General features: G+C 37.7%; 1 protein-coding gene and 1 pseudogene across 1 annotated transcript; one reads left to right on the forward strand and one right to left on the reverse strand.

Annotated features, from left to right (window-relative positions):
• The first annotated feature begins 10,533 nt into the window (after nt 1–10,533).
• Nucleotides 10,534–107,618, forward strand: PINX1 (PIN2 (TERF1) interacting telomerase inhibitor 1). Its single transcript, XM_027853777.1, has 7 exons — nt 10,534–10,719; nt 18,964–19,073; nt 22,042–22,134; nt 24,017–24,095; nt 33,065–33,157; nt 42,524–42,600; nt 106,071–107,618. Exons 1-7 carry the CDS (start codon nt 10,701–10,703, stop codon nt 106,599–106,601), a joined length of 1,002 nt encoding a protein of 333 aa, XP_027709578.1. The 5' UTR covers nt 10,534–10,700; the 3' UTR covers nt 106,602–107,618.
• Nucleotides 38,268–38,753, reverse strand: LOC114036992 (annotated as a pseudogene).
• Nucleotides 107,619–116,778: the final 9,160 nt, after the last annotated feature.

The raw sequence follows: 116,778 nt of genomic DNA on the forward strand, positions 1-116,778 counted from the left end.
TTTCTAGTCCCAAGAATCATCAGGTTTTTTTTCCCTTCTTCTCTGAATTTTTTCCTTTGGACATATGTAACTTAAAGTAAGTATTTAGTTTGTCCTTGTTCTTATACTTAGCTTAGACATATGAAAGTGTGAGACATAGAGGATGGTGAAAGGATTTCAAATGAAACCATACAGAACCTCATGAAACTTGTATTCATTGCTGGGCAGAGTAGGGATCAGCTATCAAATCTTGTCAATTCAACCTGCTTGTCATCTCTTTCATCAGTCTCCTCTCCATTCACAGCACAATCACACTAGGTTAGGGTCCCCATCACACTTCACCTGGACTATTGCAACCGCCTCCTAATTAGTCTTCTTGTATCCAGTCTCTTCCTTTTCTAATTCATCCTCCACACAACTGAATAGGTCTGACCAAATCACTTCCTTTCTTAAGAAGCTTCACTGACTCCCTATTGCTATAGTTTTATGGAACAAATCTTTTTATTAAGGGGATTTGTTCTGTGAAGTTTGGATTCAATCCAAGGGCTGCACTTGAGGACCTAGAGGGCCATTCCTGGCCTTGAGGCCACAAGTTCCCCCACCCCTGTACCAGACTGTCTGCTTCATTCAGGGCAGGGATCTTACTCTGTGTACTTACTCTGTGATGGATATCTGTTGAATTGAATTGTATCATTACCTTTTTGCTCTACACTAAAGCACTACAGTTTTGATACTTAATAACATCAGTTTGTTTCTGGGCATAGGGGAATAAAATAGAGGTAAATCATATACATAAAAGAGGTAAGCACTATAACCAAACCCTTCTTTCAGTCCTGAAATAGATGTCATCTTAGAAATAACTGAAAACTTGGCATTGAAAGGATGATATAGGTAAGTTTCCATAGGGAGAAAAATAGCAAAGTCTAGGAACAAGCAGTAATACACCCTTGTGGGGAAGGTAAAGAGTGTTGATGAAGATAAGAAGGCGTAAGAGTGCATATGTGTGGTGGGGTGTTATATAGAATGAGGACATTCTGGTGACCAAACGAAAATAGTGGACCAGATAAGGACCAGGTTTTGGAGACAAAGACAGTTGTGGAATGATATTGATGATGGTGGTGGGGTAGTGGTGGTGGTGATGATGATGATGATGACAGCTTTTAAGGAACATGGCAGACCTAAGTGGCCATAAGAAAGGGCAAGGTATTTCTCCCTCCTCTTGCCCCTTCTATCCTTTCTTCTCTCTGGTCTTTATATCCCTTCCTGACCTTTTCCCCTTGCACCTTAAATAGCATTACTTCTAACCTGGGTCATAAAATAATAGCAACAACATTAATAACAATAGCTAGCATTTATATAGCACTTTAAGGTTTACAAAGCTCTTCATGTAGGTTTTCCCAGCTGATTCTCAGAATTTCCCTGAGGTGGGTGCTAATATTAGCCTCATTTTATAATTGAGGACGCTGAGACTGAGAGAGATTAAATGACTTACCCAGGGTCAAACAGCTAGTTAATGTCTGGGTCAGGATGTGCCTCAAATCTAGCTCTAAGTCAAGCTCTCTAGCTGCCTAAATATATAGGAATTTTGTAATAATGTGAACTTAATAATAGTTATATGGTACATAAAAATAATGTAACTGAGGTTAGATAATGAGGAATTACTTTAGGGGAATGGATATTCCCAAATAGGACAATCTCTCTCTCTCTCTCTCTCTCTCTCTCTCTCTCAGAGGAGGGGTAAAGAGAAGAAAATGCACATTTTAAAAACTTTTTGCAAAGAAAATGATAATATAAAATTTGGCATTTGTAGGTATTAGAAATGTTGTAAATGTGCAATACTGCACATAATAATATCTATTGTAAGTAAATGATCTCTGTCCAGGATGGTTTAATTTTCACTGACCTGAAAGTATAAGGACCAGCTAGACCAGATGATTTTTCCAAGTCCCTTCTAGATCAATGATTCTTCAGGTTCAATTTAGAGTCTTGAAGAGAATTCTTTGAGGCTGCCATCTAAAGGTTTCCTTAATATTGTATGAATCCCTTCAATGAAAAAATACTGATTGGTTCTCAGAATGTGATCTAAAATACTGATAGTCTGGGAGCAGTAGACAGAAAATTTAAGGACTAGTTCAAAATGAAAATAATGCTCAAATTGTGACTTTTCTTTTCAAAAATGTATTTTTAAATCTAAACTGAACAGCCACTTAACAAATTATTAAGATACCAATTCAATGACTAAGATACAAATTCAATGCTTTTTTTTTTTTTGCAGTTAACTAGTCATTAGAAATCCTGGTACATGTGTAATAAGGAGTATGTTCGGAATGCCTCTAAAGGTTTTCCCCATGCAGAGATGCTGGGAAACCTGCTTCCTGCTTCTAGGAGAGTCATGATGACATAGAAATGAAGTTTCTGAGAGAGACTATGGAGCATGTCAGGACATTGAATAACTGGTTCCAATTGGCTTTGTTTGTCTTTCATTCTAGAAGAAGACCATGACATCAGGGAGGTGATGTCTTGACTTAAAAGTGAATTGGATTTAAGGGAGGGAGGGCTGTGCAAAGTCACCAGTCTCACTTTCTCCTCCAGAGCCATCTGGGTCCAGTGGAAAGATATAGATCAGGACAACTGGAGATGGCTTTCAATCAGCTTATCATCCGAGGAAGAGGAACCTCTTTGGTTGACTTTGGAGACATTCAAAAGGGTCTAGCAGCTTCAGCCATGTGTTCTTACCTTCAGTGCTCTAGGGGGTCTGGAAGGTGACACCATCCTGGCATTACATTCCAGAGTATCCTTCAAGACCCCTGCCTCATGGCAGCTGAGACAAGTATTCATCTGGCAGTGCTGCCACCTTTGCATACACAGTGGGAACAAAGCTATGTAGGAAATGAGCTAAGTCTGAGCCTACCCTCCCTGCTAACGATAGTGGGGAGAGGTAAGGAGGCATACAGTAGAGTGAATTTTGCTTCTGGAAGTAGAGAAAATATGCCCACAAATCTACTGGCTGGCTTTGGGAGAATGAGCCAGAACATACAAGTTACATATATGTATAGCACTATGCAAACTTTGAAGTGCTATATAAACATTAGCTATTATTATTTTTATTATTGGTGTGATCTGGAGACTGAAAAAGTTTGAGGACTATTTTTACTGAAAAGCATTATACTTAGCAGATTTGATCAAATAAAGATATTCAAGTTAAGCGTAGGTAGCAGAACACTTTTTTTTAGCTTGATTAAGAGTAGCAATTCCAAAGGTAGAATACGTGGAAAATAATTAGGTAATATGGGAGAGGACAACTCTGTTCTGTTTTAGGCTAATTTTCTATTTTATTCCATTCTATTTTACACATGGGGCTCGATCTTTTCTCCTTACTCATTAACTCTGTTTTTCTTCCACCACTGTGCTTTTCAATTTAACAATTCAATTTAATAAACATTGATTAGGCTCCTACTGAGAGGCAGCTTAAGAGAGTAGCCTCAGAGTCAAGAAGGCCTGGGTTCAAGTTCTTCCTCTGATACATTCCACTTAATTTTTCAATGCCCCAAGCAACTGCCCAAGACTGTAATTTGCAGAAGGTGTTGATCTGCAATATAACTTAAACTTCTCCCGAGGGCTCCCTTCACCAATAAAAACATGTTACACACACACACACACACACACACACACACACACACATGCACACGCACATTTTAAGGCTCTTACTATGAATGTGCAAGACATGCTTCTGTCCCCCAGTGGCAAAACTCTGGAGTAAATCCTCAAATTTTTTTTTCCTTTGTCCCCTATAACCATTCCAGTACCAAGTCCCATAAATTCCCCCTCCACAACATAGTTTGGCACCATTACTTTCTATCCTTTTAACACTTATCTTCCTAGTCTAGTGGCAACCTGAAAAAACTTAGAACAAATAGGTGATCAGTAAATAAAGTGAGGAATTTATTCAGAGTCAAGGAATTTCAATCAGGTACAACATGCTTCCTTATTCAGACAGGGATGCCTGGGGGGAATGGGAGAAGAGGATTCTTCTTATAGTGCAAAGAACAGCTGAACTACAGGGAGTGTTGAAGGTGTTGAGGAATTACAAAAACAAGGTCGTAGAAATGTCCTTGGAACTATCTCTGCCCAGGAGCAATGGTGGTTAGAAACAGCTGGGGAATGTGTGTGTGTGTGTGTGGGGGGTCTTCTTAGGGGTTTCTAACTAGAAGCAGGATAGGGAGACAGAGTTTCCCACGGGTTGACATTAGGTGTGAGCACCTAACATGTTTCTTTAGACGGGAGGTCTCCTGTGCCTGGAATGTTCTTCCGATTTACATCCAAAATACAGAGTAAGGCTTCTTCTCCTTTAAGACGCATCTCTGGAATCATTTTCTGCATGAAGCCTTTCCTGAACCCTGCAACTGCTAGTGCTCTCCTTCCCAAACTACCCTGTATTTAACAACTTATATGTAAGTAAATATAATTGTATTTTGCATAGTCAGATATTTTTGTGTTTATTAATTTTCTATTTATCTTTAGCACAATGTCGGGTGCACAGTAGGCACTTAATGTTGGATTAGATTAAAATGGATATATACTTGTTGTCTCCCTCATTAGAATGTTAGTTCCTTGTATGTGATTGTTTGTACTTTGTGCTTGTATCCCTAAGCATCTAATTAAGTAGACCTTAATACTTGTTGATTGATTGAGTTGGACAGCTGAAACCGTCTCCTAATTTCCTGCCTCTACCATTTATCTTACATATAGTGGGGAGCAGTGAGAGGGCAGAGTATCTTTCTTTTTAAAAAATTATTTTTTTCCAATTACGTGTAAAAAATTTTAACCTTCATTTTTTAAAATTTTGAATTCCAAATTCTTTCCTTCCTTCCTTCCTTCCCCTCCCCTCTCACTGAGAAGGCAAGGAATTTGAAATAGGTTATACATGTGCAGTCATGCAAAACATATTTCCATATTACTCATGTAGTGAAAGAAAACAGACAAAAAAAGAAAGATTAAAAAAGTTTAGCTTAGATGTGCACTCAGATTGCATCAGTTCTTTTTCTGGAAGTGGATAGCATTTTTCATCATGATTCCTTTGGAACTGTCTTAGCTTAGATGATTGTATTGCTGGGAATAGCTAGATTATTTACAGCTGATCATCATACAATACTGCTATTACTGTGTACAATATCCTCCTGGTTCTGCTCACTTTACTTTGTATCAGTTTATGTAAGTCTTTCCATGAAAGCACCCTGCTCATCACTTTTTATAGCATTAAGTATTCAATTAAAATTATATGCTACAACTTGTTCAGCCATTTCCCTATTGGTGGGCATCCCCTCAATTTCCAATTCTTTGCCACCACAGAAAGAGCTGCTGTAGATATTTTTGTACATATTGGTCCTTCACCCACCAACTTCCTGCCCCTTTTTCTTTTTATCTTTTTGGGATACAGACCTAGTAGTGGTATTGCTGGGTCAGAGGGTATGCACATTTTTATAGCCCTTTGGGCATAGTTCCAAATTGCTCTCCAGAATGGTTGGATCACTTCACAACTCCACCAACAATGCATTAGTGTTCCTGTTTTTCCACATCACCTCCAACATTTGTCATTTTCCTTTTCTGTCATATTACACAATCTGATAGGTGTGAGGTGGTGCCTCCAGAGTTGTTTTAATTTGCATTTCTTTAATCAATAGTGATTTAGAACATTTTTTCATCTGACTATAGGTGGTTTTGATTTCTTTGAAAACTGCCTATTCATATCCTTTGATCATTTATCAATTGGGGAATGACTTATATTCTTATAAATTTTATTCAGTTCCCTCTATATTTGAGAAATGAGGCTTTTAGCAGAGAAACTTGCTATAAGCTTTTTCCCCCTAGTTTTCTGAAAAGTCATTTTTCTTGAACAAAAAGTGTTCTGCACAAATGAGTGCTTAATCATCAGTAACAATATCTGACATTTATGTCCCTCTTTAAAGTTTGCAAAGAGTTTTTTCTATATCATGATATTCACTTGTTCAGAAATCCACAGGGATTCCACAATACCTATGACTTCAAACCTAACTTCATAGGATCATCAAGTCACAGAATCTCAGAGTCAGAAAGGACCTCAGAGGCCACCTTGTTGAGTTCGTACTCGAAGAAGAACGCAAGGGGCAGCTAGGTGGCTCAGTGGATAGAGCACCGGCCCTGGATTCAGGAGGACCTGAATTCAAATCCAGCCTCACACACATAACACTTACTAGCTGTGTGACCCTGGGCAAGTCACTTAACCCCTATTGCCCAATCAAAAAAGAAGAAGAAGAAGAAGAAGAAGAAAGAAGAAGAAGAAGAAGAACGCAAGTTACAACATTTGTGGCCTTTGCTCTGAAGACCTCTAGCAGCAGGAACTCACAATCTATTTAGTCAGTCTGTTCTATTTTTGGATAGCTTTAATTATTAGGAAGTTTTCCCCATTACATTGGACCTAAAATTTCTTCTCTACAACTTCCTTTGACCTAATGTTTCTAGTTCTTTTCTCTGTGGCCATACAAAAGACACTTTTCTTCCAAACAACAACCAAGACCTCCCCACGAGGCCAAGGTCACCCATTGCATCCTGAACTCCAATGACTCTGGAGGAGTGAGGCTGATGACTTTGTGCAGCTCTGCCACATTTAAATCCAGTTCATCCACCCGTGCGATGTCACTGGTCCTCTTGGAGAAAGGATGAAGAAGAACAACACCAAAGGGTTCTGCATGAGGCCTCTACAAAGAGAGAAGGACTTCCAGAACAGGAGGTGTGAGATAAAGCTTTGTCACACATATTTCTTACACATATGCCTCACTACTATTATGGACTAAATTTAAGCTTGCTCCTCCCACATATACTGTGTATATCTGAGGGAAGGAATGAACCAGGTTCTTAGGGAAAAATTTTGTATTAGCTGTCTTTAGCATGTTATCTGTGTAGTAGCGGCCCTCGGAGGAGTAAGCTTAAACTTAGACCATAATAGTAGTGAGGAACATGTGTAAGAAATATATGTGACAAAGGTTTAACTCACAGCATCTCTCTGGAGGTCCTTCTCTCTTTGTAGAGGCCTTGACGAATGCGCATTGCCTCAGACAAACTGAGATCTGGGAAAGGCCTTAATTTAGAAAGGCCAAGGTCACCCACTGCATCCAGTCTTTCTTACTTTTGTCTTGCTATAGGACTCAGATGACTCAACAAGAGAGTGAGGCTGATGATTTTGCACAGCTCTGCTTCACTTAAATCCAATTCACCCACGAGTCAAGGCATCACCTTTGTGACACCATTGATCCTCTTTGAGAATGAAGGATGAACAACAACACCTCCCCATTTAATACTACTTTGGGGGAGAACTGGTCATTGGGCTAGTTTAGAATTTACTTAACCATCCTGTCCTCAAGGAAGGCATGAAGGACTTTTTCAAATACCCCTGATCCTGATGCCTTATCAAGCTATTTATTGTCTTTTCTCCTCTAGTCAAACTAGAAATGGTAGAGTATGCTGGCTTCTCCCATTTCATCATCACCTCTTCATTTCTCAAGCCTTTGTAAGATGGCTTCTAGATCAATTGCTCTATTGAAACTTCCCTCTCCAATTTTCCAATGGGCAACTAATTGCCAAGTTTGATTACTTTTTCTCAGTCCTCATTCAGTTTCCTTATCCTTTCTGTGGCGTCTGATAGTTTCCTACCCTTTCCTGCTTTGGTTTCTATGACATTGCTTTATCCTTAATCTCTCATTTCTTCAAAAACCGTTTAGTCTCCACTGAACCTTCTTCCTCCTCCTTTCCCTAGCTTTCTTCTCTAGACATTCTCTACCTTAACAATCTCATACAGTTTCATAATGACAATTGTCACTTTTATGTAGATGACTCACAAATCTCTACTTTGACCCTCAATCTCTCTCTAAACTTGTTTCAAATTTTTAAACAGATGGACATTTGTACCTGAATATTCCATCTATGCCCAAAACTCAACATACCTGAAACTAAGGTCATCTCCCCTTCTATACCCTACCAAAAAACCCTGCTCTTCCTCCTAGCTTCCCCTTTTCTGTTGATTGTACCTCCAATCTCCTAGTCACATAAGCTTATAACCTCAGCATCATCCTTGATTCTTTTACTTTGATTCTCCTCCATGCAATAAATTGCCATGTCTTGTTTATTCAGTCTCTGTATAATCTCTTGCATCTGTACCTCCCTTTCCAGCTTCACTGCTATCACCACAGTCCTGTACTATTGACCTTGGGTATGGCCTTGCCTTGAGAGGCATCAAAGCAGAATAATTCTAGGGCAGGCCTTAGAGTCAAGAAGACATGGATTCAATTTCTGTCCCTGGCACAGACTAGTTATGTGCCCTTGGGCAAGTCATAACTTCTCAGTGTCCCTAAGTAGCTAAGACTCTAAGTTAATGTAGAGAGAACTTCCTTACTAGGCTAGAGAATTTCCTATATAGATGAAAACACAGGTCTGAACTAAAAAAAAATTCCACTTTTCTCATTTTTACTTCTCTTATATTTATGTACATTATACCCTCCTTCAGGAATTTTTGATGGCCCATTATACTTTACCTGGTATTAATCAATCAATCAACATTTATCAAGTACCTTCCACTCACCAGGCACTGTGCTAAGTGCTGGAGATACAAAAAGAGGCAAAATATAGTACCAGATCTCAAGGAGCTCACAATCTGATGGATTGTGAGACAGTAGCAGATGCTTTATAAAATATTTCTTGGATTGAATTGAATATGCACTTTTTAGAAATATTTGTCTTATCTCTCTATTTGTCCCGATACATTTTCCTATAATAACTAGCTATTGCTAGTTCCATCCATAATTGGCAAAGTACAGTGGCTCATATGATAAGACTTGATGGGTATGGAAAGGCTGCCTGTTCAAAAGCCTCTGGTCAGCTTGACATTCTCATTGTCATTAAAGGTCACTTAGAGCTCTTCTGTAGATGCCTAAACTTCAGCTAGTGTGAAACCTGTGGACTGTATTGAACACGTTAGTACATAAACCACGAGTCACTTGCAGGTACTGCATTAGTGACAGTGAACCACATATCCTCAGGAGCTGCTGTACTTCAGCCTAGAGAAAAGCAATTTTGTACTCTATTGATTATCTAGGGCAGCTCGATGGTGCAGTGGATAGACCACTGGGCTTGGAATCAGGAAGACCTGAGTTCAAATACAGCCTCAGACACTAGCTGTGTGACCCTGAGCAAACACTTAACCCGTATTTGCCTCAGTTCCTCAACTGTAAAATGGGGACACATTGGCAAAGAAAATGGCAAGACACTCCAGTGTCTTTGCCAAGAAAATCCCAGGGACAAGTGCACAGGGTCACGAAGAGCCAGACAAGATTGGCGGACTTAACAACAAAACTGTTTATCTAGCAAATGAGTGAAATATCAGTTGTTGTCCACTAGGTGGCTTTCTTCTTGAGCCACCGGCCCTGTATCCCTGTCAGTTTCTTTCTGCTAAATCTAAGGTACAGCTTCCCTAAAGGGTTACAGTATAGAGTCCAGCCACCACTTAACCTGAGAACAGCTAGGTTCATCCCACATCACCAGGGTCCCAGCTTCTGATGACAGTGCTGAGAAGTTCAAAACTCATGCTAGCCAGATTTGGAATTTTAATTAGGGGACAATGTTAACTATTGTTTTGTTACTATCATGTTGTTCAAAGTATTAAAAACATCAACCTATAACTCTGACCCCACCCTCCTCCATCAATCGTCACTCTCCTCTCCAAAAGACAACTCCCCACATTCTTAAGACACAGGTTTTCAACAGATAGCTGGAGCCAGATAGAGCACCACCCTCAGAGTCAGGAAGATCTGGGTTCCAATCCTACCTCAGACATTTCCTAGCTGTGTGTGGCAAGTCACTTAAGCTCCATAAGCCTCAGTTTCTTCATCTGTAAAATGAACACAATAAAAATAGCACCTACTTTAGGGTTATTGTGAAGTACATTATTAAATGGGAATCTTTAACGGACATAAAGAACTTTGAAAATCTTAAATCAGTAAATAAAAGAGAGCTATTATTAGTACTACTGACCTAGTACATAGTCGATATGGCACTGGATTTGGGGTCAGATGGAACAGGGTTCAAACTTTGCCTCAGCAGCATGACCCTGGTCAAGTCACTTAACTGCAATCTGCCTCAGTTTCCTCATGTGATAAACAGGGGCGATAATAGCACCTCCCTCACTGGGCTATTGTGGGCGCATAGAATGAGATATTACAAAGCTCTTTGAAAAACTTAATTAGCACTATAAATACTAGCTATTATTATTAGTTGTTGTATGATTTTGGGCAAATCGCTTAACCTTAGTATCCCCAAGTGCAAAGTGAGGGGGTTGGGAGGGAAGTGTACTCAATGATCTCTAAAGTCTCACAGCTCAAGGTCTCAGGTAAAACAGCATCCTGGTCCTCACCCCACCGCCTCCCGCGCCCTCCTCCTTCTCTCAGGCCCCGCCTTCCTCCTTCCTCAGGCCCCGCCCCCTTTCCCATCTCCATTGTCGGCAGCGTGAGGCCGTCGCGTTCTGTGTCGTCATCAGACCTCGCCGCCGCTGCCGGCTATTCCTCGGAACCCGCGTGTGGTTGGTTCCTGGTCATTTGAGTCCGTCGGGCTCCGGGAGACGGGCTTAGGTCTTCACTGGTCTGCCTTCCGGCGTGGTGGTCCAGGGCCGGCCCCCGTGGCGTTTGGGCTGCTCCAGAATGGCGATGCTGGCTGAACGTGAGTTCCCCCTGTTCGGGGGCGCCCCTGGGGTTGAGCGGACGCAGGCTCGTGGTCGCGCGGAGGTCCCGGTGTCCACGCGTGGGCGCCCTTGGAAGGCCCCCTGTGTATCCCAGCCCCTCAGTGGTCACGTCACCCTCCCGCCTCGTGGTGGTCTCTGTCACTCCCGTGGCATCTGGGCTCTCCTGTGCTGCGAGCTTTTTAAGTTTAAAAAAGAAAAAGTTACCCAGCCTGACGCCCGAGGCACCTAGTGGATGGAGCTCTGGACCTGGACTCAGGGTGACCTGACTTCAATCCTGCCTCACCCTTACCAGCCTGGTGATCCTGGTCAAGTCACTTAACCCCCTCTCAGCCTCAGTTCTGTCATCTGTAAAATGGGAATAATAGCACCCATCTCCCGGTGTCGTTGTGAATAGAAGTAAAGTGCTTTGCAAACCTCGGAGCACTATGTTAATGCCAGATATAATCGTAACCCTGGTAATAATGGAAAAAGCTGTGGATTTGGGGATGAAAGATCTGGGTTTAAGTCCCAGGTCTGGCATACACCATTCAGTCAGTAATCATTTATTTAGCGCCTCCTATGTGGCAGGCACTATGCTAAACACTGAGGATTCAAAAAATGGTAGAAAACAATCCCTGATTCTGAGCAGTTCACAGTACAATGTGGGGAGACAGCATACAAACAATTATGTACAAACAAGCTATAGACAGGATAAATTGGAGATGATCATTGGAGGGAAGGCACTAGAATTGAGGGAGATTAGAAAGGTGCCCTGTAGAAGGTGGGAATTTAGCTGGTACTTGAAGGAAACCAGGAAATGAAAATGAGATAAAACATTCCATACATGGGGAACTGCCAGTAAAAATGTCCAGAGTTGGGAGATGGGGGTGTCTTTTTCAAGGAACAGCAAATAAGCCAGTGTCATTGGGTCTCAGGGTATGTATTTGGGGGAGCAGTGGTGGGAAAGGTTGTAAGGTGTAAGAAGACTGGAAATGGTAGGGGCAGGTTAGGAAAAGTTTTGAACACTAAACAGAAGATTTTTATATTTTATCCTGGAGGTGATAAGGAGTAAGAAGATGAAATGGTTCAAATGGTGCTTTAGAAAGATCACTTTGACAGCTAAGTGGAAGATGGACAGGAGTGGGGAGAAACTTGTGGCAAGGAGATGCACCAGCAGGATACTGCAATAGTACAGGTGTGAGGTGAAGAGGGCATATACCAGAAGGGAGGTCAGGAGAAAAGGGGGCATATATGAGAGGTATTATGAAGATCAAATCAACAGGCCTTGGCAACAAATTGGATATGGAGTGGAGAAGTGAGACAGTGAGGAGTTTAGGGTGACATCTAGGTTGTGAGCTTGAGTGACTAGGAAAATGGTGGGTGTTAGGAACAGGAGAGAGAGGGAAAGATAATAAGTTTAGCTTTGGAAATATTGAGTTTAAGATATCTATTGGACATCCAGTTCCAGATGTATGAAGGGCAGTTGGAGATTCAAGACTAGAGTCAGCAAAGAGGTTTGGGCTTAAAAAGTAGATTTAAGACATAGAGATAATTGAGTTCATGGGATCTCATGAAATCATCAAGTGAAATAGGTTAGAGGAAAAAGAGAAAATGGCCCCCAGCAAATGATGGGGTGGGGGGGCAGGACAACACAACACCATGGTTAGTAGACATGACCTGTTTGTAAATCTAGCAAAGGAGACTGATGAGGAGCACTCAGATAGGTGGGAGGAGAGCCAGGAGAGAGCAGTGACATGAAAACCTAGAGAGAAGAGAATGTCAAGGAGAAGGCAATGATCATCAACAGTGTCAAAGGCTGCCAAGAGGTCAAGAAAGATGAGGACTGAGAAAAGGCCATTAGATTTGGCAATTAAGAGATCTTTAGTAACTTTGGAGAGAGCAGTTTTGGTTGAATGATGAGGTCTGAAGCCAGACCGTAGAAAGTTAAGAAGAGTGAGAGGAAAGGAAATGGATGGATGCACTTTTTGTAGACAACCTTCTCAAGGAATTTAGCCACAAAAAGGAGAGATGTAGAATGATAAGTAGAGGGGATAGGTGGATCAAGTGAAAGTTTTTTGAGGATAGACAATATATAGTCATGTTTATAGGCAATAGGGAAGCAGTCATTAAACTGGGATAGAGTGAAGATAAGTGAGAGAGAAGGGATGATGAGAGGTATGGTGTGGGTGGTGTGGAGGACCAGGACATCAGGAAGATGATGCCATGACTTGCAGGTGAATTGGATTTAAGTGAGGGAGGGCAGTGCAAAGTCACCAGCCTCACTTTCTCCTCTGGAGTCATCTGGGTCCAGTTGCCATATATAGATCAGAACAACTGGAGATGGCCCAGCGGTAGAGAAGGCAATCTGCTGGAGAAAGTGGAACGGAATGGATTCACTTGTGCAAATAGATGCATTAGCCCTGTCAAGGAAAAGGGCCACCTCTTCATGTGAGACAAGGGTTCATGTGCATACCAGCTACTTGACTGTGGGCAAGTCACTTATACTCTGAGCACATCTCCTACTTTGTAAAGTGAGGTGATGGTACCAGTACTACCTAATCTACAAGGTGGTTGAGAGAAAAATTCTTTGTAAACTAAAAAGTCCTATACAAATGTGAATTGCTCTGGTGAATAAAACCTTACTTTATGTCATGTATGGTTTATCATTTTCTCAAGTTCCACCTTCTAATGATTGATGCCTTTTCTGATCTTCCCTCCCAACTGTCAGCCCTTTCTTCCACCTTGAAATTACTTGATATTACTTGATACTGACATGTGTACATGTTGAATCCCCCAGTCAAATGAAAACTCCTTGAGGGCAGGATTTGTTGATTTGAGAGGGAGATATCCCAGTGTTCCAGATATATCCTGACTATAGCAGAACAGAACTGTTAACTCCGACATTCTGAATGCTGCCTCTCCTTGTGCATCATGGGATAGCTACAAGTTCAGTATGAATCAACAGTGTGATATAGGACTCAAAACCCTAATGCTGTCCCGAGTACCTAGCATAGCAGCCCCGAGGATTTAATGAATGTTTAATGGACCTTTTTTTTAACTGAACCTGTGATTTCATTGGTGTAGGGCAGTCCCAGTGAGAACCTTCCCCTCCACATGCACATCTTAAAAGAATTGCTTGGGAGCACTGGGGGGATGAATGGCTTGCTCAGGGTCAGCTGCCAGGATGTGGCAGAGACAGGAATTGAGCTCAGGGTTTCCTCAAAACTTGTTCTGTACCACTGCCCAGGCCTGCCTTTGTGGTGGTGTAGTGTTGTTCCTCCTTTGTTTCAGAAGAAGACCGATGAGATCACAGGGTGAAGTCTTGACTTTCGAATGAATTGGATTTAAATGAGGCAAAGGTGCACAGTCATCAGCCTCACTTTCTCTTCCTGAGTCATTGAAGTCCTGTAGCAGTCGTACAGAAGTCAAGATGATTGCTTGATAGCCCAGAATGCAGTGGATGACCTTGGCATTGTTGATGCCTGACCAAGCTCTAAGCTCTCCATAGCACCTGCTTCAGCTGCCTTCATGGCTGTTGGAACAAATTGTTCTCATTTGCTCATTTAGCCAGGGGGAGTCTTCACGTGCTTGGGTAGACATCCTTCTAATTCACTATGGGTTTGAGCCTGTCAGTTACCCTCAACTTGTTTTAGCCTGACTGCTGAGACAACGTGACTGGGGTGTTTCACATATTATAGCTTCTTACAGCCACAGATGAGAGTTGGGTGGAGATGGACACCAAAGGTGGATGAGCAGCCCTGAAAAGGGTTCAGCAAGCCCTTACACCAGAGGTGCTAGTTCCCTCAGTGGTGTTAAATAGGATACAATAAAGTGTCTTAATACCGAAAATTTTAGAAAAAATTATTTTTAGGTCAGCCAAGATTTAAGTGCTTACTGTCTGCCAGACACTGTGTTAGGGCTGGGAATTTAAATAAAAGGGAAAAAAAAAATCAGACCTTGCCCTCAAGGAGCTTACATTCTAATAGGGGAAGACAACCCATAAAAGAGAGCCGAAAAAGTGAGGGAGTGGGGGAGGTACTCAGACTTGGGAAAGAATAGTCAGGAACTGGCAGTTGAGGAAAACTGTCGCCAGGTGGCAGTGGTGCCTTTGTTATGACAATGCCACTTGACACTTAGAATCAATCAACATTTACTAAGCACCTACCTTGTGCTAGGCACTGTGTGGAGGAATATAATGCTGAAATTACCAGTTTGAACTTGTAATTACAAATATCACATTTTAATTTCAAGTTGAATTTCTAATTTTTAAGAACATTCAACTCATATTTGACTGTTGCCAATGTATTAGGCCTTGTAATAGTTTATTTATGTGTATATATGTACGTGTGTGTACATATGTATGTGTATGTGTGTCATTTTCTATGACTGAGTTTTACTTTGCAAAACAAGGATGAACAAAGACAACCATTTGATGCAAAAGGTCTTCTCCTGTCCCATCCACAGAAAGATGTTGGAATGGGGTAGAGATAGATCTAGAAAACTCAAAAAATAATTCTAAGTTCTGAACTTAGAAAATAAGGAATGATAGGTTAGAGTACAAGGGAGACTAGGTAACATTTAATGAGGCTATTTTAACCATGATAAACATGTAAAACAAACTTTCAAGAAAAAACACAATTTGGAGAACTTGTTTCTTTGTTACTAAACCTAAACTCTTACTAATCCTTCATCCTTTCACTTTTTCCTTTGAAGTCTCCAAAGAGGTGAGAGTGTTGGCTTTTTTCTCTCACATACCTGACTTGATGCACCTCTGACTTCTCCTGTCTCTGAAGTTACTGTCCCACCTGCCCTTCTACCTCAGTGGCACTCAGAAGGAAAGAGGAGTCAAAGGCCACTCACCAGTTTGACAGTTTTTTTGTTTTTTTGTTTTTTGTTAGGCAGTGGGGTTAAGTGACTTGCCCAGGGTCACGTAGCTAGTAAGTGTCAAGTATTTGGTCTGAGGTTGGATTTGAACTCAGGTCCTCCTGACTTCAGGGTTGGTGCTTTGTCCACTTAGCCATCTAGCTGCCCCTAGTTTGACAGTTTTGCCTAGTGCTGGTTTTACTTGCCTTGGGTTGTGTGTAAATAGATAGCTCTGTGTGGAAGTATTTTTGCCCTGCTTCACTGCATGCTTACTTAACTAGAATATTGGACCTCCTGCCAAATGGACTGAATTGGAAAGATTTTGTATAATAGTGTTTCACGTTTCTATTACATAATTACAGTTACTGTTATATGACGCTTGAAGATTTGTAAAGGACTTTACCCACAGTACCTTATTTTGTGACAGTAGCAGTGCCTCAAATACCATGGATATTATTAGCATCTTCATTTTACAGATTTGGAAACCAAGGCCCAGAGATTTGTTCCTGGTCACACAACTAGTTTCAGAGGAAGAATCTGAAGCCCATCTTCCTGACTCTAAATCCAAAACTGTCATTAGAGTATGCCATGTAATGCTTTTATGTTTCAAGGGTTCTTATATTCTAGTTGTTTTGTCATTGAGACATCCCTATGTGCCAGGCAGGGCCAGCATTAACATTGCTTTATGCAGGAGGAATCTGAAACATAGACAGTGACAGCTATTTCTAGCTTCACCCACCTGCTGTGAAGCTAGAATGGTCAGGTGGCCTGAAACTCCCCAATTCAATCCCAGTGTTCACCCTTGCATATAACTTTTACTTGATACTTTGTTCTTAGATATTTAAAAAAAAAAAAAAGTTCCAGCCTTACTATAGTTTGGTGCTTTATAATTAGCATAAATAAATCTAGATTTTTCTAACATTTAGTATTTTTTAGTCCCGTTTTTGGTGACTGTGTAGCATCTCACCCATCTGGAACAGCCATTTGGCAACCTTTCCTATTCAAAACACAGGCAAGAAATGAGAAGTGTGCAAAAAAAAAAAAGTCCTCTGAAGGACTGTAATTGATGTTTTAAAAGTTTATGCATTGAAAGCTTATGTACTTTATTCGTAGGGAAGTGACTCAAACCCTTATTCAGAGCCTATTTTTATTTTGCACCTAGTTTTAACAAGTTTAGTTATTTGATTTCCAGGCTTACAGCAGGTTAGAAAAACCAAATTGGGACGGGGAGAGAGATATACTGACAGCAGCAGGAAGTCACATCTGACTTCAAGGGAGGAGGCAAATAATAAAGCATAGAGAGAAGAACTCCATGACCATTGCAACCTGGAATCATTTGGTGTTGAAGCAAAACCTTTTTTACAGCTCATTGACTCTGTGTCCTCCCCCCCAACTTCATCACTGTCAAGTAGAACTGCATAGTAACTTATGCTCAAAATGATGACCTACAACCTTCAAGAAAAGGTTTAATTATGTTCAGTATCTCCTGGTAAAGAAGGGGAATGTGCACCACATTTTAGAAAAAATTTCTGTCCAAAGCAAAATGCAAACAGTTTGATGTTTAAAATGCTAAGCCTTCAGCGATCTGGGGAAAACTCGGCTATGCAGAATAACTTATTCCCTAAGAATTCCTAATAATGAGGATATTACTATACATCTTTTCACCAATGATAGCTCTCAGATAGCTAGTACTAAGAATTATATAGTAGCTAGTACCAGGAGTTGTAGTACTAGTCACTGAGGTATCATAATCCGACGCACTAGCAGTATGTTATACATCAGAATAAGTGATGGATAATTACCACAGCACAAACTTACATTGCTTATCCCTTTGATTTTTTTTTTTTTTATTACTGCAGCTCTTCGAAGTCACATTGAGTTTCCTAAAATCTGTGATGGTAAAAATGCTGTCCTGATTCTCTGCTAAGTTACTAAACGTTGCAGGGATATTATAGGGATTATTAGTGAGTTTCTAAAGGTAACATTTTTATGCGTCTTTTTAGAAGAACATAAATGTCATGTAGGCCCTTTTGAATTGCAATGCCATGTGCGCTTATGCGCCTGTCTTCTAAGGAACTCTAGAAAGTGTCTGTGTAATGTTTCACGTTTGTGACCATTCAGTGAGATCGCAGCCATAAATCCGGATGAGGCTTCAGAGGCCGTCCTGTCCGAGAATCTCTTCTGCTCTCTCCCCAACAAGTAGCCATGCAGTCTCTTTTGATGTGAGGAAACCCGTTGCTTCCTGAGGCGGACCCTTCAACTTTATTTGTCTCTTCTTGGTGAGGCAGTAGGGTTAAGTGACTTGCCTAGGGTCACACACGTATCTGAGGTCGTATTTGAACTCAGGCCTTCCTGACTCCAGGGCCAGCGCTCTATACACACCAATTCAACTTTTAGAGCTCTCTGACAGTTAGGAAGATTTCAATTAAGCATTGGTCTGCCTGTCTGTATCTTTTACCCAGAGATCCTAATTCTGCTTTCTGGGGTCAGAGTATAACAAGTCTCATCATTCTATATCTCTGCCCTTTTCAAACAGCTGTCATGTGCTTTGTAAATTTCCTCAGTACCTTCAAATGGTTCTTGTGTAGAATCTTCTCCAGTCCTTTCACGGTCTTTTTAAAAATCCTTTTCTGAACTTTCTGTACCTTGTGTAGTAAAGTATGGTGCTCAGAACAGAGTAGAACATTCCAGATAACAGCCTGCGCAGAGCGGAGCGAAGCGGAGGTGGTAGTGCCTTTACTCTGAATGCCTGCTCTCTAGACCTAGGGTTTTAGTCCATGGTCATTCTGTTGACTCATATTGAACTTGTAGTCCCAAATCTTATTTTACAAGAACTGCTGTCCAGCCACATCTGTATCCCTGAAGCTAATTTAAAAGCAACAAAAACAACAACAACAAAAAAAAAACCAATGCAAACCTTAACATTGAAAATTAGCATATGAGGGAGAGGGTTGAACTAAATGATCTCTAAGGCCCTTTTTGGTTCTAAGTCGATGACCTTGTAACTTGATGACCTTTTTCTTTTTAAAAAATTCAAGTTTTGACCTAGATCCACCTAGTGACTTATCCCTCCTCTCACCAATAGTCTTAGCAGCTGTCCCTAAGGGTGGCTGCTGAACTGTAAGTGCTGAGAGCCAGAAGGTTCCGGTGCATATGCCTCATCTCCCCAATTTGTTGGCAGTGTGTTTGGCTGTGATTGTGAAACTGGGACTAAAATCCAGTTCTTTTGACAAGCCAGTAGTGTTGACATATCTACCCTGTGTTGGAGAGATTTATATTATATTTTACAACTTTATGCTGTATATAGTTACATATCTCACTTAGCATTTCTTTGTTTAGAGATTAAGTTGCTAAAGAGGCACTTTCCATTTTGCTTGTAGCTCGGCGGAAACAGAAATGGTCCGTGGATCCAAGGAACACTGCGTGGAGTAATGATGATTCCAAGTTTGGCCAAAAAATGCTGGAGAAGATGGGATGGTCCAAGGGAAAGGTATTTTAGAAAAAAAGGGGGGGCCTTCAACTATGAAAGCGTGGTTTTTCGTGTTTCCCGAATTCTCCATGTAGTTTCCAAATTGATGTTTCTAAAACATAGATCTGATTACGTGACTTCTCTACTCAACAATTTTCAGTGGCTTGTTATTGCCTCTAGAATGCAATGTAATACAAATTCTTCAGCTTGGCATTTCAAGCCCTTCACAGGCTGTTTCCAACCTTTATTTTGAGACCCTGTTCACACTATTCCCCCCTCCGTTTCACCCCCCCCCCACATACTCTATATTGTAGCCAAACTGGTCTCTTGGACATTCCCTGTACATTACATTCCAGCTCTTCTTTCCATACCTTTGCACAGTCTTACCCCGTGGTTTCAGCACCCTCTCTCCTCACCTCCACTTTTAATCCCTGGCTTCAGGGTTTCATTTAGGGGCCGTCTCCTACATAAGGCACTTCCTTATCTTAGTGCTCCCTTGCCAAAATTTGTAATTACTTATCCATGTGAATGTTTTGTCTTCCCAGTAGAACGTAAGCTCTTTAAAGGTAAGAGATATTTCTTTTTTGTCTTTGTGCCTCCATCCCTAATGCCTGGCATAGTGCCTTGAACATAAGCTTTTAATAAATGTTTACTGAATAGAAGAATATTTTCATAATTTGACTTATAGATGGGTATATTTTTATGTTCTTAGTCATAGATTAAGAACTGATTTTGGACAAGTCACTTAACAACTAGCTCATGAGAATCTTGAAAAAAAAGAAAACTCCCAGGAACAATATAGACAAAATCTAGAGCTTCCGGGTCAAAGAAAAAAATACTTCAAGCAACCAGAAAGAAATAATTCAGGTACTGAGGCATCACAGTCAGGATCACATGTGATTTAGTAGCCTTCATTGTAAAGAAGCAGAGAGCTTGGAATATGATATCCAGAAGACAGACAGACAGACAGACAGACAGACAGACACACACACACACACACACACACACCCCTAAAAATGACTTACTCAGGGGCAGCTAGGTGGTGCAGTGGATAGAACGCTGGCCCTGGAGTCAGGAGGACCTGAGTTCAAGTCTGGCCTCAGACCAGACACTTGATACCTTGACACTTACTAGCTGTGTGACCCTGGGCAAGTCACTTAACCCCAGTTGCCTAGGGAAAAAAAAAAGAATGACTCAGCAAAGCTGAATATAATCTATAATCTTATGGGGGGAAGTGGATCTTTAATGAAATAGAGGACTTTGAAGTATTCCTGTTGAAAAGACCAGACTTGCATAGAAACTTTGAAGAGCAAACATTAATTAAGAAAGAGAATAAACAAATGTAAACTGCTTATATTCTACTCTGGGGTGATAGTACATGTATCCCCTCTGAATCATATCATCATCAGGAGTCATAGAGGGAGTCTAATTAGACTGGAAATAGTTCTGTTTTGATGATCTTAAAAGAAAAATGAAAAGGGAGACAAAGAGGCACACTCTGGGTGGGGAGCAGGAAGGCAAATGTGATTGATTACTGCTGTTGGTCTCAGGAAAACTGGGAAGACTTGTATGAAACGATGTAGAGTGAGGTGATCAGAACAAGGAGAACAATTTATGTAATTACGGCAATGTTGTCAAGACAAATTTTAAGAACTTAAGAACTCTGGTCATTATAATGACCAACCATGGCCAGCTAATTATTCCAGAAGACTAATGATGAAACATGCTACCCACCTCCTGAGAGGCAAAAGACTCAGTGCAAAATGAGAGATTATACATGGATGTATATAATATGCCTGTGTATATATACATATGTACACATGTAGATGCACACATATACATGTGTATGTTTAGATAGATAGGAAGGACAGGGCCAATGTGGAATTTAGTTTTGCTTGACTGTAAACGTGTTTGTAATGGGTTTTGTTTTTCTTTTCTTACTTGAGGCCAAGTTATAAGAGAGAGAGTATTTTTGCTGATTGAAAGAAATAAAATTTAATTTAAAAAAATCTTTTGCTTAGCTCATGGGTTTAAGTCCCTTGAAAGAAAGCATCTGTACCTTTTGGGAATAGTAACTTATTTAGCCTAAACTCCAGTTAAATCTGTGCATATAATTCCCTTCTTAGTATAAGAATGGACCATGTCAACCTCTTCTCAAAACTTAGTGTTGTCCTTAATTACATACCAGAACTTAAATGAACTTAAAGACGGAACAGATACTTGCACTCTTAATGTTATATGTACCTGGTTTCATTCATCTTTTTTGGGTCTTCCCAGAAAATGCATCAAAATAAGTATATGGCATTATTTGTTTTAGGACATTAAGTTATTCTCCTGTGAAAGACAGCATGGTGTAGTGGATAGAGTGCTGGACTTGAAGTCAGAAACATCCAAGTTAAAATTGTGCCTCTAACATTTACTAGCTATGTGACCATTAGCAGGTCCCTTAACCTCTGAGCTTCTGTTTCCTTGTCTATATAGTAGAGATAATACCTGTAGGACTTACCTCACAGAGTTGGTGTAAGGCTTAAAAGAGGTGATGTATGCAAAGTCTTTGCAGACTTAAAAGTTCTGTGTACATGTCAACTGCTCTCATTTATCATTGTTCTCATTATGTGGCAAGCCTGTCATGGATAGAGACCCAGCCTTGGTCAGGGTGAGTCAAGTTCTGCCTCCCACATGCTGGCTGTGTGGCCCTTGGCAAGGCATTTACCCACCCAGGACACCGGGTAACTCTATGACTCTTGGTTGCCTAGAAGTTACTGATCCTTATTGAACAGGGAGTTTTTCTTACCAGGAGTTTGCTTTACCAGTGAAATCTTGGTTCTAGTTTAAAAAAAAAAGAAGCATAATTTCTTAAGTTTATGAAGGATGTTCTCAGGCTGGACAGTTGTCTTGTGAGTTATCAGTTGTTCAGAACATCTTCAGTTGTGATTATTAATTGATGTTAGTGCACAGTGTGAACCCTCTTTATTTTCTGTCTCTGTAGGGTCTAGGGGCTCAGGAGCAAGGAGCCACGGAACATATTAAAGTTCAAGTTAAAAACAACCAGCTTGGGCTGGGAGCCTCAGCAAATCACGAGGTGAGCAGTATTCCTGGTGACGCCAATGTAATGCCTTTCATTAGATAGCTTAGCGGTTATTGATGATCACAGTGTTGTCTTCTGTCCAGTTTATGCATTAACTGCAATTCGTTTTGAATCCTAGTTATTTGCCACCTAAGACATTCTGCATATTCTTCCTCTACTGACCCATAACCCTATTTGATACACACTAAAGCAAAAGAAACTAATTTTAATATCAAACTAAATTTGGAATATGGGTAGCTAGGTGGCTCAGTGAATGGAGCACTGGGCTTAGAATCAGGAAGACTCATCTCCATGAGTTCAAATCTGGCCTCAGTTACTAGCTGTGTGACCCTGGGCATGTCACTTAACTCCATTTGTCTCAGTTCCTCATCTGTAAAATGAGCTGGAGAAAAAAATGGCAAGCCACTTCAGTATCTTTGCTAAGAAAACCCCAAAATGGGGTCACAGAAAGTTGATCATGTTGAAACAACTCAACAACATCAAAATTTAATATTAAATCAAAATCTTAGTAAGAAAAATGGAATTGGGTCTTTTTTCTAGAGAAAAAAATCATTTGAAGGCAAGAGTTATTGTGGCATAGAGGATATAGTATTGGTATTATTGGCATAGAGGATAGAGTATTGGAGTTATTGTCAGGCAGGACTGGGTTCAGATCTTCTCTCTGTAAAACTTACTAGCTATGTGACCATGGTCAAGTCACTCACATCAGTGAGCCTCAGTTTTTTCATCTGTAAAACAAGGATGATAGTAATACCTTTTAGCACCTACTTCGCAAGGGTTGTTGTGAATTTTAATTGAGATGATGCATGTACAGTGCTTTGCAAAGCTCAAAGCACTATATAAAAGTTGCCTTTTGATAACAGATTATTCTGTTACTGTTACCCGTGTTTCTACCCTTCTGCCCAGATCACTGGAAATTGACCTTTTTCATTGTCAGAACACTGTGAGGTCAGTGTGACTGTCTATTGATCTTACCCAAACTGGTGCTAGTCCTGGGTATTTGATAAACTGGCCAAAATATCACTTCTTTGAACACTTTGGAAACATGGCTTCTGTGTCTGAGGATGTTTTTGAGAAGGAGATCTTATAGAGTTATAAGATAAAAACTGTAAACTAGTTAACTGCTGGAAAACAGGATGAGACTTTTCATTGCTGTCCTTGTTGTGTTTGGGGAGGTTACCAAATATCATAATAGGATCATGGATATAGAGCAGAAAGGGTCCTCAGAGATCATCTAATTCAGTCATTTCATTTTACAGATAAAGAAACTGAGGCTCAGAAAGGTGCGAGGTTGCTTGTCTAAGGGGCCCCTCACCCGGTAGGTAGTGGACACAGATTTGAACCCAAGTCTCATGCCTCCACATTTGTTGCTGTTTCCATTGCCCTACACCAGTTAGTCTTCCACCTTAAATTTGTCAGTCAGTGACATCTGGTGGGAAGTTTTTATGAAAGTTCCTGGAGATAGGCTAAATTCCTTACATTGGTTACTTATATCGCTTATGACAATGTGATTAGACCAGAGTAGAAAAACTGAGATTATTGTAGTTGGAGTCTTGAGTCATCCAGGAACATCTTTCTGTTTAAAAGAAGAGACACCCGTTCCCCTGAATTAGCTTGGGTAAGTAATTTTGAGTGTTTGTGACCATGAGCAAGTTAGTGCTTTTATTTCCTAATAAGCAAAATGAAGATAATTCCTGCATTACTTTCCTCAAAGGCTTCTGATTAAGATCAGATAATATGTGTGAATACTTTATGTACAATCAAGCACTAAATGTTAGCTCTTGTCATCATTGTCATTAGTACAATTTTACATCGATAGTACCGTGAGATTCCCTTTGAGCGGGATCATTCCTTACACATTGTGTCATGTTTACAGGACAACTGGCTGGCTCCCCAAGAGGAATTTAATCAACTTCTTGCTGAATTGAACAGTTGTCATGGACAAGAAGAAAAAGGTATGGAGTCTAGTCTCTGCCTCTAGACACAGAATTCGTAAGACAGATTCTATCTTAATTCTATTGACATTTGTACACGTTAATTCTAATGATAGTTGCTCTTAGAAATATTTTAGTTCCTTGATGAACTCTGAATGTAGATTGAAGCATATTTTTTTACTTTATTTTTCTCAGTTTTATTTGTAAATGTGTTTTCTCTTGTAATATGGCTAATATGGAAATGTATTACATGACTTCATGTGTGTAATTGGTGTCAGATTGCTTGCCTTTTCAAGGAGTGGGAGAGAGATGGGAGGGAAAGAATTTGGAACTCAGAATTTTAAAAAATGAATGTTAAAATTTTTAACTGAAATTGGGAAATAATGAAATAATTAAAAAATATATTTTAAAAAACTGAAAAAGAGAACTCTGGGGAAGAAGTATTTTAGTTCTTCTGTACCTGAGAATCAGCTTTTGTTTAAACCCAAAAGAATTTTCCACACGGTAATGCAAATAAGCAAGCCTAGTTTTGCAAACAGATTCACAAAAAGTTGAATCAGTATTAGAAGGGAGATGAACGAGAAATAATATACTGGTTTTTCTAGTGAAAACAGGAATGTGAACAAAAAGTTACACATTTAAAAAATGCAAACAAGCCACAAAGCAGAAAATAGAAACTTGACATCATAAACTTGTGGCTAGTAAAAATTTTGTAGAAAAGTGTTACAGATTATTAAACATTAGGTAGAGAGTAGGAGACTGGGTGAAAAATGTTGCCTGAACTGTCAAATGACACTGAGTTGCTGTCCCTGAAAGTTCTTTGTTATGACTGAGGCTCTTGTTGGAGCTTGGGTGAGTGGGGTTATCTATTGAAATGGCTAATGTGAAAACAAAACTTTGCAGCCTCAAATCAGGCCCTGGAGAGTAGGAATTGCTTTTTGTTTTTGTATCCCTAGCACACAGTGCCTTCTATGTAGTAGATGCTTAATAAATATAGTACTTGTTGACTGAGTGATTGATAATATCAGTTGGAAATGAGTTCTTCATTAGGAGTCAAATTATTGTGGTATAGTAGAATTTTGTTGTAGCTTCATTGCTAGACATTAGAGATGAATAAAACCTCATCTTGGTTCTCTGTGTAGTTAATTAGTTAGTGAAGAACTAGTCTAAAACCCACTAAGAAAAAAACCATGCCATCTAACACTATCTTCCTCAGAGTCTTTGGATCATTTGTGTGTTGTTGGGTTTATCTTTCTGGTTTTACATTTACTTTTTTTTTAATTTATTTTATCCTCAGTTCACAGAACAAAACAAGCATTTCCATAACATGGTAAATAGAAAAGATGATTGCACATGAAACTGCAAATCTACCATGTACAACTTGCTATTATCTCCAAATATGCAACAAAGTTATCATTTTTCCCTTTTTTTTTTTTTTTTTTTGGTTAGGCATTGGGGTTAAGTGACTTACCCAGGGTCACACAGCTAGTAGGTATTATGTGTCTGAGGCCAGATTTGAACTCAGTACCTCCTTACTCCAGGTCTGGTGCTCTATCCAATGCACCACCCAGCTGCCCCCATTTTTCCCTTTTTTTTCCCCTTTTTTTCTGTTTTCTCCTCCAAGCCCTAGAAATGGCTACTATTAGACATAAATAAGCATATATATGTAAAATTATTCTGCACATATTTCTGTTTGTCAGTTCTTTCTCTGGATGCATCTTTCTTCATATGGCTTTTATTTCTAAAATATTAAAAATGAGGGGTTTTTATGGAGGTAGTTTGGGAATTTGGGTGGGCGTTTCTGGTGGGATTATTTGGAGAGCAAGCATAACCACAGCTGAAAGGAAGTTTCATGGCAGATAATCGTGAAGAGCGTAGGCTCTCCCTAGTGATCTTTACCCTTAAAGTAGCACAAAATTCAGTAGTTTTTTAAAGTGTCATTGAGCATAGCTTGCCCAAAGACCAAGTAGAAGAAAGATTCCTTATAGATGCTGAGATTTTTCAGGTGCTCCTGTTTGTAGATAATATTGTACTGATTTCCTTAAGCCCCAGAATGGTGCATAGTCTCAATGAAAGCTAAAGTCAGTCAGATAAGATCGGGTCAGTAATTCAGACAGGGAAAGAAAAAATCTTTTGGCTGAATTATACAAGTGCATGTTTCAGAACATATTCTGAACAGTGCTTCCCAATATTTTTTTCCTACAGACCCCTTTCAACAACAACAAAAATGTGTTCTGAATCCTCAAGGTCATTTATTATATTACTCATAATATTTTTTTTAGGCTTATACATTAAGTACTTAAACTAAGCAGTGTTCATTTTTTCTCCCCATTATATAATTACTTAATACAAAATTTTTTTCTACCTATGATTATGAAAACTCTTAAGTATAAAATTAATTGTAAAATTATTATGAATATTTTGTGTGAGACATTCTATAAGAATTTTGAAAAGTAATCCAGCTAGTATTTTGAAAAGTAATCCAGCCACAGGGCTGGATTAGGTGGTACAGTGGATAGAACACCAGGCCTGGTGTCAGGACGGCCCGAGTTCAAATCTGCTGTCAGAGACTTACTATGTCACTTAATCCTATTTGCCTCCATTTCCTCATCTGAAAAATGAGCTGGACAGGGAAATGACAAATCACTCCAGTATCTTTGCCAAGAAAACCTTCATTGGGATCCCAAAGAGTCGGGCACGACTGAAACAACGGAACAACAATCCAACATGACCTCAAGCAGCAAGGCTTGCAAGATTTCATGTTACATTTGTTTTATAAATTTTGTTTAACGTAAATAATGTTTTAAATTCAATCAGTTACAACTTGGAAGGTATTTTAGATAATATGATAATCCTATAAATGCAGTTTCTGTGTTGGACTTTCATTTTGCAATATTTGGCTAAGCACCAGACAGTCTTACATCTGTTTCAGTGTTGAGTTTGTTTTTACATTTTGACTTAAAATAAGAATAAAGTAAAAATGTGTGCTCACATATGTAGTGGAAAATGGTAGAATTTTATTACCTTTCTTGGGGAGAAATGGAAATTAATTTTTATTTTTAGTCATCTAGTCATCAACAAGAATGAATAGCTAGTGACAATATAAAATATTTACATTTCTACTAGCTAATGACAAGTGCCAAAATGTTAAATGTACTTAAACTTCAGTTACATATATTGCCTTATTTTTAACAATGCTTAGATATCCTTTGTAAAGAAAGAATCTCTTTGGACTTGCTTTTTGTCTTTTCTAACACTGGCACGCTGGCTGTACTCTCAAAGAAATTCTATTGAATAAACTGGCCATCGTTGCCATCAGTTTATTTGAAAATCTGTCAGAAGAATAGTAACAAAAGTGAAGGATAAGTTTAAATTGGAAAACAGCTTTAATACTGCAGTGAGAAGCATATTGAGACATTTTTTTTGGATGACTCCAATGTGAGAATTTGCTTTACTTGACACAACCTTTTTGTAACAGGGGTTTTGTTTTTCTTTTTTTGGAGGGGGGGAAGGAGAGAAAGTAAATTTTTGTTAATTAAAATTTTTTTAATTAAAAAAAAAGCCCTTTATAAACCTGTCCCAGTCTACCTTTCCAGCCATATATATATACCCCTTCCTTCACTCTGAATTCTAGCCCAAAACACATCTTCTTGCTTTTCCTCACAACTAAGACTTGAGAGAAGTGAAATAATTTGCACTAATTATACAGGTACTAAGTGGCAGTGCCAGGACAGGGCAATTAGTCTTCTGAATCCAGATACCCACACATTGGGCAATTTCCTCTGATTTGCATTGGTTTTATTAGTTTCAGAGCATTTTTACCAAAATAATCTCATTTTCTTTTTCATAATCTTGTAAAGTTTAGAGTCGGCGGAAATACCTTGAGTTTATACATGAGGAAACTGCAGCTCACAAAGAGTAAATAATCTGCCCAAGTTCATGCAGTTACTAAGTGACAGGAACAGGAACTTGACCCTCAGCTTCCTCACTTTATATGCCTGTATGAGGATTTTTGTTTTGTTTTTTAAGGAAAAGGGCTTCGTTGGATGGCATCAAAAGCTAGGCCGGGACATGCTTGTAATTATTGGGTACAATTACAGCATTAAATCTAGCCACAAGAAAATTTACGACAATGCTGTTTGTGAAAGTGAAGCTACAAGCAGGAGGGAAGAACTGGTGCTACTTTTGCATTTTCAGGAAGAGCTTACATTTAGGGGTAGAGATATTTCATAGAAATTAGATGTAGGTCTGTGGATTTGAATTTGTATATTTGTTACAGCCAAGATCTATTTGGGTAGATATCTATTAATCTCAGTATTATCTATAGTCATGTTGTAAAGACTAGTCATTTGTTGGCTTAAGAAATTCCTTTTGCCTTACTGAGAACTGTCCTCTTGGGATATGATTGACTGGGAATGATCTTCTACTGAATAAGGCAAAGGGTGAATTAGTCACACAGTAAAATTAAGCATGTTATCTCATACCTGAGAGAATAACGTCTTGCATAAATTAGAAAAATCCTCTGTTTACATTAATGATTATAAGTTATTGCAAAAAGTGTAAATGTCATGGGGATTCTATGTGGCTTTTGCCAGTCACTTTTTAGGTTTTGACTGCAAATCCAGATCTCGATAGTTTGATACACAGCCACCAGGTAAAGAGTAAACATTTTGGTTAAACCCTGGTGCTCAGACGTTTAGGCTTCCTAGGCAGGTAACGGAGTCAAAGTACGTACTTTTCTTCCCAATTTTTTAATACAAAAATAACATTTTTTTTAATTAAAGTAACTGAGCAGAAATATTTATTAGTCATTATTTTGTAAAATACCAGTTAGAGCAAGTTTAAAGATGTACAAATAAATAGGTACAAATGAACTCTAATCTAGAAATTTTCAACTATTATCAATTCAGTTACTCTGACCATCATTCTTTGTCAAAACTTTTCTAACTCAGGCTATGCTTTTTTTGCCTTCTTCAAGGGTTCAAGACCCTGACATAATTCTAGCCTTTATCATAACTCTGATAACTTTTCTTTTTCATTATTTTTAAAAATTTATCCTAATCACTGCAGAAGAAAATGCCAGACTCCTTTGTATTTACAAATATTTAGCAGAAATGTGCTTTTTGTGCTCCCTTGTTTTCCCCTTTTTCTTTGTGACTCCTCAAAAAGAGGAAAAAATGTAGTGCAAGATCATGGTGATGGAGTTGAAAGTTTCATCAGAAGGTATGAGGCCAGTATTCTCATCTTACAGAGAAGCTTCAGAGGTAGGATTGACTCCAGAGTCAAAGCTCTCTCTCCACATTATTCCAACACAGTGCTCATGTTTCTTTAACACTCATTGGGCCAGCCATTCACAGGGGCTTTACTATCCAGCTTCACTATCCAACCCTAAGCTTTCTCCTTTCTATCTGGTATCCAGAAATTTGCATATAATTAACAAGGGCCTCTCCTCCTTTCCGCAAACCCTTCTTTGTTTTTGGCATTAAGTAGATATGACTATTCACTTTCAAAGGTTTTTCACAAAATTTTTTTCAAAAATGTAACTTTTTAGACACATCCAAATGAAGCATAAAAAAACTTTGAAAGTAACACTAAAATCTCTTTTTTTACCCAGGTTACTGAATTTCCTTATATTTACTTGTTCCCTATTAAGGGACTAACATCAAATTACAAGTTTGTTTTTTAAGCAAATTATGCGACAAAACTTGCTTTCCTGGGTAATGTCTATCCAAGTCAGAAGACAGTAAGTAACAAATTCATGAATGAGGGACATGATTAAATATAACTTGGATTTACATAGCATATCATGTTTATAAAGTGCTTCTCAAACATTCTCTCATTTTCTCCCCTCTGAGGTAGGTAGTGTAAGTAATATTCCTTACATTTTATAGCCAGGGAAACCCAGGCGCAGTCAGTTACTTACCCACGGTTAAACAATAAATAACCAATCCAGGACTTCTGCTTTATCCTAGGCCAAGTTGCCTCTCAAGCATATTTTATATTACCTAGGAAAGTTCTAGTCCCAGTTCCCAAGATAGTTGAGGGTTCTCCAAGGGAGGTATCATGCTTCTGACTTGCAGAATCACAGTAACGATGGAGGATGACAGAACCATTAGGAGGGACTGGCCCTATCTCTTGACTTTTTCCCTGAGTAAGACTGTTTTAGCAGTTAAACAACCAATTGAAAGGTGCAGAGAGCACAAATACCACTGTACTTATTGTTTGTTGACTATTAAAAAAGACATCAGGGAGCAAAATGAATCCTTAAATATTCTCCTTTAACAAGATATTTGCTCATATTTGAAATACCATTGTCTTAGTGGTGCAAAATATGCACACATTTGGAACAGCTTGTACTCTCCTTGATTAACTCCCACTATCTTCCAGATGAGAGGTGCTTGTTTGGACTAAAATAAGACAAGGAGATCCCCTCTGGTCTGGTCTAAACGTAGGTCTGTTCTTGAGGACCCTCTGAAAGGTAGGGAGGTCTCCAGGGCATAGGAAGCTAAGACTGTGTAGCATCTTTCAGATTTCCGAGGTTCTCTTTGTCCTGTGCCAGAAAACAGACCATTGTGGATGTTAGAGTTTGAAAGGGGGAACACATGTTCAATTTAATAAGCATTTGTGAAACACTTAACTATGAGGCACACTGCTGGGTGCTGAGGATGCAAAGACAAACAGGTCATACTTTCATGGAACAAATGTGGATATAGTTTCCCCACATCAAGGATTGATATTCTGCTTTCTCTTCGTTGGGAGTAAATATTCCTTGTTATGTCCTAGTGTCCATTTTAGTTTTTTTTTTCCCCATAAACCAAAAAAATATCACCAGCTTGGTTTTACATCTGGGTGGATAGCTTTACCTAGAGCATGAAGTTCTATGTCAGTGCCACAAGAGGTGCTCACTCCATGTTGCCATCAGTTCTGTGTGACCATCTCATAGGATTATGTATTTAGGGCTAGGAGAAACCTCAGAGGGGGTCTAGGCCTGGCCTCCCATTTCACAAGTAAGGAAACAGGCCCAGGGAGGCTAAGGGACTTGCTGGAGGTCACACGGAGAGTCCAGGATCCAAACCTAGGATCTGTACCTCCAAAGCCAGAACCTTTCCCCTCTGCCAAGCTTCAGTACAGTTCAGGATGGTTCATGTAACATGTAACTAATAGTTGGCCAAGTCTTCCTTTAAGAGAAATTTTGGCGAAGGTAAACTGTTATATTGATTTTGAATATGCAAATGTTTGTAAAAAATTAGGTCTACTTATTAACACTATTGAGAACAAAAATATAGGTTGCAAAAGCAGTCTCATGAAATAATTTGCATCAAAAAAATTTTTAAGCAAAACAGGCTGATAGAGAGATTAGGACTGAAAGAACAATGCATAGCAGAAAAGTCTCGGCTCTGGAGTTAGGGAACAGTGGGGAAGGCTCTGCAGCTTCTGCCCATAAAACTGAATCACTCTTCTAATCATACACTGCTCTTGCACGTTGAGGGCAGCCCATGAGGTACCATTTCCCTCTGATTCTACCAAGATACTGGCTTTAGGCTAGCTGGCCTCCATAACTGTCACTGTCTGTGGGACACAAACGAAGTAGTGGTGGTATACCTATACAGTAGAGAGAAACCTAACCAAAAGTGAGGGCTGTGTCTCCTGAGTGACACTGGACAATAAAAAAACAAAAAGCAACTGGTAGGACTAAGTGTCAGAGATAGGGTTCAGAGGGAACCCATGCTAAGACTGGTTGTCAAAGCCCTCAGGATCACACTGCGTGCTTACTTCCTGATTGTGTGACAGTAGACTCTATATTATGCTTTATTCCCATTTTAAAATAGGTTTCTGATGTCTGGAATTTTACTAGGAACTAAGAATGAACACAGTCCATATAGCAAAGTATATCCTGGCCTCTGAATTGGAAATCACTTGTCAAAATTGAAGATCAAAGAAACTGAATAGCTTCTTGATAATTAATGCTTATTAATAATTAATGGTATATTAATTCTGTTATTGAATCCTGGTATGCCATTAAAAGCTAAGAGACTGTAGGCTTCTATGGTACTATTTGATTGACCAAAAAAAAAAAAGTAATAAAAAAATTCATAGTTGGAATGCCTTTGTAAAATTTTGAGCCAATTGTTCCTGGGAACCGAATGTAAAAAATTTTGAGATTACTGAATAAGAATTCATTATACATCTTATTGGATGGGTTCTAAGAAACTATTACTTATGTTTCTGCCCCTTACTCTGTGTCTAGCTTTGTGATTTTTAAAACTAAAGCTAATTGCATATAGGTCCCTGAATAAAGGACCCTTACTCCTCTTTCCCCCTCCTTTCTAACACCAAATCTATATTTTTTATAAGGCAGAACTTAAGAGATTTCAGTCTTTTTCAGAAGAGACAGATAATCATTTTCTGCTAGCTAATACTTTTTATAATATACTTTCTGAGACTTTCTGTTTCTTGGTAATTATACTATCTAGACTTTAAACCAAGGTTGTTTTTGAATGAAGTTGTAAGATTACATTGAGAGACGACATGCAGCTTAGTTTATAGCTGAGGTGTAAAAGTTGTGAAGTGATTAATAATCTGTAAGATTTATCTAGGACCCAACTTTGTTATTTACATTTATGGATATTTATGAAGAATAGTCCATATGGTAAGTAAATATCCCAGGAATAGCAGGAACCAATGAGTTCTGGTGCTAGACTTGCCAATAATTTGCTTTGGTACTCTGGATGAGGAACAGCCTTCCTTTGCCACATTTCTTTTTTTTTTTTAAAGGCTTAATTGTGCATACCACAGTAACTTTATAAGTTTCTAAAGGACAAAGACTACTTTAAGTACTTTCTTTACATTGTCCATTACAAACCACCAATATTAATTGATAATAATATAATAGCACTTATAAATTCTAATGTTCTTAAAAGTTTTATGTGAATGAGATTATATAACTTAATAGAGATGGTGATCATTGAACCTTTCTATCTTTATTTTAGATTTTTCGGGTAACAAGGAGAAAAAATTCTTTAGCCTTGAAGAGAAGTCGAAGTCCTCAAAAAGACGTGTTCACTATACAAAATTTACAAAGGGTAAGAATAAACATCTTGTTTCATTGATGACAACGTATAATTATCTGAACTTAACAGGATTGTTGTGGATGGCTTGGAAAGTCTGTGACAAAGTAAGATATAGTTCTGGGTACTTCTTTTTGGGCAAAGACATTGACAATTTGAAATAGTCCAGGACGGGGCAGCCAGAATAGTGAGAAGACTAAAAGCCGTGTCATTTGTTAAAGGAACTGGTAAAATATAGTCTAGAAAAGAGAAGACTTAAGGGGGTGAGGGATGGAATGATAGCTGTTTTAAGACTTTGAAGAGCTATCCTATAAAGGTGAGGTTAGGCTTTCTGTTCTACTTGGCCCCAGAAGATGGACATAAAAACAATAAGTCAAAGGAGAGCCAGGTTTTATCTACATACGGAAAATCTTCCTAAAATAGTTAAAACTAGGCTGCTTTGGATTCTCCATCACTGGAGGGCTTGGGTATAGGGGAGGTGTTAGGGCTGTTGCAGATGGAATTTCTGTTCAGCTAGGGTTGACCTAGGTGACCTCTGATGTTCATTTTATGATTCTGATAGGATTTAAGAGTCTTTCTCTTAGTCTGTTGATGTAAGTGAGTGATCTTGTTCACACAGGTCACAAAATAATGGAAGATGAAATCTTGGCTTCATTCTATTTCATTCCATTTATTTATTTTTTAGAAATGAATAATTTTATTAGATCAATCTGACTTGCCCAGGGTCACACAGATAGTAAGTCTCAAGTGTCTGGTCTGAGACTGGATTTGAACTCAGGTCCTCCTGACTCCAGGGCCGGTGCTCTATCCACTTCTCATCTAGCTTCCCCTATTAGAGCAATCTTAGAGGAACAAACAAGTCATTAAAAAAAATTAGGGGGTGAGAAGACTTGATCTAGATTGTTTCACAGTGGCATTCTTTCAAACATTCAAAGAATCCATATGTTCCACACATAGATTATTTATAAATATTAATAAAGATTGGAAAATTACCCAGTACCTTTCATGAGGCAAATGTGGTACCAATTGTAAAATCAGATAAAGATAACACTAAAAACAAAAATTGTAGACCATTTTTCTTGATGAATATAGATGCAAAAATATTAAATAAAATATCAGCCAGTAGAATAAAGAAAATGATTCCTCATGACCCAGAAAAGTTTATATCACACATAGAAGGCTGCTTGAACATCAGAGACTATTGAGACTATCAGTCCAATAAAACATATGTATCTAGAATCTCTTTTAAAAAGGGGGTTGATATCAATAGATGCAGAAGCATGCATTCTTGATAAAAATACTAAAGTGAATAGATAAAAAGGAATTTTCTCACAACTCCATTATAAGTATGTACTTTATGCTAAAAGTATATTTTAACATTTTAAAACAACATTTTAAAGTTGTTTGGAGGGGAATGTTGTACATTTAGGGTTCAGCCGGGTTGCTGTCTCTCCTTTTGCCATCTTGGCTCCACCTCTTCCTATTTAATTAACAATTTGTAATCCACATTTTCGTTGGTGTCTTTTGTTTTTACATCACTTAGATTTTTCTCTGTATTCTTTCTTCATCTCTTCCAAAGAGCTATACTTTAAATTTTGAAAAGAAGGAAGAGAAAAGTTCTGTAAAACTAACAAAATACTTCAAAAAATGTTTGATTCTATATACCGTATCATTCACCTCTGCAAAGAAAGGAGGGGATAGTATCTTCTTATATCTCTTCTTTGAGACCAAGCTTAGTCATCATAATTTTGAATTTTGTAGCATTCATTTTCCATTTAAATTTGCTTGTTTCTCAGAGTTCTTCCTCATTCTGGGTTTTTTTTTTACTTGTATAATAACTTTGAATAATACACTTCTTAATTTTAAGTAGTGTTTTGTGGGGATAATATTTTATTATGAAAAAGAGAATTCATCTCTTTGTAAACCCTAGTAGTATTTTAAATGTCTTTGAAGTTTCATACAATGCTAATAAAGATATTCCCTGCCTTTTACCACAATATATTTTTGGGAACCATGAAATGCAAATACGCAGTGATTAGAAATGCCATCTTTTTTTCCCCTCTATACATGAACACTGAATTCCTATAATGCTGTACTTCACCACTAGATGGTAGACCCACATTGAGAAGTTGAAATCCTGACTTTATGTGGAGCAGATACCTAACTCCTGGAAGTGGAAGTAAGCTGCCAGAACTAAGGCATGACCATATGGTAACAACAGGCCCAGAAGTATCATTGGGTGAGGAGAAGTGGAGAAGCAAAGGCTGTCGATAACATTTCCTTTATGTGATACGTGGGAAGCAACTCCTTTGGAGAAGGGACCAGCAGCCCACCAGCTACCACCCATGGGACAGGCAAGCCCACTCAGCTGAAGCATGGGGTGCCTAGCATGAACCACTGCCACAGCCACCGTCACTCCTCAGATCCTGATGGAGACAGTGCAGGTCCCTGAACCCAAGAATCTTGGAAATAGCAGTGCTTGCAGCTCAGTGCCCTTAACTGCCATCCTGGGAAGCCACCCCTGCGGAGACCTAGCCTGGCACCTGTTCCTTTAGGAGCCAAAGCCATAGCTACTGAAGACCTGGAAAGCAAAGTTCTTGCTCTGAAAGTCCTTGGTACTGCCAAGTAGTTCAGCACCAGAAATCATTATTATTATGTCAATGGAAATGACATTAATGAAGAAACGTTAACTTTGCTACACCCTAAGGACCATGGGACTTTTCCTTCAGACTTGCAGCTGAAACCTTCCATATGTTATTTCCTCTTTTAAAATGGGAGCTCCTTTAGAGCAGAGACTGTCTTCCTTTTCCACTTATATCCCCAGTGCTTTGCACGTAATAAATGCTTAATAAATGCTTTGTTTATTCATTCATTCGGATGACTACACAGTCTCATCAGTGTTACTACTCCTCCCTCAATTGTAGATCACAACTATTTCATAAATTGAGACTGTTGGCCATGTCTTTCATTAAATCCTTTGCTGAAGATCTCTGAAGGTCTTTGTAATATTGGGGGAGTAACACTATAACCATGAAATATTTGATCTAGGTTGATTATGTAGCCTGCTAGTCCAGAAATGCAAGGCAGTGGTGATATAGTGGAGAAGCTTCCGAAGCAGTATGACCTAGGGCAAATTATTTAATCTACCTGGTTCTGGTTTCCTCAGTTGTGAAATAAGGGGTTACGTCAGTGCTGTTAAACTCAAATAGAAATGATCTATATATTGTAGGCCGCATATTAACTTAGTTCTAAAATGTAATGTTATCTGTGGTTTATTATATTTTCAAAATTTTGTTAACTATTTCCCAAATACATTTTAATCTGGTTCAGGCAACACTCAGGTGTTGTGAGGGCCAACAGATCTTTCTCAAAAATGGGATAGTTCATGTTATTTTAAAAATTAATTAAATAAATCCTATAATGTGACAACTGAAAAATCAAGTGTCAAAAAAATTAGGGAAGGCAAAAGTTATACTCAAACAATAGAGAGGAATTCATACTGCTGTGAAAACCAGAAGATCACAAGATCAAAGATATGGAGACAGAAGAATCTCAGCAGTTTTCTGGTTCAACCCAGTGGTGTCATACATGTGCCCCTGTTGGCCCTCACAATTATAAATAGTACATTAACACAACACTCCTGTGAAGGAAGCACTCAAGGAATTATGATTATATACATCCAAGGAATGGATAAACTTGGAGTAGGGGAGTCCTTGGTACAAATCCTGCCTTCCACACTGACTAGCTGTATATAATCATAATTCCTTGAGTGCTTCCTTCACAGGATTGTTGTGGCGCTCAAATGAGGTAATAATTAAAGTGCTTTGCCCACTTTAATGTACTATATAAACATTAGTTAATGTTGCTGTCTTCATCATCATCTTTTAAGAAGCCCATCTTTGGCCCCAAATCATGTTCATTGGTCTTATTATTCCTGATGTGCTAGTTTTTAAAGATAGAATCTTTTTATTTTGTCATAGCAGCTCTGCCCTTTTTTCCTCAAAGTATAGTAATTTCTTTTTCTTTTTTCTCAATTTCTCAAGTAATTTTCTTTTTCTCAAAGTATAATATTTTCTCAAACTGTAATAATACCTCAGTTATTCACTTGAGTTTTCAAGTTCTACTTCAGTGAATTTTCTAGATAATTAAAGCTTATCTAAGTACTTTCAATCTAATTTTTTTCTAAAATGTATTATATATTTTGTTGGTTTCTTTTCTTAAAAAAATCTTTTATTGATACCTTTTGCTTTTATATCACTTTAATTTCTCACCATATTGCTTCTCACTTCTCCTCCCCATCCACCTGGTTACCCTTCCCTTTTAACAGGATAAAGAACATATTCAGCAAAACTAACCAATGTATGGACTATATTTCACAGCTTGCTAATATTTCACATGCATATTCCCTCATCTCTGTTAAGAAGGGAGGGATGCATAGTTTCTCAACTTTTCTCTGGGGGCAAATTTGAGCAATATAATTAGGCTCTGTTTAGTTTTTTTTTTTTTTATTTGTTGTAGTCATTATATTGTTTTCCTGGTTTTGCTTACTCTACTCTACATCAATTCATATAAGTCTTTCTATGTTTCTCTACTTTTTCATAGTCTTTGTTTCTTCAGATGTAGTAATAGTCCATTACGATGATGAGGTGAATTTCATTAAAGGATCAAAAATTCTGTTATAAGAATTCACCCCCCAAAAGTCTAGAAACAATTGAATATTCACTTTGTGCAGTTTGGGATGAGTTTCCCTTGGATTTTCAGATTTATTTTTGATCTGTGTTGTATTCACATCCTGGCTTCTTGTTTGAGAAATGTGACCTATGCCTACAACCAGTCTTTCTTAATTCCAGGTAACTCGTCTTTCTTTTCAGATCAGTTCTTGTAGAAGATTTAAATTTGCATTTTTTGTAGAAATTTTCATCCCTTTCAAAAAGTACATAAGGAGCAGATGTTAATTTTTTGTTGATTGATCATCCTTGTTTTATTGAAGTAGAAACGGAGACCCTAAAAGCATGCAGTACCACACATCATGTCAATCACTAAGTTGAAAATAGAACCACAGCTTACATTGTCCTTTCTGGGCCAGTCATGCATGGTTCTTATTCCCTTTTTTTTTTTTTCAGTTGAGTTAAGCTTTTTATTTAATGTTACAAAAAATATTTAGTGAAACAGACCAAAGCCCATGTCATCATCGGACTCCTCGGATTCTTCTTTTTTTGCTTCCTCTTTCTTCTCCTCAGCTGGGGCAGCTGTGCTAGCAGGAGCTGCCCCTCCAGCAGGGGCAGCACCACTAGATGCTAGGGCAAGTCCACCAACTCCTACATTGTAGATGAGTCTTGCAATGTTGACATTGGACAGGGCCTTTGCAAATAATACTGGCCAGAATGGTTCAACATTTACACCTGCTGCTTTAATGAGGGAATTGATTTTATCCTCCGTAACTGTAACATCATTGTTGTGAAGGATGAGGGCAAAGTAGATGCAAGCGAGCTCGGAGACGGCCATTTCAGCAGAAGGATGAGGAGAGACTTGTTTGTAGTGGTGCTAGTCGCCGGATGAAGTGAGGGATCACCCCAACTCGGCCTTAGCTTCCGAAGAAGAACCAAGCACTTTACAGACAACTGAAGAGAAAACCATGGTTCTTATTCCTAAAAATAAGGGATTTATTTCTAGGGGTGGCTAGGTGGCGCCATTTTGCATAGAACTCTCTTAGCCCAGAGTCTGGAAGACTTGAGTTCAAAGTCAATCTCAGACACTTAACAGCTTTGTGACTCTGGGCAAGTCATTTAACTTTATTTACTTGAGTTTCCTCTCTATAAAACAGGGAGAGTAATACCACCTAACTCCCAAAGTTGTTGTGAGAATCAGATTAGGTAGTTATTGTAAAGCACTTCACACAATTCCTGGCATATAACTTTATAAAGTCCCTGGTTAATATATTATGTGAATGTCTCAGAGATAATATGCAAACTGGAACATCCTAAATCTTTGTTTCATTTTGCCAAGTGAGTTGCTTCTAGGAAACAGAAGTTATATGAGTTAAGAACAGTTTAACTCTACGCTATCTTTGAGAATGAAAATTCATTTCTGACTTAAATACTCAATAAATGATCTCTTTTTCTCCTCATGCCCCAAGGCCTTACATATTCTCAACCTGCTGCTGTTGTTTTTAAGGCTTGATCTCCCTATCTTGCCCAAGTTGGAAGTACAGGGATGTTTATTAAAAAACAGAAATGACACACAGTTATTGGGTGGTATAGTAGAGATGGAATTTTATCCAAGTCTTCTGATCCCAAATCTACCATTACTTCCATTACCTTAGACCACCTTTCTCACTTTACCTCTTTAAGGAGAACCTGTAAGCCATCTTTCCATTTTGCTGCAACTAATTTATTTATTCTGGCTTCTTTTATAGCAAGAATATCAATATTGACATAATTCAGTTTCTCTAGTAGTATATTAGCTAATATTATGTCAACTCATTGGTTATTGGAAAAGGATCTCACTTTTAAAGTAGCAGTAGCATGACTTGTATGTATGGACAATGAAAAAAACCTTGTCATTCTTAGCATCTGTTCACTTTTTCACCACTCTTCCACCCCCCTCTGCAAAAGCTGAAGAGAGATGCACAAAACTGAGGGAACTGTCGTGTTTTCATTTGTGTAATGGGTTATAGTTGCCAAAGAATTCATCACCTAACAGTGAACTTATTCATGGTGAAGCCCCCTTCATACTTAACTAGGTTGGTCCTTGGCAAGGCAGACACAGTTCTCGCCCCCCCCACAGCTGTTCCTGAAGTCTTTCCAGAATAATAGGAACCATCCAGAGCTTATACTCCATTGGAGTGTAAATTAGGGTCATTCCTCTTGAGATACCATTTTGAGGCACTAGAGCAGGATTTTTTTGAGTGGATGAATTACAGTTTTATTATAAATTTAAAATTATATATTTTATTAGCTAAGAAGTCTCTGTGATTTCCTGAGAACTAGAGGTAGATCTCTACTAGGAAACATGGATTTTTCATGTTGCTATGTGTAGCTAAGGAAAATTAGAAACCCAGAACACACTTACTTGGAAGCATTTAATAAACCAATTAATTGATCTATTAGTCACCTCCTAAAAGAAAAATCTAAGTGGAAAAGCCTCGGGAATGTTGCCAAAATCCAGAGTTCTCACATTTAAAAAAAAAAAATGCTATTGGCATCCAGAAAGAAGCAGGTGTAAAGTACTAAGGAACAACAACAATCTGGAACAGAATATTCAAAAGCTTCTATTGTATATTAGAGGAGACCTTGGAATACAATATTCCACAAGTCAAAAGAGATAGATTTATAACCAAGAATCTCCTGCAAAGCCAAGGATAATCCTACAGGGGGAAAAAAAATGGACCTTTAATGGAACCATAGGACTTTCATGCATTTTTGATAAAAAGACTAAATAGGAACTTGGAAACACAAACTCAAGAATCAAAGAAGCCAAGAAAGATAAATTTATTTGAATAATTGGAAAGGGTTGTATGATGATGTAGTGTTAACATTCAAATCCAGCTTCAGTCACTTATTATCTGTGTGACCCTGGGCAAGTCATTTAGCCTATTTCAGCCTCAGTTTCCTCATCTGTGAAATGGGGATAATAATAATACCTACCTCTTACGATTGTTGTGAGGATAAAGTGAGATAATATTTGTAAAGTACTTTGTAAACTGTTAAGTGCTATGTAAATGCTAACCATTAAAAACAATCATAATAATAGTAATAGAAGAAACAAGTATCCTTTCAGAACCTTAATGTCTTCAAAGGGTATTGAGAGAGTTAAATAAGAAAAAGAGGACCTGTGGGTGGATTGGTTCTGTTCTGAGAGTTTTGAAGAAGGGAAAGAGAAGGGAGAATAAAAGGAGGAATAAACTAGTATAGAAAGGAGAAAGAAGCGGGGGATAGTACTTGGTATTTCTCATAATTGGGGTGTGTGAGAAAGGTATGCAAACATGAAGGAAGGAGAGAAATAGACATCAGATGAACTTCACTCATTTAAGATGGACAAAGGAGTTTGAACATAGATCAACACGTGAATGTAATTTAATACTGCATTGTAAGAAATGATGAAAGATAATTTCAGAGAATCCTGAGTAATATGAACTGATGTAAAATGGAGTGAAACCAGGAGAACAGTTTATACAAGGACAACAGCATTATAAAGAAAAATGAAATAACTTAAAGAACTCTTGATCAATATGTTGACCGGCCATGTCTCCAAAAGACCTGTGATGAAGCATGTTATATACCTCCTCAATGGAGAGGTGATAGAGTCGAGGTGCAGAAAGAGACATAATTTTGGACATAGCCAGAATGTGGATTTATTTTGCTTTAATGTAATTATTTGATACAAGTTATTTTTTTCCCTTTCTCTTTTTAATTGGGGAATGATTGGGGGTAAGGTGGCTAGCAATAATAATTCCCCAAAAGAGTTGCTGAAACATTTTTTAATGTGTAGAAGGGAACCTGGAAAATTCAGAAGGAAGCACAGACAGGCAGGACACCTTTGAAAGAAACATGGGGAATTAAGATGCTTTTTTTTTTAAGGCAATCTGAAACGATGATTCACAGTTTCATATACAATCCTCTTTTTATGTTCTGATACACACACACACACACACGGAAATGATTTGTTTTTTTTTTTTTTTTTGATTGGTTAAGTTCAGAATATAAAATTTAAAAGTCAGTTGCTTCCCTGTATTCAGAATTGAGTTTTTCCTTAGTCCTGTGCTCATTTCATAACTACTGTGCTTCCACTCCTTAGGTTTTTGCTATATCTAGATCTAACATACTTGTTTGATTTTTTTAAATGTGTGCTTTTTATTTTTATGTCACATTTCTGAATATTTCTTCCATCTCATCTGAAAACGATCCTTCGTAACAAAAATTTAAATGGAGGGGGAAAAGCCGTTCAATAAAACTGACTGGTATATCAGTTGTGTCTGACATAATTTTGAATATTGCATACCTGTAGTTCCCCATCTCTTCAGGAAATGGGAGGAGTTAGATTTTCTCAACCTTTTTCCAGGTCTAATGTTGGTTATTATAATTATACTGTGTTTAGTTTTGTTTTATTATTATTTATTTTTACATTGTTGTGGGCATGATTATTGTTTAACTAGTTTTGCTTATTTCACTTTCGGTTCATAAATGTCTGTCCATGCTTCTCTGAATTCTTGCTAAATTAATTTTATTGTTTTTTTTCTAATCTTTTCTGTAAAAGAGAGAAGGTAAGTCTTTAATACTGTTTCATTTTCTTTCCACAAGCCATCTTTATTTTAGTAGTTTCATAATATGCATTTATTGATTGGTTAAAAACAAATTAAATCCAATATGTTGCTTTTTTTAGGAAAGGATCTTTCTTCTCGGAGTAAAACAGATTTGGATTGCATTTTTGGGAAAAGGCAAAAGAGTGAGATTTCAAAGGTAACTGGAATTGCACTACATGTAACTGGATAGTCTGTGTGTTGTCCCTCAGGATTTAATTTTCAGCTTTTCTTGTATATATGATATCTCTTTTTATTCCTGATCTGAAGGCCCAGGTGAGTAAGGAAATTTTTATGCTAAAGTGCCTTTTTTGAGAAAAGGCTCTATCCAAATATTACATGTGCTATTCATCATCATCTTCCTCTTTGGTAAGTATATATTGTCTTCCTCAAAATACTCATGGAATGTGATTCTACCTCTGGTTTGGCTGGTTCATTGAAACCCACAGAGGAATTCTTTCTGTTAGTGTAGTCAGAATGAGAAGAACATCTGCACCAACTACACACAGTGCTACAGTATTGTGTAGAATAATACTGCAGTAGCAGTTCTATTTGTTTTATCCAGCCTGCAAGCCACATGTCTACTGTAACTGTGTAGGAAAAGGCCCTCTCTGTAGTCCTGGTCCAGTGCACTTCTCTACGGACTTAAAAGCATTTTGTAAAAATTGGAATCTGATTGCTTCAGGAATCCTGAGGAAATTTGAAGAGAGTTTTTCTTCCCTTCTTTGGCATTGAAAGTTTTAGTAGTTGTCTGAACATGGCCTATACTATAAGATTGACATAACCAAGTTACAACCCAACTGGCATCTTAAACTTCCATGAAATATAAACTAAAGCCCAGTGCGTAATGCGGTTGTTCCTTCATTGAGTCTTGGCAGGTACTTTTGATGCTCTTAAAACAACCATAAGTAATTATTTATTTGCTTTATTTTCATATCTTTATACTTTTAGAAGGGGAAGATAAGCTGACATAAGTATTATATAAGATACTAAGTGCATATTGTTTATTTTTAAGATCTTCTGAATTACCAGTTAGAAATATGGTTCAGGATATCTTATGTAATTTGGAGCTAAGAGAAGGAGGTCTTGATGAGTTCTGCACTCTAGTAATCCCTTTCATCATGTCTTTACAGCCAATAAAGACACCAAATGAAGTTAGTACAATTGGTTTTGGATCAGTTATAAAGTCATTGGCTTTCTATTCTCCAATAGTTTTTGGTCAGAGAAGTATGTGTATCTTTGTATTTATAATTAAAAGACCTTCTGTTGATTATTTTCTGTTTATCCTGTTAAAGCTTGCTTTGTAAATATGTGTTTGTTATATTGTCTCCATTAGATTGTAAGCTCTTTGAGGATAGGAACTGTCTTTTGCCTCTTTTTGTATCCTCAGAGCTAAGTACAGGATCTTGCAATATATTAGGTATTTAATAAATGTTAATTGATTGATTGTTTTTAAGTAAATTTTTATTTGCTAGTATAGTGGTGAAGGATCCAAATTTATAAATAACATGTAAAACTTGTTTTTCTCTAAATCTACCTAGTTGTAAACTCCTTGCAGGCAGGGACTGTATTCTCTGTCTTCTTTTCCCCAATCTTTCTGTGGTGCTGAGTTAAGTATTGCATTATTTTTGGACCTTATTTGGGATTTCATTGGTATAAGGAACTCCCAGTGAGGAAACTGCTTTTACTGATGCAGATCCATACTATGGTGCAGTTTACAGTCTTAGACGACTACCCTGGGACATTGAGAGGACAAGTGACTTGTCCAGGGCTATATAGTTAGTATTTGTCAGAGCTAAGACTTAAAACAGGGTCTTCCTGACTCTGAAGAACGCCGTCTGTTCATACCACCACACAGTCTCTCTAATCTTACACACAGTAGGCCTTAAATAAATAGTGATTTTTTTTTCTTTTCATTAAAGTACTCCCACATCTTTGGTGAGGAAATCTATTCATTTACTCGAGCAATAGCTATATATGAAATGTCTACTAAGGGAGCTCCATGGCACAGTGGATGGGACACTAGACCTGGAGTCAGAAAGATGTGAATTCAAATCTAGCTTCAGATATTTAGTGTGACTCTGGGCAAGTCACTTAACCTCTGTCTGCTCAGTTTCCTCAACTGTGAAATAGGGGTAATAGCATCTAATTCCCAGCATTGTGAGGATCAAATGAAATAATATTTGTAAAGCATTAGCACAATCAATAAACAGTTATTAAGGACCTACTATATGCAAGATACCGATACAAAAAGAGGCAAAAGACTGTCCCTGCCGTCAAGGAGCTTAGAATCTAATGCAAACATGCAAACAAATATATACAAACAGGCTATATACATGATAAATTGGAGATAATTAACAGAAGGAAGGTGCTAGAATTAAAACAGATTAGGGAAAGCTTTTTGTAGAAGGCAGGATTTTAGTTGGGATTTAATGGAAGCCAGGGAGGTCAGTAGTTAGAGCAGAGGAGAAAGAGTATTCTAGGCATAGAGGATAGCCAGAGAAAAATCCCAAAGCTGAGAGATAGGGTGTGGTGTTCATGGAGGCCAGTGTCATTCATCGAATTGAAGAGTACACGGTGGGGGAATAAAGTGTAGTAAGACTAGAAAGGCAGGAGAGGCTGGATTATGAAAGGCTTTGAATGCCTAAGGGAGCTTTTTGTATTTGCTCTTGGAGGCAATAGGGAGCCACTGAAGTTTACTGAGTAAAGTAGGTGACATAGTTGTGTTTTAGGAAAATTGCTTTAGTGGCCGAGTGGAAGATGAATTAGAGTGGGAAGAGACTTGAGGCAGACAGACCCACCAGCAGGCTCTTACAGTAGTCTAGGGGTGAGATGATGAGGGCCTGCACGAGAGTGGTGGCTATGTCAGAGGAGAGAAGGGGGCGTAGTCTCAAAAGGTTGGCATATAGTAAGTGCTTAATAAATGCTTCTTTCCTTCCTTCCCCAGAGCACTCAAAAAATACTCGTAACCTCAGATCTAGCCAGAAGGGACCAATGGAGAGAGTGATAGAGCTGAGGTTCAAAAACAGAAATCTAGCCAGTAAACCCCAAGTTAACTCGGTAGCTTTTGGCCATCAAAATTTCCCTTTCTTTGGGCAGAACTTCCTCAGGTGAAGGGAGAGGGGAGGAGAAGATAGGAGTGGAGTGGAGTGGGGAGGAGAAGAAAGAAGTGGGGAGAGGAGTCCTTTGGAATTGTCTTGGATCATTGCATTGCTGAGAACAGTTCAGTCATTCACAGTCGATCATCATACAGTATTGCTGTTACTGTGTACAGTGTTCTGCTGGTTCTGCTCACTTCACTTTGGATCAGTTCCTGTAAGTTTTTCCAGGTTTTTCTGAAATCATCCTGCTTGTCATTTCTTATAGCACAATAATATTACATTACATTCATCTACCACAACTTGTTCAGCCATTTCCCAATTAAATCCTGGAATTTTGGTAAAACAAACAAAAAACCCCCAAACAGCAGTTTGGGAGCTGTGGCTACCCTGTTGATTAGGGAGGTGAAAGGCTGTCTTAAACATGTCTGATTAAATTCCAGTATCCACAATATATAGGGAAATTACACAAATATGTAAAACCTGGAGTCTTCCCAGTAGATAAATATTCATATCAAATGCCATTTCTTCTTCAGAGAAAGAAATCCAAACTTTTAGCAACCATAGGAAAAAAAATGTTAAAGATTACTATTACTAAGAGAAATAAATCCAAATTAAAACAATTATAAGATTTTATCTCCTGTCCATTATATTGACAAAGATGATAGAAGATGGAAATAGTCAATGTTGGAGGGGTATTGGGAAGTCAGACACATTACCACACTGATGGTAGATCAGCAAATTGGTCAAGTTGTTCTGGGAAACAATTTTAAATTATGCAAGAGAAGTTACCAAATTGTTCATATCCTTTGACCAGGTGATTTCACCATTAGGCAGATATTTAATGATAGAAAGAAAAATTGAGAAAGTTAAGATGTAGAAGAAATATTCTTAGCAGCACTTTTGTAGCAATAAAAAACTAGAAGCAAAGTGGCTACTTCTTGATTGAGGGGTGGATGAACAAATTATAGTATATTAATGCACTAGAATATTATTGTTCCATAGGAAGTAATGAATGTGAATTGATGTGAAGCAGAGAAAGCAAACCCAGAAGAAAATGCACAATGATTAGTGTAAATGAAAACAATGCTAGAAACATTAGAAATCAATCAAATAATAACAAGTCTGCAGAGCACTTTTACATACATTATTTCATGTGATCCTCATTATTATCCCCATTTGCCGGGGGAAGAAACTAAGGCTCATAGAGGGAAAGTGATTTGCCTAAGGTCTCACAGATAGTATTTAAGGCTAGATTCAAACCCAGATTTTCTTAATTCTGAGCACAATCTTCTTTGCCACACTGCTTCCAGTCTTGCCTTCCAAGGATCAATGACATTCCTCAGTGAGTCTACAGAGTGTATAGTGTTGTATACAGTTTCTGACGTAATCTCTCTGTCAGTTGTTATTGTGTTTGATACATGGGAAAGTTCTTGAGGGAAAGAAGAAGGGTCTGGGGAAGGGACTAGACGTAGTAAGAAACAAAAGGCCAATTGTAGTTTCAAAAGTGATGAGAATTGACTGAATATCAGTACAAGTGATGAGTATGATGGAGACAGAGTTTGACTAAGGCAGTTTAACCTGACTGCTTACTGCCTTCAACTCATAACTACCCTCTCCTTTTGGGTTCTTTGTTTCTCCTTTATATCCATCCTCTCCCCTTACTTTCTTTCTTCTCAGTTCTCTTTATTAGGTGTCTTTTCTTCCATTTCCACTACTATAACTGCTTCTTTCCTCTTTCTATTCTCTTCACCTCTCAGTCTCAGTCTTTTACTTAATTATGTGTAAAACAGGACTTTTATTTATTACATTAATTAATTTTAGTTTATGTTCTCTGTTCTTTTGAAAAATTAGTTGATTATCATAATATTTCTTTAGGGAAAAACCCCTATTGTTACTTTTTACTTTTGTATAGCATTTTTTTTTCTGGGTATCAGTGGTCCTCATTAGGAAAAATGCTCTTCAGTAAGGTATTAATGATATCTGAATGACTGAGACAAATTAATAGAGTAAAAAGAAGCCCACAGATTCAGTTCATTTTATCTAGCTGGCTTGCCAAGTAGCAGTAAGAAGTGCTATCCATATTATGTGCATAGTTGTGAAATGGTTATGATTTGGGTGTCTGAGCATCCATAGAACAGGACCTTTACTTTGGGGCTACAAAGCTGTGTTTTCTCTTTGTCTTGAGAATCCCTCTCATCTTCCAGATTCTTCCTATTCTTAAAAGTCTGTATTAAAGGCCACTTTTTGTGGTTCCTTGCAGCTTTAAAATGTTATGATTCTCCTCTCCATGAAGCCATTCTCAACCACCCTGGCACACATTCATCTTTCTTTTCTGATTCCTCCAGCATTTTTTATCTATACTGCACCAGTTAGCACTTGATTACATATTACCTTGCTGCTGTTTGTTTATTCCAGAAACCATTGCATTGGGAGCATTGAAACAATGCTTTTATATTGACAGTAGGCAGTATTCATAAGAATGATAAAAGATCTAAGCTATAGGCAGTCCTTCACTGTATCTTGCTTTAGGCAGTGGATGTGTTCCTGAAAAATAATAAATAAATTGAATTTCTATAAATCTAACCATGTTTAAAGAAACCCTACAATAAATCCTTCTGTAAAACAAAGAATTCTTTTGAAAGCAAAGCCACTTTCTAATTTATCTTGTATGAGTCTGAATTGTCTTTATATTGGGTTTCCTTAAATTGAGGTCCACCTATAACATCCCCCAAGATAATTGTTCTTAAGAAACATTTTGGTATTAGTTATAACAAGACCTTACAGCCAAGGGAAGTGGATCTTTTAAACAGATTAATTTGAAATAAACTCTTTTGGCTCTTATTCTCTGTTGGAAAGGATATGGCTTGGCTTTTATATTCCCTTGACCTCTCATAACAACATTGAAATCCTTCCAAGCTTTCCTGCACATTGCTCATAGTAATGATAGTGGATGCTGGCCTGAATTGACATTACATTTCTCATTGTCAAGGTAGAGTTTACTGCTAACAGTCAAGTGATTTCATGTCTTAAGAATTTCAGAAACTGTGGGAGTCTCGGATGTTGAAACAGCAACACCTGTAGGTGCTTCTGTATTTAAGGTTGCTTTTGTTATTGACTCTATCATCTACAGCTGGTTTTTAAGATGCCTTGGAAGTGGATTGCATATGTTTCCTTGGCTAAAACTTTTCTTTCATGTTTAGCTACTTGCTGCTTAATTCCACAGCCTCTGATTGTGTTTCTGCTTTTCAAATGTGTTAATATGGCACATTGAAATTAATTAAGCTCATTGGATACCACATTAGAGAAATGGAGTATTTTGAAAACCATATCTCCATACTGAGAGATAACCTAAGCAGGTATTTGTTAACCTGATAATAGTAATAGAGATTTGATCATTTCCCATGGCACAGATCCAGAACTTGACCAAGAACCTCCCAAGACTTGTCAAACTTGATGGCTGTTACCCACTTCTGGTAATTCACTTGGGCAGAAATGATAATGCCAGAAGGAATCTATAAAATCTTGGACAAGAAAGCAAAGATGTTAGATGAATATGTTCATATTTTAATCATCACTGCTAGCTGGAGGCAAATGCTTCAAAAGAAAGGCACATCAACAGCTGATTGTAAAGATGCTGTCCAAGAACACGATTTGGGTTTCTGAGCCACAGTGTAAAATAAAAGAAGGAAAAACTTCTGGCCAGGGGGAGAGTATACCTAACAAGAACTCATAAGAATGTGTTCTCCTGAAGTATTGCAAGTGTGATCTGGAGGACTTTAAGCTGGAAGATTGGAGAGGGATCTGGACAGACAGCTACGCAGAGCCACCGGTTTAGATGTCATTAGAGAGGAGCTCCGATACAAACAGAACAGTGAGGAAAGATCTAACCCACAGGCAGTCCTTCACTGTGTCTGCCCAGAAACTCACATTAAAGTGGAATTCAGGAATATATCTAATAATAAATCCTGTGGCCTCGTATCTGTAAACAGATGCACCAAGTATGAGTAACAAGCAGGATGAATTAGAGCTCCTGTTTCAAGGAAGGAAATTTGACATTACATCTGTCGCTGAAATTTAATGGTATAGGACCCATGAATAGAATATACCAGTGGAATGTTGTACCTCATTCAAAAGGAACAAGATAAATAAAAGCCAGGGGAAGAGACAATATAACATTACATATTAAAAAGTTATACTCAAGGTGAAGAGACTTGCATAGTGGAGAACACTTGGATGAAGGTCAGTGGAGTCAGAATTGGAAGCCATGTTGACACCAGAGTAGTTTAGACAACCTGAACAGAAAGAAGAAATTGGCATCTGGGAAACAGATCATAAACCTGTCATGGAGGCATGTCATCTTAGTGATGGGGGACTTAAGTCATCTGGATAGCTTCTGGATCAGCCTTAATAAAAATGTAATCCATCAAAAGATGGAGGAACCAATAGGAGGAGCTTTTGTTGTAGATATGCTTCTCAGCAGGAAGAAAGAAACAATTTTTCTCTCCTGACCTTTAGTCCTTTATTGCCAACTGGCTATTAGAGTTTACCTCCTGGGTGTCTCATAGGCATTTCAAATTCAGTATGTGCCACAACTGAACTCACATTTACACCCAAACTCATCATTTCTCCAAATGTCCTCATTTCTGTTGATGGTATCACCAGCCTGCTGGTCACCAAGGTTAGCAACCTTGGGGGCCTCCTTGAATGTTTGGTTTCCCCCAACTGTTATATTCATTAGGTTGCCAAGTGTTGTCAGTTCTGCCTCCATATTCCTCACATCTTCCCCTTCTCTCCACTTTGACCCTTATCATGTCTCACCTGGACTGTTACAGTAGCTTCCTAATTACTCTCCCTTCCTCCAGTCTCTTCCCTTGGTGAGTGATCCTCCACACAGCTGCCAAAATGGTAATCCCAAAACACAGGTCTGATCATTTCTTACACACACACACACACACACACACACACACACACACACACACGTCTGATGATTTCTTACACAAACACACACACACACACCCCTCCTGCTCAAAAATCTTCTATGACTCCCTATTGTCTCTAGGATAAAATATAAAAACCCTAGTCTGGTTTACCACTGGTTTACTAGTGGCTGGTAGAGCCACCTACCATCCTAGTCTTATTTCATATTCTTTACCCGCTTGCCCTCTTTGTTCAATCCCACTCTCCTGCTGGCTCTTCTGCATACACACCATACCATCTTCTTCCTCCATCCTTTACTAGTTTCTCATGTCTTAAATGCAATCTTTCCTCCATTCTAGAATTCTAGAATCACTGACTTTTTTCCAGGGATAGCCCTGGTGCTTCTACTGACCTTTCTTGAGTTCCCTTTCACTTTCCCTCTCTCTTTCCCCTTCTCTCCCCTGTACAAGCCACACCTCCCAGCTATTAATGCTCACTTCTTATTTTGTCTGTGTTTTATATTCATTGGTGTTCATTTTGTACTCTTATTTGGTTTCTGCTTTCTCTAGTAAAGAGAATGATTTTTGGAACGACACAGAATAAAAACAGGGAATTGGTTGCAGTATAAATGATAGATAGAGAGCTCATAAGAGGGCAGCTAGCTGTCCTTGTTGAGTTCAAGTCACAAGGCTTACATGAACTTCAGTCCAAACTACTGAAAGAACTGGTGAATGTGATTGCTAAGCAACTATTTGTGATCTTTGAAAGACTTTGGAGAATGGAAGAGGTACTGTAGGACTGAAAAAGGACAGGTGTCTTGGATTTCAGAAAAGGAAAGATAGTGAAATCTATGAACTATAAGTCAGTGAACTTGACTGATTCTTAGCAAAATTTTAGAATGTATAATTAAAGGAATATTTAGTAAATAGCTAGAAAAGGAAATGCTGATCACTAAGAAAGAGCCTCCATGGCTATATAGGGAACAGGTCAGGCCAGACTAACCCCATTTCTTTTTTTAGATTTAGTTTAGGATTACTAGACTAGTAATCAGTTTCACTATAGCTGTAGTTTGTTTAGATTTTGGCAAAGCATTTGACATTCTGTCAGACTTTTCTTATGGACAAGATGGAGAGACATTAGCTAACGATTCACATCATTATTTAAATCATCCTATGAGATTTACATGGTCAGACCCAGAGAGGAGTCATTACTCAGTTTGGAAAGAGCCACTGAAAGGTCTCGAACAGGAGTCACACTTGTGGAAGTTTGAGAAGGGAGAGACTGTGAGGAGGAAGACAAATAGGAGGCTGTTATCCTTGTCCAAGTGAGATGGTGGCAGAGCAAGTGAAGAAAAGGGAAATGTGATAAATGTTTACAGAGAAGAACCAACATAACTTGACAGATGACTGCATGTAGCAGATGGGAGAGGGAGAAAAGTTGATAAGTTGGATGTTATGAACCTGGGTGACTTGAAGGATGTTGGTACCCTCAAAAATGATAGGTAGGTTTTGAGAAAGCCTAGGTTTATGGGAGAAGTATGGGTATAGTTTTGAACATTTTGAGTTTGAGACACTTAGGGAACGTCTGTTTGGTGGTGTCCAATAGGCTATTCATGATGCAAGACAATCAACTAGTAAGCATTTATTAATCACTGATTGTATATAGGCATTGTGTTAGGGGTTGTGGAAACAGACAAGTGAAACCATCCTTACCTTCAAGGAACTCACATTCTATCAAGGGTGATATGTATCTAAATGTAGAACAAAGACAAAATAAATAAAAGGTAGTTAGAAGAAGAAGGCACAGCAGATAAATAATGAAGTGAGAGTCTTGAGGCAGGGAGACCAGTTAGAATGCTATTGAAATAGTTCCAGCAAGAAGTGATGGGAACCTGTGATGAGAACTAGATCTCAGGATTTGGGCTTGATATATTGATCTAGGAGCCATCTGCTTAGAAATAATGGTTGAACAACTGACATGGAGCTGGTAAGCTCTCCCAAGAGAGAGATTATAGAGATAAGAGCCAAGGACAGACCCTTGGGGAATGCCTAGAGTTGGGCATTTGGATATGGACAGTGATCCAACATGGGAGACGAAGAAGGCACAGTCAGAGAGGTAAGAACTTGGAAGAAGCAGTGCCATGTGAACCCATGGCAGAAAGAGTATCCCATAGATGGCATAGCTAACAGTACCAAATACTACAGAGAGATCAAGAAGGGTAAGAACTGTTCGAGGGTTTGTTTAGCAATCAGATTATTGGTCACTTTGGAGAGAGTGCTTTCCATTGAAATCAAAGATAAGATTTAATAGGTGTGAAGTTTTATACTTGGGTTCAAAAAATCAACTATACAGGTATAAGATGGGGAAGGCAGTTCATCCAGAAAAATATCTGGGCATTTTTGTGGATCACCAGCTTAATTTGAATGAATAATTTAAGCCAAAAAAGCTAATATAATGTTAGGCTACATTAAGAGATGCGTATCAACCAGCACCAGAAAAATGGTTGACCTCTTGTACTCTATTCTAGTCAGACCACATCTGGAGTATTATGTTCAAGTTTAGGCGCTACATTTTAGGAGGGACATTTATAAATTAGAGAGTGTTCAGAGACTAGATGGAGTCCAGCGATCAGGATGGTGAGGGCCTCTAGATCATGTTATTTAAGGTTAATGGAACTGGGAAATTTTTAGCCCAAAGAAAATCAGGGGTGAAGAGGTATGATGGATAAGATGATATAGTTCCTTTCAAGTATTTGAAGGCTATCATATGTAAGAGGTATTAGACATTATCTTCTTGTTCCCAGAGGAAAGAACTAGGGAATTTCATGGGCACGTGTGGGCTTGATGTAAGAGAATACTTTCTAACAGTTAGAGCTATCCAAAAGTTATGTTATCCTATAGTTATGCCTTTTATAAGAGCTTTTTAAGTAAAGACTGAATGATCATTAGGTATTCAGGTACAGTTGGATTAAATGGCCCCTGAAGTGTCTTCCAAGTCTTGAGATACTGTGATTGTGCTATTTTTAGATCATTAGTCTGGAGCAGCTTTCTTTGAGATAAATCTTCAAATTATGCCTCCTCATATCCTTGTGGTAAAATGCAGCTGTTTGCTGACAGGTGATTTGTGTCTCAGTACAGTAAGGATCTTTCTTAAATTGTGCCCCAGAACTCAACTATGTTGGAATTGGAATTATATCCTGACTGTTGAATTCATTTTAGGTGCTGAATTTCAGACCTACAAGATTATACTGTGGTACTGGAATAGTTGTGCCAGGATGAAAAGCTTATTTTCTGCTTCTCTATGAACCTGAAAATTAAAGATATGGATACAGTTAGCATTTGTACCTGATGTAATTGTTCTCCAGTATGCAGAGATAAGGTAATTGATGTGCTCCTAGAGAAGGAACAGTATATTATAGTAGGTCCAGAAAACATGAGAATCAGGCATAGGTGGCATTTGCTCGCAGCTTTATGACAGAATTCTCACTCTCATTCATTTGTTCCCTTTCTAATTTATATTAGTTTTTTGAGAATGTAGAAGTCATTTTTTGCTGTCAGGTCTTGACTTAATGCTGACATTCTTTGATTCCATTCAGGTACTACTTACTGATTATCAGATTTCTGAGAAATATGGATTCCCTTCTTTTCTCTTTCTCATTTTCCCCTTGACCATATAATTTCCTGTCATCTCCACCAGAGGGTGTGCAGTGGTTAGGAGAAGAGGTATAAAAGTCAGTTTAATTTTTTGGAAGCAACTCTAGTAAAAGTTAGGAGAGAATGTAAAAATGAATTTTAATGAGGCTTCATTGATAATCAATAATAAAACTTGGAGAGTGCCATGTGAAAGTTTCTGTGCCAAATTCACTATAGTTATCAGACATATTCATTACTGCTAAGGAATTTCTCAGATTTGAAGAGATATTTGATCTTTTAAATGGAATTCTGATTCTTCTTAAACCAATATTGATCAATGCTCTGTGAACTACTTCCTTCCCTCATTCATTTCCATGCATTCCCCCTTTTATCCACATCTGGTGAGATCCTAAAAGAAGCACATATTTATATAATAGAGTTTATACAGTCACAATAGGTACATATCTTTATAGGCCTGTGCAAATAAATGAGTAGTACATTAGCGGCTCTCCTATTTTGTGAGAAATAGATACTTAATAGGGAAGCTCAGTCATTGGCTGTCTATAGAGTCCTGTTCTCTTAATTGAGAATCTTGCCATTTTTAGGAATTTGACAAAGATCTAGTAAGAATTTTCTGCATGCATAGTACTATGTTAGATGCTGGTGGATTTAAAAAGATAAAGAAAAAATGCTCTCTGCCTTTGAAATTTACAGTCTAGTGAGGATAATGTGACCCATCCACAAATAACTAATGCAAATGAAACCTAAGTTCATAGATGGGTGTAGCTAAAGTATTTTTCCGGTTCTTAAGGAAGGAAAAATCCTTTCTGACAAGATGGATCAGGAAAGACAATAGCATTGGAGTTAGATTCTTGAAGAATATATGTGATTCCCATAGGCAGAGATGGCATTAGAGAGTTTCAGGCATAGCTAATATCATGCTCAAAGTTACACAGATAGAGTGCCTTTACTGGGGATGATAAGTAATTCCATTTGTCTAGTGCATGGAGTACGTTGGGAAAGTGGTCATGAGCAATAGGGCTAGATAAATCATTGTTAGGAAATTTACATTTGCACAGTTTTCCTTTAAAATTGTTATCAGTTTTATGGAAGGTATACTGTTCTGTGACATCAGGCTTGTCCTTTATAACCTGATACTTTTCTTCCTGCAGATGTTCCCCATTCTACCTGAGTTTATGTGTGCTCTCTATTAGGTATTTTAAATCTAGCTGATTTTAAAATTAATTTTTTCAGAAATATGGGTGTGGCATTTCATGCCAAAGTAGCCTTCCTCATTCTGGACTCTGTTCACTGCTATGCCAAGTTAAAGCACAGTGAACTCCTTTACATATAAGTTGGACTTTCTGTCATCATATACCCTTTCAGGTTTCCTCAAGACCTTGTCAGTAAAGGAGACAGTCATGGATGTACTTTTACCCTAATTTCATTTAGTTGCTGACAGGTATTTGTTTGAGAATTAGTATTTACATACATTAAAAAAATTTTCAATTAACCATTCTATTTAAATACTGGTGGTGTCCATTTCTAGCTCCCTCATTTCTTCCTTTTCTCACTTTCTCTCTGTTTTATATTAATTGGAAAATAATGACTTTGGGGTAGGAGCACACCTGAGTTGGAAATGTTTGGACTTTCTCAGAGAGACAAAGAAATGATCGAAAATATTGAATTGAAATTACTGGGGTCTCCTGAGACCTGCAGCAGGTATCTGAGCTATCCTGTGCCTGCCAGGAGGGTGTTTCATTTTTCTGTATATGTATCTTTTCTCATTTGCTTTGTAACTTGGAAGTGGAGGAACTGAAAAACAAATTCCATTAGTTCCTATCTGGTTGAACTTCCTGAAAACCTCACTGGTTTTTTTTTCCTCTCTCTCTCCTTCTCCCCCCCCTTCCCCCCAATTTCCTTCCTGTATCCAGCTGTGTTTCCTGATCCAGTCTTATCACTGGAGAAAATACTCCTAAACTAGACTGAGGATTGCAAATGAGTTACCAACAGTCTTACTTACTAAACAACATGCTTCTTGTACCAGTTCCTGACCAAGAAAAGATGTTTTTTCTACAAATCTTAGAATAGTTAAATATGAGCCCTGCAAGTGTTTCTTACCATCTCCCAGGATATCCATTTAATAATAATCCCTTTCCCTAATTTCTGGAAATGAACCTCATAAGTAGGTCATTTTTTTTTTTTTGCCCCCAAACTACCAACTTTGTAGCTGTAATTTACTTTGAAGTATGTGCTAAGTCATCAGTTACTCTTAATTCTTTTCTTATTTTAAACTGTCTCTCAAATTAGAAAACTATCTTCAAGGCAGAATTTCTCATCTTCTTGCCTTTTGTTAGTTGATTTTTCCTGGGATATTTTGTTGAAATAACTCATTTTCCATGACCGATGACTAAATAAAACTATGCCAGTGAACCTGGAGTTCTTGGCAGGAAAAAAAAATTTTTTTCACTTGACTATAAATGTCCGAAGATTGCTATTTCTTTCATTCTGAATTTGAAGAGTGTGTGTGTGTGTGTGTGTGTGTGTGTGTGTGTGTGTGTGTGTGTGTGTGTGTGTGTGTGTGTTTGTTTAAGGTTTACATGGTGTAATCTCCACCAAAGTCCTACTCCTGTCTTAGAGTAGAGTAGAGGTTATCATTGGGGGCATGCTATAGCAGAGTTCCACCTCAGTCTTCACCAAATTACAAAGGCTTCACGTATAATTCTTGAGATTGTAACTGCTTACCAGTTCATCGGATATGGAAAGGCTTATTACCACCAGTGGGTTAGGTGATAAATTCTTTGTGGGTAGCCAAAGAAAAATTTTTAAATGACCTTCAGTCCTTGGCAGCTTCCTTTTATTTCTATAGTGATGGTAGCAAAAGATGCTAAGAATCATAGTTTCATTGTCATCTAGACACAGGTCTAACCATATTATCCTCCCTTACTCAACAAACTCCAATGGCTCTCTGTCACTTCGAGGATCAAATACAAGATCTTCTGTTTGGCATTGGAAGCCCTTCCTAGCCTGATACCTCTCCCCTCCCTTCTGACCTTCTTATACCTTACATGCTCCCCTACCCCACTGTCTACTCTTCAGTCCAGTGACATTGGCATTTTTGCCGTTCCTTGCACGAGATATTCCATCTCCTGACTGGCGATTTTCACTGGCTCTGCCCCATGCCTAGAATGCCCTCCCTTCTCATCTCTGCCTCTTGGCTTCTCTGGTTTCTTTCAAGTCCCAGCCTAAATCCCACCTTCTACAGGAAGTCATTCCCAGTCTCTCTTAATTCTAGTGCCTTGCCTCTTTATTATTTCCTGTTTATCCTATATATAGTTTTTTTTTTGTACATTAACTGTTTGCATGTTGTCTCCCCTATTAGACTGTTAAGCTATCTTTTGCTTTTCTTTGTATTCCCAGTGCTTAGCACAGTGCCTAGCACATAAAATATGCTTAATAAATGTTTATTAACTGACTGCCATTTATTTAAGTCTTGGATACTCTAGATGACATCTGTCTAATGATTGAGTTGATATACTTATAGAAAAACTGAACCATATAAATATTGACATTTTTGCTATTAGTGAAACCAGAAAATTAGCTAAAGGAAGAATGATCCACAGGCTCCTCTTGGATAATAACAGAAATCCCAATAATGGCTGACATTTATATAGCACTTTAAGATTTTCAGAGTGCTTTATATTCATTATCTCTTTGAACCTCAGAGCAACCTTATGAAGAAGATACTATAGGTATTATTATTCCTTTTAGAGATGAGGAAACTGAAACTCAGAGAAGTTAATTAAGTTGCTTGTTGTCACACAGCTAAGTAAACTAATGTTGGAAGTGGGTTTTGGTCCAGGACTTCTTGACTCAAAGTGAAGTACTCTACCAGCTACATCATGGTACCTCTCTAGCATAAAGGATTGGTGGAATTGATTTCATCTTGTTCCCAGAGACTATAAGAACAGTTATTCATAAGACACTGGACCATCTCACCTTGCAGTACAACAACTGTATCAGTATCTGTTGTAAAAGACGAAGAGGTAGAGACATTCTACAAAGAGCTCAACAAAACCTTCCAAACTGAGTGAACTTGTACTAACAGCCACTGACTTCAGTACAGAAGTGCCATGGGAGAGAGTATCAAAAGATACATTTGTAATTCAGGATAGGTCACATATCGTAGTTGAAAGAACATTGGACTGGGAGGCCAGCAGGCAGCCAGGCCATGGTTCACGTCCTAGCCTGCCTGGCTATGTGACAATAACAATAGCAGCTCCTCCTTACATAACATTCTCAGGTTTGCAGAGTCCCTTCCAAATGCATCTGATTCCTTGAAGTATGCCAATAGTTATCTTAGGTACTGGGGAAGGAGAACTGACTAAAAGTACCAGTCTGTTGCAGTCCCATGTCAAGTGCTTACCTGGACACTGAGTGTCCTGGGTGACCAACTCACCTCTATGGGCCTAAGTGCCTTTATCTATAAAGTGAAGGGTTTGGACTAGATGGCCTCTTAGAGAAACCAAAGCTGAGAAAGGGTGAGCGCTTTGCCCAGTGTCTTGTGGTTAGTAAGTGTCTGAGACAGAATTCAAACCTAGGTCTTTCAGACACTTAAGTCCAGCGCTCCACCTACTGTACCACAAAGGTGACCGTGGGTAGACAAGTTCTTTAACTACTTTTGAGATTCAGTTTCCTTAATTGTAAAATGAGCATGGTAACACAGAGGTCTGTGATGAGGATCAAATGAGGAAATATATAGAGAGTGGTTTGGAAACTTTTAAGTGCTACATCAATGTCAAATTGTTACTAATATTAAGAAGTGAAAAATGCCCAAAGCATTTAGACTAGTCAGAGCTAACCTGGTTGAATATCATGTAACAACTTCTTCTAAAAGAATCAGACCTCATAGGATAAGGTGAACATCAAAACATAATTAAAAAAAAGTGAAATTAGACTACTTCTTAGCAGGAAATGGCCCATTACTGATGTTGAAGTTATTTCAGAGTCAGTTATCTGTGTACCTCCTGGCCATTGATTTATTAGAACTAAGAACAAAAGCATCAATGAATTAGAAAAATAAAAAGAAGCTACTGTGTGTGTTTATAGCAGTTTAGTCTGGCCTATTCAAGAAGATATTGACAAAGGAAAATGGGAAATAAATTAAGTGAAAAGACATTCCTACAGATGTATTACCAGTTAAAACCAGTTAGAAGAGACCAGAAGGGTCCCAAAACTGCTCCAGTTAGAAAATACTTGCTTTCCTTGGCCCAGCAGAGAGACATGGGAGCCAAGGGCAAGGTACATATAGAATATAAACTCACTTTCGAAACATTACAAAGGAATGCTAGCAGAAGATGATGAGCAGTAACTTCACATAAAGCCATAAGAGCAATGAGAGGGAAAGGAATCTGTCGAAAGCTTGGTGACAAACCCAACTGAGCGAGGCCTTTGCAAAAACGCTGCTGGATGAAGCTGGAAGGAGCCACCAGCCAGCCCGCAGATGGAACAGAACAGGCAGCGTCTTTGTCCTGCTGTTTTCATCACCAGTCCTAGGGGCATAACCTCCTTTGGACTCTTAAACACCCCAGTTCCCATTGTACTATTATCAGAAAACAAAAATGTCACTAAAGAAGAAAAAGAGTCCCTGGTCCAAGTCAAGGACACACACACAGAAGAAATCCATTCTGAAGGCAAAACAATTCTGAAAGTGTTATGGGTAAGTTTTTAGATAATCCTCAAGGGGAGAGAGGACTTCAGAAGTCATCTCGTCCAATTCCCTCATTTACAGTTGAGGACATGCTGAAGACAAGACAGGTTGAGCCCATTCCCCAAGGCCTCACAATTAGTAAGTTGTAGGGTTGAGATTGGAATCCAGATCACCTGACCTCAGAGTCTAAAAAAAGTTTATGGACTGAATCATTACCATAAATGTGGTGATCAAAGAGGCTATCAAATTTCTGTCTATCTCAGTATTTTTAGAACCCCTGAAACATGTATCAATGGAGAAATGATCTCGATGAAGTCACTTCACATCTCTGGGATTGACCTTTTCTTTAAGGTCCCTTTCGTCTCCAACTCTGACTCTAACTTCATATGTTTGTATCTTATAAATTCACTCAATTTATCCAGAGATCGGGGAGCACAGCTGCTTCCAGAGAATTGTGTGAAACTCAGATTGATTCAGATTTTCCAACTTATATGTTCCAGGTTGTTTAAGGATTCGTATGTCTTCCCTCCCACCCCTTAGTCATAAGATGGACAGAAGCTTTTAGAGCATGTAGAACCGTGGAAAAACTTTGTATTAAGAACAGTGTCTTTAGTTTCTTAAGACAGTTATCCAGTGAGTAGAAGTAAAGTCATTCCACATGAGGAAGAACCATTGCAGAGAGAGATTTTCTATTGAGTAGGAGGAAGAGCTAGATATTGACTTTTCGCTGCCTGTTCTATCTGTGGTCTGTGTTAATCAACCCAGGATAAATTACTGCTATTCAAAAACAGAGAATAAGACACCCCTTCCCTTGAAGGTGTTTGTAGCTTTCGTTTATTTTTCCCTTTCATTGGTGGAGAATCTTTACTCTGGCCATTTGTTCCTTAGGGGTTTTGTTAGGGACTGAAGGGAAACTGAAGGGAGCTCTTTTGATTTATCTTCTCTCCTTTCCTTTTGGTCACTCCACTGGGCTAAAAGAGCCGAGTTGGCTTTAATGTGTCGCCATTAGAGACCAAACATTAGCTGAAATAAACCATCATGCCTCACGATGAAAAATGTCCCCTGATTGGCTAATTAATCAGTCAAAGGGGAATGACATGGCTCTCGGCTTGAGGGACTCTGCTAGAGAGAAACAGGCCGTTGATAAATGGTTTTCCAACAAATTCATATATCAAGTAAACTTAGTCATTTTTTAACTACGGTTTGTGCGACTCCAGTTTTTTCAACTTTGTTTCTGCTGCTCTTGCTTTTTAAACTGTTTCTTTAGTTGACAGAAAAGTATATTTAGGAGGGAATAGAAAATACATTTGACTTCTTCGTGTCTGGTATGTCGATTAGCTTTGATTCTGTAAGTTATCAGCAGATGTAAGCAAGATTCCATCTTCTCAGATAGTTTGTAATTTTAACCTTTCCCTGGATTTCTACATATGAGTTTTTGACAATGTTTTCAAAGATAGGAAGAAGTCAGCAAAATTTTGACTTTAAAAAAAGGCATATATATATACACATATATATATGTATATACATGTGTACACATATGTATGTATGTGTGTGTATATATATTATTGCTAAGTATTTCATAATAGTCTCCTTGAGGATAAAAAACTTACTGCTTTTCATTTTTCAAATTGGGTAATGCCTAGTCCAATAGCAACATAAAGTGGCTGCTCCATAAATATTTGATGATGGATATGGTAGTGTAAATAGTCTGAAGCCATTTTAAACTCTCCCCTCTCTCACCTCCCCCCCACTGTAATTTTAGTATGGAATTTAGAAATGTAAATTCCTGCATTTAAATCCTGACATTTACATGCATTTCCTTTGTTCACATGGTCAAGGCACTTTCTCTTTAGTCTGTCTGTCTAATTGAGGTACATCCTAGAGAAGCTGCCATTGAGAATAAAAAATGATACCAACAATAACATGAAAATAATCCTTCTCAAGAGATGACATGGTAAAATGGAAGGAGCACTACACAAAGAGATGGGGGCCAGGGTTTCGTGTCCTTGACCAAGTAAATCGTTTTTCTTCTCTGGGTCTCAGTTTCCCAATCTGTACAATTAGGAGGTTAGGCAAGGTTATTTCTAGATTGCTCCTTCCAATGCTCACAGTCTGATTCTAACCTTACTTTCACACTGTATTGCCCATCTATCTGTCCCATTCCTCTCACACATCCACACATCTCTCTGAAAATGGATGAGAATGGTCATGGCCAAGGTGGCACAGTGGATAGGGCACGGGATCTAGAGTCAGAAAATCCTGGGTTCAAATCCAACTTCGGGTTCTTACTAGCTTTGTGAGCCTGGGCAAGGTCACTTGACCTTTTTGCCTCCATCTCCTCATCTGTAAAATGGGTGTCATATGTCAGGATAAAATGAGATAATTTTTGTAAAGTGCTTAGTAAACTTTAAGGTGCTATATAAATGCTATCTTTAGGCATTGCACTGCTTGCCTAAGATACTTGTTCTGACTCCTTGTATGAATTATAATATGACTTTGAGCAACTTATGTAACTCACTTTGTGCAAAAGTTTCTTGAGATATCAACTAATTAATTAACAAATGTTCCTTAAGTCCCTTCCATGCTTGAGGCACGTACTGCGGATACAAAGATTCATATAAAATGAGAGTATGTAATACTTCATTATACCACATAGAAATATTATGTGATTGATCCAGCAGTCCTGCTACTGGACATTTATCCCAAAGAGGTCAAATACATAAAGTCCTATATGTGCCAAAATATTCAGAGCAGCACTTTTTGTCATAGAAAAATAAGGTGAGTGCCCATCAGTTAGGAATGAGTGAGCAAATTGTTATATGAATGGAATGGAATACATGAATATTAAGAATTAAGAGAAACATAAGAAATCTTGTACAGACTGATACAAAGCGAAGTAAGCAAAACCAGGAAAGCAATATCTATAATAAACAGAATAATGTCAATGGAAACAATACTAAAAAGCAGCCAAATTTTCATTAATTGCAGTGACCAGTCACTGTCCTACAGAGGCAATGATGAATAGATCCTTCCTTCCCACCCCCTCCCCCCAACCTTCTTCTCCCAATAGAGAGGTTAGGGATTATAAATGTGGATTTTGCTATATGCTGGTAGGAGAGATTTCATTGTCTGTTGGTTTGGGTTAAATGCTTTTCTTTTGTAAAATTGAAGGTTCAGGGGCCCAAAAAGAAACAACTGCTGTAAAAACAAAAGATATCATTAAAACCAAAAGACTCCAGCAAAAATAAAATGACAAAAAGGTGTGAATGTGAAAGCATCATGGGAGAACGTAATGAAGGGAAGAAATGCATCCGCCTCTTTATTTTTAACTATACTTTAGTGAAGTCAGCTTTGTTAGGATTCATATCAGCACATAAACTAAGCTTGTTAGAATTGTATCTAAAAAGAGTAAATAGATTCTAACTAGAGTTTCTCACCCCACCAATACATCCTGCTCCACACCACTAGCTTAATCTTATTAAAATACCACTTTAATCTCCTCATTTACCTGTTCAGCATCCCTCAGAGATTTCCACTTACCCATTAGATGAGGTCCAATTTGTAGCATTTTTTGGCTCTTATTATATTGTCCTATATCATTAGTTAGCTTTCACAAGTGCATGTCTTATTTCAACCAACTCAGTTCGATAGGCATTTAATAAGTGTTTTTACATGTAAGAAAGCCTAGCTTTAGACAGCTGTACTAGTGAATGAAGATTCTTAGAACATAAGAGGTGATCCTGTGGTGAGGAGTGAGAAAGCAGATGGGACAAATCCACTGTTATATGGGGTGTAAATTGACAAAGTTGAGTCTTGTCCCATGAAGGGAAATTATTTCCAGGGTGGAGAAGTTTGGGGTAAAGTTTTTGGGTGAAGTGTTCTAGTACGGCTTCTTGGTCTTGATGAGAGGGCCTCTCCGTGTGTACTGGGGTTTTTGTTTCATAGGATAAATTGACCTGTTTGTTCTTTAATCCAGAAGATTATTCTTAAAAGAGGTATGTTCCAGTAAAAGATATATTCTATGTTGGGGGGAGGGGGAGCAGGGATGGTTGAATCATTCTTGGAAGGTCCTTTGCTTTCTTTTCATTTCCTTTTTCCTGCACTTACCCCTTGAACCTTCATGTAGTGTGACATATACTTTCTATCTCTGCAGTTTAGTTGCATAATTAATGTTAAATTTAATAGGCTTATTTATTTATTCAGTAACTCTTAAGAGGAAGCTGGCCATAGCAGTGGGGGCACTGGGTGGAGTCAGGAGGACCCAATTTCAAATCCTGCCTCCCAAACTTAGTTACTATGTGACTGGGGAATGACTGGGGAAATCCCTAGCCTTTTTGTGTCTCAATGTCCTTATCTCTAAAAGTGAAGATTTTAAACTTGGTGGCATCTTAGGTCCTTTCTGACTCTAAGTCCATACTTAGATGAATATGCCGTCTGCTTTGCATAGACCTTAGAGTGAATGTGAAAAAGAACACACATTAAAAACTGTAAAATGAACCAATCACCAGAAGAAAGTCTTTAAAAGCAGTAGTAATGATAGTAAAGCATTAAAAGTTCATACACTAGAAAACAGTTCTGAAAGGCATAAAGTTTCCAGTCTGCTACCATTCCTGTTTAGTGGCTCAACAGTAGCTCCTGGGGCATGTCCATCTTACAGCTTGTATCAAAAAATCTAATTTAATTGTCTGTCCTATCTCTTAAGACAATGCATTATGCTATTTACTATAACTTAAAAAGTTTGAATTCTAAGGCTACTGCTTCAGAAACTTTATTTCCTACTAGCCACCATACTGTGAGAATCTATCTTCTTATTTGAATACATTGCCACCAGATAAAAGGTAATGCTCTGGTTATGGCTTTATAATCTGAACAATAAACTTCCCCTGAATATTGTCCGCTGAGTCAAAAACTATAGCTTGTTTTCATTTTCAGTTATACCTTGCCTGTAAATTCCAGATTCTATCAAACAGCCATGGCTAATCACTATATGTTGAAATCATGCATAGAGTTAAATCAATCTATTACATATTGAAAATCATGCATAATTGGAGAAATAGTTAAATCAGTTTAGATGTCTAATTAATATATAAAATATATGTTTTACATATTCCAGTTGGTGCTTAATCTAACCCAAGCATTCAATCCTAAACTGACACAATATTCTAACTCACCTTTAACCATTTTTAGCATTAAAAGCATGGAGGCGGAGGTCTGACACTCCAAGGTTTTTAGAATAAATGGCTGTCAGGGTTCTCTGACACTCGGCCTCTTTCCAGTCTTTGCACTTTCTCTAGTAACAGAAACTTCACTACTTCCACTTTAGTCAAGAGGAAGCATTGGGTTGTTGCTGTCAGAGTCTTGATTAGTTTTCAGAGTTTTCACATGAAAGAGCAGAGGAATGAAAATCAGATCACAGCATGATGATGCCAATGATTTCTTTCTCTTGGTAGCACTTTCCCTGGTAGATTCTACTTGCTCTGGGTTTTTCTTTTATACCAGTTTTACATAATTTAGCATTTAGTGTTAATTTTGCTTATTAACCTTATAAGACTGCACTTTGCTGTAGCTTTTTAAGGTCTATTCTCTGACAGGAACTTTGCTTTTTTACAAGGATCTAGGTTTACTAAAATCTCAGCTAATACCATGTACAAATGGCATCTGACAAAGTTAGACTAGGGTAGATGACAAAATCTCTTCTCCTTTTTAAAATTCATCTTAGGAAAAATACTGGCCCTACTTGGAAAAATAGTACTGGGAAGTCAGATACCAGAGGAACCTTAAGTAAAAAGAAATTGTCATTTTTTTTTTGAAGGAAACTGGGTTATTTTCAAAACCTGGAGAATACCCATTATCATGTAAAGATCTTTGCCTTAGCTGCAGATTCTTGAGGTGTGGGTCCATCATTTTCATTTTAACACTGCCTCTTTTGGCTTTGCTGCAGGCCCCTAGGGTCTTCACAAAGTGCCCCTCCTACTATTTAAGTTAGAATGACTGTGCAGTCAAGGAAAATCTGTCTTCCTTTAGCTTTTGCCAACCACTTATCTAGATAAATCCATCAAGGATATAGAACAAATTCTTGTGCAGGTGCTTTTTAACTTGAAAAAGTCCATCTTATGCCCTCCAGCCCCTAACTCAGAAACTAGAATTCATAGAGGTCATATTCAATTTCACAATATCTAGGCAGCTAGGGGACATGGTCGATAGAATGCTGGACTTGAGTTGGGAAGACTTGGGTGGAATCCTACCTCAGACACTCAGACACTTAGCTGATCGTCCCAGTGCAAGTTACTTAATCTCTTTTAGCATCAGTTTCCCCATCTGTAAAATAGGGATTAAAAACAACTCTGATGTCACAGGGTTGTTATGAGGATCAAATGAGATAATAAATGTAAAATGCTTTGCAAACCTTAAAGTGTTATATAAGTGTTAACTAATAATATTTCTTCTGGATAGGACTCAAGTCTTACCTTCACTGGTCAGTTAATAAACATTTATTAAGTGCCTACTATGCCAAACTCTGTGTTGAGCACTGAGGATAAAAAGAAAGGCAAAAGATAGTCCATGTTCTCCAGGAGACAACATGAGATCACCCAGTGTGGGCCCCTGCTTGATGAGCTGAACAGGTAATGGGCACGTCTGCCCACACACATCATATGTCTTACTCAAGACTCATATTGCAGCTTTTCCCTGTATTCCCAGTGACCACATTTCTTCTCTACCCAAAGGTTGTAGATGGCACCACCATTCATCCAGTCCCCTAGACTCAGAACCTCAGAGTTAGCTTTGGCTCTTTCCTCTCCCTTGCCTCCTTCCTTCCCTCCACACGTGCTCAGTTATTTGCCAGATTTTATCCATTTTGCCTTTACAACATCTGCTCTTCATCCTCTTTATAAGTTGTTACCACTCTTGGTTAGGCCATCATCACCTGAAGACTGTTGTAATAGCCCCATACTTGACCTCCTTGCCTTCACTCTTTTCCCTCTCCTTCCTATCCTTCTCAAGGCTGCCAAAATAATCTTGCTAAGGCACAATTCTGACTGACATTCTCCTGACCAAGAACCTTCAGTGATTCCCTCTTGATAGTAGGATAAAATGCAAACTCTTTAACCTGGCATTTAAGGCCCTCCACCATCTATCTCCAGTCTACCTTTCTATCCTTATTTTAGCTCCTTCCCTTCACATACTTATATGTTCTACCTATACTGAAGCTACTGGTTATCCCCCAATCATGGCCTATGCCCTCCTACTCCTGCCTGGAATGTGTTCCCTCTAAATATTCACCTATTTAAATTCTCTTTAGTCAAGGTCTAGCTCAGAGGACACTTCTGCAGACCTTTCTCTTATAACCCTTCCCAGTGTCCCTTCAGCTGAAAGTGATTTCTCCTCATATCTTCCTAGAAAACTTTGTTAACACAGTCCCTGTTAACACAGTGTTAACACAGCACTTAATACTTAAATTGAGGTGAATAGACATTGTGAGGGATACAAAGATAAATGGCATGACTGTCACCTTCAGGAAACTTACCATCTAGCCAGGTGATGATACAAGCTGTATGGGGACCATCTCCAGTCATCCTGATCCTATATCTCACCACTGGACCCAGATGGCTCCAGAGGAGAGAGTGAAGCTGGTGACTTTGCACAGCCCTCCATCACTTAAATCCAGTTCACTTGTATGTCATGGCATCACCTCCCTGATATCATGGTCCTCTTCATGAACAAAGGACAAACAACAACAACCATCAGTACACAAATTAGATAAGTGATAAGTGAGGCGTAAGCAGATAGGAACAAGCTGCTGTGAGAGTTCAGGGGAAGGCGTTGACTCTCCAGACCTTAGCAGGATAGGAATTCCCTGCTGGTGAAAGTTGTACAAATCCCATACTTGGAGTTTAGCTACGTGTTCAGCATGAAGGCTTGCAGGTGAGGTATGGGTAGGTATCAGCTAATGCTTGCTTTTCTGCAGATAGTGCCTCATCAATTTCCCACACTGCTTCAGATTCCGCAGGTTCATTTTAACATATGAGTCACTTATTATTTGAGAGCATCAGTGTTTAATCGACTCCTAATCAAGTATCTTGTCTATGATTACCAGTTTCCAACATTTATGTTTAGATCTACTGCAGATCAAGTCAAAGAATAGTTTCAAGATATCTGTCAGAAGGTGAACAGAGCCCCTAAACCGGGAGCACTGATTTAGTAAAACTTCGTTAATCTGCTGTAATTAATATCCCAACAAATTTGCGAAGGATTTTTTTTGTGTGTGTGTTCGTGTATGTGTGTGTGTATGTGTGTTTGAGGCTCCATTGTGAGCTCTTTTATGTTGGAGATTATTTGTGTGTTAGTTTAAATATATGTATAGGCCCGTAGCAAATTGTGTGTATGAAGTGTATTCTGTGGGATATTGCGTTGACCTTTGTAAAGCATTATGCAACTCAAAAGATTCTCTTCACTGAAGTATTAAATTATTAATATTTTTGTTGCTTATTGTTCAGTAGTATTTATTTAGAATGTTAGGGTTATATGATCCTAATGCTGATTAGGGTTGTTGATTTTTTTCTTACATTGATTTGTTAATTCAGGCCTCTTCTGGGTAGCTATCATAAGCACTTCCCAAAGAGTAGGTTGTTCTTATTTACCATAAGTCTTAGGAGATTTCTGTGGATTTCTCCTAAAGATCCAGAGCATGTTATTACTTATTCTTTTTTCCCTTTTTTGTATTTGAGTATTTCTAAAAGCTAAAGGTTTTTTTGAGTCTTCTTTTTATCAATAAAACAAAATACTAGAATTCACATCATCAGAATTTCCGATACTTAGTGATGGTCTTTCCTCTATTATTTAGCAAAATATCTTAATGTTCTGACCATTTCTAAAAGTCTTTGATTTCTGAAAAAAAAAATTTTAAGTGTTATAAATTATTAATACAGCCTGACATACAAAGTGCACGTCTTATTGTTCTACCTAAGTATATGTTCATCATTACAATTGAAATTAACTAGGGCCCTCTTGCTTATAGGCTACTGTTTTGATTATCCCGTTTGGGTTAGAGGCAAAGTATTTTTCTAGGGAGAGTCCACGTCTTTGGAATCCATATCTTTCCTTCAACTATCAATCAGGTTGATAATTTTAGACTATACTCTTAGTTAATGATTTGGTGTATATCCTGGCATGGGGTTATAGTTGGAAATCAGGGAAAGGAAATTGGGACAGGCCTCAGACAAAAATAGCTTTGGTATCCTGTCTTCTTTTTTGGGCTATTTGTGCTTTCTATCATCTTTTGCATCATTGCTATGGCACTGATATATAAAGAAAGAGCTAACAAAAATATAGGCAAGTAAATGGATTGTTGTACTTTGCCTGCAATCAAAAATTTATTCTCAACCTAAGGTTTGCATATTAGTAAAGTAAATAAATATTTTTATTCTGTAGAGTATTTCCTCATTTAGTTTAACACCAGGGACTGGCAACTCACAGGCTAACTGAGTGGTAAGGGTACTGAAACTATTCTTCCTTACCTCCTCTTAGGTTGAATCAATAGCCCACTAATTATAAAATGATATTGACTTGAGTATAATTTTTTTTTCAAAGAAAAACCATTTTAGACTATGCAGTTTTCTCCTCTGTAATAAAAAAAACAAATTTCCAGTGACCTTGGAGTTTAAAAGAAAATCTTTCCCATATGATGCCTTTTGGGCTTATAGGCTGGCCCCTTTTGCTTCTCCATTGCCTGACCTTGTTCGTTATAGTATTCCTTATGCAGCCTGCCAGTTTAGAGGGCAAAGAAAAGAACAAATCTCAGGGCACAAATTGCATATAGGAATTTTACACATATGGTTTCACATTACTCAGTGGGCCAGAGAGTTAAAAGCATTAATCTAAATTGTCTCTGTGTCACTATCCCTTGAAACCACAGAATCCCAGATTAGGCCCATAATTTGGCTTTTACCCACAGAAACCCTGTAAACTGACCTGTACTTATATCTGAGCACACAATCTACTTCCAGCCCTGAAGTGGTTACTGATGTTTCCCTCTAATCATCATCTATTCCTGCCAAACTCTTTGTCATATTATCCTGGAAGTTATTCCTCTTCAGCCAATCGGTAAGACTGCAGGATCTTCTACGTCTTTTCCCTACATAGTCACTAGTCGGCATCTTTTCAGAGATGCAACTCCTTGACTTCCCCCTTTCTGACAGTCTTCTCACCTCTGTGGCCATTATGATTATTCATTTTGTGTGTGTGGAGAGGAGTAGGGAATTAGTTTATTGAGGAAACATCTCCACTCTTTTCACATAATCTGCCTTGACATCCTTGCAGCATTTGTTCCTTTCTTGAGTATTAAGAGACCCAATATATCAGCTGTACAGATACTTTGGGGTTGAGGCGTCTTCCTGAGTTGTGATGGCCAACAAATTTCATCAGCTTGTAGCTGACCTTCTCAATTTAGCTGGCCTAGTCCCAACCCACAAATATGCAGTCCACCACTGAACCTATTCCCTAATCCTTTCCAGGTTACTTAATAGAATCTGTGCTTTCTAGCATCACTTCCAAGAGTGTAGTCACCTTCACGTCGAGAGACATCATTGTTTGTCCCATTACTTCCATTATGACATTTAAAATACCCCGTTTAGGAAAAAAAACAGGTATCAAGGAGAGAGTGAGACAGACTTAGGTGTTATCAAGAAGGAAAATGAAAGGAATCAAAACTACATTTTCAAATAAGAGGTTTTCTTCTATTGATGTGTAATAGTGCTCATCAGTAATTTTTGTCTTGAGATAGAGTATGTTTTAATGACTTAAATTTTTTCTTTTGAAAAGTAAGATTGTTGGAAAGGACCTTATATATAAAAATACTTATAACAACACTTTTTGTTGTAGCAAAGAGTTAGAGACAAAGTGGGCACCCATCGATTGGGGAATAGCTGAGCAAATTCCATTATATATGAATGTAATGGAATTGCATCATAAGAAATGACAAAGGGAACAAATTCAGAGAAACCTGGAAAGATTTGTATGAACTGATGCAAAGTGAAACCACTGGAACCAGAATAATTTATATCGTAAAGGAAAAGAACTATGAAAAACTTAAGAACTATTATCAATGTAATGGCCAATCACAATTCCAGAAGACCAATGATGAATCATGTTTCTCTCTGTTTGGTAGAGAAGAGGTAGACTAGAAGTGCAGAATAAGACATACATTTTCAGACACAGCTAGTATGTAGATTTGTTTTGTTTGTACTTATTTGTTATAAGGGAGGGAATTTATTGGGTTGTGGTGGTAGTACTAGAAGAGCATTAACAGATCATTAAAAAATAAACACAAGCAAGCTCAGAAGGGAGGGGACACAAAGAAGTAGGGTAGGTGCAGTTGCCAGCATGTTAAATTTGAGATGACTTTTTAAGAAAGCAAGCTATGCATAGTAGAGTCATGGTTTCATATGTAATTTTCTTTTTCTCTTTTTTGTGTAGGGAAATATTCATGTTCATCAAATTCAAAATAAAAAGCAGGAAAAAAATTAACACAAAGTAAAATTGCTTTCAATTCATAGTCATATGTTTGGATGAATTTCATTCCTCTTAGCAACAGTAGTCTTATTGAGGTCAGTCTATGAAGTTACAAAAGAAACTCATTTTCTTTTTTAGTTAAAGTGACTTTAATTATTAAATTTTCTATTGGCACATAAAGTGAGTATTTTCATGCCACATTTGTTTCACCAATTAAGATAGCACAGATGTAAGCCAAACTGCCAAGTTCTTAGGTCACAGAAGTTTGTGTAAAATGGTTTGGCAGAGTTATTGTTTGATCATGCAAAGGGAACCATGATAACTCTTAGTCATCTAAATTTAATGACTTTCTTTAATTTGGGATTTTTAAAAGTCCCTTCACTGAAGCATTCTTTGTCATTCATATGCTTTTGTGTTAAGCAAGCTCAGTTCATGACTTTGGTTTTGATTTCTGCCTTCCAAGGTATGCTACTCTAAATACCCACTTAACTCTTTAGATGGACATATTATTCCCTATGGCGACATATTTGGAAACGCATAAATGTTACACATTTAGAACCTCTACCAGCTCCTTTATCACTGCCAGTCATCTTCAGTAGCATTAAATTTACCAATCTGACATCAGCAAGGAAGTTTGCCCCAAATAAATACAGTAGATAAATGGTCTTTCTTTTCCTGAAAAGTATTTGGGACACTTCTTAAATTTCATTCCAGTAGCCCATGGCACTATGTTTAAAAACTTATTTACACTCAAGATTTTGGTTAAAAATACAAAACTATTTAATTTGAGCTTACATCGTATCTTCATGGTTCTTTTGGGTTGTAATAATAGGCAAAGCTTGAAGTTTTTTACTTTGTAGCATTATTCCTAAGTGGATAGTTTTTGTGTATGGACTGTTACCTCTATACATTCATAAAATCAAGAGTATAAGAAGTGCTACATTAGTTTAATTAGTAACAGTGGGAATAATGGAACCTGCACTTAGCATATTGTTCCTTTAAGTACTTGGCAAGTTACTCTTTGGTACACTTTTACTTTGCAATGTATTTTCACTTCTTAGAGAGATAAATTGAGTTATGAGAAGTCCCATTTAATTCAACAAATATTTGTTTGATGTCTCTGTGTGTAGACACACAGAGTGTGACTAAGTGCTAGTAATACAAAAATGAGGCAGTAAAAATCCCTGTCCTTAAGGGGCTTACATATTAACCATGGAGATAAGATAAATACCAGATAACTATAACAAAATGTATAAGATGGTTAATGACATCTGATATATGTGATTCTGTGAAATGTATAGGAAACTTCCATAGATAAGGAATTCTAGGAAGGAAAAAAAATTACTTTTTTTGATGATGAGTAGGAGGATTGTGGCTGGATAAGGGAGAATAAGATAACTGAAAAGAAGCGTAGGCAAGGTGCTATGAGAAATCTGGGTTAAGGACAAAGACCTGTGATTTCATTGATACAAAGAACTCTCCAATGAAGAAATTCCTTTTACCAATGCAGATTGGCACCTTTCTGTAACTTGGAGACTTAGAGAGTTGCCTAGAGCCCAGAGAGGCTCTGTAACATGCCCAGGGTCCCAGAGCCAGTATGTATCAGAGTCAGGACTTGAACCTGTGACCTCCTGGTTTCAAGGGCAGTTCTCTATTCACTACTACATTGCTACTTTTCTGTAGAAAATTTGACCTGGTTAAAAAAAAAAATTATGATTGTGTTCAGTTGAGTGGCTGAGGGAAAGCTTCATGGAGGAGGTAATCAATATCTTGAACCTTTTCCTAGTCCTTAACTCTTTGGATGGATATATTATTCACTATGGTGATATATTCGGAAAACTGTAACATGCTACCCATTTGGAACTTCTGCCAGCTCCTTTATTGGTGGGACTCTTCTTCAGGAGAATTCAGTCTACCAATGGAAAGCAATAGGTCTTGAATTCAGGCTCATTTTAACTCACACAGCTGAAGTCTTGAGGTCTAAGTTGAGAACTCCAGAGTCATGAGTGTGAGAGAAAATGGGAGTGGAAGCAGAATGAATCAATCAACAAGCATTTATTTTTTAGTAGTTACTATGTACCAGCCATTGTGCTAAGCCCAGTGGATACAGAAGGTGGTGCTTGAGCTGAGGCTTGAAGGAAGCCAGAAATTCTGAGTCTGAGATAAGGAAGGAGAGCATTCCAGGCATGGGGGAGTAACTAGCAATTCTGGAAGGCTCTCAAGAAAAAAAAGAAATCACGGTTACTCTATTTTGTTGAACTATTTTTAGAGCCTTTACTTTTGAGGAGATTTAATTGTGATTTTTATTGGTGTTAGTATGCTGTGTTGAAACAAAATTTATCAATTAAAAATAGCAAATTTTTCTACTGACTAGTTTCATTTATAATTAAAAGTCAAGACAAGTTTTTAATAAATCGTTTATCATTTCTACCTTGTGCTACATTCTAGAGGCAGTGATGGTATCCCTGGTCACTACCTATAATGTGCAACTCATATAAGGTAAAGTTAATTAAGAGAGATCTGGGGAAGATGTGTTGAACTGAAAAAGATTTATAGGCTGGGGCAGGACATCCCATTTTGAGGGCAGTAGTATGTGCAATGTTATAGAGGTAATCAGTAAACATTTATTAAGTGCCTACTATGTGCCAGGCACTGTGCTATGTGCTGAAGATACAAAGAAAGGCAAAAGATAGTCCCTGCCCTCAAGGAGCTCACAGTCTTCTGATGGGGAAGACAAGAAGTAAGTATGAGTTAGGCAACCTAGAGTGTAGAATTAACTTAAAAGAATAGGCAGCATTTAGTTGAATTCAAATTCACATGTCCACACTAGAAAATAGAGTAGTCCCTTAGCTCACATTCTGAAGTCTGCTGCTAAGCCCATAATACTTGGTTTACCTATCCTGACGCTAACAAACCTGCCCTTCATAAAATGTACATAATGAGTTACCCTGCAGTCTATTTTTGACCCTCTTATCATTAAAAGATATTTAGTGTTCTTTCCTCTTATTTTTTTCAGATTTTTTTTTTCCTTGTGTCTTGTCTGGGATAGAGGAATAACCTCCATTAATCTTGTTACTTTTCAGAAATCTCAACTTAGTTACTAACATCTAGATTCAGTGCCCCAAATCCATTCCTTAAGAAGGATAAAAAAAGGTGGCTGGGGGGTAGAGGAGAAGAAAGAGTTGGGCCATGGAGATAGTGAAACAAGATGAAATTTGTCCTTTTTTGACTCTCTCCTTAGTGGTGCCTGACTGCTTTTCCATTCCCTGCCTCCAGCTTTATCCTGTCACTCTTGTCTGTCCTATCTTAATTTCCCCAGTCTTCTCTGTTCCCTGCAATTACATAATATCCCTGTTATGATCAGTTCCTGTTTTGCCAGAGAGAGGAATTATGACTGTTTCAGGGAAAAACCCTGTTCTAACATTAGTAGTGCTAGTTGGTGTCCAGTACATTACCTCATATGGGAAACACAGCACTTTACAAACTTCTTTTTTCCTATTTGACTTGACCTTAATCATATTCCCCTCAGCCTTTTTTCCCTCTCATATATATACATTAGGATTCCTGTTTTTAGAACAATCCCTCCAGAAACTTGATCATAGTATTTATTTTGTGATTGCTTACACCTATTAACTTTAGATGTTTAGAATATTCTGTTTTCCAAGAAAATAATTGCTAACTCATATAATATTAAATTCACTAGGAGAACCCTTTAAACCTAGGGTTTAAAGGAATACTGAAGTGAATCTCATTGTAAGACATAGACACATTTATCTCATTTATATAGCACTAGGAGATCTTGGAGTTAGGGGAAGGAAGATTAAAAATTGAAGGAAGATTAAAAGGTTAGGCTTTACTTAAATTCACTTGGGTTATTGGTTTCAGACAGACAATAGGTACATATTTTAAAAAAAACAAAACCCTAGGAAATTAGTGTCAAGGCCTCATAAGAACAAAAATTTTGTTCCAGTGCCTTATCCGGGTACTGAGGTGACTGAGTTCTCAAAGGGTACGTATGTCAGCAGAGCTATGCTCTGGCAGATTCTTCCAGGCTGGAAAGGCTTCAAGTACTAAACTGACCCAGCTGCTGTAGGAGGATTAGCCCAGTGTAATATGGTGTTGGCCACTAGATAATGATTTTATTGGTCATGGTGACTTGTGAAGTAGATAAAATACAAAATGATCTTTCATCCTCAGCAGCCTGAATGCCACATTATGCAAGAGGCTTTTTCTGGTATGGGCTAGCTACTAGACAGCACAGTGATTATAGCACTGGACCTGGGATCTGGAAGACCTAAATTAAAATCCTACCTCAGATGGTTATTAGCTTTGTGACCCCAGGCAAGTCGCTTAACCTTGTTCAGCCCGAGTTTCCTTATCCGTCCCCATTCTCGCTTATATTTAATCCATCTTTGTCTGCTGGCTGCTTCCATGTTGCCTACCAATATACCCATGTCTCTGCCATCCTCAAAAAACCCTTACTTGATCAGTCTATCCCTGCTAACTATCATCCCATATCTCTCCTCCCTTCTGTGGCGTAAAGGGAGAGGCTGTTTGTAGTAGGTGCTTCCATATCATTTCCTTTCACTCTCATCTTAACTCTACAGTCTGGCTTCTCATCTCATCATTATACTGAATCTGTTCTCTCCAAAGTTGCTAATAATCCCTTAATTGGCTTTTCTCAGTCCTCATCTTTCTTGACCTTTCTGTCATCTTTCACACTGTTTATCACTCTCTTCTCTTTGATATTCTCTTCACTCCAGGTTTTCTTGACACGGTATTGCCTCTTCTCATCCTACCTGTCTGATCACTCCTACTTAGTCTCTTTTTCTGGATGTTCATCTGATGGATATCTCACCAGTCTCTTTCCTGGGCCTTCCTCTCTTCTTCTTTTATAGTATTTCATTTGGTGATCTCATAAGCTCCCATGCGTTCGTTTCATCTTTGTGCTAATGATTCTTAAATCTACTTATCCAGACCTAACCTCTCTCCTGACCTCCACATCTCCAACTGCCTATTGGATGTCTCAAATTGGATGGTCTATAAACATCTTAAAAACTCACTATATCAAACACTGAACTCAGTATCTGTCCTCCTTAATTCTCCTCTCTTCCTAACTGCCCTTTTACTGTTGAAGGTGCCATATATATATACCAAGGCTTATGTATTTTACCTGTGTGAAATTTCTCAAATATGCCCCTTTCTCTCCTCTGGCACTGCCACTACTGTGATGTAGGTCCTTATCACCTTACTCCTAGACTCCTGCAACAGCCTGCTGGTTGGTCTCCCTGCCCCAGACCTCTCCCCACTATATTCAGTCCTTCATTCAACTAAGTGGTCTTCCTAAAGCATAAATCTGACACCCCCCCCCGACACACACATACACACACACATACACACACATGCTGTAACAAATTCTGGTGGGTTTCTGTCACCACCAAATATAAAATCTATTTGCCATTGAGAGACCCTTCATAACCTGTCCCCATATCATTCCAGACTTTACACCTTACCCTCTCCCTGACAATTGCAATCCAGTGACTTGTCTCCTCCATCTTCCAACTCTGGGAATTTTAACTGGCTGTCCCCCATGCCAGGAATGTTTTCCCTCTTCATCTTCACCTCCTGGTTTCCGTCTAACTAAAAAACTAAAATCTCACCATCTCTAGGAAGCCTTTCCCAGCCCTCCTTAATTCTAATGCCTTCCCTCTGTTGCCTATTTCAAATTTATCCTGTTTATGGCTTGTTTGTACATAGTTGTTTGCATGATATCTTCCCATTAGACTGGGAGGTCCTTGAGACCAGGGACTGACTTTTACCTTTCGTAGTGTCTAGCATGTAGTAGGAGCCTGGCTGACAGTATAGGAAAATGGAGTAACTTGATTGAGGAAGAGCGAAGAGGCCAGTATTGATGGATTTAGAGTACATGAAGAGGAGTAATGTGTAAGAGGACTAGAGAGTTAGGAAGGGGTCAGGTGATGAAGAACTTGGAATGCCAAATAGAGGGCTTTGTATTTGTTCCTTTTGTTAGGAGCCACAGGAGTTCCTTGAATAGGGTGACATGGTCAGACCTGTGCTTTAGGAAGATCACTTTAACAGCTGAGAGCAGAATGGACTGGAGTAGGAAGAGACCCACCCGTAGGTTATTGCCATGGGCCAGGAGTGAGGTGATGTGTGAGGGTGGTAGCAGTGTCAGAAGGGAAAAGAGGTTTATTCAGGAGGTGTTTACAAAGGAAGAATTGATAGGGCTTGGCAACTGACTGGATATGGGAGTGAAAGAGAGTGAGGAAGTCAAGCATGATACCCAGGTTACAGGCCTGGGTGACCAAAAGGATGTTGTTACTCTCAACAGTAATGGGGAAGTTAGAAGGGAAAGATAATTCCATTTTAGACGTGTTGATAGTGAGACATCCAGTTGGGGATGTCTAGTAGTCAGTTGGAAATGTGAGAGTAGAGATAAGGAGAAAGCTAATTAAATAGATGTGGAAAATCATTTGTATAGAAATGATCTTTGAATACTTAGGAGTAGATGAGATAGATCACCAAGTGAAATACTATCAAGAGTATAAATGGAGAAAGAAGACAACCCAAGGACAGAGCTTTTGGGGAACCCATGACTAACAGACATAACCTGGATAAAGACTCAGCCAAGGAAACTGAAAAGGAACTGGTAGGAGGAGAACCAGGAAAGAGTAGTTTTATGAAAACCTAGACAAGAGTGTATGAAGGAGAAAAGAGTGGTCAGCAGTGTCAGAGGCTGCAGGAGTGATCAAGAAGGTTAAGGATTGAGCAAAGGCCATTAGTTTTGGCACTTAAGAGGTAGCTTTGTAGAAAGCTGTTTAAGCTGAGTGTGCGATCAGAAGCCAGACTGTAGAAAGTTACTAAGATAGTGAGGAAAAGAAGTGAAGGCACCCATTGTAGACCTACTATAGATTGTAATATATTTTCCTTATTTTATGGTATATTTTGCTTTAATGTCATACTAATTTCCAACTATATCCTTCCCACCTCACATTAGCAGAGTCATCCATTGTAAAAAGAATATAGTGAAAAAAATAATTCAGCAAAACTAACCAACAAATCATCTAACTCAGACAATATAGGCAGCATTCCATAGCCATGGTTTCCACCAACCTCTGCAAAAAAGAGTGAGAGATACATTTTGTCCTCTCTCCTTTGAGATCAGTCTTCATAATTCTAATTACACAATGTTCAACTTCAGTTGTTTTGTAGTTGCTTTTTCCATTTATATTGTTTTAGTCATTGCGTATATTGTTTTCTTGGTTTAGCTTGCACAGTCTTCCAAATGATCAATTTTCAAGTTTGCAGCTGTTTTTATTTTTTTGTGTTTATTTTTTGTTAGGCAGTTGGGGTTAAGTGACTTGCCCAGGGTCACACAGCTAGTAAGTGTTTGGTCTGAGGCCGGATTTGAACTCAGGTCCTCCTGACTTCAGGGCCAGTGCTCTATCCACTGCACCACCTCGCTGCCCCTTGCAGCTGTTTTTATTACTAAGTAAAAGGACTAAATAAGGAGACCGTAACTACTAACAATGAGATGGCACCAGTGGATAGAGCACTGGGCTTGGAATCAGAAAGACTCATCTTCATGAGTTCAAATCCAGGCTCAGAGATGTAATAGCTGTATGACCTTGAGCAAGTCATTTAAGCCCGTTTGCTTCAGTTCCTCATCTGTAAAATTAATTTGAGAAGGAAATGACACACCACTCCAGTATCTTTGCCAAAAAAACCCCAGATGGGGCCACAGAGTCGAACACAACTGAACAACAACTACTAGCCAAATATTTCTACTGTCTCATTTCTAGAAAACCATTGAAAAAGTTCTATTCACATATTGAGTGTAGAACAGGCAGATTTTTGCAGATGTTACTCTATACCAAAACATAGTCACATGAATGAATGAGAGAGAAAATAAAAGAATTTACTGTGCTTACTATTATCAAAAAATATATTTGACTTGGTATATCGACAGGATGCATTCAAGGCTCTCCAACAACATGTATAGCAGAGATTATGTGGACAACAGTCCAGCAAAGCAACACGTTGGAAAAATCATCATTCCACACCCTTGGTCCTCCATTCATAAAAAAGAGATCGTTACACCAATACATTGTTGGTGGATCTGTGAAACAGTACAAACATTCTGGAGAGCAGTTTGGAATTATGCAAATACAATGATTAAAATGGCCATACCCTTTGAACCTGAGACTGTTACTGGGCTTATATCCCAAGGAAGTCATTGCTAAGAAAATACCCATATACTCCAAAATATTTATGTTATTACTTTTTGTGATAACTAAGAATTGTAAATGAAGTAGATGCCCTTCAGTTGGGGAATGGCTAAACAAATTGTGGTACATAAATGTAATGTGATATTACTGTGATGTAAGAAATGATGGTTGTGATGTATGGAAAGGTCTGTATGGTCTGATGCAGAATGAAGTAAGCAGAGCCAAGAAAACAGTATACACAGTAACTGCAGTAGTGTGAATGGAAAAAACAGTGACATACCAAAAATTCAAAGGTAAATGTAGCAGAATTATAAAGACTAATTCTATTGAGAGATAGGAGAAGACACCCTCTGCCCACCCCTTCTTCACATGGAGGTGGGAGGTGCACAGGTCTCATACATTGCACATATTTTCAGATTTTTTCAGTGTATAGGTCAGTTGTGCTCATTTTTTTTTTCCCTCTCTAAAATATGTAGCTTGTTTTGTGGGATGGCTCCCTGGGAGGGCTGGGGAGGTTTACTTGAGGTATTATGATGATGTAAGAAACAGAAAATACCAGTAAAAACGTATTTTAAAAGGGATGGTGGTACATTCTCATGCTTTTTCTGAGGTCATTATAATTTAATAGTATTCAGTTTCATTCAGTTGTTATTTCCGTTTACATTGTGTATATGTGACTTTTCCTTGTTCTGTTTTCTCTGCATTGTCACTTACTTGTCCATATTCTTCGTATTCATCATTTCTTGTAGCACAGTAATATTCCATTAAATTTGTGTACCACAACTTGTTTAACATTCTCTGATTGATGTCTGTCTTCTTTCTCGTTCTTTGCTACTACAGAAATTGCTGCTATGAATATTTTGGTATGTGTAGGGTCTTTTTTTTATCATGGATTCCCTACAGGTAAATTTCTGGATCCAAGGATATAGACATTTTAGTTACTTCCTTAGCCTAATTCCAAATTGCTTACCTAAATGGTTAGACCAGTTCATGGTTCCACTAAATTATTAACATGCTCCCTTTTCACAAATCCTCCAAGATTTTTATTATTTCCATCTTTTATTATCTTTGTTGAATTTTGGGTATAAGTTAAAACCTCAGAGTTTTGATTTACATTTCTCTTATTAGTAATTTGGATTGTTTTTTCATGTAGTTGTTAATAGTTTGCAATTCTTCTTTTGATCCTTTGACTACTTTTCTATTGAGGAAATGACTTTTGTCTTATATATTTCTCCTGTTTGCGTATGTGTCTTGGTTATCAGACCCTTAACAGAATTATATGTTACACAGATTTTTTTCATAGTTGAGCATTTTGCTTCTTATCTAGTTGCATTAATTTTCTTTTCTTGCAAAAGCTTTTCAATTTCATATAATCAAAATTAAATTAAATATCTTCTCTTTGATGATAGATTATCTTTCTTTATTAGTTAAGAATTCACCCCATTTGCTTTTGTCTTCCCAGCAATTCTTGTCAAATAGGGTTTTTTCCAGGTAATTTATATTTTCAAGTTTATTGAACACTGGGTTATTTAAGTTTACTAATTTCTGATTATTTCTTATCTAACCTTTTCCACTGATCTACTTTTCTACTTCTTAAAACAACATAATTTTGATGCTTACTACTTAATAATATAATTGGAAGTCTGGAGCTATTCCCCATTAATTCCTACTTTTTGCTTTGTTTCTTTTAATGTTCTGGATCTGTTTTCTTCCTAAATGAATTTTGTTATGTATTATGTTATCTGTCTTTGCAATGTATCCATTTGGTAGTTTGATTGTTATAGCATTAAATCTATAAATTATTTTAGGTAATATATCTTTTTTTATCATATTGATATATCCTAGTCATGATATCTCCCCAGTTGTTTAAGTTCATCATTTTTAGGAGAATTTTGTAGTTATAGCAATATGAACATCAAGTGTGTTTTGGTAAATTGACTCCCAGTTGGTGTTTTTTTTTTTTCATTGTGGTTGTTTTGCAGGATTTCCCTTTCTATTCTTTCCTGGATTTTTTATTTAAAAGTTCTGTCGATTTTATTTTGTATCTTGCTACTCTTCTCTCTGTTTGTTATCTCCAATTTATCCTGTATATAATTTGTACATAATTATTTGCATGCTGTTTTCCTGTTAAACATAGATCCTAGAAAAAAAGAACTGCTTTTGCCCTTTTTTGTGTTCTCAGAACTTAGCACAGTACCTGGCATATGGTAGGTACTTAATAAATGTTTATTGGCTGACTGACTTTACTGAACTTATTAATCATTCTTGAGTGGGCTGCTTTTGAGAAATTACATATCTCTTTCACTAATCCTAAAATGACCCCTCCTGCAAAAGTCTGCCTTTTTAACAGTGGATGTGATATTATATGTCAATCATGAATGAATACATGCATTTATTAACCATTTATTACATGTCAAGTGCCAGGAATGTAAAAACAAATACAAAACAGCTCTTGCCTTCAGGGAGTTTACATTCTAATAAGGAAACAGTACATAAAGGGGAAACTGTATTGAAGGGAGGTGGAATGAGTAGGTATGTGCTGGTATGGTTTGGAAACAGGTAAGAAGTGGTATAGTAATCCTGGTTTCAGGTAAGATTAGGTGGAAATTAACATATCAGAGCCCAGGGGCAGAGTCCAAGGACCAGTGGAAGAAGGTGGAGGTTTACCAGAGTGTAGGTTTGCCTGGTTTGGCAGTATCTGGAAATTATGTAATATTCATAACTTCAGAACAATCAGAAATTGCAGCTAACCAAGGGCAATGGTATGTGGGTATCTTTGGGCTACAGTCTATTAGTAAACATAATTTAATGACATGAGCAGAAAAAGTCAGAGGTTGGTCCTGTAGCATGAATAAAGGATAATGAAAAGACATCCCACTATTACTTTTTAATATTATCTGTCTTATTCATTTTATCATAGTCCAACATGAGCATTTCAAGTTCTATCTCATGTACCATATATCAAATTTGTAATTACATAGGAATTATTTATATCTGAGTAAGTGTTTTTAAAATACTTGAAGCTACATGAAAGCAGTTCTCTTAAACAAATCAAATATTCCCTCTAGTCAGGGGACCATCTTTTGGTTAAAACTACCTTCTAATTGAGTATTTTGCTGTTTCATCAACTGAAATGTTTTGTATGGCAACTACAGTGGATAGCAAATTTAACTCTATAGTGAAGTACTGTTAAACATTTTAATTTGCTTAGTAAACTCTTTCTTTTTAGATAATGCAGAGGTAAACTTAATGTCAGACACTCTCCAGATTTTTAGTTAATGAAATGTAAGTAATTAATGAGGTTTTACTTTATCTTGTATTTCTAAATATTTGCCTTGCTGCCAGGCATTTGTTGCCTATCATCCCATAAGGAGCTAGGGCAATCCCAAATTTCTGTTTATTAGTCAATAAGAATTTATTAAGCACCTACTAAAGGTGTTAGGTACTAGGCAAAAATGAAACAGTCCCTGCCCTCAAGGAGTTTACATTCTATTAGAGGAGATAACATGTACTCGTATATGTAGATACCAAATAGATTCAAAATCAATACAAGGTCATTTTGAGGGGGGAGCCTCTGAGAGGGATCAGGAAAAGCCTCACATAGCAAATGATGTTAGAATTGTTACTTAAAACCTTGTAAGTGGTGATATTCAGATTTTGAAAGTAATGTTTTTAGACTCTAAAGCTTCAGTTAGAAGTGATTTACTTGAGGCTCAGTTAGATAAAGTGACTTGTTTACACTTCCTGCACATGTCCAGCCACTAAATCTCAGATTTTCTCTCAAAAGTAAGGTTTGGAAAGTTGGTAGGAGCCAGATTCTAAAGGGCCTTGAATGTCAGGCTAATGAGTTTGAACTTGTATTTGGTTTATAATTGGTCTTCCAATTTTTAATTTTTTAATTATTTAATTATTTGTTAATTTAATTAAATTTGTTAATTTGTTGATTTAATTAAATTAAATTATTTGTTAATAACCATTTTACTAGCCGTATGTGAAATTTTATTTTGTTAGGACATTTGTCCATGTACCCAGTAGTAGAAAGACAATACTTCTCCAAAATTTGAAAAAACTGACACCCTTAGTTGTACTCTAATGAGTCTTTCAAATTAAAACTTAACTTAAAATAATTGTCATTTCTTCCATATACAACATTATATTTACTATGCTGCTTTCTATTTGAGAATGAAAAATAATTTATTAACTTTCTGGAATCAAATACTCCCTTTTAGCATTGTGTTAACCAAAGCACAGAATGATTGATGGACTTTCCTAAGTTCGCCCAGCAAATTGGTGAGAGAGTTATAAAGAAAATTCTTCTAGTTCTCTTTTTACTTCCCAACATAGGGCTTTTATAATTTTTGCCCAAGATGATCATGTCCATTAGGATAGGCCTCTTTTGCCAGACATCCTTTTTATAGATGCTATAATGTATTTCAGTAGTACTCTACATTTGACCTCTGTTCATTTACATCCTTTGTCAAACAAGCTTGCCTAATTAGGTCACTTCTTCAGGTTTTCGTTACCTGTGCTTGGACTATTGCAGTAGTGCCCTAACTGGTTTCCTCACCTCGGCTCTCTGCCTCCTCCCATATATCTTTCACAGCCTTGTCAGAAATTCTTGGTCTAAAGGTCTGATCAATTAACTCTTCTGTGCAAAACCTTTGAGCTCCCCCTGTTACCTACCAAAATAAAGTCCAAATTCATTATCTTAATATGCAAGCCCCTCCAAGTACTCTGTTGTTGCTGTTTAGACGTTTCTGTCATGTCCAACTCTTCATGACCCCATTTGGGGTTTTCTTAGCAAAGATACTGGAGTGGTTCATCATTTTCTTCTCCAGCTCATTTTACAGATGAGGAAACTGAGACAAACAGGGTTAATTGACTTGCCCAAGGTCACACAGCTGGTGTCTGGAGGCCAGATTTGAACTCATCCCTATACGTATCACATGCTTTCCCACTTCTGTGTCTTTACTCATACTTTCTCCACTCCTGGAATGTTCTCTTCCCCATCTTTCTCTGTTGAAATTTTACACATCCTTAAGGATCAACTGTCTATAAAGCCTTCTCTGCTTCTTTCAATTAGAAGTGATCTTCCTTTCTCATTGTAAACCCACTTTGTGTTCATCCTTCTAGTATTTGTACTGTGTTCTCTGTCTCAGTTATTCCTCTTTTGACTGAAACTCCATGGTGGTAGTGACCCTGTTTTACTTATTAATCTTTGTGTCTCTAACAGTGCCTTACACGTGGTAGTAGGTACTTACTAAATGTTTATTTGAATGAATTAAAAAAGCTGTTGACGTTTTTAAAAAGTCTGTGAAACTGGTTAATTTTAAATTATGTATTATTTTAAATTGCTTTTCATGAGGCGGATTCTGTTCCATAGCTGAATCTTATGAAATTCTTTATTTACAAGGTGAGCCTGTGGAAGGAAGCTCACAGGTTTGTAGATTTGGAGTTGGAAAGGTCATTAGAGGTCATCTAGTCCAAACCTTCTATTTATGGATGAGGAAACCAGCGTGTATATACACATACATACACACACGCGCACACCCACACAGACACACACACTCTGCCAAAGTAGTATATACTTTGCATGTTTGCAGGGTTTATAATTGGGGGGGTGTAATCTTTTTTTTTTTAATTTTCCATATTTTTTGCCAGTTATCTTTAATTCAGTTAAATGGTGAAATCAGATAGCATAGGGCCGCTTTTACCATAGACTACAGAGTGTTTTATTCCTCTTTGAGTCATGGCTTTGCTACAAAATATATCAGGTCATCAGTGAGTTTACCAACATGTGGAGAAGTGTCCTTTAGCGTTGCTGATGATCTTATCTTAAAAACAGAACCCAAGTACAGGCTAGACTGCTCAGTGATTTGATGGTGCCCAAATCACTAGAACTATTCTCTTCCTCAAGAATCAGTGGAGACTTAAAATGGTGATTGAAATTAAATCCCAAAGAGAAAAATATTCATTCTCCTATCTTTGTTTAGCACCCTTTCAAGGGATTGGATAGCATATCTAGTCCTTCGCTACACGTCCAGAGGACGGCAGCACAATGCATTGAAGGACATGGCTCAGAGCTGGAGAATTAACAGGTCATTCCTGCCCCCAAAAGGAAGTTACCATAGAAATCCTGTTGCTGTCTTAACAAATAAAAGATTCAAAAAACTTAGTGGGTTTTTTTAAAAGTTTATTTCATTTGGAACAGACTACTAAAAGATATTAGAGCCCTTTCCCTTTTTCTTCTTCTAACTATCCTCCCCCCAACTCCAACCCATATAAGCACAGAGCCCCCTCTTGAGCTAGATTAGTTTATTGCCAGCCCTGATACTGTCTCTGCTCTGGAGAGTAGCAGGAAAAGCTGATAAGGTGCAGAGGACAGAAATCTCTGGTCTTATCTCTCTGAAGCATATGGTGCCGAGAGTGCATCCTTTTCCTGTCCTAGGATAGGAGACATAAACTGACCATCTCCTGACAGTAAGGACTTCAGATGAAGCTTTGGGGATTCTTCGGAGAAGAGGAGAAAGTAGGTCGCTCCTATTTCAAAAGCTGCTCTTATATCCATGAAAAGTTATACAGAATGTTCCTAAATCAGTGAAGAAACCCACACCAAAATTAAGTCTAGAAGCCCCAAATCACAGAGCTGTTTGGTTTAGTTAAGGTTTTGCCAATTCAATTAAAACAAACACATTTATTAATCCCAGGACTGAGACTTAAGCTGAAAAAGATTAGTTTTTGTACCGATGTGAGATAAGTACAGCAAATGGTTGGCAGGGCTTATGATTCACCTAAAGTATCCTCCTACCCAGCTGGGGATCCTCCTTTATGTTAGAACAGAGGGAATGACAGAGGGGGAAATGACTCTCTTTTGTTCCTTCGATGAATCGGAAGAAAGCATCTTTCCAAACACTTTTTCCCAGTATTCTGTCTTCTTCCTCACTCAAATATGCAGTGCTATAAATTTTTTTTGTCTTATAATCAACTGTAAGAACCAGGGAATAGAGGGAATTCGAACCCTTTCTAGTGCCAAGCAATAAGCAATCAGTAATTCTTAGTCCCTTTCTTCAATTTTGCTTGCGAAATGGACATTTTTTGTTTGTAAATCAAAGCATTATGACATTAATTCTGAAAGGTTGCTGAGTAAATGAGCACAATATAAAATAGCTCACTATAGAATTTCAGATGTTTATTCTAGCAATACTAATATTTTCATGGATAATAGTTTTTGTTTTCTTTTATCTCTTCTAAAAGATAAATACTCAGGTTTATTTAGGGTTATTCACTTCTAATTACAACCACCAAACATTTATTGTATTTTAAAAATTGGCTTACATTAGCATCATTTTTAATTTAGAAATTATGTTACTTCATTGGTGTACTGAGTAGCTTTTTAAAGTATCTGTATCTACTTGAGATGGAGACCAGCTTATAAAATCCTGTTGTCCTCTTGCAGCTAGTTACGCTGACTTTATGAAAAGTTTCTAGTTGTGAAAATACTGGAATATGTCAGTCTTGGATGGAGAAGTAAGCATTTATAATTAAGCATCTGTTGTGTACCAGGCATTGTGCTAAGCACTTCTCAAATATTTTCTCATTTGATCCTCAAAACAACTCCGCAAGGTAGGTAATATGATCCTTATTTTTACAGATGAAGAAAGTGAAGGTAACAGAAGGTAAAGGACGTTCCATGGGTCACACAGCTAGCACGTATGTGTGTCTGAGCATGAATTTGAACTCAGGTCTTCCTGACTCCAGGCCCAGCACTGATACCTAGCTGCCTTGTTCAGTAGATGAGAACTTATTTATTAGAGGCAATGAAAAGAACATCAAACTGTCAGTCACAAGATGAGGATTCTAGTCTGAGTTTGACCATTTAATTAGGACCTTGAAGAAGCAAGTCAACTTTTGAGCTGGAGTTTTTTCCTCTGTAAAATGGGTGTAATATTTGTACTACCCTTTGCAACAGGATTATTTTGAAGAAAGTGCTGGGTAACGTGTAAAGGATTATATAAATGTAGCTTTTATTAATTTTGGGCCTCAATTTCCTGACTTGTACAATGAGATAAGTTGGATAGAAGGAACTCTCAGGTTCCTCACTAGCTCCAATTAATTTACCTTGTACCTGTAAGTTTTTTTGACCCTATATAATTACACGCTGTGTTTCTGGCAGAAAGAAAGCTTCAAAGAATTCAGGTCTCCCAGGGCTAAAGGAAATGCTGCACATCTTATCTCCTGGCAAGCAGCACAACTGTAGGCTGTCGTGATTCTTAGATGGCTCATTTTCTGTCCTTCCCCTAACTAGCTGTTCTTAGGATTCAGAAAAGTTCATTTGTCTTGCTCCATTGACACAGAATTGTACATTTACACCCAGATTGGAATATTTTTGGACTTCACTGAAAGGAGCCAACAGCTATGCTGCTCAGATCATTTCTGTTTATGGAAAGGCTCTCATTTATCTTTTAGTGACCAGTGTGTTGTGAGCTGTTGTTCTCTGAGTCAGTGCGGTTTTCCAAGCCTTAGGACATTTCACATAGGCGGGAAGTCTACTCCTTTTTTTTTTTTTTTTTTCCTTTTCCTTTCTGGCTAGAGGTGGCATGACTGTTGTCAGTAATCCTTACCTTGGTTACTTGGGAAGTTGTTGCCATAATGAACCATCCTTTGGAAAGATGTTGATGTTGTCTTTTCTAAACGGATGATAAGTCGAACTGTTGACCAGACAGGAAAAAAAAATCAACAATGTATTAGCATCTATGTCTTTCTGTAAGAAATTTGGCATAACTTTCCTAGACTGGTGGAAAGTAAGATTGCCATCCTCCTAATCAAGTTTTAGCTACTTGGCTTTTCTCACAGGGGCCAATGTCAAACATGTTTTTCTGGGTTTGAGAATCTTAATTAGAGTCTAATGCTTTATAATTTTTTTTAAATTGCTGAAAATCCATAACTGGAAATTTGTTATGAGTTTTTTTTTTTGCTCGTTTTCTGTTGAATTATCTGGTTATTAAACCTTTATCACCTCCACCATCCTGTGCTGTTTGAGAGACAGTTAACTGCCCCACCCTAGGACCGTAGCAAAATTTAGTAAGAGAAGTACTGTGTCACTTAAAGGGGACCCTCTTATCATCTGCAACAAACAGTCTATCCATTTCCCAAAGAAACGACTCCTTCTTTTATCCTCTTCCTCTTCCTAAAAATTTAACCCCTTCAAAAAGTTAACATCACCTTTTTTAAAGAGTGTTACTTAATAATGTTTGGCACTGTATTACGTACAGCTATTATACATAAATTCCTTCTCAGGACACGATATCTTAGTTAATTGGATTGACTGCTAAATGAAGAGGGATTTGTAAAATGATCTGATACGCTGGAAGTTCCTTTTCTTTCTTTTTTTTTTAATTAATTTATTTTGATTTATCAACAATCACTTCCATATAGTTTTGAGTTTAAAATTTTTCTCCCCCTCCCTCCCCTGGAAGTTCCTTTTCAAGAAGAATTTGTTATATCTATATCAGCAATGTAGAATTAACATGAAAATAGCATCTTTACAGGGATCTGGGTTCTCTAATGGTATTCCTTAAATTGGGATTTTACTTGTATCTCTTCTTGGTGTGCACAAATGCCTCCTAATAATCTACCCTGACAGTGAAGATGGGAAAGCTCAGTTGCCTTAGTCTTCATTTCTGCTACCAAAAAAACAAACAGCAAAACTGTGGTTTCCAAGATAGAAGCTAGGAGTTACACAATTAATTTGTTTATCTTAAGCACGGTTGATGATTACATGTTGTAACATGTGGTACATTATCTGTATTGATAGTGGCTGGCCTGATTAGCTGGGTTGATATTAAAGTCAAAGTCATAGCTTGGAACTCCTTGTTAGCTTTGAAAGGGAAATAAGCTGAAAGGAAAAATAGATTATATTTGATTTAAATCACTGGACAGGAAGGCTTGATTTTTGTTGCTGTTTTCAACAAAAGTTCATTCTTGTTATACATACATATATACATATATATATATTTACAACTCAGTAGATCACATAATCACTAGAAGGGACCTTAGTATATTGTTCAATCCCCTTAATTTCTTTACAAATTAAGAAAAACAAGACCCAAAGAGGTGAAGTGACTTCCTCAAGGCCACAGGCAAGGTAGTGGCCAGACCCAGGTCTTTTGACTCACAGTCTAGGTCTCTCAATTACATTACCACTTCATGAGCTCATAGAAGCTTCAAAGAAGCATTAAAGAAAATTGGAAAACATGCACTGTGGTTGAAAGCAAAGTGTCCCGAAAGACTAGTTTCTTTTTTTGGGGGGGGGGGGCAGGCAATGGGGCTAAGTGACTTGCCCAGGGTCACATAGCTAGTAAGTGTCAAGTGTCTGAGGCCACATTTGAACTCAGGTCCTCCTGACTCTAGGGCTGGTGCTCTTTCCACTGCTCCACCTAGCTGCCTCCAAAAGACTAGTTTCTAGTTCTACCTCTGACATCAGAAGTTACCTTAGATGACTTGGCTCTTTCCTGACTGTTAGTCTCTCTACTGTAGTTCTTTGCCTCCCTAATGTAGGTTTTGGTTTTAGAAAATACAATTTTATGTAGTTATTAATTTTGATACATATTCAGATTAATTTTGTAATTCATCAAAAAGCAGATGTTTGCTATATTTACCAAAGTTGATTGGACATAATTGTAAAGTTAGTGAGAGAGCAACTTAATTCAGGAGCTCAGCAAGAGATATTTGGGAGGTGTTGTTGAAAAGATGATAAGGCTTTATGGTCCTTCATCTAACCAGAAGGATTCTAGTGGCTTGTGTCACTATTCCCACCTGAGTACCCCTGGATTGGGTTGGGGAGATGGGAGAGAGAGAAGTGGTGGTGTCCTTGAAAAGGAATTGGGGTGGGGGGGACAGATAATGAATTCAACTGTGCATATATTCATTTAGAGATGCCTGCAAAATACACATTTAGAAATGTTCAGTAGGCAGTTTGTGATAAAAGACTGGAGTTCAGGAAAGAAAATAGAGCTTGACATATAGATCTGGAAGACTTCTGCAAAGCGATGATAATTGAACCCATAGAAATTTATGTGATCCCTGAGACAGGAGTGGATATAGAGAGAAGAGGACTCAAAACTATCCCTTGGGAGAACAGTATATTAGGAAGCAGTATATGGATGATGAGAGGAGACCAAGGAGAGCGGTGTCACAAAAATTCAGAGAAGTAAGAATATCTAGGAGGATAGGATGGTTAACAGTTTAAAATGCTGTTGAGAAGTCAGGGTTGTTGAACATTGAGAAAAGATCAATGAATTTAGCATTTGAGGTTATTAGTAAATATAGAGAACAATTTTAGTTGAGTGGTAAATTAATCAGTTAATCAGTAAACATTTATTAAGTACCTCCTATGTGCCAGTCACTGTGCTAAGTACTGAAGATACCCAAAAAAAGGCAAAAGACACTTTCTGTCCTCAGGAAACTCACCATCTAATGGGAGAGACAACATACAAACAAATAGTATGCAAAGCAAGATATATACAGGATAAATAGGAAATAGTCAACAGAGTGAAGGCACTAGAATTAAGAGGGATTGGGAAAGACTTCCAGTAAAAGATGGGATTTTAGTTGGGACTTAAGGGAAAACAAGGTAGAATTAAAGAGGGAGAGAATTCCAGACATGAAGACAACCATTGAAAATGCCTGGAGCCAAGAGATACAATGTCTTATTCATTGGAACAGCAAAGAGTTCATAACAAGGAATAAGACTGGAAAGGTAGGAAGGGGCTGAGTTATAAAGGGCTTTGAATGCCAAACAGAACATTTTGTATTTGATCTTGGAGACAATAATGAGCCACTGATGTTTTTTGAATAGGAAGGTGACATGATCAGACTTATGTTTTAGGAAAATGAGTCTTTCCGACTTCAGACCTGGCACTCAATCTATTGAGCCACCTAATGGCTTCATAGACATCTTAAACTCAACCTGTCCAAAATTGGACTCATTATTTCCCCCTCCCTAAGCCTTCCCCCTTTCCTAATTTCCATATAATTGTTGAGGGTACCACCATCCTCCCAGTAACCTAGGTTTGCAACCTGGATGACATTCTTGACTCTTTACTTTTTCTCACCTCCCATATCTAATCACTTGTCAAGTTCTGTCATTTCTACCTCCATTACATCTCTTGTATCCTTCCCCTTCTCTCTTCTGGCATTGCCACCACTCTAGTGTAAGCCCACATCACCTCATGCCTGGTCTACTGCAATAGCCTTTTCCTTGTGCTCATTCCTCAAGTCTTTTCCAGCTCCAATCCATCATCTCCTCAGCTGTTAAATGGTCTTCTTAAAGTACAAGTCTGACCATATCACACTCTCCCCTCCCCCTTTTAAATAAAAGTTGTAGTTCCTTTTAACTCCAGGATGAAATATAGAATCCTGTTTGGCATTCAGATTCCTTCATAATCTGCTCTCCTCCCCTAATCTTTCCAGTCTTCTGCCACCTTACAGTCACACAAATATGTCATCCAGTGACACTGCCCTCTTTGCTATTCCTTGAACAAGACACTCCATCTTCCAACTTTAGGCATTTTTCTTCTCCCTCTTCATCTCTTCCTACTGTCTTCCTTCAAATTCTAGCTATAATCCCACTTTCTACCAGAAGCCTGTATGAATCCCTCTTAATTCTAGAGCCTTTCCAATTTTGATTATCTCCAGTTTGTCCTGTGTATAGATTGTTGGCATACATTTGTTTGTATGTTGCCTCCCCCATTAGACCATGAACTTCTTGAGTGCCAGACCTAAAGTCAGGACTCATCTTCCTGGATTCAAATTTGGGTTATGAGCAAGTCGTTTAACCTGGTTTACCTCAGTTTCTTATGAGCTAGAGAAGAAAATGGCACATGATTTCATTATCTTTGCCAAGAAACCCCAAATGGGATCACAAAGAGTTGGACACAACTGAAATGACTGAACAACAACTTGGGACTTCTAGTTTGAGATAGCCAATGGGCAATTGTAGGTGCTAGACTGGAGGAGAGAGATTAGGTCTAGATTTTAGATTGAATCCATGGGTACTGATGAGATCACCAAATGAAACAGTATAGAGGAGACAAGAATAGGACAGAGTCCTGTTCACATCATTTTTCTACTTTGTCACATAGCATTGGTACTAACATGTTGGAGTTCAAATATGGAAGTTCTGTTATCAGTGAGAGTCTATCACCATGGAAACACTGGAAAATCAATTCCATTTTAGATCCTTCCTTTTCTACAGCTATAAATAGTCTATGCCTATAAAACAAATCAAAGAGTCTTGGGAACATCTAACTTAGGTCTCAAACCATGCTTCCTTCAACCTGGTCTTTGCCCCCTGGTTTTGTTTTGTTTTGTTTTTTTGGTTTTGGTTAGATGATACTGCTCATAATCTTCCTTCATCATCCTCTGATATTTTGCAAATATTATATTTTGTTCACTTCACTCTATATCAATCATACAAGTCTTCCCAAGTTTCTCTGAAACCATCCTTTCACCGTTTCTTATAGCACAATAGTATTTCATCACATTTATATACCATAGGTTGTTTATCTGTTCCCTAATTTATGACATCCCCTCAGACTGCAATTCTTTGCCAGTTCAGAAAAAGCTGTAAATATTTTTGTACATCCTTAGACTTCATTTTCCCCTCCTGAATTGCTGTGATTCAGTATATAAACCAAGAAGGGCAGACTGGTTTTTGAAGAAGCAAAGGAACTAGAGACCAAATTGCCAATATTCCCCTGGATTCTGGAGAAAGCAAGGGAATTCTGGAAAAACATCTACTTCTGCTTCATTGATTACCCTAAAACCTTGACTGTGTGGGTCACATGTGGCAAGACGAGATGTGACCAGATCTAACTTGTGCCCTGATGAATCTATATGTGGGCCAAGAAGCAACAGTTAGAACCAAACATGAAACAACTGATTGGTTTAAGATTTGAAAAGGAGTACAATAAGGCTGTATGTCGTCACCTTATTTATTTAACTTATATTCAGAATGCATTCTGCAAAATGCCAGGCTGGACCAATCAAAAACCAGAATTAAGGTTGCTGAGAGAAATATTAAAAATTTCAGATGATACTGCTCTGAAAGTGAAGAATTGAGAAGCCTCCTGATGAGGGTGAAAGAGGAGAATATAAAAACAGACTTGAAGCTTAAAATTTTAAAAACTAAGATCTTGGCAACTGGTCCCATCACTTCCTGGCAAATAGAGGGAGAAGAAATGGAAGTAGTAACAGATTTTATATTCTTGGGCTCAAATATCATTGCAGACAGTGATTTCAGCCATGAAATTAAGATATTTGCTCTTTGGAAGGAAAGTTATGGCATATATGGACAACATACTAAAAAGCAGAGGCATCATCTTTCTGACAAAGGTCTGTATAGTCAAAGCTATGGTTTTTCCAGTGGCAATGTATGGCTGTGAGAGTTGGATTGTAAGTAAAGTTGAGTGCCACAGAATCTCTGCTTTCAAATTGTGATACTGGAGAAGACTTTTAAGAATCCATTGGATATCAAGGAGATGAAATCACTCAATACTTAAAGAAATTAATTTATCACTGGAAGGTCAAACACTGAGGCTGAAGCTTCATTACTTTGGTTACAACGTGAGAAGATAGGATTCATTGGAAAAGACTCTGATGTTGGGAAAGAATAAAGGCGAAAGGAAAAGGGTATGGCAGAGGATGAGATGGATAGATAGTGTCATGGAAACAATGGACGTAAACTTGGACAGACTTTGGGAAGTAGTGGAGGACAGAAGGGTTTGGAATGCTGTCATCCACATGGGGTCACAAGGGGTCCTACATGACTGAACAACAACAAAGACTTTGTTTTACTTAGGACTAATCCTTCCCTTAACCTATCCTTTTAATTCTTCCTCCCTACTTTACACCTTTCCCTCCTAATTCATCTGTTGAGTAAAATGTATTTCTGTACCCAGTTCGTGTGTGTGTGTGTGTGTGTGTGTGTATTCTTCCGTCTTTTAAGCACTTCAGATGAGAGTGTCATCTCTTTCCCTGACTCCTCCTCCTTCCTATAGATGTTACACTTTCACTCCCTGATTACATACATAGTTTTCCCTAACCTTCCCTCCACCCCCATTTCTCTTCCCCTCTCTTTCCATTCTTCTTTTAGGATCATTAGGACCTAACAGAACCATTTCCAGGCCTTCTGTCTAATTCAACTCTATGATCCCTGATAAATGCTAGGGTTCAGAGGGGAGCCATTTCCCTATATCAGAATATAAGGAGTTTATCCTTGTTTTCAATTCAGCAGGGCCAAGCATTGTGCAGAGTATTTAATGCAAATACTATGTCATTGGATCCTTACAACAGCCCTTCAGGGTAGTTGTTTGGTTAATCCTTTATCAATGTTTATTCATATTTACCTTTTTATATTTCTCTTGATTCCTTTATTTGCACTTCTGAGTTTCTACTAAGCCCCCATCCTTTCATCATTAATGCTTGAAAATTCTCTGTTTCATTAAAGATCTATTATTTTCCTCAGTGGCATTATACTCAGCTTTGCTGGGTATGTTTATTCTTGGCTATAAGCCTATGTATCCTTTGCTTTCTGCACGCTTGTATTCCAAATTCTCCACTCTGTTATAATGGTAGCTGCTAAATTATGTGTGATTCTGACTATGGCTTCTCAGCACTTGAATTATTTTTTTCTGGCTACTTGTACTATTTTTTTTTTTTAACCTGAAGACTGAATTTCGGCTATGATGTTCCTGGGAGTTTAACTTTGGGGTTTCTTTCAGAAGATAATCAGTGAACTGTTTCTGTTCCCACTTTGCCATGTGATTCTAAGAGATTGGAGTTATTTTCTTTTAAGATTACTTGAAATTTTATGTCCAGGCTCTATTTTTTTTTTTTGTCATGACACTCAGATAACTCAATAATTCTTAATTTTTTTCCTCCTCAGTCTGTTTTCCAGGTCAGTTGTCTTTGCTATGAGATAACCTTAATTTTTTTTTTCTGTATAAGTACATTTTTAATTCTTTTTTTTTTTCCAAAGCTCTTGCTTCATCTCTTCCAGGAATTCTTGAATTTGTATAATAGCTCTATGTTGGGATTCTTTTTGTTTGTTTGCTCATTCTTCTATCCTACTTCCTGGCTTCAGAGTTGATGTTAAGGCTAAACTCTGCTGCACTTCTGGAGGGAAGGTCTATTTAGCCTGGTCCTGCTTTCTTGGCATATTAAGGGTTATTTCATTCCAGGACCTCAGGCACAGGCTGGGGACCTGATCCTGGGCACAATCTGCTACCCCACTGGTCCAGGCTCTGCAAATTCCTGACCTCGGTTTCAGTCTGAGCAACTAGTAGATGTTGCTGGATTTGGCCCCTATCAGCCAGCTAGAAAGCTCTGCTGGTTCAGAGTGACAGAATTGTAGGTTCCCTGGTTACTCCTCTGCAGGCTGGTGAAAGTGAGGCTTTACTCTGCTCCTGGGGTCTGAGCCATGTTGTTACTACTTGCTTCTGAACTCCTTTCTTGGTACAGAATCCAGGGTCTCCCTACCTGGAAACACCATTCCCATGTCCATGTCCTTTTCTCAGACCATCCTGGATCTGTGACCCAAAACTGGGGAGTGAGCAACAAAGATACCAGTTGGACCCTGTCCGTATCATGGGGCTTGGTTAGTACCCCAGGATGGTTCTGGGACTCTTCTCATGGTCCACAGCCTCAAACTAGGCACTGGAGTGCTCCATGTGGTATGCTTCTGTCCCAGTCCTATACCCAGTGTCCACAGACCCCTCTGTGTCCCTCTGCCGAACTAGGCTGGAAAAATGACTCACTCTGACCTTTTCTGGATTTTGCCATCAGGGATTAAGTTGGTGCATTTTCTCAGTCAGTTTGAAGGAATTTTATGGAGGGAAGCTCAGCTATTGTTACTTCTTTCTACTCCACCATTGTGGCTCTGCCTTCTGATTAATCAGTAAACATTTATTAAGCGCATACTATGTGCCAGATACTGTGCTGGGGATACAAAGACAAAAGTAAAATGGCCTTTGCCCTCAACAAGCTTACATTCTAACAGGGGATACAACGTGTATATGTATAGGTATATACAAGATGTATATAAAGTACATACAACAGAGGAAGGCACTATGTACTAGGGGAGACCAGAAAAGGTTTCCTTCAGAATGTAGCTCTTGAACTGAATATTGAAGGAAACTAAGAGTTCCCAGAAGTGGCAGTGAGGAGGGGGTTCAATCTAAGCATGGGGAGATAGCCAGTACAAGGTCACAGAGGCGGGATATAGATCAGTTTGTGTGAGGAACAACAGATAGACTGGTGTGGCTAGATAGTAAAGTGTATATAGAGAAGAGGAATGTGTAAGAATCTTGGAAAGATAGGAGAGAGTCAGGTTATGAAGAGCTTTAAATGTCACACAGAGGGATTGATGCTTAATTATAAAGATAATGGAGAACCACTCACTCAAGTTATTGAGTGAGATGATTGGTGACATGGTCAGACCTGTGTTTTAGGAAAATCACTTTGGCAGCTATGTGGAGAATAGAATAGAGTGGGGAGTGATGAGTCAGGGAAGCCAATTAATAGATTATTGCAGTGTTCCAGGGGAGAGGTAATGAAGGCTTTAAGTAATGTGATATAACTATGTGTAGTGAGAAGGGGTCATATAAGAGAGATGTGAAGATAGAAAAGAAAATATTTGTAAAGGACTGGAGTATGTGGGATGAGTGAGCATGAAGGGTTGATCCACACCTAGTTTAAAATTTCCGTTAAACGAGTCATGATGCTAGACTAGAACTTAGGAGGGAGAAACTAGGGCTAAACATAGAAGTCTGGAAATCATCAATGATAATGGCACCCATGGAAGCCAATGAAATCACTCAAGTACTTGTGTAGCAAAAAAAGAGAACCCAGAGCCATAGTATAAACCCACAGTTAATGGATGTGTCATGGATCAAGATCCAGCAAAAGAGACTAAGGAGTTGTCTGGTAGGACGACAGCTAGCAGAGAGAAATAGTGTGAAAAGCTAGAGAGAAGAGTGTAATTACATTTGTCAGTTAAGAGATATTTGGTAACTTATCCACAAAAATTTTCTGAGATGGATACTGCAGGTATTATCTCCATTTTACAGATGAAGAAACTAAGGCTCAGGGAGGTTAGGTAATTTGTCCCTCATTCACACACTTAGTACATGGAAATAGGTAAGGCTTTAAACTAGGGCCCAGACTCCAAATTTCCGTCACTCACTTGGAGAAGTTGGATGTTTTACATGGCTCTGTGGCCTTGAATACAAGGATAGAAATCATAGCAGAAAACCTGGTGTTGCTCAAGCTTCTAGGGTAAGGCTGTACATTTACAGACAATGAACATAAACAGAATGCTGCTTGGGCATTCATTATGCCCTGAGAGTCCTCGTTTCCATCGATATTTAAATAGGCACGTTCCTCTAAAGTAAAAGTGACCAGAGCTGGCATTAAATAACCCATCCCTCTGATTTATTGCTTTGTACAAATTTTTCCCAAGATGAATAAGATGGGTGCCAGTACTTCCCTTGCCTGTCTCCATGCCCTGCTAAGTTTGTTGTGTAGTGGCCCATAATTATTAAAATCCTTATCACTTTAGGAATTGGTCACTGGCAGAGTTGGTATATGTAGTCATGGAAGTCCTCCAAACTCATCAAGTGAATCAAAAATAGTATTGTTTTTCCTGCTGTGTTTTTTAAAAACTTTCATTAGAACTAGAATTCATAAAAGGAAAAAGCAAGTGAGCAGTGAGTTAAGGAGTGACATAAAATAACTGATGTTAGGGTGCTTGGTACATATATGCATTCCTGCTACAGCTGACCCATTTAAAACAGCAAACATTTAATAAGACCTATTTTACCTAAATGGGCCACCTTAAGTTAAATGTCTTAAATGAGATATGGAAGGGGAAAAAACTTTCTTATTCATTGTGCTAGATTTGGCTAGCACTTTATTGAGTTGTACCAAGAGAACAGATTTGTCATTCTGATAAAATTCTAGAACTTTTTTGTCCTTTGAAAAAGAAAAGTGGCCTCGTTTAAGTTCCCTAGGATTTATTTTTGATTTGGTATTTTTTGATGGCTTTGTAATAAAAACTTGCAAGCTGGTTAGAAAGACAAACTGAAAGCTTTTTCTTATGAGTTCAGTTAATTTATTATCCTGTGTACCCTGCCTTGATGTCCCAAGAGAAATCGGTATGTAGTTAACAATATAGCCTTTAAAAGAGTAAAATATGAATCCACTCTGATGTACGTGATTGTTATGTACATGGCGTTAACTTTTTGGGTATGACACTGTTTTCATGTCAGTGTTCTCAGAAGATTACCCAGTGCAATTTGTATGTGTTGGTTTCCTGCTTAAGTTTAATACACAAGCAGAATATCAACTAATGAAATGCAAGTTTCTTTTTTTAATTTTTTTTATTTATTTCATTGAATGTTTCCAAATGCTTGTAAAAAAGATTAAAAAAATTTTATTTAACATTTTGAGTTCCAAATTCTCTCTTGCCCCACCTTGAAAAGGCAATCAATTTGATGTGTTATACATGTGATATCATACAAGATATATTTTCATATTAGCCATGTTGTAAAAGAAAACAGACCCCCCCCCCCAAAAAAAGTAGAGAAAGTAAAAAAAAAGGTTTAAATCTATATTCAGAGTTAATCATTTCTGTCTCTGGTGGTGGATATTATTTTTCATCATGGATCCTTTGGAAATGTCTTGAATCATTGCCTTGATAAAAGTAGTTAAGTCTTTCACAGTCGATTATCCTTACTACGTTGCTGTTGCTGTGTACAATGTTCTCCTGGTTTCTCTCACTTCACTTTGCGTGATTTCATGTAAGTCTTCCCAGGTTTTTCTGAGAGCATCCTGCTCGTCATTTCTTGCAGCATAATAGTGTTCCTTCACAGTAATATACCATAACTTGTTCAGCCATTCCATAGTTGATGGACATTCCCTTCATTTCCAATTCTTTGCCACCACAAAAAAAAACTGCTGTGAATATTTTTGTATTTCGTATTTTTCCTTTTCTTTGCTCTCTTTGGGATACAGACCCTGTAGTGGTATTGCTGGGTCAAAGGATTTCATAGTTTCGTAGTGCTTTGGGCAGAGTTCCAGATTGTTCTTTAGAATGATTGGACCAGTTCACAACTCCACCGAATTTTTTTTAATTTTATAGGATCCCAATTATTCCACATCCCCTCTAGCATTTATCATTTTCATTTTCTGTCATGTTGACCAATCTGATAGGTATAAAGTGGGACCTCAGAGTTGTTTTAATTTTCATTTCTCAAGTCAGTAATGATTTAGAGGTTTTTAGAGAGTTAGAGATTTTTTCATGTGACCATTAATAGCTTTGATTTTTTTCTTCTGAAAACTGCCTGTTTGTATCTTTGGCCATTTATCAACTGGAGAATGGCTCTTATTTTTATATGTATTGGCTTAGTTCACGCAACATTTGAGAAACTAAGCCTTTATCAGAGAAACTTGCCATAAAATTTTCCCCCATTTCCTGTTTTCCTTCTAATTTTGGCTACGTTAGTTTTGTTTATGTGAAAGCTTTTTAATTTCATGTAATCAAAATTACCCATTTACTTCCCATAATCCTCTCTCTTATTTTGTCATAAACTTTTCCCTTGTCCATAGATCTGACAGGTATATTTTTCCATGCTCCCCTAATTTACTTATGATATCACCCTTTATTTCTAAATCAGCTAACCATTTTAATCTTAGTGTATGGTGTGAGATGTTGGTCTGTGCCTAGTTTCTACCAAGCTATTTTCCCGTTTTCTCAGGAATTTTTATCAGATGGTGAGTTCTTATCCCAATGGCTTGGACCTTTGGGTTTATAAAACACTAGATGACTATAGTCCTTTACTGCTGTGTATTGTGTACCTAATCTATTCCACTGATCCACCACCCTATTTCTTGGCCAGATTGTTTTGATGATTACCATTTTGTAATATGGTTTAAAATCTGGTACTGCTAAGCCACCTTCATACACTTTTTTTTTTCATTAATTCCCTTGATATTCTTGACCTTTTGTTTTTCCAAATGAATTTTGTAATTTTTTTTCTAGCTCTATGAAATAATTCTTTGATAATTTCATTGATATGGCACTGAATAAGTAAATTAATTTAGGTAGAATTCTCATTTTTATTATATTAGCTCAGTCTGTGCATAAGTAATTAATATTCTCCAGTTGTTTAGATCTGTCTTTATTGGTGTGAAAAGTGTTCACATAGTCCTTGAGTTTGTCTTGGCAGGTAGATTTCCAAGTATTTTATATAGTCTGATTTTATTTTAAATGGAATTTCTCTTTCTGTCTCTTCCTTCTGGGTTTTGTTGGTAGTATATAGAAATGCTGATGATTTATGTGGGTTTATTTTATATTCTACAATTTTGCTAAATTTGTTGTTTCAGCTAGTTTTTTAGTTGATTCTCTAGGGTTCTCTTAGGTATACCATCATATCATCTGCAAAGAGTAATAGTTTTATTTCCTCATTGCTTATTTTTATTCATTCAATTTCTTTTTTAGCATTTGTGGTACATTATTGAATAACAGTGGTGAAAATGGATACCTTGCTTCACTGAACCCTGATCTTATTGGGAAGCCTTCAATTTTATCCTCAATATAGATAATGCATGTTTTTGGTTTTAGATAAATTCTACTTATTATTTTAAGAAAGGCTCCATTTATTCCTGTGTTTTCTAGTGCTTTCAATAAGAATGGGTATTGTATTTTATCAAAGGCTCTTTCTGCATCTATGGAGATAATCATAGGATTTTTGTTGGTTTTGTTATTGATATGGTCAATTATGCTCATGGTTTTCCTAATATTGAAGCAATCCTGCATTCCTGGTATAAATCCCACTGGTCATAGCGTATGATCCTTGTGATATATTGCTGTAATCACCTTGCTTGCTATTAATTTATTTAAAATTTTTGTATCAGTATTCATTAGGGAAATTGGTCTATAGTTTTCTTTTTCTGTTTTTGTTCTCCCTGGTTTAGGTATCAAAAACCATATTTGTGTCATAAAAGGAATTTGGTAGGATTCCTTCTCTTTTTTTTTTTTTTCAAATAGTTTATGTACTATTTGGATAATTGTTCCCTAAATGTTTGGTAGAATTCATTTGTGAATTCAACTGGTCCTGATGATTTTTTTCTTGGGGAGCTCAATTATGGTTTGTTCAATTTCTTTTTCTAAGATACGGTCATTTAAGTATTCTGTTTCCTCTTCTATTAATCTGGGCAATTTTTATTTTTGTAAGTATTCATCCATTTCAGTTAGATTGTCAGTTTTACTGGCATATAATTGGGTAAAATAACTCCTAACAATTGCTTTAATTTCATCTTCATTATTGGTACACTCACCTTTTTTATTTTTGATATTAGCAATTTGATTTTCTTTTCTTTCATAAAGTCTAATTAACCAGTGGTTTATCTGTTTTATTATTTTTTCACAAAACCAACTCCTAGTTTTATTTATTTCAATGTTTGTTTTTTAAACTTTCAATTTTATTAATCTCTCTCCTGCGTTTAGTGTTCCCATATTGGTGTTTAATTAGGAATTTTAAAATTGTTCTTTTTCTAGGTTGGTTTTTTTTTTTTTGGTTGCATGTCCATTTATTTGATTTGCTCTTTCTCACTTTTATTGCTATACATGTTTAGAAATATAAATTTTTCCCCAAGTGTTGCTTTGGCTACATCCCACAAATTTTGGAATGTTATCTCTGTTGTCATCCTCTTTAATGAAATAATTGATTGTTTCTCTGATTTGTTCTTTGACCCACTCATTTTTTAGGATTAGGTTATTTAGTTTCCAATTAACTTTTAATATATGCTTCCATGAGCCTTTATTGAATATTTATTTTATTGATCCCTTGTTGCATTGAATTTGTTCCATTATGGGCTGGAAAAGGGTTCTACATTTGTTGTAAGGTTTTTATACCCTATTCATGGTCAATTTTTGTGAAGGTGTCATGTAAAACTGAGAAAAAGATATATCCCTTTCTGTTCCTATTCAGTTTTCTCCAGAAGTCTATCATGTCTAACTTTTCTAAAATTCTTTTTATCTCCTTAACCTGTTTCTTATTTATTTTATGGTAAGATTTACATAGCTCTGAGAGGGGAAAGTTGAGGTCCCCTATTAATATGCTTTTACGGTTTATTTCCTCCTGTAATTCATTCAACTTTTCCTTCAAGAATTTGGATGCTATGCCATTTGGTGCATTTATATTTAGTATTGATGTTACTACATTGTCTGTGTTGGCTTTTAGCAAGATATAGTTTCCTTATTTATCCCCTTTAATTAGGTCTATTTTTGCTTTTGTTTTTTCTGAGATCATGATAGCTACCCCTACCTTTTTTACATCAGCTAAAACATAACATATTCTTCCCGAGCCCCTTATTTTAACTCTATGTATGTCTCTCTGTTTCAAGTGTTTCTTTTAAAAAACATATTTTTGAATTCTGATTTCCAGTCCATTCTGCTGATTTTTTATATGAATGAGTTCATCCCTTTCACATTGACAGTTATGATGTACATTTCCCTATATCCTGTTTTCTTCTGTTTCTTCTTCTTCTCTATTTATCCTGTTACTTCTCAAAAGTCTGTTTTGCTTCTAAGTCTCCTTTGCTTTCTTTTATCCACTCTGTCTTTTATTACCTTCCCTCTCCCCCTTTCTTTTATTCCTTTCCTTTCCTACTTCCCTGTTGGGTAAGATAGATTTCTACTTCCAATTGAGTATGTGTGTGTGTGTGTGTGTGTGTGTGTGTGTGTGTGTGTGTGTGTATACATATATATATATATATATATATATATATGTATATATATATTCCCTCTGAACCAATTCCAATGAGTGAGGTTCAAGCATTGCCTATCCCTCCCCTTTCCTCCTTCACTGTAAAAGCTCTTCCTTGTACACTTCTTTTCTGAGATAATTTCCCTAGTCTTCCTTTCCCTTCCCCCTTCTTTGAGGACATCCCTCTTTCTCGCCTATCCTTTTTTTTTTAAACATCATCCCAACATGATTGACTCACTTCCATGCCCTCTTTCTAAGCAAAATCTTTCTAACTGCCCCAATAATGATGTTAGAAGTTATATGTACCATCTTCTCATATAGAAAAGTAAACAGCTTAATCTTATTGAGTCCTTTATGCTTTCTTTTTCATGTTTACTTGCCTTTTTATGCTTTTCTTGAGTCTTCTATTTGAAAGTCAGGTTTTCTATTGAGTGCTGATCTTTTCATCAGGAATACTTGAAAGTCCTCTCCTTCATTAAATATCTATTTTTTCCCTTGAAGGGTTATACTCTGGGAAACGTGGTAGCTGCTTTTTGTGTGATCCTGACTGTGGTTCCATGATATCTGAATGGTTTCTTTCTAGCTGCTTGAAGTATTTTCTCTTTGACCTGGGAGCTCTGGAGTTTGGCTTTAATGTTCCTGGGAATTTTCATTTTGGGATCTCTTTCAGGTGGTGATAGGTAGATTCTTTCTATTTCTTTTTTACCCTCTGGTTCTAGTATATTGGGGCAGTTTTGCTTTATAATTTCTAGAAATGTGAGGTCCAGATTCTTTTTTTATCATAGCTTTCAAGTTATTTAATAATTTTTAAAGTATCTCTCCTTGATCTGTTTTCTATGTCACTTGTTTTTCCAATGAGATAGTTCACATTTTCTTAGATTTTTTTTTTAATTCTTTTGACTATATTTTATTTTTTTTTGATGTCTCATGGAGTCATTAGCTTCCACTTGCCAAATTCTAATTTCTAAGGAATCATTTTCTTCAGTAAGCTTTTGTACCTCTTTTTCCATTTGGCCAATTCTGTCATTCAGGGAATCATTTTCTTCAGTGAAGTTTTTTACCTCTTTTTCCATTTTGCAAGTTCTATTTTTTTAGGTATTGTTTTCTTCAGTACTTTTTGGTATCTCTTTTACCAAGTTGTTAATTGTGTTTTCATAATTTTCTTCCTTTGCTCTCATTTCTTTACCTATTTTTTTTTCTCTACCACTATTGATTTTGAAAATAATTTTTTAGCTCTTCCAAGAATTCTTGTTGGGCTTGTGTCCAATTCATAGCTTTTCTTTGAGGCTTTACTTGTGGCTGTTTTGACTTCAGTAGCTTCTGAGTTTGTGTCTTGATCTTCCCCGTTGCCATGGTTTCTTTTTATGGTCCGATTCTGTTGTTGTTGTTGTTTGCCAGGCACTGTGATAAGTGTTTTACAGTTATTATCTCAGTGACCCTCACAACAACCCTGAGAGAGGTAGGTGCTATCATTTCCCCCATTTTACAGATGAGGAGACTATGGCAAACACAGATTAAGTTAACTTGCTTAGGGTCGCATAGCTAGTAAGTGTCTGAGGCCGGTTTTGAACTCAGGTCTTCCTGACTCCAGGCCTGGCTTTCTGAAAGAACCAGATAATCACTCTTCACTGTGAAAATAATGGGGAAGAGAATGGATTGAGTAATTTTCTAATACTAGTTAACCCCTTTATACTTTTAAAAATTAGTAGGGATGCCAACGAGCTTTTCATTTATGTGGATTATATCTATTGATATTTAATGTATTAGAAATTTAAACATCTTTGTATTATTATGAAATTAGTTTTGATCTTACTGACCCTCTGAAAGGGTCTTGGGGACCCCCACAAGTTCCTGAACCTACTTTGAGAATCACTGATTTAAAGGATAAGCTTAGCATTATTTATTATCTGATTATCTTTTTTAAAGTTGCTTATACAAACAATACTCCCTAGACCTATTTTATTGTTGATTTCTTGTATTATAAATTGCTTCCTCCTTCTTGACACATTTGTATTACTTTATCACCAAATGGCCAATACCCCTATGTGATGCTCTCTTGCTTTTATTTCTTTTAATTTAATTCATTTTTTTCTATCCTTCAGACCTTCTGAGTATATGAACACATTTCATATCAAAGCATATGTTTCACTGATTTTCAACAGTGGTGAATAGATATTCTTTGCCTCTCTGAGTTATGAACTCTTGACTTGTTGATGTCATATGCTTATATGCATTATATATATTATATATAAATAAAGTCACTGGGTGTGGGGAGAATTCACTACAGAGTGAACATTCCCACTATTCTTTAAATAGGGCTACCCTAGCTAGGGTTGGGGGTTTGGAGCGGAGTGGTCCCAGTGCTCTTGAGTTCCAAATAAATGATTTATAAATCAGCTTGTTGAAACACAAGCTATTGTTAGTTGGACAGTACCTGTTTCCCCATTTTAACTTTCACCAAAAAGAGAGAATCTTTTTCTGTACTTCAAAGATGACAAACAGAAAAGAAATGCCAGGGGAAAAAAAAGTCCTACCTTAATTTTTCTGACACCCAAAATGTAGATGACTGTAGGCAGAGTCTTCCAATTAAATTGGGAGAAACTGGACTATTTGGAAATTTTTCTTTGATTTTCTTTCATTTTCAAAATAAAACTTTTTTTTAAACCATTTTCCCCCATTTTCTAGGAAGATCATAGCCCAACTGCTGCAACTGAGGAAAAAACCACTCCCACGGTGACCAGTAACCTCACTGTACAGGAATATTTTGCCAAACGAATGTTGGAGCTAAAGAACAAATCAACAGCCTTACACACAGCTTCTGCTGAAACCAAGCCTTTTGAAGAAAAAAGGACTAAACAGAAAAAAGAAAAGAAGAAAAGGAAAGAAGCCAAGGACTGGAACAAACCCAAGGCCAAACATCCCAAAAAGGAGAGTCTGGAGGAAGAGGACGCATGGCATGCTGACCATGAGTCAAAAAAAAAGACCCTTGCTGAGAAGCAGGTTAGAGACCCTGGTTGTGAGCAGTGTCTGGATGCTTCTTCCCAGGAGAGACCAGTTCGTGATGAGCAAGAGCCTAGTACAGGGACCTCTGCCATAGAGCCAAGAAAGAAGAAAAAGAAAAAGCAAGAGGAAATTGTCATGGGATCTGACCAAAATCTATCGTCCGAGAGGAGGAAAAAGAAGAAGAAGAAGAAGAAGATGAAAAGCCTTGAATAAAGAAGGTTCCTTTACTTGGACTTTATATCATTTGAATGTCATAATACTTTTAGTGCAGCCTTATGCAAAAAAAAAAAAAAAACCCAACCCACAAAGAAAGAAAAAAGCCTTGGCCTGAAGTCAGAGCAGAGTTTACCCAAGATGACTTGTTCACATCTTTTAACATGCCCATGGATTGCTGGGTCTCGCCCTCTCATCACATTTTTCTCAACTACAAAAATTGCCTGAAGAACTTGAAAAACAATCCAAATCATGTCTCTCTGAAGCAAGATTATTTTTAAGACCCTGGATCCTACGTTGTTGATATATCTGGGAGGTGGGGAGGGTAGAGGAGAGAGAAACATATGTGAGGTATAGATGTCTTTGCATATGCACACACAGATATTTGAATTTTCCACTACTTCCTTTGGCAATAATAAATTATGCTTCCTTTTGAAAGATTTGCCCTAATTAAAGGATTATGAGTCGATGCTGGAGAATATAACCAAGTAGTTCCTATTGTTCTCTAGCCAACCAATACATTTGTGCCAACTAGGAATTATGTGTTTTTGTTTTTGTTTTTTTAATTTTTAATTTTTGCCCTAGGTTGGCTTTCTATATGGACATTTCTGTTGCTTCTCTTCCATTGATCAGTGGCTATCAAGCATTCCAAAGATTCTAGGTGACTTCAAGCTAGAAGTCTTTAACTGGATTCTCTGTGTAGTTTTGGTCTCATAAGTGTTAAAAGAGACTTTTTGTGCCTACATTGAATTTTACCCTTTTTCAGCTATTTGCATTTATTTGGTTGTACCTGATGCTGAATTAACCATATCTCTGGAATAATATTGCCAGAACAGCCTTGCCCCAATTACAATGATTAGATGTGCAAATTCTACCAAAATAAAATAAAAACTGAAAGCTAAAGATTTTCACATTATTAACTTCGCATTGAAATTAACATTCTTTGGATTATATATCTCAAGTCACTGCTATATGGAAGTTCTCAAATTAAACATTAAAACTTTTTCTCCATTTCAACCTTGCTCAATCCTAATGGTATTGCTTCATTGTATTTTACAGTCTGTCACACCCTGTGGTATGCTTGGCTTTATGTTAGTTCATCTCTCCCCACTGTTGATTTACACAGATGACCAAGAAGTCACCTTTACACACTTACAGTACCCAAAACAAAATACTAAATGTGTGTATAACATTAAGAAGTCCAGTTCAGGTGCTGAGGTCTTCTCTGCTATATTATCTATCTTCTCCTTTTATCTCCCTCTTCCTTTTTTTCCTCTGTATCTCTCCATCTCTTTTCCCTCCCCTTCCTCCTTTACTCCCTCTCTCCCCCTCTAGCAACTCCTACTGTAGTTTTCATTTGCCGTGGCCCAGCTTTAGCATCCCTGGCAGTGAGATTGAGGGTGTGTGACACAGGGTGGTGCAGGCAGATTATTGCTCTCTCCATTTAATTTATGGATTGCTACTGGCAAATAGGAGTTACTAACTCACAACTCGGTGACCTTTTGGCCTTCATTTTAACTCTTGGGATACATTAGAGGAAACATTGCTCCAAGAATCTTAATACTGAGAAAATACATGAAACATAGCATCATAGATTTAGAGCTGGAAGGGACCTCACGCCATCTCATCTAGCTCTCTTTTTCTTCTAAATGGATGTAGAAACTGAGAACCAGGAAGATTAAATTGTTTACCCAAGGTTACATGTGTAGTGAACATCAAAGAGCTAGTTGGCTCCAAGAAGACAGTTACTCTCTTTTTCTTTCATGAGGTATTTTGGTGTATTTCTGCCATCTCAGATAGTTCATTTACATTTAAAGATCCTTCTATGATCCAATCCTATATGGGTTTTTCTTCTTTTTATGAATTCATAGTTGATCGGAAAGAAGGATGTTACTATTAAAGGTGGATTCTATCTATTAAAAAAATTCATCCCTAAAAGCCTGCCTCCCAGTTAATTTTTTTCAAGATCTACAGGGCAGTTAGAACAATCAAGAAAATGCTTAAAGCTATTAATATTAAACAGTTTACACTTTGTTCCCAAGGAGGCATGGTTTTTAATCCATATTAATATAAGGGAAAATTAATGAATTCTGAAATTTTTAGCCCATTTTTTCCCTTTTATCACCAACTGATGTGGAATAAGTTAAGAGAGCCTTTGTTTCTGAGCTTATGAGGTGATTTATTTCCATAAATAACCCATATGTATGGAGGGAAAAAAAGATTTACCTTCTGGTTCCCTGAAAGACTTTAAGAACAGGGCCAACATGAGTACTTCCTTTTGCACCAACCACTGACCACACTATTGCTTCTCTACTTCATCTGTTCTTAGAGTCAAGTAACAAGAAGCTGAAACCTGTGTTTAAAAAAAAAACAAAACAACCCAGCATCTGAGAAATGTTTCAGTGCAATCGACTTGGATGATCTCAGCCTCTTGATCACCAAGCATCTGTTTGTTGTATTTCTATTTGAGTAAGAACTTCCCCATCACCACCCTTCTGTTTGTCTTATGGGCTTCTGCAGCCACTGCATTTTGGAGCCTGCTATGCTAGCCTGGCAGTCCTAGGGAGGTCAGATTTAGTACTCTGATTTCGTACATTTATAATACCAGATTAATGACTAGCTAATTAGAATCATGTCCTAATATGTGGGATAATAAAACACATTGGCAATGAAAGTGTTTTAGAAAATAATAGGCTTAAATGGTATGTTTCTGAAGCCTCAACGGAAATTAATAGCGACATCACAAAGATTCAGAAAAATGGAACTGTGGTTGGTATGCACAATGAGGTAGGGAGATTACATTTTGGAGCATATTTGTGTTGCCAAAATAATGACAGGAGCAACATCATTTTTAATATGGGCATGTCCAATGAAATCTCTACCATAAGCCTCCTATGTCCTATCAAAGTTCATGTAGGGGTGTGATGCTACATGCAATTCTTGTGTGTAGATTAAATGATCATCAGTGCACTAATGTGGAAAAGGAACCTTACAGTGAATCCTTTTATAAAGGGAAGAATTATTTTGTAACAAGTGCATATTTTGCTTATTTAGCTTTCTTAACGTCTTTCAATTTGTTTTGGGAAAAACCTTTGATGGAATTCATCTTTTGACCTTCCAAAAGCCTAGATCTTTTTTATTCAGAGAGTCAACACACGATTTATTACACACCTACTATGTACTGCACATGCATGTTACTCGGGAAGAAATAAGATGTCATGACGTAATCTGATATATCAGTTCTTGGTCTTGGGACCCTTTTACATTCTTCAAAATTCATTTGATTTCCCCTCCCACCAAGACCTTTGTTTACATAGGTTATATCTACCAATAATTTACTGTATTAGAAATTAAAACACCTTAGTATCATTATGGAAATAGTTTTTACCTCGAGGACCCCCGAAAGGATCTTGGGGACCCTTAGGGGTATCCAGACCACACTTTAAAAACCACTGACCTAATAGGAAATGATACATAATAATATAAAAGAGACATCAATAAAATGCTCTATGATGTCTCCAGAGGGAAATTGCCAGTTGGAGGCATGTAAGCTGGACTTAAAAGAATACGTGGAATTCTTTTGCAGTTGTTGACTAGGGCAGGACAGAGCAAATTCTAGGAACAGGAAAGGGGTGTAAGCTAAGGCACAAAGGCAGAAAAGTTGGAGACATGGAGGACATTGCATCCTATGTGATCGTAAATCTAGGCTCAGTGAATTCAAAAACATTCCCATCTTTTTTATATGTGATTCAGTCCAAGAGGATTACCCTAAAATGTGGGTGTAACCCTGAAATGGACCACTCATCCTTAGAATCATGTAGATCAACAGCAAAGGCAGCGTGCTATAGTGGAAAGGAAAATAGCTTTGGAGGCTCGGGACCAGGGTTTTAATCCCATTTCTGCTATTTGAATACTACGTGACCTTGGCGAAGGTACTTGAGTCTTAGTTTTCCCCTTTTGTGAAATGAAGAGGTTGTATAAGACTGTCGCTAAGGTTCCCTCCAACTCTTGGTCCTGTGACCCAGGATTGTCAGCCTAGAAGCACATCAGTCAGGCAGTCATTTTAACTTCTTGACTCAGCATTCCTTTGTCCCTAGGTGGGTGGCAAGATGCGAATGTCTTACCATTCCATTCCTGACATTTTTCAAGGGAATGGGCTTTCTAATAAGATCTGACCTATGAACATTAACAGTCTCAGTGTTTCTCAAATAGACAATTACATTTCCATTCTTAGAGAGGACATTAGGAATGTGTTCTCTAACCAAGGAGAAAGGATCTCCATAGTTAAATTTACTAACTCCAGCTTTTGAAAATTTGGGAAGATGAGGCTAGTATCTTAAAGCTTTATAATATAGAAGTGTTCTTTTCTTCCCCCTCACCCTCTGTGAATTGAACAATCTAGGCAAGTAAAGGACTTCAATCCAGGCCTCAATACAAATTGTACCATAGGTAAGTCAAAACATGAGCTCCCATATGGTAAATCTGAAGCTGCCAACAAATTCCAAGCTGTTTCCTATATCCCTAGCACCACCCCTGATTTGCTATAATTCCTAACAGACAGCCTTGGTGCATCCTTCCTGACTCCACTCAATGCTTATATGGTACTTTTCTTCCCTCCATACATGCATCATTACCTATATGCCTCTGTCCTCCTGGTCCCCCATCCCAGTCCCCAAACTCAAACATAGATCTTGGGAATTCAAGGCATTGGGAAAATAAAAAACATTCCCTCACCCAAAGGCTGTGAATACTTGTCATAGAATCTAGGTCAGGAGGGGACCTCTAAAGATTATGTACCTTCAACCAGGGCTGCACTTTACCCATCCCAGAAAGACAGGTATATGTCACTACCAAAGAAAAAATGCACCTGATAGTTCTAAGATGGTGTCACCAGAGTACCTTGTCCTTCTTTCACATTCACCTGTGACTGTCACCTTCGATGAGATTGAAGGAAGAGATTGAAGGTGTGGTCAGGTCATGGAGAAGACACCTGGGTCCCAGGAAGGTTTTAAGCTTGGCACTGGAGGTGGTAGCCTGTGAATAGGCCCTGCAGCATGGTGAGGGTGTGGTCATGTTGACTCACCCTGCTCAGGTGATGGACTGCAGGCTCTTGCCCCAGCTGCAGCCACCCTCCTGTGGGACTCCCAGGCAGTACCAAGTAGAACAAGTTACTGCAATTTACCCTGGAGGAATTACAAAATGCTGGCATGGTTGAGGGAGGTCACCACCAGCCTGAAACTAGCAAACTTTGTTAACTTAGCTCTAACACTGAAGATGTACTGGAATCCTATCTTTCCTAACCAAAGACCCAACCTTAATCTCTTGCTAAAGTTTTATTTTCTCCTGTATTCAGCCTTTTAAAGATGAATCTGTGGATCTAAGGTGTGCCTTTACAGGAGCCAACATGTGACTCATTAGTAAAAGAAGAAGCATACCAGGTGAGGATAGTAGCCTTATAGTTAGTTTGGACATGCATAATGAAACCTTTCCAGTTCCAGAAGGGGGCTGCCCCTTCACATGAAATTTTGAAAGTAGAACAATGATGATTTTGTGTCCAGCAGCCCTGAGGGGTGGTTGTGAGTGGATAATTCAACACGAGCTTAACCCTTAACTAACAACCAGAATTACTATATGTCCCTCAAAGAAAATTGTGATGTTTTAGTTCAAGGGGGTGATTACAACATAGCCATGAGATCCTTCCTTCCTGTTTATGTCAAACCTTTGGGAGGGGGAAAAACCCTTTACATACTAGAAAGAACACTGGATTTTTAAAAATAGACATCAAATGATTAGAGTAGCATTTGTAGAGTGCTTTAAGGTTTAGAAAGGGCTTTACTTGTTATCTAATCCTCACAAGAACTCTGTGAGTTAGGGGCTGTTATCCCCATTTTACACATGAGGAAACAGACTAAGAGGTGTTAAATGACTGGTCCTGGGTCACACAGCTAGTAGGTGTTTGAGGCAGGACTTGAAATTAGGTCTTCCTGACTCTCCAGTACTCTCTCCAATGCACTACCTAGATAAGCATAGAAGAGATAGATATTGAAAATTAGAGGAGAAATAAACTGAAAATTGAAAGGCTATAAAAAAGATAAAACTAAAAGCTAGTTCTTTAAAAAGACTTTACAAATTTGATAAATCCTTAGCCAACCTAATTAAAAAAATAAGATGACAAAACTAACAAAGTAGGAAATACAATTAAATCACAATAAAATGAGAATAAGAATTATCAGAACCTACTATGCACAGTTGTATATACTAACAAAATTGAAAACAATAAAATAGAGAAATGTTTTCAAAAATATGAAGTGCTAAAACTAACAAAAGACCAAATGGATACCTTAAATAATCCAGACACAGAAAAGGAAATAGAATTAACTGTAAAAGAACAACCAAAAAGAAGGAAGTGGGGAGGAAGGGGGAAACTCCTGGTCTGGATGGATTCATAGGAGAATTCTGTCAAACTTTTAAAGAATAATTAGTAGAAATACACAAATATTCTCAAAAAATTGAGAAAGCCCTCTACCAGACCCTTTTCGTGAAATAAATACAGTCAATAGTCAATAAACATTTATTAAGTAACCTACTATGTGCCAGGCATGGTACTAAGAGCTGGAGATGCAAAGACAAAAAAGATAGTCTTTACCCTCAAGGAGATTACAATCTAATTGAGAAAGACAGTACAGAAAAGAAAGCTGAAAGAGGGGTAGAGCATGATGGAGAAGTCAAAGAAATCCAAATGAGTGCAGCTGGCTGCAGAATGAGATGTCATAATAACTGAACAATAGAAAAAAGTACAAGGGAACTTTTCCAATATCATTAATGAATATCAATTAAGATTTTAAAGAAGATCCTGTCAATTATAGTAATTCATTATGATCAAGTTGGATTTATACAAAAGGATGCAAGTATGGATAACTAGGAAAATAATAATCATATTAAAATTTTAAAAACATGATTATCTCAATAGAGGCAGAAAAAAACTTGACAAAGTACAACACTGATTTATTTACAAAAAAATAAAACCTACAAAATAATGGCACAGAGGGGCCCTTATTATTATTGATTGTTTCTATGATTTGTTGTTTGGCCCACTCATTCTTTAGGATTAGATTATTTAGTTTCCAATTTTTAATCTATCTTTCCATAGCCTCTTATTACATGTAATTTTTATTGCATCATGGTCTGAAAAGGATGCATTTAATATTTCTGCCTTCCTGCATTTGAAGGTGAGGTTTTTATGTCCTAATATGTGGTCAGTTTTTGTGTAGGTGCCATGTACTGCTGAGAAAAAGGTATATTTCTTTCTATCCCCATTCAGTTTTCTCCAGAGGTCTATCATACCTAACTTTTTTAATGTTCTATTCACCTCCTTAACTTCTTTCTTGTTTATTTTGTGGTTAGATTTATCTAGTTCTGAGAGGGGTAGGATGAGGTCCCCCCTAGTATGGTTTTGCTGTCTATTTCTTCCTGTTACTTTTTAATTCACTGTGCTATCCACTTCTCTTTTATGGGAGAGTTCATTCCATTCACATTCACAGTTATGATTACTAGCTATGTATTTCCCTCTATTCTATTTTTCCCCATTTATACTTTTCTCTCTCCTTTCACCCTGTCCCTCCTCACCAGTGTTTTGCTTCTGACCACTGCCTCCCTCACTCTGCCCTCCCTTCTATCACCACTCCCATTATTTTCCCCTCCCTCATCTACTTCCCTATAGGGTAAGATAGATTTCTTCACCCAACTGAGTATGTTTTCTCTTTGAGCAATCCAATGAAAATAAGGTTCAAACATGCTCACCCCCTCCCATCTTTTTCTCTACTGCTAAAGCTTTTTCTTGCCTCTTTATGTAAGATAATTTGCCCCATTCTCTCTTTCCCTTTCTCCCAGTGCATTTCTCTCTCACCCCTTAATTTTATTTTTTTATATATCATCCCTTCATATTTAACTCACACCTGTTCCCTCTGTCTATATATACTCCTTCTAACTGCCCTAATAATGAGAAAGCTCTTAAGAGGCACAAGTATTATATTCCCATGTAGCAATGTAAACAGTTTAACCTTATTAGGTCCCTTATGATTTCTCATTCCTGTTTACTTTTTTATGCTTCTCTTGAGTCTTGTATTTGAAAGTCAAGTTTTCCATTCAACTCTGGTCTTTTCATCAAAATGCTTGAAAGTCCTCTGTTTCATTGAACAGCCATTTTTTCCCCCTGAAGAATTATACTCCGTTTTGCTGAGTAGGTGATTCTTGGGTGTAACCCTAGTCCTTTGCCCTCTGGAATATCATATTCTAAGCCCTCCTATCATTTAATGTAGAAGCTGCTAAATTTGTATTATCCTGAGTGTGGCTCCATCATACTTGAATTAATTCTTTCTGGCTGCTGTCAATATTTTCTCTTTGACCTGAGAGCTCTGTAATTTGACTATAACATTCCTCTTTCAGGAGGTGATTGGTGGATTCTTTCAATTTCTATTTTATGTGCTGGTTTGAGAATATCAGGACAGTTTCCATGATAATTTCTTGAAACATGATGTCTAGGCTCTTTTTCGATCATTGCTTTCAAGGAGTCCAATAATTTTTAAATTATCTCTCCTATATCTATTTTCCAGGGCACTTATTTTTCCAAAGAGATATTTCACATTGTCTTCTATTCATTCTTTTGGTTTTGTTTTATTGTTTCTTGATTTCTCATAAAGTTATTAGCTTCCATTTGCTCAGTTCTAATTTTTAAGGAATTATTTTCTCCAGTGAGCTTTTGTACCTCCTTGTCCTTTGGCCAATTCTACTTTTTAAGGAGTTATTTTTTCTTCAGTGAATTTTTGTGCCTCTTTCCATTTGGCCTAGTATGCTTTTCAATGCATTCTTCTCTTTGTTTTTTTTTTGTACCTCTTTTACCATTTGGCCTAGTATGTTTTTTAAAGTGTTATTTTCTTCAGTATTTTTTTGTGTCTCCTTTAACAAGCTGTTGACCTTTTTTCCAGATTGTCTTGCATAACTCTCATTTCTTTTCCCAATTTTTCTTCTACCTCTCTTACTTGATTTTTAAAATATCCTTTTTGAGCTCCTCCAACAGGATTTTTTGGGTTTGCGACCAATTCATATTCCCCTTTGAGGCTTTGCATGTAGGCATTTTGACATTGTTGTCCTCTTCTGACTTTGTTTTTGGATCTTCCCTGTCACCATAATAGCTTTCTATGTTCAGGGCTCTTTTTTGTTTTTTGCTCATTTTTTTAAAAAGTTGAGTACAGGGGGCACTGTCCCAAGCTTCTTGCACTGGTGGCCAGGGGCCTCATCACTGGCTTTGTGCACTGAAGCCTCCAGAGCTGGCAGCTTGCCCAGTGCACTAGGGTGGCCCAGTCAAGTCACACCTGTTGTGCCCTGGGTTCCAGGACTGGAAGTTTGCCTGCTGTGCTGGAGCTGGAAGCCTCACAGCTGGCCTGCCGTACCACTGTCCTGCTAAACCAGGACTGCTGGGCTTCAGGTGCTGATCTATGCTGTGACTGAGAGTCTCTATCTGGCTTGCCCAGACACCACCTGTGCTAGGCTGCACTCCCCTTTTACCCAAGTGAGAGAGACCTTTCCTGAAGTCCTTCTAAGTTATCTTGGGCTGAAAAGCTGTTTCATTCTGTCTTTTTATGGATTCTGTCACTCTAGAATTCTTTTAGAGGCTTGATTTAACATTGTTTCGGAGGGAAACTGGCAAGAGCTCAGGTAACTTGCTGACTTCTCTCCGCCATCTTGGCTCTGTAAACTTTTTTTTTTTTAAAAGAGTCATAGACTAGAAGTCAGAAGACCTAGATTGTAGTGACTTCTCATAAATCATTTAATATCCTAAACTTGTTTCCATATTTGTAAACTAAGGATAATAAAATGTCCAGTCTATATTGCAGAGTGGTTATTAGTGTCACATGAGGTAATATATTGAAAGCACAATGTACACAGATAAATCATTGTCACTTTTGTGACCTGCACATAGATTATTAGGTCACCTAGTATCAGAGTCATACCCCTCATTTTATAAATGGAGAGAATAAGACACTCTGAATGTAATTTTTAGATAACTATGTTCTTTCAATCTTGCACTCCAGTGTGTATCCTTTATGATCTGTAAGAAATAATGTGAGTTATTTTATATTTTATATTACTTGGAAACATCTCAGTGATGTGTATTGGA

Source organism: Vombatus ursinus, unplaced genomic scaffold (assembly GCF_900497805.2).
Source record: "Vombatus ursinus unplaced genomic scaffold, bare-nosed wombat genome assembly UNPS02010219.1, whole genome shotgun sequence".
NCBI lineage: Eukaryota > Metazoa > Chordata > Mammalia > Diprotodontia > Vombatidae > Vombatus > Vombatus ursinus.

What these genes read in the sequence shown, in the direction of transcription:
- PINX1 (XM_027853777.1), top strand. An exon ending in GAGCCTCAGCAAATCACGAG is followed by an intron (nt 22,135 to 24,016) that starts GTGAGCAGTATT and finishes TCATGTTTACAG; the next exon opens with GACAACTGGCTGGCTCCCCA. An exon ending in AAAAGAGTGAGATTTCAAAG is followed by an intron (nt 42,601 to 106,070) that starts GTAACTGGAATT and finishes CCCATTTTCTAG; the next exon opens with GAAGATCATAGCCCAACTGC.